Here is a 144,179-nt window from a genome sequence, read left to right on the forward strand (position 1 = left end):
TGTGTTGGGGGTCGGGAAATCATCCCGACTCGAGTTATATGACGACTATGTTTACGGATGTGGGATACGACAGGTTTTATAGGACACCTTGGCCTGTAGGTACTCGACAGAGTACCCCGTACTCTATCGAGTAGCTGCAGGAAGGAGGGATAGAAAGCATTCTGACCTGTAGGCTACTCGATCGAGTAGCCAGGACACTCGATCGTGTAGCATGACACTCGATCGAGTACCGCTACATACTCGATCGAGTAGCACTGTTACAGGAGGTTTTCGAAAATTAAAAATGTTCAATTGTTTTATAATTGCAAGTTTCATATTTAACGTGGTTGTTAGTGCTTAGTAACATCGTTGAACCGTTAATTCTCTATGTTGGAAGTCGTGCTTGAGTTTTCTATGCATATTTATACCAGCTAATGAACCGGTGATAGATTCTTTTGCTTAAATGTTGCATCCGCCTTGTTCTTATCTCATTACCGGAATTACATCTTCTCATACGTTCGTGCATACCATTTTTAACGTGCCTTCTAGACAGCGGCTAGTTATTCCGGTGGCTGGTGTATGATTTCTAATTTAACGAGTATATAGTTAGCGAGTAATGTCCATAACAAATAATATGCTTTCCTTTAATGTTATGATGCAAATAATAGGTAATATGTGTAGTAATTTTGGTGGTGAACTTCGGGGACGAAGTTCCTTTTTAGAGGGGAAGAGTAATGTCGCGAAAATTATCGCGAAATAAAAGGCTGATTTCGAAATTATGTTTTGGTTGCTTATAAGGTTTTGTTGTTTAATTGTAAAATTTTCTAGTACCTTGGTTACTTTACTTGTATGAAGTGCAATTGGTTACCTCGTTTGTGGAGTAATTCATGCGTTGTAGTGAAAATGATAGAATGAATTGAGTAACACGGTGATGTTAATTGTGCAGTATGAGGTTGATATGAGATACGTTTCGGGTTGACGAATTGTTGTCACATGACGACCGATGGTTGTTTATGTTGGCTCATATGGCAAAGTCGATGTTTGATACATAATCATTAGTAGGAATTGATGCATACATGTAAGAGTGACAATCAATGGTGATAATGCTTGCATGATAGTGGTAAGAATCGATAGGTATAAGTGTGGACGGTGATGATGATGACATGGGGGGGGGGGGGATGGTATTTCCAAGGAGTAATGGTTTGAGCGGGAAGATTGGTGAGGTCGTGTTGTTTCCGTGTCTTGAGCGGGAGATAGGTGAGTTGAACTTCGGGGACGAAGTTCTTTTTAAGGGGGGAAGACTGTAATACCCGTCCTTTTAGGGACCCTTTGACCAGCGTTGACTGACCTTGGGAGCGGGAATAGTCTTAGAAAAGTGTGCCAAAACCATCTTTGGGTGCATGTTAAGAGTGGTACTCGATAGAGTAGAGGCTACTCGATCGAGTAGCTAGGTTACTCGATCGAGTAGGGGGCTACTCGATCGAGTATGTTGGGTACTCGATCGAGTACCGAGTTTTCAGGGAGGGTTTTATATCGCGTTTTGTTAAATCCGCAAATCACTTCCGCCACTTTCCTCCTATCCTTCAGTCGCCTCTTTCCCTTCCCTTCACCTCAAAACCTCCATGGAAGCCTTTTGATGATCCTTGTGCTTTAGGAGAGCGCCTCTTGGGTCGGGTAGCGGTCTCTTGCTGAGTTTCCTCCCTAATAGGTATGTCATAATCATCATCCGTGTCCTTGTTCTTCATAGTTAGGGTTGCTTGTTAGTAATATAGAATTGTATTGTGGTTATAGGCGTTGCTTGGTCGCTGGACAGATTGTCTGTCGGCATGGATTGGTTGCGGTTGCTTAAAGGTAGGTTCGCCTACTCAGTTCTGTAGATGGTCTAGTGTGTCGGTCGTTGTAGTTGTATTGTGATCGTTAATATCGTGATTGTATTGTGATGGCTGTGGTTGTGATGGCGGTTGTCGTCTCTGATTCTCGAGATACGTCTCGGCTGAGTGGGGTCACTTGCGGGAGTGGCTTCACGCCCTAGTTTCGCCCTTCGTGGAACCCGCCACGGAAGGGGATGTGCACATTAATGGACAGGATTATCGCTCGGCATGATGAGCGGGAATTTGGTGGGTACGGCTGCGGTCCCCCACTGGCAGGACTGGTCCAGTGGACAGTCAGTGACAGAGGTTGGTTGGATTGTCGTGAGTGTGTGTGTGAGACTACTAGCATCGTGTTGTGTTGATAGTTGTAGTTGTTATTGTTGTGTCGTATCTCAGTACTGACCTTGTGTGGTTGTTTGTTTGTTGTGTGTCTGCCGTGATCCCTTATGGTGAGCAGTCGGTCTTAGCAGGTGTTGATGTTGTTGACAGATGGAGTCCAGGCGGGGATGAGTCTTCACGAGTTTCGATAGTTATAGCGAGTAGTCTCTGAGTTGTATCTTTTATATAGCTTGTTGGTTTAAATCACTTGTAATACAACATTATAGTTCTTTTATTGACGTTTGATTATTACTGTCCTCGGGCAACCGAGATGGTAGCCTCCTTATTTGTTAAGGAAGGCCTGGTTAAGGCTCCTTTGAATATGGGGGTGTTACAGATGCGGCGAAGAACGTTTGGTCCGAGTTCGTAGTCATTGATGGTACGTCTGCCTACAATGTTCTAATAGGCCGGGTTACTTTGAGCGAGGCCGATGCTGTAATGTCCATCCGGGCCCTGACATTGATGTATGTCTCGGACCAGGGGGAGGCACAAAAGCTCGTCTCAAAGGACGAGAGGGACGAAATTGTCAATGTCCAAATATCTGCCAGAGGGTGTAAAATGCAATTCCTCAAAGTGGCGAAGAAATCAGAGAAGAAGAAGGGCCCATCCTTACGACAGGAGGGTGATCCGATGAGCACCAACAACGTCAGCATGGTCGAGGGGGCCGAGACCGAACAAATAGAAATTGACCCAGGTCGCACCGTAACTGTCGGTGTCGGCCTGGAGCCAAAATTCAGAGCCGACCTCTTGGACCTGCTGAGAAAGAACAAAGACGTCTTCGCGTACTCAGCCGCCGAGATGCCAGGTGTGAGCCGAGAGGTGATCGTTCACAAGCTGAACGTACTCTCCAACGCTCACCCTGTCAAGCAGAAGATGAGGAACTCCTCGGCCGAGAAAGATGAGGCCATCAAGGCCGAGGTAGATAAACTATTAGAGGCGGGCTTTATCGTGCCTTGTACTTACCCTGAGTGGCTAGCAAATGTTGTAATGGTAAAGAAGTCATCAGGGGGGTGGAGGATGTGTGTTGATTTTACAAATCTTAATAAAGCATGCCCTAAAGATTGCTATCCCTTGCCTCGAATAGATAGCTTAATAGACGCAACGGCAGGCTACACTATGCTGAGCCTGCTCGACGCCTTTTCAGGGTACCATCAGGTATTCATGGCCGAAGAAGACATGCCTAAGTGCGCATTCATCACCATACACGGCACATACATGTATAAAATGATGCCGTTCAGTTTGAAAAACGCTGGCGCAACTTACACTAGGCTGGTGGACAAAGTGTTTCAAGATCAAAAAGGGCGAAACATCGAGGCTTACGTCGACGACGCTATTGTAAAAAGCAAGTCTGACAGCGAGCACTTGGCCGACTTGAGCGAAACATTTTGTTCACTAAGGAAATACAAGATGAAGCTTAACCCAATGAAATGCAACTTCGGTGTCCGGGCAGGTAAGTTCCTCGGCGTGCTTGTGGCGCCTGGGGAATTGATGCCAATCCGAGAGAAAGTCCAAGCAATACTGGACCTACCGGAGCCGAGGAATCGAAAAGAGGTTATGATGTTGACTGGGAGAATGGCGGCTCTCGCCCGTTTCATCTCTCGGTCAGCCGACAAGAGCACCCCATTCTTCAAAGTGTTGAAGGGGAATAAAGACTTCAGCTGGGGGGAGGAACAGAGCACAGCTTTCAGGCAACCGAAAGCTCATCTTCAAACTCTCCCGACCCCGTCCGGCCGATCTTTGGGGGAGACGCTATATCTATACATAGCATTACCTCGGCCACGGTCGAGTCGTAATCATCGAGAGAAGAAGACAAGCAAAGAACACCCAATCTACTTTGTCGACCCATATGTCTTTGTTGCCCGAAAGAAATTACCTGCTGATTGAAAAAGCAGCCTTTGCTGTCGTCGTTGCCGCAAGGAAACTGAAACCTTACTTCGACGCACATCCCGTGACGGTCTTAACCGACCATGGCGACCAACCATTGGAGAAAGCATTGGAAAAATTTGAATAATCCGGCAGGCTCATCAAATGGGCAGTAGAGCTATCCGGCTTCGGCATTCAATACAAGCCGAGACCCTCGATAAAGGGGCAGGCACTTGCAGACTTCCTAGCCGAGTGCACATATCAAGAAGAATCACAGCCCGGCGTATGGGAAGTATATACAGATGGGTCCTCTACGGCAAACAGCTCAGAAGCCGGCATCCTTATCATCAGCCCAAACGGGGATGAGTTTGAGTATGCCTTGAAATTTACCTTCTCAGCCTCAAACAACGAATCCGAATACGAGGCGGTGATAACTGGAGTCGAGCTAGCTAGAGCTGCCGGGGCGGAACACATTGTGTTAAAGACAGACTCACTATTAGTGACCAATCAAATCAGAGGACAGTATGAGGCTCGAGACGATGGGATGGTAAGATACCTGGAAAGAGTAAAAGCTGACACAGCAAAATTGAAATCTTTCCAAATCCAATGCATCCCCAGGTCTGAGAACAACCGAGTCGACGCTCTCTCAAAACTTGCCAGTTCTACCATCAAGAATGTCAGCCGAATCGTGCTGGTGGATATCAGGAATGCTAAAATAATCACTGAGACCGTCGGCATGGTGGGCGACATAGAAGCCGAGACGACGTGGATGACTCCGATAATGAAATACAAACTGACAAAAGAGTTACCGGAGGACCGCAGTCTCTCTCAGAAGATAAAAAGGATCACCGCAAGGTACTTGGTATTCGAAGGAGAATTGTATAGAAGGTCCGTAATAAGGCCACTTTTAAAATGTGTCGGCCCAGCCGACGCGGGACTCATACTGACATAAATTCACGAAGGCATCTGTGGACATCACATGGGGGCAAGAACGCTAGCCCACAAAGCTCTCCGAGCCGGCTACTTCTGGCCTACCATGCTTGAGGATTCCAGAGTTAAGACCAAGAAGTGCAAGAACTGTCAGATGCATGCCCCGGTGATACACGCACCTTCCCGAGACCTGCAACCGGTACTTAGTCCCCTGCCATTTGCACAGTGGGGGATGGATTTATTAGGGCCATTTCCAACGGCCTCCGGAGGAAGGAAGTATCTGATCGTCGCCGTTGACTACTTCACCAAATGGGTTGAAGCTGTCGCGGTACCTGCCAAGACCACGACGGCTGTAAGAAAGGTGATTTGGGAGAACATCATAACTCGGTTTGGTTTGCCCCAAGTCATGGTATTTGAACACGGCCGAGATTTTTGGAGCGACATGATAATGAACTGGCTAGAAGAGCTCGGTATCAAGTTTGCATACTCCTCCGTCTGCCACCCTCAGAGCAACGGGCAGGCGGAAGCAGCTAATAAAACAATCCTAAACGGGCTGAAAAAGAAGGTTGAAGATCTGAAGGGAAGGTGGGCTGATGAACTACCCGGCGTCCTGTGGTCACTTAGAACCACGGAGAAAGAAGCAACGGGATACAGTCCATTCCACCTTGTCTATGGGTCCAAGCCGTCCCCGCTAATTGAAGCGGCGGTGCCGACATTCGTAACGCAAACCTTTAACCTGGGATCGAAAATGAGGAAGGCCTAAAAGCCTCCCTAGACCTGGTCGAAGAAAGTCGAGACACGGCACGGCTCAACTTAGCCGTTTACCAAAACAGAATGAGGAGAGCCTACAACCGAAGGGTCCACAAAAGGGACTTAAGAGTAGGAGATCTAGTCCTAAGAAAGTCGGCCGCCACCAACAAAGGAAACATCCATGGCAAAATGACGGCCAACTGGGAAGGACCCTACAAAGTGGTTGAAGAAATGAGGCCGGGTACATACCGGCTGACAGACATGGAGGGAATGCCTCTAATGAGCCACAGGAACACCGACAATCTTAGAAAATACTTCGTATAGCGGCGGAGGTGTCCGAGACCGTTGTGGGCACCCCAACGCTTGATTATATCTAATGAAGAATGTTCCAAGTTTTCTATCAAAATGAAGTGTCCCTCCCATAGTCATACCAAGATATTTACAACAACAGTCAAAACGTAAACTCGATCACCTCGGCCAAAGCCGGGGGTGACGAGGGAAATGCGACTTGCCCCACAGCAGTTGATCCAACATGCTTAGGAACGTATAAGTACGGTTGAGAAACGCAAATCGGATGCCTCGGCATGGCCGAGAGTGAAAGAGGAAGCGATCAACACGTCTACAGATACGAACCCTATCGCGCCGTAACCCCGATTGCCTCGGCCAGACCGAGAGTGACGGGGACACAACGACCGATATGCTAACATGTTCACAACGGCGGTTGGGAAACGCAAATCTGACCGCCTCGGGCGGTGGAGGAAGCGACCGACACGCCAACATGTGTAAAAACGTTAAGTACAGTTGAGATACGCATTCTAACTGCCTCGGCCAAGCCGAAGGCAGAAACGGGAAAAAGCGCTCAATTAATAACGAAAGAAGACAACTCAGAAGAAAATGAGATAAAGACCTCGGCCAAGCCGGAGGCAAAATAAACAAACTCTTATTAAAGTATTTACAGGTAATACAAGAAAGAAGTCGACGGCCGTCCCCATTGGGATAGCCTAAACACAACCTACCAAGAGTTTACAAAAAGAGAAGGAACAGCAAAAGGTTACAGACATAAGACATTAAGTGCCAAAAGATGGCAGGGAGGAAAGGCTCAATAGTTGGCCCCCGAACAGCTGAAGCTATCCAAGATGCCGGGTGAATCCGGTGACGACCGCCCGTCTCCCTATGCCTGTTGCTGCTCGCCACCGGCGACATCAGCAGCATCGTCTTCTGTGGGCGACTCAGAAGCCGACTTGGCAGCTCCAGCTGCCTTTGCCCTCTCAGCTTCCTCCCTATCCGCCTTCACCTTTTCGGCACGGGCCGGCTTCTCCGCAGCCTCCTCAGCGGCCCTCTTCGCCTCTGCCTCCTCCGCAACCTTTGTCTCCGCAGCAGCCACCTTATCATCAAGCAGCTGTTCAAATTTTTGCCACGGGAAGGAGCCGTCAGGAAAGAGCTCTCTGATTACTTCCCTGGTAGCTTCTTCGGCCTGGTCCCGGTATTGGGCGCACATGTTAGGGATGACGTCAGTTTGGAGCGTCTCAATGTCTTCCTCCCTCTGAGCGAGGATAGACCTTGTGTTCCTGTGTGCCTTCGACTGAGCCAAATACAGAGACTTCCATTCTTCCCTCTTCTTAACGACAAATTCAAAAGCAGGTTGAAGCTTGTCCAACTCCTCCCGCAGCTTAGCGACGTCAGCCTCCGCAGCCTCAACTTTGGCCCTCTCGGCTAGGACCGCTTTCTCAGCATCCTCCCTGAGCTTTCGCTCATCAAGGAAATCCTTTTCGGCGGCCTGGAAGTCCTTCTTCACCTTCTCGGCCTCTTTCTTAGAAGCATCAAGTTCAAGCCTAAGCCGTTCAAGCGCAGGGGCAGCTTCAGCCATGACCTTTTCTTGCTCCATAATGTGAGCACCGGCCAAGTCAGCCCACTTCGCCAGCATCTTCCTAATCTGGGCGGGAGAAGGCTTCGGGGAGGAGGAGACGACGGCGGAATTCTTATCAACCGTCTGCGCAGGCCGCTTCTCTAATCGCCATTCAGAGGGACCGGTAGACGGCGGTGGTTGATCTACAAAAAATTCAGACAAAGCATTCATGTCAACATTCATAGACATACCAGAGAGCCTGTCATCAGGAACACCTAATGAACCAGCTAAATCTGAGCCACAAGTTAGATCTGTACCAGGCTTGGCCTTCTTGGTTGGAGGACCCATTTCTTTGCCGGCCTCGGTAGCAGTAGCAGCGGCAGCAGCAGACGCTGTCTCTTTTCTCTTACGTAAAAGAGGAGATTCCTCTGCAACAGTGACCTCCTCCTCAACGTCAATGACCACCTGCCGCTTTTGGACTGCAGGGATTGAAGTCTGAGCCGGAGTTGACGTCGCCGCCATAGACGTTACCTTTGGCGCCGCCATAGACGTTGTCTTTGGTTTCCGGCGCGGCACGTTACCGGCAATCCGCCTCTGAGCTGCCCCCGCATCCAAAACCTTCAACTGCTGATCCATAAGGTCGTTTGGGGCCGGTCTGCGATCACGTATCGCGGCCTTAGGATGCAAATCAACAACTTTCCCGTCCTTGTCAAGCCCTAACCTCTTGAGGGTCTCGGCAGACAGTTCCGGGCCAAATCGGTCTGCAAAAGAGGCAAAGCAGGAGTTAAGCAAAAGAAATGACACAAGTTCAAAAACAGAAGCATAAAAAGCAAAAATGGGCCTCACACCGACCCCACTCACCCCGTTCGAGGGCCGGTATGAGGCCGACGTGGCAGAACAGCTCATCCTGAAGAACGATCTGCGTCGGGGGCATCCATCCCTTCGGCGTCCCATCCCTCTCGGCCTCAAACAGCCTCATTGCCCGTTTTTCGTCCTCATTAAGAGGGACCCTGTTGGCATCCATCTTAAGCTTACTCCGGGAGACGTGTTTATCATGCTCCCCTTTGCTCTCGCACCGCAAATTGACGCGGTGCTGGAAGGACCGAGGCAGCGGATAATCCTCCGGAACCTCAACGTACACCCACCGCCCCCTCCAGTCCTTGCAAGACGTCAGCTTGGTCACGGTGACGCCCGGCTCGGTTTGTATGCTATACCATCCATGGCCGCCTAGGGTAGTTGGTTTGAGATGGTGGAGCCGGCGGAAGAGGTTCACCGTTGGGGCCTCCCCTTTGAAAAGACACAACCATACAAAACCGATAATCGTCCTGATGGCCAACGGATGCAGTTGGGCCACGGCGACGTTCATCGCTTTAATAATGGCAACGACGTAGTCATTCAGAGGAAACCGGAGCCCATACTCCAGGTGTCTAATATATACACCGATACAACCCGGGGGAGGGCAACAGACGGCCTGACCCTCTCTAGGAATAACAATCTTATACTCCCTGCCGAAGGAGAAATGATGTTCAAAAAGTTCAGAACCAGAGCAACTGGCGAACTTGTTCGTCCAAGCACGATCAGGACCGATCTTACAGGCGTCGCCATGATCCAAGAGATGCGGCCTCTCTTCATCGGAATGAGTCCTTTCCTCATCATCACCATCATCATCAACATCATCACCGTCATCATCACCATCATCATCATCCTCGAAACCCTCCAGAAATTTGGGATCAACCTCAGGAGAAGGAGACCTAGGGCCCCCGGACCTTATCGGGATGGCGGCCAGTGCCTCCTCTTCATCGGGCGAGCGAGGGGAACCCGGCGCAGGATTACTAGGTCCGGCATCAGCAGAAGACATGACAACGAATATTTAACAAGAAAAAAGATTGAAGAATTTATTTGATTACCTTGGAAGGAAATGTTACACCGAGTAACGCTTCGAGAAATTAGAAAGAGAAAGGAACTCTGCGAAAGAAGAACTAAACGAGAGGAAATTTTTTGAGAAAATGAAATTTGGAAGGCCAAAATGAGGGGCTAACTGCCCTATTTATAGAGCAAAGCCCACTCAATCCGACCAATCAGAGCAAAGCCCATGAAGCGTCAACCAATCAACGCCGAGCCACGTGTCAAGCATGCAGCCATGGAATGTCAATCGACAAACAGTTACAAAACTTCTTCAACACGCTCCTTGACAGAATGCCAATCGACGTATCTTCTTTAACACGATCCTTGGTATCTACTTGCCAAACGGCCCGCTGTTCAACCGAGCTTGGCAGCACCGGCTGGGGGCAATCAAAAGCACACGGCACTCACAACCTCGGTCTCGGCCAGCGCCATTTTCTTTTCCACATTTGATGCCCTTTACACATCCATGTGGAGAGGGGATACGGTACGGCCTTAGCAGAACCAAGCCGAGGAAGACGAAGCCGAAGAAGAAGAAGCCGGGGAAGAAATTTCAACTTGCGCAGAATACGCTCAACACTCATCGAAGGTCCATACCACGGCATAGACTACGCTGGGGGCAAATTGATGGGGCATATTCTGCACCCGCTGACCGAGTCAACATATTGAGCAAGGTCAAAGATATCCACAAAGAAGTCAACACCTTGGACACTTAAACTAAAGCAAAGCTGTCGGCCTGTCACTTGGGTCTCGGCTAGGCAAATAGCCAGCCGGGATACACATCCGCGTACTCACATCCAAGACCCCTCGGCATGGAGTCAACAGGGCCCGCCGGCCTGCCATGGGTCCCTCGGCCGAGGGTAGAACAGTCTTTCCACCTGCTAGCCACTTGGCCACTACGTGACAAAAGGTGAAAGTCTATAAATACTCCTCAACCCTCATTGAGGAAAGGATCCGAAAATAATCAATTAAACACCCTAATCTGTATCAACTCCCTTATCTCTCTACAATATACTTTGTGCCAAGTAACACACAACTTAATCCCTTTAAGTTTACTGACTTGAGCGTCGGAGTGAGTTCGCTCGGTACCAAGCCGAGCCCTCAGTTTGTTCATTGTTTCAGGAGAGGCCGAAAGGAAGAGTCAAGCAAAGTCATCATTCTACAAGCTTACGTGGTAACAAATCTGCTCTGGAATTACACCCGGAACACACCAATCACAAATTTATTTATAAAATGTTGATCATGCATAATTAATTATCACTTATTAGTTTTAATTAAAACTCTTATGTATTTTATTTTAAAACATTGAAGTTAAATCTAAAAATATTAAATTTGAGAAAAAAATATTTATAAGAAAAAATATTAAAGGTCATATATGAATTATATAATAGCTTGGTGTAAAGATTACTGTCCTTGCGGAAAGACACGAGTTTTTAACAAGATAACCGCGCGTCTTTTCAAAAAACTGGTGCAAACTTACAATGACAACTCTCTACCGTCCATGGAGTTCCACACTGAAGCTACTCCTACATCGTTCTCACAAACCCACCTTCACTCCCCCTTCCAATACGACGTCGTACAATCGCTTTCTTTCGTCGTCTTCATCCTCCACCCTAACAAAACTCCCTAAGCGAATTGGAACCCACAATGGCAGCTTCCATTGCGACGAGGCTCTTGGCTGCTCCCTCCTCCGCGTCACCTCCAAATTCTCGGGTTCAAATATCGTCCGAACCCGTGATCCCGAGGTTATGTTCTAACCCTTTCTATTTTAATATTAATTAATGGCATTGAGTTTTGACATGGGGTTTATGGATTAGGTGTTGGAGACGCTGGATGCTGTGGTGGAAGTTGGTTGAGTGTTTGAGCCGAGTCGAGACCGGTATGATCATCATCAAAAGGGGTTTAATGAGGTTTTTGGTCATGGATTTGATACTAAGCTTAGCAGTGCTGGTCTTGTCTATAAGGTGTTCGACGAAATGTCTCATTGAAATCGCCTTCTTTTTTTTTGCATGATTTTATATTTGTGTTTAGTGTAACTTAATTTCTCCGTTCACTTGAATTCACTTCATTTTCTTTTGGACTAATGTTTTAAGTGAAAAAATAATTTAAAGAAGAGTATTGCCTGCACTCGCATTGGAGTGCTTTGTGGGTTAAATTGCCGAAAGTAGAAATGTAGTGAATTAATTTGAACGTCCCAAAGAAAAATGGAGTGAACCCAAATAAATGGTGGAAGTGGTTATCTTTCATTTCCAATGGGGTAGACACTTGTTTTATGGAAATGTTGAGCATGTGTACAATTTGTACTCCCTCCGTCACAATCATTTGTTTACCTATTATATTATTTGTGAGAGGTATTTTATCAAAGGTAAACAAATGATTGGGACGGAGGGAATAGGTATTATTGGTTTGAGTTCGATTTTGGTTTAATGGGATTTTATATGTTTTCGGAATGTTTGCTTTTAGTTGAATGTGTTTGATGATACTTATCTTTGGATTTGTAGCATTATGGAAAAGAGATAATAGCGAAACAGCTTGAAGTTGATCAGGAACACACAGATGTGCATCGCTTGTTTCTAGCTGTCTACAAGAACTTTGTTGAGGTATTTGAACTTCGCGTATGGGGAAGGAGGGGTTGACTTGTGACTGTGAGTGGTGAGATGCTGGGTGGATAACTTTATACTGCTAAATTCGTATTCACAATTTGGCCATTGTGGCGGCAGGCAGTTGATGCTGCAAACAACGGAATCAACCAATACAATTCAGATCTCTTGCCAAAATACGTAATCAATACGTAATTGTCATCTAGAGTGGGAAGACTGAATCTTAATTGGACAGATCCTGATCAATCATCTGAACGAGAAAATGATGCCTTTCAGAAGGCCATGACTTTGACCGGAACCTAGTTTTTGGAGGTGAGTTCGAGAACTGATTAATTAAATGATTTTCTCATTTTGCCAATATCCTATTTCTACTATATGGGTAATAGTATCATAGGCTTTTCCTTTCCCTAACTAATTTATAACGATAAGGGGGTGGACAATTTCTATCGCACTTATTCCCTTCGACTAGCCACAACCATCATAACCCAAAATATGCCCATTTTACCCCATTTACGAAGGTCGTAATAACACAAATCAAAGCTAATCTGAAACTGTGCCATCTTAGGCGAACAGTCTTTAGTCAAAAGAATCGACTCATTAGAATACTATAGTAGCTCTCGCCACGACCAGGCTATATAAATTTGCCAGAACTCTATAAGCGGTCACTGCCCGACAAAGTGTTCCTAACAGTCTGCCTATGTGATCGACTAGTCATATCACATGACTCTATGACACTTGAACTTGCCATCAATCGCATCACACTGTAGTCACTTCGAGACGTCACCTCATACAAGTGACTATGGGCTAATACTATGTTAATCCGGGTTCACTTTAACGGGGTTCAATGTTGTCTCTACAACCCGTTTGGATGTAACAAAGTATAATAAGAGAGTTTTAAAGTAAAACTCGAACGACAAATGCGATTATCACATATGAATAGTCAATGCCTGATTACTATTTCATGTTCTATAATCTAATTTGATCTTGTATGTAGTTGTTCATTTCAATTCAATTGAAATGACATGACTCATCATGTTTAGCCTATGAGAAGGCTTTGGTTAGTAGGTTTTATCAACTTCTTGTACCTTACTCAACCTTACTACATACTCGTTTTCCTTTGTAATGTATACATTTGCATTACGAAACTTTCTGAGTACGTGTCGAGATCCAATCAAGACATAGGCCCTCAAGCCTTAGAATAGCTCCCACTGTTTTCACAGTGTGCGGGACCCATCTCTCTTGCACATCCCATGATTGCAAGTGTACTCAATTTCCGTTGTAAACATTTCTCATTGTTCTTTATTGCCTATAACGATTCCAAAAAATCTATTTCTTAAATAACATAACCACAATGGTATCTTAACCATCCTGATGTGTTTTGATTATGGTTTTGTCGGAAACCATGCGCAATCTCAATTGTCAATTGTCACTTGTGTAACACCCTTACACAAAATTGCATCAAAAACACTTTGATTTACTTCCTTAATGCTTCTGCAAGCATTTAAGGGTAATCTTTATGGCTTACTTGGTAAAGATTACTTAAATTCGATTTTGAAAACAATTCATCATACTCAAAGCATATGAAGTGTTATACATCATTACTCATTTAATTGGTCCGACAGCGGAAACAAATGGAATCAATCAAATATGTTCAATTTAATTGAACTAGTCATGAATCTTATCAACATAAGACTTCTTATTGACGCTAATATCATGTGGATTTATCTTCATAAATCTAGATATTAAAGATGTATTATATTACTCCAAAAAGTCTTAAATCATTCGCAATGATCGATATGTCATACACATATAAGACTAATTAAAATTTCCGTAACTCCCACTAAACTCCATGTATAAACACAACTTCTCGACTTATCGATAAAAGTTTTATAACATGATCAAAATATTGATTCCAACTCATTGATGTCCTACTTAAGATTCTCTCTTAAGTTTCACATTATCTCAGGATTGCAAGAATCTACTAAACTCAAGAGATTTATTGAATACATTCCTTCTAATTGAAGAAGTGAGTTTTAGATTCACTCGCTATGTATTTCATAATAATGAAACACAATCCCTAAGAAGATCCAAATAGACTTAAGCATTTCGACTGGTGCAATACCCTTTGCAAACAATCAAACCTTGAAATCTGTCTTTATTAGTGCAAAACCCTTTGTCACTAATCAAGCCTTTTATTTTGGATTTTCATGTCTCTAAGCCTTGTATTGAGTTGTGACTTAAACACTCTTATGTAAGTCATTTCTCGATTACTTTCCAGAAGTAATCAACTTGAATCTAACAATTTCTTTTGTAAGTTATAAGCTTTTTACTTTCTTTAAAGTAGCATGAATTCATCATTTTTAACAAGTGACGAATTTAACCTCCTAGGTTTTGAAGAAACAACGTCTTACACAAAACGTCTCATGTAGCCAAGAAAGACGAGTTTCCTGCGACATAACATTGTTTGTGGCTCTTGAATAATTTCTCCCACTCTGTCTTCTAAAAATAAACTTGTATTTTAGAAAGACAGCTTCACGAGCCGCAAAACCCGTTGTACTCGTGATAATTGAAAAGGGAAAAATGAGCATTTGTTTCTTGTGAAAACTTACAAGCATGGTACTCTACCATTTCATATCTCATATGTATCGTTTAGGTTTAGTAGAAAAACAACTTAGACAAAATGATAAAATCCCCAAAAGGATCAAGTAACTCAAAGTGACTTGATTGAAGTTCAAACCATATCAAATAGCGTTTGAATTCTTATCCAAACACACATTATTCCATAATACGTGCTTAGAGAGATTAACTTGTGATACTATATCACATTTCCTTTGACTTATATCAAAGTCTTCACTTTGATAATCCCATCACGACTAAATCGTGCATCGTTGAACTTTTGAACTTCTTCAAAGATTTCTCTATTTACCTTATTGAGTGAACACATTAGTGTCAACCTAAATCATTGGTAAAAGAAAATGATCAACCTATTTTGGATCAATGATTTACAACCTCAATCTCCTTTTCAACCAAAAGGGCACGAGACATCTTGCTTTGAATACAAGATACGCATATATCATAAGATCTAATGGTTTCAAGAGTACTCGATAACTCTTTGCGTTAATCATTCCAAAATTTAAGGTTTAATCTTGGGTTACCAATTTGAGTCTTGCATCATCTTCATGATATATCATTCTAGTTTGGTTTAGAATATAATCACCTTGATAATGGGCTAGCCATACATCAAATCGTGGTGTATAGGGTCACAAAAGTGAAACCTCTTTTGTATCTTAACAAGTTTGTATTCTTATTTCAATTGGTCTCTCTTGTGACGAGTTACCATTTGTGGCGGATATTTTGTGAGATAAAATGGTAACAAAATGGGTTTGTGGAGAAATGGGACCACATAAATAGTGTTGCAGAGAGAGAAAAAGTGGGTGCTTTGTGAGGTAAAATGGTATCCGTCACTCAAGAGTGACAGATATATGCCGTCACAAACAAGAATTTGTGTTCTTATTTAGAGTTTATGTACTTAATAGTCATAATTAAGTACAACTCTAAACCCAAAAACTAGATTGAGTACACAATGACTCTATCTCTCGACTTCATTGTTGTTAGTCGTCATATTCTAATCATCCTATGTATCAAACATAATGATGAAAACCTCCACTGGTTTCTAATATTGACGAAATAGTACTAGCAAAATATATGTTTAATCAAATAAACATTTAAAGAAGAAGATCCCATTAGATGTCCCACAACTAACTTGTTGATTCTTCAATAATTTGGGGTAGTTTCCTTTCTAGTGTCCAACATTTAAGACAATGGAAACTTTATCAGTCGGGATTGATAGGTTTAGTATCGTTATTTTCAATAACTTTACTTTTAACATTACCTTGTATCAATTCCATTATAATCTTTACTTCTTGAACCTCGTCCTCATCTTAACGGTTTAAGAGAATGCTCCACTCATTTCAATGAGTCTTTGCTTTGAGAAGCAAATTTGAATTCATGAAGATTACTCTTCATTTGTTCGTTTTAGTCTTAAAACTTTCATTGAAGTGGTTGCGTTATTTTGGTCAATTACGAATTCTAACAAATCTAATCACCAAAACAATTTATCGCTTCAAGGTACTTAATTTAATTAAGCATATGAGAAACAATCCATTGTAAGTAGATGTGTTAGTCAAGAATCAAAAACCTGTCTGATAATGAATAACTTTTATCTATTCTCTTTAAAAGAGATCCTTAGCAATGGTTCATTTGAGGTTTTAGAAGCAAATTCATATTTGTCTTTAGTTACAATGTTTTAATGGAGATTTGAATCAAAAATCGAAATGATATCGTATATGAATTGTGGTAAAGAAATAGAACAATATGATAACGGAATAATGAAAACAAAACATTCATCGTTATAATAATACTTGTAAATAACAAGTAAAGCATTTACATAGTGACCTCTACCCAACTATGATAAATGATTCCGAGATCCAAATTCATATTAACTTGGGCACGGGATAGCCGATGAAACCCTTATCAATATAACTCGGTGGACTAACTCTTTAATCGATTCTACTTTTAGAATTCTCGGTCGATAAAATTACTCTAATATTTATCTATAGCCCGGAACACATGCGACTACGGTCACGAATACTTTCGTTGAGCTCAATCCAAATTTCGAATAAATGTGTCCGTGATCCAAATCCATATCAACTTGGGCACGGGATAGCCGATGAAATCCTCATCAACACGAATTCGGTGGATAGACATTTATCACTCACTTCCCCTACGTAACAAGGTTTGTACCCCGGGATGGCCGAGTGCACTCCCTCGCGAAATAGGTTTTCATGGTTTCTACTTTTTGGTAAGGCTATGTCTCAATTGTTTATTTTAGCGAGAGGTCATGTCAATTTATCATCTATCACGTTTTAAGTGAACTAAAGCGGTGAACTACGATAATTCTAATTGACACGGTCGATAACCTCGATTAAAAGATAATGCATGTTTTAGTTATGGCGATTTAGCGATGTATGCAACATATAAATAAAATGCAAAGCATAAATTAAATCCTAGTATGACCTTCCTAAAATAGAAAATCTAATTAACTATTACATATTCGGAAACCAACTCCATTGGTCCCTTGAACTTCGGTTTTGGCACGCATCTCGAGGTAACACCGTATTTATGTATCGCCTTCTTGAGTGACACCGTCATTTAAGGAACTTCGTAATAAATAAATTACATAACAAATTACATAATTTCCTATTATAAATTTGTAATTAAAATAAAATAAATCTATTAAATTACAAAACGGTGATACGAGATCACAATAAATTACAACCGAATCGATATTCTCATACATTTCGGGTAATACCAATTAAAAACCTAAGGCCATACTAAGTAAAAATTACATAATTCAAAATTACATAAAATAAAATTATGACAATCATAAATAAAATGCAGCATTATAATATGTATGAACATGCCCAATTTTATGCTAAATCGCCTTTAAGGAGCCAATATCGTATATTAATCGGTTTTTACGGATTTGCGTGATTTAACCTTTTAAAATCACAATAAATTACATAAATTCATATTTATGCATAAGTTAATTACCCTAACCCTTTAGGACTCAAAATTAGTCTCCACTAACTATTTGACCATAATTAACTCATATTTCTTAAAATTGTTCATTAATGGACCTAAAAATACAATAAAAAGTTATAAACTTCAAATAAATCACAAAAATTCCAAATGAATTCAAAATTTGAAATTTAAACTCATGAACATTCTGGAAAAATACCATGACACTCATAATGTTCAAAAACTTAGGTTAAAATTTCGTAATATTATCGGAAAAACTTTGTTGCGGTTTATCGGATATCAATAAAAATCATAAAAACATGAGAAAAATTATATTCATCAACTTTTCAATTTTAGATCTGAAAAAGATAATAAAATGCAACATGTGACGTTTTTCCTTAGTCATGGAGTATGTTTTAGCAATATTTCACTAATTAAGTCACTATTTATGTTATTTTTCATCAAAAAAATCATAAATCATGCATAAAGACTTCAATATAGCCTATTATTTAACACACATCTTGTAAAATTGCATGTGACAACATACTAAATTTCTATGACCAGATTCGAAATTTATCTCATATTAACCTATTTATCATTTAAATTCGATTTTTATCATGAAAAATCCATATTTCGAGCATAAAAACTCAAAAAATTCTAAAAATTTACAGATCATCTAAAAATAATATATGTGAAAACATATCCAAAAACCACTAGAAAATTAGAAGTTTACCTAATTTTCGTCCAAAAATGACATTTTTATCATAAAAATCACATTTTAATGCCAATATTATATAAAATGAACAATAAAATCCATAAATTAAACCAAAATATCCTAAAACATTTTAGGACCAGAAACTTTAACATGCATAATAAATTTCGTGATATTTCATAATAAACACAAATTTATAAGTTTTGTTTGTTAATCATATAACTCGGAAAAACAATAACCGATTTGCATGCAAACAACCTTGTGCTCTGATACCACTTGTTGAAAATCTATATCTCATTACTTAACATATTCTTATATGTTTTAAATTTATTTAGTCATAAAATAAATTCTAATCTTATGCATGCAAACTAAATAAGAAGAGATAAGAAAATCAATTTCTCACCATTGGAATTTCGGTCAAATGGGCACCAACAAGATCTCCTTCTTGTTAGTTCTTGAGCTTTTCAATAATGGATGAACAAGATCCAAGTTTAGAATCTCTCCTCTTGATTGCACCCAAGATTATCCCATTATCCCCACTAAATAATATTAGCTAGATATTAATTTAGTAGTTTACCTTAAAATTGATTACTAACACTCATATATTACATTAATAATTTTAGTAATCTTTTATGAACAATTTGAATCAAAATTTCTCAAGTTTTTAGAGAAAGATGAACAAAAGAGAGAGTTTGCATGTGAATGGATAATAATAAGAGAAAAACTCTCAAAATGTGATGATGGTTAGAGGGTGGCCGGTTTTTGGTAGTCCCATATAGGGCATCTTACTTTTTCTTTTGGTCTTCACAAGAAATAGATGTGTAAGATGTGTAAGACTAGTTGTAGGTAGACATCATTATGTTATTTTATCAAATAAAATAAAACAACCAAAAACCCACTAACACACCCTCCATTTTCAGTCCATATACATAAAATGGACTTCCATTTTATTTTGTCAATTTGTCATTTGTCACACAATATGTCACATGTAGTATGATACATGTTATTAATTAATTTAATGCATATTTATCACATAAATATCATTTTATGAATTAATTAAGTTACATCCAATAAATTGACTAGTGATACTTGATCACATAAATAAAATGGGTCATGTAATTATAATTCACAATATCTTGTAATTATAATTAACCATTCATTCTTATCTCTATTGTTTCTCAAACAATAAACAATTTTAGTAACAAAGCATTTTATTACTATAATAAATCTTATTTAATCCCATTACAATAAGATATCAATATTCTCTCTCACAAATTGAATTGTTCAATTTTAAGGAATTGATTAACTTGTATCGTCATACAATCAATCAACTTTATGGATAAGGGCATCATCCTTTAGGTGTGACCTTAAGGGATCAACTGACCACCACCGTCCCACGACAGTAACGTCAAACTCTAGCAAGCCAATCGTTACCGATTAATGTTGATCAGTTGACTATATAATTGAATCATCCCTTACGTATTCTTTATATGAGATTTAATAATGATATTTAAATCATGTGATCGCACTTTTGTTGAGGACACATTTCCCAACACCCCACTCGCTAGGGGGTTAGACTTTCTCCTTTGGCAGCCTCATCCTACTGACTGCCCAAATGTAAGAGATGCGCATTCTTATAAGTCTGACCAAGCACAGGTGATACCTCTAGACCGTGTCAAGGGTAGGACCTTGGCACACAGGTGGTGAAAGTTTTGGTTTTTGGATGTTTTGGAAATTGTTGTTGAAAATGCTGTCTTCGGAATATTATTTTATTCTTATTCGATCTTATTTGATTAATTTATCTTTGTAAACTTAACATTGTTTATTATTTTCTTAAAACTCAGCTTTGCTGACGTCCTTATGTTTTGGGTCGTTCCCCCACTGGAACCTGTACCTATTTATGTTTTGGGTACAGTTGATAGGTACAATTGAGATGTTTGAGATGCTGCATGGCCGGGTGCATACTGGATCCGGGGATTATTTGAGCGAGGAAGGAGTTTGGCGTTTTGGACTTTAACTTATTTAATATTCGAGATTTTGATTTACTCGATTTATTTATTTGAGCTTGGATTTAAATGTTTTGAATTTTGTAAGACTTAAGACTTCCGCTGCAATGTTTTATTTAACGGGTATTTCAGAAATCTATTTAATATTAATTTTCCGTTCTGTATTTACCTTGCACTTGGAATTGTAGCCAAGTGCGGAGTGACAACTTTGAATTTTCTGTGTTTAGATCGTTACTTTTGGTCACGAAAATTTAGGGCTGTTACAGTTACGGAAATTTTAATTAGTCTTATATGTGGATGACACATTGATCATTGGGAATGATTTAAGACTTATGGAGTATTATAATACATCTTTAATATACGGATTTATGAAGATAAATCTACATGATATTAGCGTCAAATAAAAAGTCTTATGTTGATAAGATTCATGACTAGTTCAATCAAGTTGAACATATTTGATTGATTCCATTTGCTTCCGCTGCCGAATCAATTAAATAGGAAATGATGTATAACACTTCATATACTTTGAGTATGATGAATTGTTTCAAATCGAATTTAAGTAATAGTTATCAAGTAAGCCATAAAGATTACCCTTAAGTGCTTGCAGAAGCATTAAGCATGTAATACAAAGTGTTTTTGATGCAATTTTGTGTAAGGGTGTTACATAGGTGACAATTGACAATTGAGATTGCGCATGGTTTCTGACAAAACCATAATCAAAACACATTAAGATGGTTAAGATACCATTGCGGCTATGTTATTTAAGAAATATATTTTCTAGAATCGTTCTAGGCAATAAAGAACAATGAGAAATATTTACAACGGAAATTGAGTACACTTGCAATCATGAGATGTGCAAGAAGGATGAGTCTCTCACACTGTGAAAACAGTGAGAGCTATTCTAAGGCTAGATGTCTTGATTGGATCTCGACACGTACTCAGAAAGTTTTGTAATGCAAATGTATACATTACAAAGGAAAACGAGTATGTAGTAAGGTTGAGTTAGGTACAAGAAGTTGATAAAACCTACTAACCGAATTCTTTTCATAGGCTTAACATGATGCGTCATGTCATTTCAATTGGATTGAGATTAATAACTACATAAAAGATCAAATTAGATTATAGAATATGAAATAGTAATCAGGTATTGACTATTCATATGTGATAATCACATTTGTCGTTCGAGTTTTTAAGCTGAAAAACTTCTTTTATACTTTGTTACATCCAAACGGGTTGTAGAGACAACATTGAACCCCGTTAAAGTGAACCCGGATTAACATGGTATTCGCTCATAGTCACTTGTATGAGGTGACGTCTCGAAGAGACTAGAGTGATGCGATTGATGGCAAGTTCAAGTGCCATAGAGTCATGTGAGATGACTAGTCGATCACATAGGCAGACTGTTAGGAACACTTTGTCGGGCAGTGACCGCTTATAGAGTTCTGGCAAATTTATATAGCCTGGTCGTGGCGAGAGCTACTATGTATTCTAATGAGTCGATTCTTTTGACTAAAGACTGTTCACCTAAGGTGGCACAGTTTCAGATTAACTTTGATTTGTGTTACTACGACCTTCGTAAATGGGGTCAAATGGGCATATTTTGGGTTATGATGGCTGTGGCTAGTCGAAGGGAATGAGTGCGATAGGAATTGTCCACCTCTTTGTCAGGGTTAAAAACAATATCTCAGGGCCACTCGAGGAGTAATGAACTGGAAATGCATGGCCACGCTCGGAAGGTATCTATGGTAGATAATTTCGGTCAATCAGTTATTCTCCAGATCGAGGAAACTACTCTCGATATGATCACTTGCAAGTACGACCTGAAAGACACCTTGCATTGAGTGGGAGATAGTAATAGGACAAGAGAATTGGTGACGCACACTTGTCGAGGACAAGTGGGAGATTGTTGGAGTAAGTGTCCCCGACAATAATGCGATCACAATTGTCGATCATATAGTGATCACATATTTAAATCTCATATCAAGAATACGAAAGGGATGATACATTACATATATAGTCAACTGGTCCACACATATCTGTAATGATTGGCTGGCTAGAGTTTGACATTACTGTCGTGCGATGGTGGTGATCAGTTGATCCCTTAAGGTCACACCTAAAGGACGATTTCCTTAATTGAAAAAAAAAATTAATTAATTGTATGACGATACGAGTTATTTAATTCCTTAAAATTGACTAAAGTTAGTCGAACAAATTACTTGGAGAGATTTCGAGTTTTGAACTCGAGGCACGGAAATTATTATTTAATTATGCGATAATTAATTATTTGAGACGGGAATTAATAATTAACGGTTAATTATCAAAATTTGTACTAATTGACTAATGTGATTAGTATTGACACGTAAAATATATGTGCAGTTGTATACGTATATTTACAGAGTGTTGTTGATCAAATTAATCGGAAATTATTTGAACATAAGACGATGTTTAAAATAAAATTACACGTGTTTGTGCGACAAATATAAGAACCAAAATGGACCCGTAAATGGGTCATTTGTACCGTGTAAAACATGCCTTGTTTTGTGTGCACTAGACACAAAAGAGACAAGTTTAAAACATGCCTTGATTTCTATTGGTTACTCTAACCAAAGCAATTTTTGTCTAACCCATGCACAAAAGCTATTGGGCATGGAAAAGACAAAAATTACACTCCTTATACCCACTTAAAAAAAAACGGCCACTCCCCCTTAACATACATGATTATTGTTGTTGTTCATTTTTGATGAGATGATCATAAGAAAAGGGTGAGAAGAAAATTAAAATTCTCTCTAAAAATTACACAAGAAGTTTTGTGTTCTTTTGTTCATAAAAATTCTAATAAACTCCATATTATACTAGTGTAGTATTTATACACTTATTATATTTATTTTAAGGTTACTTACATCAAGATCTAGTTAATCTTTATGTGGGTATTTTGGTTAGTCTTGGGTGCAATCAAGAGAAGGTTTTCTACTTTGAAAACTTGGGTTATGGAGGATCATCCCAAAGTATTTGAGCTCAAGAACTAACAAGAAGGAGACCTTGTTGGTGCCCATATGATGACCGAAATTTAGATAGTGAGAAATCGATTTTCTTATCTCTTCTTACTTATGTTTGCATGCATAAGATTTGTATTTAATTTTATGACTAAATTAAATGTAACATATATTAATATGTAAAGTAATGAGATATAGATTTCTAACAGTAAAATGATCTGAGTAATCAATACCGTCTCCATCGTTATTCACCTGCGCACGCATTTAGATAATTTTGTTAATAATAATTAATTATTTTATACGAAACGAGTCGTAAAAAATAAAAAATAAAAAAACATAATATTTTAATTGTTTTATACAAAACGAGTCGGAAAAAATTAAAAAAAAATATAATATAAAGACGGTAATTAATTATTTTAATTGTTTTATACAAAACGAGTCGGAAAATTTTTTTTAAAAAAATATATAAGACGGAAACAAAAAAAATAATAATAAAAAATACACGAAATGGGCCTGGACGAAAGAATTTTTCGTCCAAATTGATTACCCCCGGCTTGTAATCAACTAATCACCCGTGAGCCTCGCCTCAAGTTGATTACCCCCGGCTCCAGGGACTAATATTATAGGGTGATACACGTTGTTGTTATTGCCTGTTATACATAGACATTGCAACATTATTGTAGTAGTGATTATGGCATAGTAGAAGAGTAGTAAAAATGATTTCTTCATTTGAGAACATTGATTAGTTTTGGATGAGTCTACTGGATAGTGCTTTTGATGTTGTTGGATATTGTGTTATGGGTTGGTTAATGTGTGGTTGAGGAGGGGTTATAGCTTTTTGTTCTTGGGTCAATTTTTGCGGTTGGATTCGTGGGGTTTTCCACTCCCATTAGTTTTTAATACTTTTTGGTTATGGGCCAAGATTTGATCCATTTATTTTGTGAGCTCTTAAATATGGTCGACATAATTCCTTTAAATCATCACGTATTTTATCAATGGATAAGTTTGTTTCTCCCTCATAAATTTCACTATACATTTCTTTAATCTCTGTTTTCTATCTAATGAACTTGAAAATTATTGAATTAACGAATTAAAACTAAGCGAATTAACGAAACAAAATTAAGGAACAAGCCTATTAACTTAATCAAGTAACATATCAATTAAAGTAATCGAATTAAGTGAATCGAAATACCGTTAAGTAAACTAATCAATTTACAAAAATAATAAGGAAGGATTCAGGCGTGGAACCACCACGCACCGTATCTCCACCTGAGGGCAAACGTGCGACCACCGCACTCCATTTGGAACTCAACATCATGGCGGAGACATGGTGGCCGCACTTCCCTGTCTGAGTATATTATATCATACAATTATAATATTCTTATCTCTAATAGGTTGGACGTGGCCGGTAGCTAATCGTTTGATCCCTGGTTGAGATATGTTGGCTACTTGGCTGCATCAATCTCGCTATTGCGCTTTTCTGTAAATCAATTAGTTATCCTATGTATAGCATTCCCTCCATCAATCTCCGTGGATTGTGGGAGTATATGATACTACAAATGCTGACAGGTTATCGGCTACAAGTCTATAATATATCAGTTTAGATTAAATTGATTTAAAAACTCTCTTTGAACGGTCTAAAGACCCTCTTTTGAAAAATTATATTTGAAAGAACGATATTGTAAAAATTGTGCAGAAAACGGAGCAAATTCAGTTTAGTGATCTTTGTTTTTGTTTTGATGAGAATTTAATTTAATTATCCGGTCAAATTTGAAATATTCTATAAATGTCATATGACTTTTCGTTAATAAAATTATCTTTTTGCTAAAAGAAAAAAGGTCTAAGTTAGAGCAATAGCAATAGAAGAACTCTACATAAAGTTCTTATCTTGCCATGTCACATTTCATTAATTTCAATGTTTAAGAACTTTTATTCACAATAGATACATTTTTATAAAGTTGTTAAATGAAAAATAGTAAATATGTAATTGGTATTCACAATTTTCAAAGTCATGTTTATTGGTCCCCAAATTCCCATGTATAAACAACAAAGTTCTTATTTTAGAACTTAATTCTTAAAATTAAGAACAACCTTGTAGGTGCAATAGAAGAACTTTTTATTTTGAGTTCTTATTGATAACCCCAAGAATAAGAACCACTATTACTATTGCTCTTATACTCGCTCAATCGTGGATCATTTGTTTACTTTTATCTTTGGCACAAAGACCAAGAAAATGAGAGAAGACTATTTGTGAGGGTTGTTGTTGGTAGATGACAAGTCATAAAAAAACATACCTAATTTGAAACACAAATTCTCATTATAGACGGACACTATCCGTCTATACGTATAGACGGATACCATTTTTCCTCACAAAATACACATTTGCCATAAAGTGGAAAGCACATGGGGGTGCCCCACCTTGTCTCCTCTACCCATTTTATTAGAGGTCTTTACCCGTCTGTTCGCCCCACCCGTCTATACCAAAACCTATTGAATTTGAAAAGGTAAATAAATGACTAAGAACCTTTAATATGAAATAGTTAAACAAATAACCGAGACGGATGAAGTAAATTACTCATATTAAACATACTCAAATTTTTATCGCAATTTATTTTCGCAGTTCAAATTTTACTCAACTGAGTACTTTTTACGATTTTCCATTTTCATACCCTTAGTTAAAATAAACTCTTTGATTGAAGAACAACTATTTCTCCCTGAGCCTAAATACTTCAACATCTCAAATCTATCAAATTTATTTGATAACAATCCTAATTTGATTGAAGACCAACTATTTGATTCATAAATTGGAATTAATTGATAAAATTAACCATTCTTTTTTACTTATTTCTAAAATTTTGGATTTGTTTGTTAGGGTTTGTAATTTCTTGGGGGCAGTGGTTGGTTGTTTGGGGTTGCTGAGGTGACGACGTGGGTGTATGGCGTCGAGTGGAGAGGGCACGTAAGTGATGGCGGTGTGTGGGTGGCAGGACGAGCGTGAGTAGCAGTGTGGGGGGAGAGTGGGTGGTTGTAGCGCGGCCATGGTAGTGAGGCTTTTAGTGGTTTGTCGGCGGCCGGTGGTGGGAGAGCGACTGCACATGGGCAGATCTGTGGTGGAATAGGGTGGTTGGGTGGTGGGATGGGGTGGTTGTTTTGGTTTTGGTATTATTCCTGTTTATGTGCAGTCGTGCAGTACACTGTTTTTTAGAGAGGTAAAAATTCATGAAGGGGAAATGAGAGGGGTAATTTGGGAAAAGGTGTACTGCGTGAGTAAAAATTGTACTGCGAAAATCAACAAGAATAAATCCATTTTATAGTCCCAACAACTCAAATACCAGTCGTTCAATTATAAAACGAATATCTTCATCTCAATTCTCAAGGGAGCGTAACTAGACACCTTGACGCATCACGCATGGATATTGAAGAAAAAGCTACCAACTAAATTCGATTATTTACCCAGGCCGATTAACAAGCTACCAACCAAAAACGATTACATAGTAAGAACGTTTGTAGTTTTTCTTCAATTAAAAAAGATGCGAAAAAGTGTGTAACAAATATGTCAAATACTTTTACAAAGTGATAACAAACTCAAGTCTCTTACGAGGACTCGTGAATCAAGTGACATTAGTTACGGCATTAACGACTTCACCTTTCAGACATCACTTGCACTATGGAAGCTCACAACTAGCTACAAAACAAATCCATCTCTATCTATAAATAAAAGCTTCAAATGACGAGCTCCCAACCAAATTCGAAGTGCAATATAATACCTAACACAAACATAAAAGAATAATGGCAATCCCAAAAAACGGCTTCAATTATATTCTACCTTTCTTGTTTGGTTTATGGCATTTCATGAATATTTCTCAAGTCGTTTTTGGTCAGAATAGGATTACGTCGCTCCCTGGCTACGAGGGACCTCTTCCTTCAGTGCTCGAAACTGGGTTAGTCATCATTTTCTACTTACAATAATGCATGATACTTGGTATTTTACTAGCTAATACTAATGGAAAAAACCCTTATTGCGTCAGTTGTAAAAGGCCTTTTGCGTCGGTTTTGGACTGACGTATATCGAGGAGTCGTATTTGATATGCGTCAGTTGTGAAACCGACGCAAAAAGTTCAACATTTGCGTCAGTTGTGTCTTAAAAACCGACGCAAAAAATCACCAATTGCGTCAGTTCTTTTAGGGCAATTGTAGGTACAACCGACGCAAATGCTTCAACATTTGCATCAGTTCTTTTTAGAACCGATGCATTTTCTTTATTCTTTGCGTCATTTGTTATCATAACTGATGCAATTGATATTTTGTTTTAGGGCAAATTCATTTTTCTCATTTGCATCATTTCTTTCAAGAACCAACGCAATTTATTAATGCTTTTTTTTATAAATATAAATTTGCTGCCGAAATTACACAATCTGAATACCTTAACTTACACTAGTGTAAAAAAACATTCAAATCATTTAATTTAAAATAATATATCCTAATTATCAATTTTACATTACAATCCTCCTTTATTAGGAGATAAATACTCTAAAATCTATACACACACATGCCAAATCAACCCTCTAAAATCAGTACAATATTTGCTACTAACAAAAGGCATAATTATTACTCAATTCAGTACAGTATTTGCTGAACTGCCTCGTGGTGGTTTCACCTTCCTCTTCATTCACCATTATGTTCCCCAATAGCAAGTCATTGTGAGAAAATACAACCGGAGCATGAAGTCCTTCAGTTAAAGCCTACCACACAACCAAAACATAATACTTTCAGCGTACGATCAAGCAATTACACTAAAAAAAATCATTTGCTATTTACTAAAAAAAAAGTCGCCTCACGTACAATTACTTTCGCCAAAGCACGTTAAATGCTAGGTAAAGCATATTATCCTAAGGTAGAAAGGGGAAAAAAACTTTTGCTCGTTCCCTGAAACTATAATTTTGTGTGAAAAATAAGAAGTGTAGGTGAAGAAATCATTGAAGAAACATGATCCCATATATGTACTGCATATCAACCAATCAAGCTCATTCACGTACCATTGAGAGGATACTGAGAAACTAAAGCTGATAGAAGTTGTCCATGTGCTTATTAGACAAGATAGAATAAACCTAAAATCAGACTTTGGCTAAGGAGACCAGTGGAGAAAGGGGAGCATCAACCAATTCCACACAAACAAGACATAATGACAACTATGCATCCTGAAGTCACACTCATGAGGGCCCATGACCATCGTTGAGGCCTCAGGCAACGTCCCTTTAATAAAAAAAAACAATGAAACAACTAATGAACTCTGCAGGGATGAACAAAAATGATATACAAGACCCTTTTCATTCCCATAATACTGACTTTAAGTAATGAATTTACAAGTTTGAACCTAAACTATCAAGCCCTCGGTTGTTTTTCTTAGGGCATAGCAGCATAAGAACAACGATAAGTCATTTTCAATGGAATCACAAATAAGGATACTTCTGAATTTAAAGAGACAGAAGGTCACCTTGAGCTCAGTGACTTCACTTTGAACTTCTTCGAAGGAGATAGTTTCATACTTTGTTTCTCTATATCATCGAATCTGAGGTTTGATGCTGCAACCAAAAGCTGAGATTAAACATGTAGGCATTACAAATAACTGCATAGCCCATAAAACAGTGTAGCAAATTAAAACTGGAAAAATCAAATTCATAGCTGTAAGATCATATATGAAAATCTTAATATACTACTTTTTCTTTATGTTCAAATAATCAAGGATGCAACCAAACATCAAAATTTAAACTACAAAGTTTGAACTCAAAACCGATGCAAAAACTAACAAGAAAAGGCAGGGAGCAAAACATTTCTAATTATTGTTTTGCGCCCCTAGACGATTATGCAATCATTCTTCAAAGAAAATGGCTCAAAATGTCCAACACAGTACAAAAACACAGCCTCTTGTGATAGAAACAAACATAGTCAATCGAAGAAGATAAGCACATTTGTTTGACATTAGCCGAGTAAAGTATCAATATGCTGCAACAGACAAACTCCGAGAAGGAACACATCAAGATATAGAGAGTTCATTTAGAGGAAAACCTTTTGCAAAGAACTTAGATATGTCAATCCACAGCTGAGGTTCTCTGGAACCAAGAATGTCTACTTCGTGAAATTTTCTTAGCTGCTTAGCTATTTCGGCTATCAACTTTGGCTCCCTCATATCTATCACATAGTTTTACCAGAATAAAAAAGAGAAAAGTTAGTACACATGAGACTAGATACTGATAAATATGTCCCAAGCCAAAATATTTCAACTGAAAGAGCAACAAACTCCAGACCTGCATATTTCCTCCTTGACAATTTGACCTACCACCCAAATTTAAATACTAATTTCACAGTTTTATTCACTTTACCCTAACGTGACAAAGACTCCCGTAAAAGACTCACGTATTCATTGTCAATGTAGCTAAACATGTTATCCAAGTAACCTAGAGTAGAAAGTTTTTTTATCTATGTGAACTTTAAACTGCAGCTACAACATTCAAATCTCATAATGCATATTTGGCATTCGTAGTGAGAAAAAATACTCAAAGAAGCAGCTTACTTAAAACAACAATGCTCCAGCAATCCAGCATGTCACCAAGGTTTACAGTAAAAGCCCCCTCAAACAGCAGTTACAAGAGAAGGGAGGAAAAGGGCAGATAACATAGTAGCCATACTAATAATCAATCGCAAACTAAACTTAAGATAGAAATACCTCTCCACCATGCCACAGAAGTTTGTCTTAATGGCCATGATGTGCAAAATAAGTGACCAAGTCCAACCACATGATGAAAGGCTGAAAATCAGAGCCAACTGTATCAGATGGTTAAATAACTAAACTAATATTGGGTTCATGGGTTATGAGATGTGCAGCAGGTGCTAAGGGTTTTGATCAAACAGAATTTGAGAGCAAATTCTTTAAATAAAGGGGGTCTGCAACAGGAGTAATCAATTGACTATAAGTTTAGTGATCATAGTAAGCATTACAAGTATTCAAGCTCTTGGTTGCACCGAAATAACAAATGCATACTCGAAAGAGCATTTTGACAGCAGGTCAAAATAGGAGAGCCTGTTATTGGCATCATATCTTGAGCTACACTCAATAATATTTCGTGATCTTTATATGGTTGGAAAGCTTGGAATGTTAGCTAAAACTAAGTGGTGGAATTATGCTTATATCTTATGTGTAGCTCGACTTATGGTTTGCGCAAGAGCACCTGAGCAGAAGAATGCTATGACACACATTTCTGACCTGAACTTACTAACGGTTTAATAACTCAAGATCCAAGCCATGTTCTTGCATGATTCCCGTTGGAAATGATAGAAAACTCATCTAGCTTCGATTTGGTATATGGGTCAGCACGTGGTTCACCTTGAGTCTAGAGTTATGCCATCTGAAAACTGCCACCTGCGTGCTGAAATGTACAACACAAGTTCAGCATGACCTGTCAGTACTAAAATGATCATACCTCTCAAACCAGACAACATATAGGAGTAATTCTTTTCAGAGGTGGTATCTAACTCAAGTAGCTTTCATTTGGTACCTATAGGGCATTTTCAATCATTATGAGGAGTAAGTTATGGTGTCTGCAAGAAGGGTCTGATTCAAGAATGCTACTGAACTAGTCTGTTTTGGCACCTATTTAGAGCAATGTCATTTATGCCTTCCTAAATGTTTTAAATGGCCTGTTCATGGATGAATATTGGTCCTCAAATAATCTCAAGTATAAGAGAATCACATGGCAGCCAAGGGAGTCCTTTACAAGTGACAAATGCAGCTTGTTTTTTGAGGGAACACGAGGAAAGCGACATCTTCTCCTCACCTTCTCCTTGTCTTCTATTTTTGAGATCTTTGCTGAAGGGGCAGCCATGGGCCACGCCTTAGACAAAGTAGTAACTCGTAATATCATAATTTTTGATCATATTTACTCTTGAAATTAAACCACTGAAAATACTCGTAAACACACAATTATATGCTCCAAGATGAATTGCAAATAAGGTAATGGAAAGCTACCACATAGGGGACACCATATAATTTGAGCATTGAAGGGGCCAGTTACAAAGATAATCCAGCAAGCAAAGCAACCATTGCATAGCAACAGGTTGTCGATGTTATAATATCTTTGTTTTCAGCTGGAACGAAGAAAACGCCATATAATAAAGAGGGCCGGTCGAGGGTTGGTTATCCGCCTGGTTTTGTCATAAAAATCCCCAAATATTACTTACCCTAACATATTTAATCCTCAATTAGTTGTGATACCATACGAGATCAGTTTCGCACATTTAGCATTGATTCAGCAAGCCCCAAATGGAAAGATTATCTACATAAGAAATTGCACATTTAGCATTGATTAAACATCCCTTAACCAAAAGATCAAATCCAATTCTAACAATCTAACAATTACCCACATAAATTTGTAAATAAACTACCTGATTCTTACCACATTAGCAGGTAAAAATCAAAATTATACATCTAAACTTATAGAACAAAAAAAGTTCTTGAAAATTAAAAACCTTTATAATCAGGTTGAACTCGAAAAAAATCAGCTACCACGCAGTTATAAAAAACCCCCAACGTCGATGACGTTAATGAAGAAAAACGTGAGGTCAGAATCAATAGAGAAGAGTTTGTATAAGTATGCGGTAGAATAGAAAAGCAAAAACTTAGATTAGAAAACTTACCTGAAGATCCCAAATCAATAGTTGAGGGAATGATAGAAATAGATGGCGAGTCGGCGGCGAGTCATCAGTGGGTCGGCAGTGGGTCGGTGGGGCGATGTGGTGTTGATTGAATGAGGGAATGGGGAAAGGAGTGTTTATTTTTTTCGAAGGAATGAATGGGAAAGGGATGTGTTGACTTAATATGGGAACGGGTATTTGCATCGGTTTCAGGTACAGTTGATGCAAAAACATAATATTAAATAAGTCAGTTTAGTAAGATAATTGATATATTTGACCAAATATATCGGTTTTGCTGAGAACCGACGCAAAAAGCTAGACTATATGGCGAAAATGGAATCCCGCCAAAATTAAGTACTGTTTGCGTCATTTTTTGTAGAACCGACGTAAATCGACTGACGCAATAGGTGTTTTTTCTACTAGTGTAATTATCGATATGCTTGACAAGAACCCTTGCTTACACATGACAGATATATTGGGGTAGAAAAAGAGGAACTACAATTATTTTACTACTTTGTAGAGTCGGAAAATAATCCCAAAGAAGATCCCATATTACTTTGGTTGCCTGGAGGACCTCATTGCTCTGGAATGTCTGCATTACTATACGAAATAGGTATGTTTTTCATTTTCCATGTCTTATTTCCGCTACATATATATATGCGTAGTAAAAAAAAGGTAAATAAATAATTGCTATAGGGAGTATGTTTTTGTTAGAACTTTTGTGATTTTAAAGAGCGGAAATTTTAGGGAAAAAATTATACTCCATACATTCGAATTTAAAACGACTTGATTAAAAAAGAGATATAAATATACAATATGTAGTTGCAATAACGAAAATTTGAAAATAAAACCAACTAACATTAAACAACATTTCAATGCATGAAGATTCAATTATCTATAATTCAGTTCCCACTTATTTGTAGGACCATTTCAGCTTGAAGAGAAGGAATACAATGGGACATTACCCAGATTATTGCCGAGGCAATACTCGTGGTCTAAGGTATTTATTTTATGCTATTTGTTATTCCTTAATGTCCAATTCAATGTACTCATGCGTTTGGACACAAGTTTTAAGAAAAGTCTCATAAATGGTAAAAGGTATGTTAGAAATATTTCCTAGTTTATCTTTTCCATATTGTGTTAATATTCCGTATTTCCTAATTCTTATAATCACCTTAGTTCTTTCATTCGTTTTAGGTAAATACGTTGCTAGGTTTCTGCTTGCTCTCCAATGCATTGTAGTAGTATATATATACTCATCATTGTAACCTTTGTAATTATGCAATATAATTAACTTTCTCATAATCCTTACATGGTATCAGAGGCTTCCCGATCCTATCAACCCTAAAAACCTAAAACTCGTCTTCTTCCCACCCTCGCTATGTCGAGCAACACAATTCAAAACACCCATGAACCGAGTGTCCCACTTTACCTCGTCAACTTATCCATGGTTGACAAACTCACTCTATTGACGTTTATGCAATGGCAAGATTAACTTGCATCGTTCCTCGTTGATTACAACCTCCTTAAATATCTTGATGACTCTTATCCTTGCCCACCCGACACCATAGCTGCTCCAACCGAAGTCGACAAAACCAAAACAGCACCTAACCCTTTGTTTCAAACCTGGAAACGACAAGATCAACTCATCAAAGGTGCCTTAATTGGTACTCTTACCCCGGAAATCCATTCCCTCGTTATGCGAGCTCCAACTTTGCATGATGTGTGGACTGTACTATCCAACACCTATGCCAAATCCACTCGTGGTCACATACTACAAGTCAAAGACCGTCTTAAACCCCTTTCCAAAGACTCTACCCAATCCGTCACCGATTTTATGCACACCAAAAAAATTTGCACCGACAAAATTGCTATCTTAGGAAAACCCATGGATAACGACGACATTATTGCTGAAGTTATCTGTGGTCTTGACTATGAAACCTACAAACCCATAATGGATGCTATTAATGCCCGTGACGATCCTATATTCTTTGATGCTCTACATGAAAAACTTATCAACTTCGACCTCACCCAAAAGCAACTCACCAAACCGGCACCCTTCCATGCCTCTGCTCAACCTACTCAAACCAGCCGTTCCAACACATGCTCTTATGCACCTAATACCAACCGTGCCTCCACCTCTGCTGCCCCCCCCCCCCCCTTCCCCACCACCACTGATACTTATACCCCATCCTCATTCAAGGGCAAGTGTCAGTATTGTTGTGCTATCGGCCATGTCATCTCGAGTTGTTTCAAGTTCAAACGCGACTATCCTGACGTTGTATTTCCTCCTTCGAATACTTTCCCATATGCTAGGCCACCCCGTGCCCAACCTCAGGCCCATACTGCCACCACCCATGCCTCGTCTTCCGATGCCTCTCGATGTAACACCAATGAGGTTATGAGATTGAGTTGTCCCACATCGGGAAAATATGAGGATTGTGATATGTTTATAAGGGCCTCCACCCGCCATTTAGTAACAAGGCATTGTACTTTTGGGCTTAAGTGAAGACAAATAATGGGCCCAAAAGTACACATCTCATCTTATTGGTATTGTGTTAGGACGGTGGCGGGTCGGTTTGTTATAAATGGTATCAGAGCAACCCTATGACCGTGTGGTGAGCATGTAGTCAGGAGTACTCATGTCACCCACCTAGCAGGAGAGGATTCTGGGCTTGGCCGCGGTCAAGTTCGAGGTACAACGAGGACGTTGTGTTCTTTAAGTGGGGGAGTTTGTAACACCCATAAGGTTATGATATTGAGTTGTCCCACATCGGGAAAATATGAGGATTGTGATATGTTTATAAGGGATTCCACCACCACTTAGTAACAAGACCTTGTGCTTTTGGGCTTAAGCGAGGACAAATAATAGGCCCAAAAGTACACATCTAATCTTATTGGGATTGTGTTACGGCAGTGGTGGGTCGGGTTGTTATACTCGTCCTTGGCTAGTTGACAGTGGTGCCACGCACCACATAACCAATGACCTTGAAAATCTTGCCCTCCACACTCCCTGTGACGACAGTGATGAGCTCGTGATTGGTGACGGTTCTGCATTGCCTATCTCGTGCATAGGTCTGTTTAATATTTTGCTCTCCGCTAACTCCAATTTATCATTCAAAAACTTGTTATTTGTTCCACTAATTTCTTGAAATATATTGTCTATTTCTCAATTTTGTGTTGACAACAATGCTTATTTGAATTTTCACAAACTTCTTTTTCGATAAAGGAACTTCAAACACATCGGATTTTACTAAAAGGGACGTCTAACGGTGGAGTCTATGAATGGCATCCTCCTCAACCGATCGCTTACACTAGCCGACTCTCCAAAGACTATGGTTGGCATCATCATCTTGGACATCCTTCGGCAAAAATATTAAGCTATTTACTATCTAAGTTTTCTATTTCAATTCTGATTTCTTTAATTGATTTTTGTAATTCTTGTCATATACACAAGAGTCATAAACTCAAATTTTCTAATTCATCGTTATTATCCAAAGCACCATTAGATTTAATTTTTACCGGTGCATGGTCTTCTCCTACCTTGTCTTATGATAATTTCAGGTATTATATTATTTTCGTTCATCACTTTACCAAGTACATTTGGTTATATCCTCTTAAATTAAAGTCCGATGCTACCACCGTTTTTGTCTGTTTTCAAAAACTCGTTGAGAAATATTTTAATCGATGAATTTTACAAATATTTTTCGACAATGGAGGCGAATATATTAAAATAGCTCATACACTTAATGATAAAGGAATTAGTCATCTCACAACTCTGCCTCACACCCCCGAATTAAACGGGTATGCTGAACGACGTCACCGTCACATAGTTGAAACCGGAATGTCCCTCCTTAACCACACACCCCTACCCTCCACGTCTGGCCTCACGTTTTCTCCACCGCTGTTTATCTCATAAACCGCTTACCCACACATACATTAAACAATTCCACACCCTACGTTACTCTATTCGATACTCCACCCAATTATGCTAAACTATGAAGTTTCGGATGCCTATGTTTATCCGTGCCCCCCCCCCTAAACCTCGCACTAACTAGAACCTCGTTCCAAACCCTACATTTTTGTTGGTTACTCACCCACTCAAAGTGCGTTTTATTGTCTCGATCCCACCTCACACAAATTTTTTGTCTCTCGCCATGTCAAATTTGTCGAGAGTTGTTTTCCTTATCCTGGCCTAGCTCACCCGAAATCACCAACCACCACTCATCCACCACCTCCTTATCCGTGGTCATACGAGTCCCTTCCACCAAATTTCCCTGCCAACACTTTGCAACCTAACCACTTCCTACCCATGACACCTCCCACATCTCCTCGACAACCAACCTCCACGGTCACCTCCATAACCTAATACCACGCCCACTTCCCCTGCCTCCTTACCCAGCTCCTCTGTTTCTACGCCTCTCTCCTAACCTGACATGACCACTGCCACTCGTTTGCCGACACCCTCACCACCACCTCCCCCACCTCCGTCACCCCTACCTCGTGCTATCATCCGGCTGTCCAACAACATCCGTAAACCCAACCCTAAATATGCCAAAGTAGCAACACTCTTTCCACCTTCTCGTCTTCCCAACACTACCAAAAAAGCCTTGGTCGATCCTCTATGGCGCGATGCTATGCTTGCTGAATTTGATGCCTTGCAAAAGAATAACGCCTGGACACTCATTCCATCTGACCCGTCTCTATATGTGATTGGATGTAAGTGTATTTATCTTATTAAATACAAACCCGATAACACCATTGATAAGTACAAAGCCCGTCTCGTTGCGAAATAATTTCTTCAACGACCCGGGATCGATTATTCTGATACTTTTCGTCCTGTCGTAAAACCCACAACGGCACGTACTCTGTTGTCTATTTCTCTTACTCAGGGTTGGTGCCTTCACCAACTCGACATAAATAATGCATTCTTACAAGGTGCTCTTTCCGATGAAGTTTATACGGCACAACTACCAGGCTTCACTAGTCCTGGATACCCCCACTCACGTGTGTAAGCTCCCTAAAACTATATACGGTCTCAAACAGGCCCAACGTGTCTGGTACACGACACTAAAGTAACATCTTCTTGGTCTTGGCTTCACGGCATCACTTGTTGACCTTTCTTTATTTTTATACACGACACCCTTGCACACCATCTACTTGCTTGTGTACGTCGATGACATTACTGTCACCGGCTCCAACTTGTCCAATATGTCCTTATTTATTGAGTATCTCGCTGCACGCTTCTCTTTGAAGGACTTAGGTACTCTGTCATACTTCTTAGGAGTCGAGATCACCTCCAATCCTACTGGTCTTCTCTTAACACAATCAAAATATATCCATGATTTATTGCACACACACACACAAAAATGCTTTAGTCTAAACCGGATAACACAACTTTAGCCGTGAACCCACCTTTCCATCGTGATGGGAGTCCAGAAATTTCAAATGTCACCGACTATCGTGCTCTCTTAGGTAGTCTCCAATATCTAGCGTTCACTCGTCCCGACATTACCTTTGTTGTCAACAAATTGGCCCAGTTCATGCAACATCCTACCGAGCTTCATTGGAGCGCTCTAAAACGTTTACTACGCTACTTAAATGGAACATCTCATGTCGGCCTCCAACTTTATCGTTCCTCGCCTGATCGTCTTCATGCATACTGTGATGCGGATTGGGCTGGGGACCATGACACTTATGTCTCCACCTTCGGTTATGTTACTTATTTGGGTCTTAATGCTCTCTCTTGGGCCTCGAAGAAGCAACGTGCTCTGGCTTGTTCTTCCACCGAGACAGAGTTTACGGCCGTGGCTACTACTTCTACCGTATTGACTTGGCTTCGTTCACTACTCACTGAACTTTGGGTTCCCATTTCACCACCGGTTATCTATTGTGACAAGCTAAGTGCTACTCACTATTCCGCTAACCCGGTGTCTCATTCTCGGATGAAGCGTTTGGCTCTTGCCTTCCACTTTGTTCGTGAACAAGTTCAACAAGGTCTTCTTCGCGTTCAACTCTTACTAAACCGCTTCCTCGGACGCGTTTTACTGCTTTGCTTTCCAAGATTGGTCTCCCCTTTGGGTCGTCCATCTTACAGAAGCATGTTAGGAATATTTCCTAGTCTATCTTTTCTATATTGTGTTAATATTCCGTCTTTCCTAATTCTTGTAATTACCTTAATTCTTTCATTCGTTTTAGGTAAATACGTTGCTAGGTTTCTTGTTCTCCAATGCATTGCATTAGTATATATACTCATCATTGTAACCTTTGTAATTATGCAATATAACTAACTTTCTCATAATCCTTACATGTAATGCCGAGAGGATGAGAAAGTTATTTGATGACATTTTATATAGTTATATAGTTGTTATAAGAATATAGTACTTTAAATATCACCGGAAATAGAAATGGGTACATTGAATTGGATTGTCCAAAAAAAAGAAAAATAGGTACATTGGAAAGGAGTATAATTATATACCTAGAATTTGTGAAGTCCTTAAAATAGCATTTATAGTGGCCTTCGTAAATCAAAATAATTATACTTCATTTATTCAGCAATCATTTGTTTATCTTTTATATTATTTATGAGGAATATTTTAATTAAAAGTAAATAGATAATTGAGACGAAGAAGTGGCAATGCCTAGATTTGCTATTTACAAAATATACCTCGTTTAACTTTATAATTATGACTGTAGTTGTGGTGTTGTGCGCAACTGCGCATCAAACAACTTTCCGCAAGAGAAACGGTTTATAACCATAATAGTAGAAATGTGTTGAAATTAAGCTATTATTATACCTCTAGAATAATATTTTGACACATATAATAATATTATCTCAACATATAAATATATAATGTATATACAAGTATATTCTCTAATACTTTTAATGTATGCATGGTGCAACAACAAACGACCAGATTGTGAATATACTCTTCGTAGATCTACCTGTGGGTTCTGGCTATTCTTATGCTACAACAACTCGTGCAAATTATTCGGGGGATTTGAAGATAGCTGAAAATGTTAATGAGTTTTTACGAAAGGTAAAACACATGTTATTTGTATTTTTTAATTATTTTTAACAATTATCATCAATTTTTAACAATTTTTACATTTATTTTACAGTGGATGCTGAAACATACACAATATGTTTCGAATCCTCTTTACGTAGGCGGAGATTCATACAGTGGATTTACTCTCCCTCCATCTGTTCATAGGATGGTGAATGGTAAATTATAACTTTCATATTCAAATTTCATAATCTACTTATTATATAAGTTTCCCATAACAAATTAAAGGTTTTAATTTTCTTTAATCTAGTAGCAATTGTATTTTTTAATATCTGCTTCAAAAAATTACTTTTTAATATTTGTTTAGTGTTTTTGTTCAAAAAAATATTAACTCATGTGCCAAACGATGTCAATGCCAAAAAATAGACTAAACTTAAAAACTTAGAAATCATAATGCCTAACAAAATAAGTTAAATGTATTGAAAGTATTCGATAAATAAAACCTATCAATGACCTTAATACACTATTTGTAATTTCACAGATAATGAAGAAGGAATGCAGCCAATTCTTAATCTCAAGGCTAGTATTAAATTTCGGTCAAATTTTCCTATTTTATAGTCTACTTTTATGCAACACTTAGCCTTTTCTTATAACTAAATAGTTTTATTACTCGCAAAAACTTACGAAGTGCTATTTCTCTATTTCCCTTTTACATAAATGATAACATGAAAAACAAAATGACATTGTGGATTTTTCACATTACTAAGTTGTAGCTTGTGGCCACTACTATTTTAATAAAGCACTATATAAATAGATCAGATCTAAAAAACATAATGACAATGATGAACAAATACCATACCAAAATGTGAGCCGAGCACTTGCGAGTGAGCAAAAATGTATGTAAGTGTTTCAGATGTCTCCTCATACAATATTTTTGTTTTTATTAAAATTTATTTTAAATTATAATAAGAAGTTTATAATAGTTGGACTTTCTAAGCTTATTATAAGAAATTCTTAAAAGTTTGACTCTCTAATATCGCTCAAAATGTTAATACGAATTTAGACGCTATACATTTAAAACCAAATACCGCTAAGTTATTTTAAAACAACTTTACAATACAATTAGAATAAAAAATTAAAATAAAATTTATCTCATATAATCTCTTCATACAATATATGGTTTCATTAGTTCTACATATGTTAGACAGTTATATAAAATATAATTTCGCTATCAAATGGTGGAAGGGGAGGTGTAGATTGATTATGTGGTGAGATACTAATGACCGAAAAAGGGATGTAGATGCATAATTTAGCGGAATACTGATGACAATTCTAGTGAAATTAGCTTAGTAGGTTAAGAAGACTGTGCACCAATCCAGATCGGTTCGGAATAGGAATGGCCAAAAATTCTAGTTGAAATCGGACCATAATCAAAAATTTCGACAGGAAAATTTGTTTGTGCCAGAACGTAAAATTTCGGATTCAAAAACAGAATGAGAAGACAGGACGAGCCGTTTAAACCAAAATGTTTCCGCAGTTGCCTCTATACATTAACTTTCTTCAGGAATTATTAGTGTTATACCTATAAAAGTGAAGAAATATGTTACTAAAATCTACTATCGATAAATTAAACAAATTTAAATAACAATAAAAAAATCTTCTTACAAAATCTAATCTAAGAATAAAAGTTTAAATTGTAAATTCCAGTCAATCTTGTCAGCACCGAAAGAACCGGGTTCGATCTGTAATAGACGAACTCGGAAATCTTGAAATGCTTAGACCAGTGAGTGGACCAGTATTTTTAATTCTGACTCCGGTCAAGTAGATTTTGGTCAGGTCAGGTACAGTTTTTCGGTTCGGCCGAATAATGCACACTTCTAAGGTTAACTTTATCGAATGACGAAGTTAACTAAAACAAATATAAGTCAAGATCATTCTAATTATATAATATATCATATTACAATTTGAATGTCTATAGTTTAAGAATGTATGGACATTCATTAAGCTAGGTTCAATTAGGTTTGATTAAGTTAAATTTAATTAATTTAAATAAAACTAACGTAGTTAAGTTTAATTAAACTAACTTAATCAAGCGCATGTAAGTGTAAGAGATAACATCGTCATGCTATCTACTCGTAACAGTTAGAATTAATATGAATTTCAACAATTCACATTCGAGACATAATGGTATTACATAATGTAATTATAATTTGACATAATATACCCAAAAACTATAACTTCACATAATATAATTATAATTTGACATAATATTTGTCTCCGGTAATCTCGCCATAAAATAGATGGTTTAATTAGTCCTTTCAATGTTAGAAAATCGAAGATGTGACGAACTACTAATAGGTGAAACAAAAACGTGTGGATTAAGTTAAGTTAAGTTATATGTTGTTATGTTAAGTAATATTTTTTTAATTAAAATAAATGAAGACAATTGTAGCTAAATTTATTTTTATTAAATTAATTTAGGAAATGTAAGTTTATTGTTTGATGAAGTTAACCGAAAAACATATATGTTATGATGATTCTAATTATATATTAAATCGATTATGTTACTATATCTACAATATAAGATTGTATAGCCCTTTAAGTTGTGTTCAATTAGGTTGATTAGCTTAATTTTATTTTAATTAACTTTAGTTAAGGTAAGTTTTATTAGATTGAGTAAATTAAAAGTAATTGTTAATTATAGTGACCTCAACTGTAGTAAATATAACACTAGTAACTAGGCCTGTCAAAACTTGATAAGACCCGTAAATCCTACTCGATTTAACCGGGATTTTTAGGGTCAAAGACCCGTAAATCTTAACCCGCTACCCAAAATGACCTATTATTTTAGATTTGAAATCCAACCAGACCCGATGGGTCAAAAATAAATCAAGAATATTATTAAAATATTAAAACAAACTTATATTATATTTGCAATAATAAATAAAAAATATTTTTTTTATATCTTAAATCAAAAATCTAATTTAAAAATCAATTATATCATTTAAAAATAAATTAATTTAAGTAATTTTACTTATAAATGTATGAATATAAGTACAATAAATAATGAATATAATCATATTATTTATATTAAATATCATTTAATTTTTTAAAAGAATGTTTTTTTATTGAAAAATGGTAAAAGTCTTTTTTTTTACACGTATTCTTAACCTAACCCGGTCCGAGACCCATACGACCCGATTTGTATTCCGTCCGACCCGTTTAACAGGTGTGTTAGTAATCAACGTAAATAATAAAAGTAACAACAATAACAATAAGAGTCATGAGACTAAGAGCAGCAACAACGGAAGTCATGAAATAATTGTTAGGGTAGTGATAGTGACAATAATAACGACTACACTAAGGTGGTATTAGTAGAAGTATCAGTAGGAGGAGGAGAATGAGGCATAATGGAAGTAGTAAATGTATGTTATAATTTAGTTGATGAATTATCATCTTTAAAAATTTCATACAAAAATGTACTCCATATGAACTAGACGAGTAAATGGAATTGTAGTATACACAAAATAAAATATAAAAAGGTAAATATAGGTAACTTAGGCGCACCGACACCAAAACTAATTTTCATCAAACTTAACTAAGTTTATTAATATAATTTTGCTATCAAATGGGTAGAACGGAAGGTGTAGATTGATGATGCGGTAAGGTACTAATGAGCGAAATGGGAGGCGTGGATTAGAGTAGGTTAATTAAGTTTATCGAATGACGGTGAATCGGAAACATATTTAAGTCAGGAGATGTAAATGTATAATATATCATATCATGTTACAAATGTGTGTAGTGAATTAATCTTTCATTAAACGTAATCACAATTAACTTGACTGAAGTAACAATAACTAGAGTTTACTTAATTAAAATTTACTCAAATAAAGACAATTTCATTACTTTTTTGAGCATAAATTAACTAAAATTAACTTAACTCCACTCATCAAATCAATTCTACTTAATTAATTAAACATACACAAAGTATTCTCTCTCTTTCAACCTCCTCCCTTCCTCTCTTGCCTCCTCTGTTTCTATCCAAACAAATGGTTGATATTTGAGTTTAGGAGTGATATACTGATATGTAAGAAAATGCGAAAATTTAAGTAATTTACATGATTACCAACTAGGTCATTTGTATGTACATCGTACATAAGAAAACAAATTTCCCCACAAATACAAGTCATATCCTAACATGTGAGTATGTTAAAATGGGTTCTTTTGGATATTCTAAATGAAACTTCAATCCACTAATCTAGACTTAGTCAGATCTGTCATTATGCTCCTCGTTTCTGAAAATAGCCACCTCGGACCTACCTTGTCGTATGTTTTGAAGATCATTCGTCATGTGTGGGTTTCATTATGGTTGTGTCGTAGGTTGGGTATTATTCGGTGATTGTGGGGTTAATGTGGTGATGTTTTGTTTGTGGTTGTGGGTTTCGATGGCAGTTGTTGACGACGTGGGGTGGTGGTAGGTGATGATGATGGGTTTGCAGTTAGGTTGGTGTAGGGTCATTGTTGGGTAATTGAGTTAGAGTGAGAAAAGACTAAGGTGAGGCCATTGTTGTCATTTTCGGGCTTTTCTTAAAAACTATCTATAATAATGGAATTGAAAATAAAACAAAATGGAGGAAGCAATATAATATTTTAAAAGTTTAAATATAAACAAATAACATTAAGTTTGATTTGTATGATTTGATTATATACGATTAAAAATCTCATAATATTTCGAATAAAAATTCCCATATAAATTTTTTCGTAACAAGAACTTCCCCCTAATACAGTAAATTTCTCTCGCTAAATTTCCCTACAAACAAAAAATGAAATATTTTTTAGTCCTGCCATATGTCGTACTATTACTCGCGGGTGTACGAGATCCTTATGCACAGTAGCACATGGTGTACATCTATCATCTTCCTGGTTAAAAGTATCTAGATTTGGTGTACTATTATTACTTACTTAATACAAAATCCCATTTAAAATGGTAATGAGAGTTATAGATTTTTTATTTTGTTATTTACTACTCACTCCGTCCCATTCAATAGTTTACACTTGCTTTATTTCTCCCTCACAAAATAAAGCAAGTGTAAACTATTCACTGGGATAGAGGGAGTACCTTCTCTAGAGTATGTTGTTGATGGAGCACTCGGGAAAACAAATATTTCCCTATATGGATGAATTTATTGTTGACTAAAGCTATTATGCAGGAACTTATGTTAAGTTGTTTAATATGGCTTAGTTTGCCTCGTTATAGTGGGCATTGTTGACTTTTCCCTTTTGTAAAATCTTCTCATTTATTCCTCTATATGGATGAATAAAATGTGTATACATTTCTGGCAAAAAAAAAAAAAAAATCGTTACGTAGTTCTCATATCATATTAGACATGAAACTATTAATTATATGTAACACCCCGACTCAAACCGGGTCGGGAGCGGTTACTTATGATAGCTCGTCAGGTTGTGTACATGGCCCACAGATCAACACGGGTCCTTTATAGCGCATTTTCTCCTTACTCATGCGCATCCAGGGAACCTTCCCAGGAGGTCACCCATCCTAAGATTACTCTCAGCCAAGCACGCTTAACTTTGGAGTTCTTTCGCATGGATGACCATAAAAGAAAGTGCACTTTGTTGATATGAGTAGTACATTCAATCCCTTTAAGCACTAGTCATTTAAGCCTATCATTTGACCTCTTCAATAAACGTGGGGTGTTACAATCACCCCCACTTGAAGAACGCAACGTCCTCGTTGCGCCTGGGAGCATAACCGCTAACCCAGAATCCTCCCCCGCTAGGTGGGTGATCGCAATGGAGCGCATAACAACTGCCTCCAGGAGCGTATAACAACTGCCTCCCATCACCACACGGTCGCAGGGTTGCTCCGATACCACCTGTAACAACTCTGATCCAAACCGGGTCAGGAGCGGTTACTTATGATAGCTCAACAGGCTGTGTACATGGCCCACAGATCAACACGGTTCCTTTATAGCGCATTTTGTCCTCACTCATGCGCATCGAGGGAACCTTCCCAGGAGGTCACCCATCCCAAGACTACTCCTAGCCAAGCACGGTTAACTTTGGAGTTCTTTCGCATGGATGACCATAAAAGAAAGTTCACTTTGTTGATATGAGTAGTGCATTCAATCCCTTTAAGCACTAGTCATTTAAGCCAATCTTTGAACCTCTTCAATTAACGTGGGGTCTTATATTATAGGCAATGATCTAAAGTCGAAGCAGATTAGTGGCCAGAATAACTTTTTTAAAGTGACAAAATTTGAGATAATGTTTTTTTTTTGAAAAAAAATATCCGCGTTGTCAATACCTATTAACATAAATAAAAATTCAAATAATATTATTGTATATATCTACTTCCTTGCTGTATCGTAAAAACTTTATATAATGTTAATTCAAAGAACTATGTTGTATGTGCCGAGCTGTCAAAGAGTGATTGAGGCACATATAATTTAGGACTAAAAACACTAATAAAAATAATTAAGGGTGTTAATCACAAATAATAAGGGATTAATTAATATAGATCATTTTGCAATACAGCCACAACATTTACATAACTAAAGTAAAATGAAAAAAAATAGGAAAGGAAAAAAAAAGTAAGGGGAAATGTGATAGACATCTGCCAAAAATTAAATTTATAAAAATATTTAAATAAAAAAGAGGACTATGATAAATTAAATTAAAATGGCTCACTAAATTATACTACGTTGTGTAATGTCATCATTATAAGATTATTATTATTGTCCTCTCCATCTATACAATTAGAATTTTTAAAACTATCTTAATAGTGAAAACAGTTACATCTTAATGCAATAATATAATCTTATAATGATGACATTACACATCGTAGTGTAATACAATAATCATATTAATTAATTTAATAGCGTCAACTAAATAACTAATTTTAAGTAAGATTAGAAAATGAGCGTCATTAGCAACCTGCTTCAATAGAAAGGGAAAAATCGCACATCTTAAGTCTAAGTATAACTACCTCTCGAGTTGACAAATGCCAAGTTACATAAGGAACGTAGCACCATAGTAACTCGAACGACTATATTCGTAATGATCATGGCATGCCCCATCCTTACTTGAGTCGTAAGAGTGCCATTTTCTTTTTATTGACGCTCTAATTTGTTGTATTGAGGTGGTCAATTATTAGATAATTACGGACATATCTACCTTATGTTTTCATCTTACAATATTAGTCATAAAACTGATAAAGTAATCTATCTATATTAAATACTTTTCCAAATCTTATTCTGAATTTAAATTCTAGATAATTTATATTCACCACTCTTAAACTTTGCCCAAAATATTTCACTCGACATTACTAAAAGGAAAATTTGATTTTGAGTCTCTTTGTTCTAATATTTTAAAGTGATTTATCAAATCCCCATTCTAAAAGATGAAGAGAAACAAAAAAAAAGGTGCTCGCTAATTAGCACTTTAACCTGGATATTGGTCCTAATACTTTTGCTCTTTTTTCACATATTAGACCTACCCTAGCATATGATGACTTGATCAGGTTTGAAATTACAAATTATTTCTCAAATAAAATTGTAAGGATGACAAATATGAAAAATTATTAGGCTATCAATTTAAAATCTATATGGATTATACTAAAAATTAATATATATCCTATATTATTGCACAAGATGAATACTAGCTAGTTATCTATTAACATTGTTAATTTAGTATGCTTGTGTTAACTTGTTTAATGAGAACTATTGAGCAGGGATACCTATTAGGCAATCCGGCCACCGATAGATCTATAGATGGTAACACTCAAGTTGCTTTTGCACATGGTATGGGACTTATTTCAGATGAATTTTTTGAGGTAACACTAAATAATTTATTTATCTAACGTTAATATAATATAATCATTGTAATTTAACAATGTAATATTGATATTGTGTTTTTGTATGTAGTCTATTAAAACAAGTTGCAATGGTGTTTATCATAACATAGATCCAAATAACCACAAGTGTAAATCAAACGTTCTACAATTTACAAGGGTAAGTTTATTGTAAATCTCGTAATATTTTAAGGTTTATTTATATTTTTTTGGATAGAAGGGAACCTAAAGCCATTATCTTCTTAGAAGGTGTACACTATATAAACACATGCATAGTTGAAGTTTTTATTTTATTATTAGTTGTAATAATGCATGTTAATCAAAATTCATAATTTTTCAGGATCTACGTGAAATTACAACTAGCCACATTTTAGAGAATTATTGTAATAATACTGACATACAAAAACTTATAACTACTAAGAGGAAAAGGATCATGAGTGAAAGCACGTTGAAATATAATTATGGTCAGGAACATGGAGTATTTGCTTGTCGTGTAAGTTCTCTCTCTCTCTCTCTCTTTCTCTCTCTCTGTTATATTATTTATCACAATAACATATGAAAATGTAAAAAATATATGATTTGATTCAATTAAATACGTCTTGATAAAAAAAAAAGCTCTTCACATAACTTTTTACATCTCTACAAAATCTTAAAATCCCAATGCCGTGGTGTCTAAAACTTTTACATATTATTGAAAAAAAAATCATAAATTTAAAGAATACATGTTTGAGAAAAAAAAACTATTAGTTATCATCATATGTATTACCTATGTATTATTAATGTAAACAATAAGAGTACCACATATTCAAATTGCAATTTCACTATTAGGAGAAAAGGTTATAGCGACGTTCATTTTATACTTTTAACAAGCGCTAAATAACACCGCCAAGGGTTTTACCGACGCTATGAAAAGCGCCGGTTTTGCCTATGCCGCTAGCACTTTTAGCGGCGCTACATAAGTGCGTCGGTAAAGGCAAAATAAAAGCGCTGCCTAATTTGAGGCGGAGAATCAGGCGCTTTTTAGCGTCGTTCGTTGCTAGCAACGATTTTATTTATGCTTAGACATATTATTATATGACATACACATCAAGCCTCACATGACATATTTGAGCATTAGAGAAACTCCGAATAAAATAACTTTGTTATAGTCAAGATACCAATTTTGGGCAAACAAATACACATTTTCACCATTTTTCTCTCAATATAAAAATATACATAATGTCAAATTCATATACCAATCTAGCTATATAAAAGTATACAAATTGGAATATATAACCGAAGCACAAAAACAAAGATTGATAGCTTATGAACTAAGATGTTCTATATATACATCAAATCCCCCCAAGATAACTCCAAACATAATGGTTAGTTAAATAGTACTAGTAACATGTTTCCTTCAGTAGCATCTTTGTCAATTTTGATATTGTGTTGCAGACTTCAATCTGCAATACCAAGTAAAGGAAAAATTAGGATATCGAAACTTCCCAAATCAGTTTTCAAAATTGATACATAAAACATCCAAATCCAAGAAGTCGACAACATTTCTATTGTTCTCGTGACAAACTAAGATACTTCAAACTTAGAAAAGGTTCATATACAAAACTAAAGTAGAAGAGAAGCAACACCTGTTAAAATGGCTTTATCAACGAAGGAATTTAATTTGAAGGAATATCTCTTGATCATGGTGTTCCTGTTTGTTCAGTTGCAAATTTTCACTAGGAAATCCTAAGTCAGTCACTACTTGTCTCATTACTAAAGAACTTAACTAACAACATTTACAAGTATATATCTCACCTAGCAAAAAGACAATGACTTAATTTTCATTCAAAGATATAGAGTAAGAATGGCATTAATCACATATTTATCAAACTTGATCATTGCAAACAAAACATTAGAACATTTACGATATAATAATGTAAGAGATATCATGCCAATATCTTAATCCATTGGTATAATATTTCATAAATCTTGAGAGAATTCACCTTAGCCTGCTTGTGCTAGAATCTCGTTCAAAGTAAGCCTTTAAAATTGCCTTATGGTAAGAAAATCTATTTGTTACCCTCTTCAATCAATTTGGTGATTGTTTTGTTGTGTCCTGCTACTAGAAAAGAGGGCATGGCAGAAAAATATTAGCTAAATCAAGTAATATTATACATAAAATATGCGATTCAAACAAATTAAGAGAGAGCTAATTCATACCGAGTAATGAATAAATACAAAAGAATAAGAGATTTACCAGTCAATAGGAGTACACTTAAAAAAAAAACTCTCTCTGCAAGTTTTTTGTTCTATTTACTTTAGTTCCAAATGTTGGGAGACCTAAATCAAAACAAAAACAGTTGAGGTTAAGACAAACATTACTCAAATAGTTTTTAATACATCAACTATTGCAGATTATGTTGGAGATATAAAACAAAGGAACTACCAAAGAGACGAAAAATTAACTAAAGAGACATAAATCATATGTAACAACTAGTAGACAAAACTTACATAGAAAATGAAGCATCCTACAAGCTCTGGATTCAATATGCCCTACACCATAGATCCTTAATAAAAAAAATTAGCATCACTCAAGATTATTAGACAAGATAATAATTTAGAATCAAAATCAAACTATTAATCTGAGAACGTACAATATTCTTGTTCAAAATACAAATAGAAAGGCATCAACATTTCTCTGCATGTTCAATTGTTACTTACAAAAATAGTGTCTATTTGAGATGTACAAATACATAAAAGTTGTTCTTTTTCAACCCCAATTACATTATCAACTTTAATCTTACATAACAAATGTATTTTGTCGAAAATCATCTAAAATAAAGAAACCTCTGGTTTTAATTGAAGATGATAATAAAATAAAAAAAGGAATCTTTTTAAACTTCAAGTTCATTGTTATACAGAGAGAAAACGATTCATACCTTGCTCATGGTTTCCGAGTTGCGTCTTCAACTGTTGTTTTCTTCTCTCTAATTCATGAAGAGGAAGGGAGGAAGGAGTTTTAGTTTTACAGTATTATCTAGGGTTGCTAACTAGTAGAGGATTTTAGAGGTGAATAAAAAGGAAGCGCCAGAGTTATATTGGGAATTTGAGATATATGGAGCTCAATTTTGGAACGTTTTTTTGAAAGCGCCTTATTTTTAAGTGCTATTAGTCTAAACTCAGTAATTTTTATAAGAACGCCACAATGCAAGCGTCGCTACAAGTAGTTTTTGTAGTAGTTTTTTTTTTTTTTTTTAAAAAAAAGGAAAAGTTTATCTCAACTTAACTAACTTGTCATAGGCTCTGTTTGGTAAATGACATATTTGCCAAATTTCAGCATATTGGATAGGTTTAGCATGTTTGACTTACGAATATGCTATTTAGAGCGTTTGGTTAATGGCATATTGAAATAGCATATTGGGGTCCAATATGCTACTCCTACCAGCATATTGGGTTAGCGGATTGGAAAGAAAAAATTATCTTATTTACCCCCTTAAAATATACTAACCTTCCTTTTATATATGTAATAAATAATTTGTTCATATCTTTATTTGTCATTTTACAAAGGATCTAAACAATCTGTTAATCTAAAACCATCAATTACCAAACACCTCTAAAACAATTCTGCTAAATAAATTTGCTAGTCAAACCTGTTAAATCATTTTGCTAGTCAAATATGCTTTCTAAATCTGCTTCTACTAATGTTAATCCACTATTTACCAAACAGGGCCATAGTCATATCCAAATTTGATTTTGCACTAAATAGTGTAACAAAAATAATATAATATCCAATTAAGCATGAAACAGCGGGAAAAAAAATAGATAAAATAATTAGTCTTTTTCCATTAAAGTTGACTAGAAAAAAATCAATAGGTTGTAAACTGACAATAATAATATCATTATTTAAATAAAACATCACTCTAACCCTAAAAAAGATATTTGTTGGTTAAAAATTTTGAATTTTGTTCAACGTTATCTTATTCCATTACCCATTCGCCCCTGTTAAATTTTTTTTGCGCCACTGACTTTAAATTCTGACTTCGCCACTTGCTCATGACATATAATCTGGAAATACTTGGACATGATATCATTAATGATCCATCAAACTTAAGTCATTTAGAAAAAATAAAGCATAAGATTACCAATATAATGATCATATTGATTCATGGTAGAAAATTGTAAATAATAACTAGATTATTTAACACGGTAGTGATCAGCTTGGCTTTCATTTATTACTATAATTTAACAATACAATTAATAATGATATCACCAATGTATGTCTATGATATACAGAAATTAATTGGAATAATAAAATATTTTCGGAGAAACTAAGATTACTTCTAAGATAAGAACAAAAGAAAAAATTGCATACGATGCTTTATCAATATATTTTGGCTATGTGATCATTGATTTGGAGGCCTATAATGAAAGGATTCTATAACCCTCTAATTAAACTCTTTTAATTATTGATCTAATTTACTCTTTAAAATTAGATGTTGATCTTATGCATGCAAAACAAATTATAAATAGAAAGTAAGAAAAAAATCTTTACAATGATAAAATCGGTTTTAAGGGCACAAGTAAGAACACCTTTCTCACTTGTTCTTGAGTTCAAAATAAATGGATGATCCCCCTTTATCTCGATATTGTCAGAACCTCCTTTCAATTGCACCAAGACAATCCCTTAAATCTAATAATATGTTAACTAGATATCATTATTAAATGACCTTAAAATTTAATCTAATATTATTTCTTATTACTACTTTTAGTAATCAAAATGAATATTTGATTTTGAACAAGTGTGTGTTCTAAAACTAATTTTAGAGAGAATGTGAGAATAAAAGAGAATTAGTTGTGTAAAAACTAATGTTAGAATGCTTAGAATAAGAATAAGAACAATTCTAATTCTTATTTAGGGGAGTGGGGAACTGGTTGGAGGGAGTGACCAAAGGGAGCCCACGCATGCCTTTCACTTTTGCAATTGTTCTTCTCAAAACAAAACTAGGGTGAAGTCTAGTCTTAGAGGTTAATCATTGTGTTTTCAACAATTAAAAACAATTAACCACTTCACCTAAATACCCATAAAAAACCGGTGCCCCATTTTATATGGAATTCATTTTATTTTTGTCAATTGTCATTTTGTCATATAATATGTGACATGTAACATGTAACATGTTATTTAATAACATTAATGCATATTTAACAATTAAATATCATTACATATATTAATAGAATTATATATAACAATTGACTAGTAATTCATGATTACAAGTGTATAAAATGGTTTATGTTAATATAATCTACAACAGATTGTAATTATAATTAACCGATCATTCTTAATTTAATTGTTTCATAAACAAAGTTTTAGTAATATAAAAACATTTTATTTAGTAAAACGAATCTTATCGAATTACAATAAGATTCATATTCTCACTCACATATGTAAATTGTTCAATTTTAAGGAATTAATTAATCTGTATCATTATACAATTAATTAATTTATCTATTAAGGGAATTGTCCTTTAGGTGTGACCTTAAGGGATTAACTGATCATCACCGTCAAACGAAAGTAATGTCAAACTCTAGTCAGCGAATCATTACCGATTAATGTTGATCAGTTGACGTATAAAAATGAGTCATCCCTTTACGTATTCTTATCATGAGTTTTATTAATGTGATCGCACTATTGTTGAGGACACATACTCCAACAATCTCCCACTTGTCCGAGACAAGTGTGCGTCACCAACTCTCTTGTCCTATTACAATCTCCCACTCAATGCAAGATGTCTTGCAGGTCGTTCTTGCAACTGATCGTATCAAGAGTGGTTTCCTCGATCTGGAGAGTAATTGTCTAACCAGAAGTATCTACCAAAGATACCTTCCGAGCGTGGTCACATATTTTCAGTTCACTACTCCTCGAGTGGCCCTGAGATTTTTAAATAAGCCTGACAAGGGGATGGACAATTCCTATCGCACTATTCCCTTTGTTTAACCACAGTTCATCATGACCCAAGAGATGCCCATTTGACCCCATTTACGAAAGTCGTAGAGCATAACTCAAAGTCACTCAGAAACTGTGCCAACTTGGGCGAACAGTCTTTAGTCAAAGAATTGACTCAAAAAAATACTATAGTAGCTCTTGCCATGACCAGGCTGTATATGAATTACCAGAACTCTATAAGCGGTCACTTCCCAACAGAGTGTCCCATACAGTCTGCCTATGTGATCGACTAGTCATTCCTTATGACCCTATGGCACTTGAACTTGCCATCAATCACATCACACTCTAGTCACTTGGAGACGTCACCTCATATGAGTGACTAGGAGTCAATACTATGTTAATCCAGTTCACTTAAATAGGGTTCAATATTGTCTCGACAACCTATTTTGAAAACAAAGTATTATCAGAAAAGAGTTTTGAATAAAACTCAAACGATAAATGTATTATCACATATGTAAAATTGATACTATATCAATTACTACATAATCTATAATCCATACTTAATATTGTATACATCCATACATCTCAACTCAATTGAAATGGCATGACTTATCATGCTAAGCCTATGAGAAGGTTTTGGTTAGTAAGTCTTAGCAACACATTGCACTTACCCTAATCTTACTATGTACTTTTCCCTTTGTTATGTATAATCTTTATTATAAAACTCTTGAGTACGTGTCTAAATCCAATCTAGACATAGGCTTTCAAGTCTTGAATAGCTCCCACTATCCTCACAGTGTGTAGGGATAGGACCTTCAGTTATTGGAACGAGCTACCATAGTTCCTCCAATTCATAAAACAGAATCCTAATATCATCCCCTCCTTCTTGCATATCTCATTATTGCAAGTGTACTCAATTTCTGTTGTATATATCTCATTGTTCAACTGCCTAGGATGTTTCTAGCAGATATCCTCCTTAAATAATATAGCCAAGACGGTTCTCTAACCATCCTTATGTGATTTAGAATATGGTATTTGTGTAACTCCTTGCATACAAATCCATTAATTATTTCTACACACTTATCCTCTCTAATCTATCACTATAGATTCAGATACTAAAGATATCTTGCGTCTCTTCCTAGTCTCCCAATCACTTCTTCACGGAAGAAAGTACCTATCATTCTTAATGAATAATATGTTATCTACATATGAGACATAGAAGACATATCATTAGTGCTTCTTGAGTACTAATGGATAGACTATATGGCTATATAGTGACTTTCACTTAAATTCGATTTATAACCTTTCCTCATACTCTAAGCATACGAATTATAAGAATGTCAATACATCTTAGCTTAATGAATTAATCCTGCAGCGGAAGCAAGTGGATTTAATTTCTACATGTTTAATACCTTTGAACTTGTCTAGACTCTTATCATTATAAAAATATTCATTTAACGCTAATATCCTCTTAGAACTATCTTTGTAGATCTGGATACCTTAGAGATGTATTATTCCTCTCCTAAGTCTTTCATCATTCGCAATGATCAATATGTCCCTTACATATAAGACTATTAACACCACATTACTCCCACTAAACTCCATGTATAAACAAAACTACTCGACAATTCGAGAAAAGTTTATCACATGATCAAAACATACAATTCAACTCCTTGACTTTTACTTAAGATTTCTTCTTAAGTTTGTATTCTACCTTAGGATAGTCGCGATTTACAAAACTCATGCAAGATGATTTTAAAATCCAACTATATCAAATCACATCCGAATATAATGAAGCGTTGTTATATGCAAAACTTTTGCCACCAACCAACCAAGCTAAATAAACATTCTCATGTTTATGCTTGCATCAGACTTTTGCGGAGTTGAAACTAAATAAAGCATCTTAATAAGTTACAGGTGTGACACCCTTAAATCTAGCCTTAATTATATACGTAAATTCTACAGAAAAACTGGTAGGATATGTTTGTAAATGGTTCAACTAGTCCAAAACCTGCAATTTCAAAAATTTTTCTAACTAAACCATTCACAACAAATTCCAACTCAAGAAGAGTGTCATAACCCTGCAACAGCTGATAAACTAACTTACATATATAACTAAAGACGCGGAAATATAAGGATACAAACCAAAAATAGAAAGGGAGACATATGTCCCTTCAAATTATATACAAACCAAAAGTGTAAAAGGTTTACTAATAAAATAGCCAAAACTAGGTCCAAGGTTCCTTGCTCACTAGCCGTCTGTGACCCCCAACAAAGCATCAACAACCTGTCAATCGCATTTTATACAAACACGAAAGCCACAATTCAGTGGGGAGTAACTTCGAGTCCTCCCAGCCACGAATCGTCAAAATTAATGTAACATGTAATGTAACATGTAAACAATTTGATAAACCATTTACTTATCATGTATTCTAACAAATGACCCCTAAACTGACCCAACTAACTATCATGTGAATCATATAACAAATTGTAATCCAAACTCTATCAACCATAGCCGGCTTGCATCTCACCTTCTATGATTCATAGAATCATCAAACAAGAAAGGGCAATATATCAAAGACAGGCATAAGTTCTTAGCATCGTCAATAGTCACTTTGTAACTCAAGTCTATACCACGAGGTAGGGAAGGTAATCGAACCGGTATCTTGGCTCAGCGGTTACTATTAAGAAAACATGGCCAAGAGACAACACAACCCTAGCCTAAAATCTGCGCAGACCTAGACATGCGGATACACACCACCGCACCCAAGACTCACAACTTTTTTTAAAACAAAGTGAAGTGAGTACCCTAAGGACACCACCGAAGGGTCGGCTAGTACTTAAGCTGACCCCATACTATCAAAATAAGTACCTGAGGTCATGCCCCAACTTGGATAAACATCCACTAGTCAGGAACACAAAGGCTATCAAGCAGTGAACATATACTCGTCAAAGACTATAAAGACCTATCTATGATGAAGGCCGAAATACTCACCTAGGACCTAGTCACAGCTAGTCCCAGCTTGAATATTTTAGCCCACACCACCCAAGACTCACCACATAAGTCAAGTAAGACACCCACTTAACCTTAAGAGGGCAAAAAGTCCTACTTACCAACATAAATTCTAACATTCTATCATGTGAAAGCTATATAAATGTCTATTTACAGCATACAATCCCAACAGTTCCTCAATAAGAATTCAATACTAACTTCCAGTTCTAGCAATTTTAACAATATTAAAGGCTTTAGGGAAATCTAGGGCCATTACTACAAAATAAGAAGCTATTTAAATTCAACTAACTATACATGTGAAATAGAGATATAATAAATGGCCTAAAACAAGAAAAAGGCCGATTATCTAATTCATTCAACCGAATTTTTACCCGCAACCCTGACCTACTGCGACAGTGCGGGTCAAATTGCGGCCGACCAATCACTCAATTAATCGACATCGCATCGATCAAAGGGACTAAGGCTCGGTTTTACAGACAATCAACAAAACATTACAATTATCACTATAAAATTCATTTTGAGCCTATTAATTACAATTTCATTTCGTAAACTATCCTAACATGTGATAATTGTCAATATAACATAATTTTTCTACCATTAGCATAACTTTTAGCTACTATTAGGATTCCCTTCACAAGTTTAACCATGTGTACTCATTCTAATTATATCCTTGATGAACCTAAATTGACGGACAAAGCATGGAAACCCGCGAAACAAGCAACGGACCGACCCGGGCCAACCATGGGCTAGCCGTGGGCCTGCCACGGCATGCCGGCCTGCTGCCCGTCACCCTATTCCTCATTTTTTTCCGTTTTTTTCTTCACTTTATCTCGTTTTAACATCATCTAATCATTAATTAATCGTTCCATTACTAATATTCTAACTTAAATTAACCAAAAGGCACAAATTAAGCATGCTTGCAACCATATTTTAACATGTGAAAAGTTTACTTAAACCAAAAATCACAAAACATCCAAAACAACAAAGATTGTGACGATCTTTCGTCGAGTAACTCGAAATATGTTACCTTAAGCTAGAAAAAGAGCAATTAACACCTTGAAAACCCAAACCCTAACGACACTAGCCGCTATCCTCTACAATATACGAGTCCCCGAACTCGTCTTCCAATCCTTCACCTAAATAAACAATTAAAACACAATAATAAGCATATAAAACCGAATTTCCGAAAATTGGTCTTAAAATAACTTAATGAAAATTGAAATTAGAACATACTAAGTTGTAGATCGTGGCGAGGGGATTCCGGAAAGGTAAATTATGCGAAAAACGGACTAGTAACGAAGAAATTGTGACGATTTTGAGCTAGAAATGATGAAAAATGGTGTTTTTGAGTTATTGTTGAAGATGATGGAGAAAATCAGAAAAAATGAAGGGGGAAGGGGCTGGTCACGCAGGGAAGGGAAGAGGAAAGGAGAAAAGGAGGTGCGGGATTTTTAGTCGGGATTTTTACGAGTCGGTTTTGACTCGTTTCAATAATAATTAAATCCGTAAGTCAAATGCAAATTCCGTCAAGACCAAAGTCTTTAAACACAAGATTACAATAAAATTGAGTATTCATACGACCCACTTCCAATTTCGTTTACCCAACGTTCAAACGAATTGTCATTTTCCCCCCGATACGCCCTTATTTCGAAATAAAAGATTTTACACGGTTTAAACTATTTTTAAACATTTCAAAACTATCAAAATAAATACTTTTCTTCAAAATATAATAAAATTATATTTCTTTGAATTATTTTTACTTTAAATACATTATTGTCAAATTTTACTTGATTAATTAATTATTTTCGAAATATATTAACGGTCCGAAATTTACGGGGCGTTACAACAGGTTTGTTATTTTCAAAATAACATGATTCCTGTCTACTTAGATTTTGAAAATATTTACTGATTTTTAACCAAGAAGGAACATCTTCCCACGTTTTATTCTCAATTTGTGGCTCTTGAACATTTTCTCCCACTCTGTCTATAAGAAATAATCCTCTTTTCTTTGATAGACAGCATCACGAGCCACAAACCCTTTGTTCTCGTGATCATGTAGGAAGAGAGACCACATGTTCACTATCAAAACAAGCTACAATTTAGTTACCATGTGATACGGTCGTTTCTGTACCAAAAATAAATACCTAAATATAACTAACAGAAGTTAGTGATAAGTAGGGTCGATCTCCACAGGGAGGCAAGGTATCTATCTGTAAGTCCGTCTATCTAAGTCACAATTGGGGGTTTTAAGTTTTGTTTTCTAACTACTAAAGATTTAAGGGCAGGAGAAATAAAGTAAGAGCAATAAAGTGAGAAAATATGATAAAAGTGATCAGATAGAAGATAGTATGTCAGGATTTTGGTTCACCATGACAGTTTATCGACTCTGATGCAAATAGCCTAGACAATCTACTATGAGAAGGGCATGGGAAAGGTCCTTCCGGTCCGCTATCTACCATAGAATTCCACTTACTTAACTTCCGTCCTCATTAGGGTAGTCTACTATTTATAGCAGGTCTGTTTATTCCAATTTTCTGATCCAAGAACAAAGTTAACCAAATTAATATAATTTAGAAGCATGCATTCAACTAAATTGGTGTTACAGTTATATTGCTATGGGGACAGATTCTCACAAATAAATCGCCTAGTCTATTCGCTACATCGTCAAAATCCTACCATGGAATCCCTAATCCCGACATAGAAGGAATTAGCTACTCATACTACTAAGGGTGTCAACAATAATAATATAGAGTGTACTAATTAAAGACATAATAAAATAACAATGATTATGCATAAACTGATTAGGATAGAAATAATAAAGAGAGAAAGCAAGAATTAAAGCAAACAAATAATGAGATTAAGATTAAGAAAGAAAGGATGATTACAATCAAAAGCAATCCGGCGTAAAGATCAATCCACAAAAGCAAAGAGCAAAGGTATGAGATTAAGTAGTAAAGTATATTAAAAGAAGTATTAAAAGGTAAAAGAAGAAGTGTCTATTAACCTAATTACGACTCCCTAATATAGGGAAGTGAAAATTAACAAAACTAAACCTATCACGGGATAAAAATCCCGAGTATAATAGCTAAATACTCGATCGAGAACTTTTATATCACTCGATCGAACAAATCCAAGCTAAAACCTCTCGATCGAGTAGAAAAAGGAGTCGATCGAACACTATAGTACTCGATCGAGTACTTTCCAGCGCACAATTCCTGCTTCGCGCACTGAACTTCAAACGGCTGCCATTTCTTAGTTACTTGGGCAAATAGGGCGTTTCCGGTGGCGTTGGAAATATAAGAGGACAAGATTTCATCTTCAATTGAAATCACCTGAAAATCCATTGTAGAACTCGAGATATGGCTCTTCAAAGTAGTCACTAGTAATTTGAAGTTCTTCCTTTGCTCGCCTAGCTGTCTTACTTCTTTGCGCATCTCAAAATAGTAGTCTTCAAGCTCCGACTCAACTCATCTCCTAAATTCATGCATAGGGACATGTATTATGCTCGATTATGCTTCTTTCTAGTTCATACCTGCAAATAATAGAAGACAAACCAAAGTACACTATTCGGGGGACATTTGTAGCTAAACACTACTAAATATGCATAGAAATGTGTGCAAATGAAGTACAAAATACCTATATAAAATGCACGCATCAAATCTCCCCAAACCAAACATTTGCTTGTCCCCAAGAAAATTAAATGCAAACTAATGGAATGGAAATGAAAACTCAGAGCTAGCTATAACTTGTCTACTTGAACCAATTTAATGCAACAGAAATCAACATTTACAACTACAACGGTCAACACGCAAACGAGTTATAAGATGTCCATAAATAAAGTTGACCTATCGACCTTGCAAGACCAACAAAATCGGACTCTCACGTGATCACTCTTCTCTCATGAAGCAAATGGTGAATTATATATGTTTAAGAGAGAAAGAGAAACAATCACTCACCTAAACTGCGACCTAGATAACATGCATGCAACAAAAATGATAGACGATTCAAGTACTACGCATACACTCAAACCAACAATGTCCGTCACAGCCGAGGGCTTACAAATAGTATGGGAAAGTGAGGCTACATGTGAGAAAAGGCAAAACAGATTATGAAAATGTGGAGGTAAAGCGTCAAGCTAGTTCCTAAACAAGACCATATGGGACCATCCGAATCTCAGCTGTCTAGAAAATAAAGCACAGGTGCCCTTCTTTAGCACATATCTCACTATCCAATACACTATCTCCTCAAAAATATATGAATAAAATGGAGGAGTGAGACCGTCACAAGATAAAAATAAGCACAGTCAGTCTCTTATTATTCAACCAAACTCAAAAATTTTCAACTTCTTTCTTCTTTTCTTCCTGTTTCACGTGTGATTTCCAAATTTTTTCAAACTTTTTTTTTTTTTTTTTTTGATTCCTCACACGTTGCTTTCCCTTTTTTTTTTTTCTTTTCATTTTCTCATCCTTCCTCATTTTTCTACCAACTCCAATCAAATGAACAAACGAGCCAAACTCGCAACATGGATCAAGATACCACAAAAGTCACACTAAACTAGCTTGACAAGGCAGGCTTAATTATGGGTGTAGCTAATGGGTCAAAAAGGCTAAATTTGGCTTAAGTGGAGTAAATGGGTGAAAAATGTAAGAAAAGGAAATTTGCAAGCACCTCCCTGCATGTGACACCGACCACAAACCCGAATGTATGCGGTTGACAAAAAATCGAATTTCATATTTGTGCAATAATGATGAACATGCTATGCAAGGAGTACTACTTCAATTCCTATGTAAACCGGTCATGAATGTCACCAGTTATAAGGCTCTAAATCTCAGAAATTGTAAAGTAGGTTGCCAATTTATCAAGTCAAGTCTACACAGTCAGCTTAATTTGAACAAAAACTCGTAAATATACGTAAGACTCAGCTAATAACTGTCAATAGAGTGCAAGGCTCAAGTAAAAATGACAAGTTACAGTGCAATATCATCACGGAAATCTACCGTTCCGACTCAACCTATATGCAAAATGAAACGTGAATATTTTTTGATTTTTTGAATTTTTTTTTAATTTTTATGGGATTTTGATTTTAATGGAAATAAACAAGTAATGCATACAGAAATTAAACGTGATAAAAGAAATGCAAATAAAAACAAGATGCAGACACAGATATGGATGCATAACCTCCCCAAACCAAACCGTACAATGCCCTCATTGTACCCAAAACAGAGAAAGGAAATGCAAACTAAAAAGGAGAGAGAGTGTAGATGCGGAAAGCTTACAAGATAACGCGAAGTAGGGACCTCCCCAAACCAGCCAGAAACATGGGAGGTCGCTAAAAGCTTCATAGCAATGCCAAAGGATACAAATCAAAACAGCGAAACTCGATCGAGAAGATATAGCGCTCGATGAAGGAGCAGAATCTGCGAAAGTGGTCGATCAAAGGGAATGAAACCACTCGATCGAGTGGTACCTGCAGACCACAAATGGCGAAAAAAACCAAGTCTAAAATTGTTTACAGTCTATGGTTTGTAAGCCAATTATTAAGCACACAACAAAACTAAAATGTTCTAAAACCAACTAAAAAGAAATTTAAACTTCGGGTTGCCTCCCAGTAGCGCTAGTTTCAGATAGGTCCCAGCTCGACCTTCTTTTCTTCATCCACCCACGCAAATCAGTGGCCCACGACAAGGCTGTTGACTGAATGAGGTTCCCTCAGCATCCATCAGCTTGATTTTAGGCCTCCATACCATCGTATCAACAGGAGAACAACAACTTATCGCAGCGTATTGGCCTCCACTTTCGGCCCTCTTGCGCGCTTTCTTCTTGTACGGCCTAGCCTCGTCCATTCCCCCGCCTGGGGCATCAATCCACACTGTTCCAGTCTCCAAAGTCAACGTATGATGCCCAGCTTCTGGGTCCGTCAACCCATCAGTACCTCCAGAAGAAGTAACAAAGGAATTAACCTTAATTGCATAATCATCGTCCGAAATAAATTTAGACGACCATTTACTATTATCAGCAAAGAAATTACTCGATCGAGCACTTAAGTAACTCGATCGAGGCATTTTTTCAACTATTTTACTCGATCGAGCAACTTGTGTCACTCGATCGAAGGCCATATTTCCCTCATTGCTCGATCGAGAGCTTTCATCCTCTCGATCGAGTACTTCCTCAGGCATTTCACTCGATCGATTAGAGTAAGGCTCTCGATCGAGTGTTTGAACAGTGGTAGACGAGACTGCTTTGTATTCTTCCTCTTGAACAGTGTTTGCAACATTAGTAGGCAGAACCGGCCCTTCGCAGGGAGTCTCAATCCGGGCGTGGACAGCACAGGCGGTCTCGCCAAAATTTGATACGGTCTCGGGCCGCCTAGAAATTTGCTCGACCATTACTTGAGCCAACTGAGCTTGAAGTGACTTGATAGTGGCGTCTTTAGTTTGCATAACTTCTTGCACTTGAAGTGCAAGTGTCTTCACTATAGACGTCAACTCAGCAATTTCCTCTTTCTGCTTATTAGGAGGAGGAGTTTGTTGTGGCGGCGGGCAAACAAATGGAGACTCTTGATAGCCTTTTTGCTAAAATGGATGTGGCGGCACATATGCAGAAGAATGACTAACTTGTCTATGCCGCCTAAACGCTTAGAATACATCATCGTTCGCTAGACAAATGAGAGCTTCGTGCCCCGCAGTACCACATCTCTTACAATGGACCACCTGTTGAGCCGTAGTACAGAGCTAAGGTGAACCACTCCAAGACTGTCTACTCTCCAGCTTGCCAGATCTTGCATTCTGAGCTTCAAACTGTGCTATAATTCGGGAGACACTAGACATCTTGGTATAAGGGTCAAAGGTACTCAAGCCTTCCCTTTGACGATCTTTCTCCTAGAATCCTGTCTAGGTAGGACCTGTAGGACCTATCAAAACAACACCTAAAGGAAAAAGATGAGAACTGCCTCAAGGAATAAATCCTTTGAGGCGGAAGAAAGACGAAAATAAACAGATAAATAGGCCAATTGCCTCCCCGTCAACGGTGCCAAAATTTGATACGGTCGTTTCTGTACCAAAAATAAATACCTAAATATAACTAACATAAGCTAGTGATAGGTAGGGTCGATCTCCACAGGGAGGCAAGGTATCTATTTGTAAGTCCGTCTATCTAAGTCACAATTGGGGGTTTTAAGTTTTGTTTTCTAACTACTAAAGATTTAAGGGCAAGAGAAATAAAGTAAGAGCAATAAAGTGAGAAAATATGATAAAAGTGATCAGATAGAAGAGAGTATGTCAGGATTTCGGTTCACCACGACAGTTTATCGACTCCGATGCAAATAGCCTAGACAATCTACCGTGAGAAGGGCATGGAAAAGGTCCTTTCGGTCCGCTATCCACCCTAGAATTCCACTAACTTAACTTCCGTCCTCATTGGGGTAGTCTACTGTTTATAGCAGGTCTGTTTATTCCAATCTTCCGATCCAGGAACAAAGATAACCAAATTAATATAATTTAGAAGCATGCATTCAACTAAATTGGTGTTACAGTTATATTGCTATGGGGACAGATTCTCACAAATAAATCGTCTAGTCTATTCGCTACATCGTCACAATCCTACCATGGATTCCCTAATCCTGACATAGAAGGAATTAGCTACTCATACTACTAAGGGTGTCAAAAATAATAATATATAGTGTACTAATTAAAGACATAATGAAATAACAACGATTATGCATAAACTGATTAGGGCAGAAATAATAAAGAGAGAAATCAAGAATTAAAGCAAACAAATAATGAGATTAAGATTAAGAAAGAAAGGTTGATTACAATCAAAAACAATCCGGCGTAAAGATCAATCCACAAAAGCAAAAAGCAAAGGTATGAGATTAAGCAGTAAAGTATATTAAGAGAAGTATTAAAAGGTAAAAGAAGAAGTGTCTATTAACCTAATTACGACTCCCTTATATAGGGAAGTGAAAATTAACAAAACTAAACCTATCACGGGATAAAATCTCGAGTATAATAGCTAAATACTCGATCGAGGACTTTTATATCACTCGATCGAACAATTCCAAGCTAAAACCTCTCGATCGAGTAGAAAAAGGAGTCGATCGAACACTATAGTACTCGATCGAGTACTTTCCAGCGCACAATTCCTGCTTCGCGCACTGAAATTCAAATGGCTGCTATTTCGTTGTTACTTAGGCAAACAGGGCGTTTTCGGTGGCATTAGAAAGATAAGAGGACAAGATTTCATCTCCAATTAGAATCACCTGAAAATCAGTTGTAGAACTCGAGATATGGCTCTTCAAAGTAGTCACTAGTAATTTGAAGTTCTTCCTTTGCTCGCCTAGCTGTCTTACTTCTTTGCGCATCTCAAAATAGTAGTCTTCAAGCTCCGACTCAACTCATCTCCTAAATTCATGCATAGGGACATGTATTAAGCTCGATTATGCTTCTTTCTGGTTCATACCTGCAAATAATACAAGACAAACCAAAGTAGACTATTCGGGGGACATTTGTAGCTAAACACTACTAAATATGCATAGAAATGTGTGCAAATGAAATACGAAATACCTATATAAAATGCACGCATCACCATACCTAGCCATATCTTATATAAAATGTAGATGACTGCTTTAATTATGTTTTATTTTAGTGGAATAAATAAATATTAGACAAATTGTGATAGAAACTACTTCCAACTTTATAGTAAAGATTCAATCATATCGTATAGGATTCTTTGTCACTTTCTAATATTATGAAGGTGAACTTGTGATACATATCACACTCCTTTTTGGTGTATATAAAAGTCTTCACTTTATTGTTCCCTATTTTAACAAAGTGCTAATACTTTGATTTTTTAATCTCTAGGTTTTGATACTTTTAAACATTCATTGAACTTATTCAAAGAATTTCTCTTCTTACCTCGTTAAGTGGATACCAAGTATCTACCTAGTTCGTTGGTAGAGGAGATGATGAAGTAATAACCTTTTCTGATTGAAATTGTATTCGACCATACACTTCAAAGTGTAAATAGAGCGGATTACTTGCTCTATTTATAATCCTTTTTCTAGAAAGAAGCCATGAATTAATCTTGCTTTGAATACAAGATTCGAACACACCAAGAGATTTCCAATCAAATGGTTTGGGACACTAGTCAAAACTAGTTTCTAAATCCGATTTTCAATCGAGAATTGAGAAATGATTGGGGTGACCAACTTGAGTCTTATATATATGACATTTATTTTTAGTTTGAATATAATTACCTTGATTTGTATGGTCTCACCATAAACTTAATTGTGGTATGTAAGGGCACAACGCTTGTTTTAATTGCATAATAGTGAAACCCTTTGCGTTTTTCTACAAAAAACTTAAATTATATTCTTATTTAGACTTAGTGTACATCATAACAATTATTGAGGTACAATTCTAAATACAAAACTAAAATGAATACACTATAACACTTATATGGATGAAATGGTAACTACCTTAGTTCCATTCATATCAATTTCATTCATGCTAGTCATCATACGATTATTCAATGTTAGGAATCTAAGGATTTACAAAACCCTCGGATTGTGTTATGAACACATCTCTTCTAAATACCCATTTAGAAAGGTGGTTTTGATATCCTTTTGCCATATTTCATAATCATGAAATGTGACAATTTCTAACATGATTCACAAATTTGTATCAAAAACTCATGATGTGGTAATTAGCAAGAATGCAATGTCAATGTCATTGATATTTAAAAAGGAATATGTTGGAGTCACACAACCAACTTCCTTGATCTTTACTTATTTGGGTTTGTATCTATTTAAGTGTCTAACACCTTCTCTTTCGAACCTAGTTCTATCCTTAACAATTAAGATAGGTACTTACTTCTTATTGCTCCCACTCATTTTAAGAATTTTTACTGGATGAAGACTTATCTTCATATAAATTCCTAGTTAATCCTTCACAAGGGTTACCTTTATTGTGGTATTTGGTTAATCAAAATGTCTAACAAATCAATTTACCAATTTAACATTGTCATGTTCTTAACAACCTAAGTGCTTGATGACAAGTGTTTAGCTTGAGCAATAAGACTTTTGAACCATAGACGCATAGATGATATTATCAAAACATATTTTGACTAATCATTACCTCTAGTCATATTTCTTCACAAGAAATCATACATAGGCATGTTAGGAATTTTAAGATGCTAATCTTATATGACATAGGACAACTCCTATCGAGTCTATGGAATAGAATAATTCCTATGAAACTAGTCCATGCCCTATTTAAACGGTTCATTTGAGGATTTAGAAAGAGATTATACTTGTTATTAGTAATAGTGGTTTAGCGGAGACTCGTGTTATAATCGAATGATATCGTATATGAGTAGGAGCGATGATAAAGAACAATATAAAACAACGAAATAATGGGAAAAGAAACATTCATCGTTTAATACATGAAAACATTTTAGCATGTTTTGGCATTTATATAATGACCTCCACCCAATTATATAAATGATTCCGAGATCCAAATTCATATTAATTCGGGCACGGGAAATCGATACATCCCTCACTAATATAACTCGGTGGGTTAACTCTTTAACCGATTCTACAATTAGAACTCTCGGTCGATGAAACTACGTTAAATTCATCTCTAGCCTCGGAACATAAGACTAGTCTTCATGTCCCGTTGAGACCAACCAAATTCCGCGTGTAATAACTTATTATTACCCCACTTACCCGATGAAAAATGAAAGTACCCCCGGGAACGGAATCTACCCCAAATGTCAAAGGGATTCATGGGTTCTACTATTTGGAAAGGCTAATCTCAATTTTAATATGTGTGAAAGGTCTTGTCGATTTATTATCTATCACCTTTTATGTGAACTCTATTAGTGAACTATGATAATTATAATCGTCACGGTCGAAAAGACGATATATATAAAAATTCATGTGATGTTAATGGCGATTTGGCAATACATGCAAACATATAAAGCAAGCAAATAAAGAAAAGCAAATTTCCTAGTATGGCCTTTCAAAAAATAGAAAATCTTATATTCTATTACATATTCGGAAACAAACTCCTTTGGTCCCTTGAATCTTCAATGACACGCCTCCCAAGGACAACACCGTCTTCATCGGAACTCCTTTCCGAATGGTACCGTTTTTAGGAAACTCCGGAATTACAAATAATTAAATAATAAAATGTACATTGTACTTCCTATTATACATTTGTAAAATAAAATCTAATACAATATAAAATAAAAGTGATACGAGATCACATTAAATTACAATCGAATCAATATTCCCTTTCATTACGGGTAATATCGATTTAAAAACTAAGGCCATACTAAGATAAATTACATATTTCCAAAATTATATAAGTAAAATATGACATTCATCAATAAAATTGCAGCATTATAATATGTAACTAACATGCCAAATTATGTATCGTAAATATAGTCCGGTTTTATGGAAATGCGTGATAATAACTTATTAAAATCACAAATCAATACTTAAATCAAATTTAAACCCAAGTTAATTATCCTAACATCTTAGGACTCAAAAATTAGTCATCACTCAATTTTTGACAATAATTCAACTTGCTTTATCATTTATGCTCATTTTTTACCTTAAAATCATAACCTTTTATGATATAAACCAAATTAAATTATAATAATTTCAAAATTTAAATTTTAAATTTTTTAAAATTATGGAAAAATTCCATGACACTCATAATGTCAAAAATCAAGGTTAAAATTTTCGAATTTATTTCGAGAAAAAATATAGTTGCAATTTATCGGTTTTATCTAATAAAACATCTAAAGCATATGAAGATGAATCTAATCAATGTTCCAACTTTAGATCTGATATGTGGGATACAAATGCAACATAAAATAATTTTCTCATTCCATTTAATTTGTTTTAGCTATTTATGCTAAAATAGTCACCATTTATGTCATTTTTACACCTAAAAATTCATAAATCATGCAAAATGAATCAAGTTCATCTAAAATTTTACACACAGTGAGTAAAATGTGCATGTGACAACATATTAAAATTTCATGGCCCGTTTCTAAGTTTAACTAATTTTAACCATTTTACCTCCATTTATGTCATTTTATCTCATAAAAATTATAAATCATGCAATTTTAATCACATTAATATGAATTTTTACATACAATAAGTAAAAAATGCATGTGAGGTCATATAAAAAATTCAATGTCATAAACTTAGTCTAACTAATTTTAGCATTTTAAACACCATTTTATACATTAAAATGTAATAAAATTACTAAAAATGAGCCATAAATTACCATAAATCATCAAAATGACCTAAATTCATTTTAGGACCAGAGTTAATGACATGCAAAAATTTTCGTGATTTATCTTCATAAATCACAAATTTCTAGTTTTAATTTAGTCGGACAAACTAAGCCGATTATGCATGCAACAACCAATGCTCTGATACCACTTGAAAGGATTCTATAACCCTCTAATTAAAATCTTTTAATTGTTGATCTAATTTACTCTTTAAAGTTAGATGTTGATCTTATGCATGCAAAATAAATTATAAATAGAAAGTAAGAAAAAAATCCTTACAATGATAAAATCGGTTTTAAGGGCACAAGTAAAAACACCTTTCTCACTTGTTCTTGAGCTCAAAATAAATGGATGATCGTCCTTTGTCTGAATATTGTGAGAACCTCCTTTCAATTGCACCAAGACAATCCCTTAAATCTAATAATATATTAACTAGATATCATTATTAGATGACCTTAAAATTTAATCTAATATTATTTCTTATTACTACTTGTAGTAACCAAAACGAATATTTGATTTTGAACAAGTGTGTGTTCTAAAACTAATTTTAGAGAGAATGTGAGAACAAGAGATAATTAGTTGTGTGAAAACTAATGTTAGAATGCTTAGAATAAGAATAAGAACAATTTTAATTCTTATTTAGGGGAGTGGGGAACCGGTTGGAGGGAGTGACCAAAGGGAGCCCATGTATGCCTTTCACTTTTGCAATTGTTCTTCTCAAAACAAAACTAGGGTGAAGTCTAGTTTTAGAGGTTAATCATTGTGTTTTCAACAATTAAAAATAATTAACCACTTCACCTAAATACCCATAAAAAACCGGTGCCCCATTTTATATGTAATCCATTTTATTTTTGTCAATTGTCATTTTATCATATAATATGTGACATGTAACATGTTATTTAATAACATTAATGCATATTTAACAATTAAATATCATTACATATATTAATAGAATTATATATAACAATTGACTAGTAATTCATGATTACAAGTGTATAAAATGGTTTACGTTTAATATAATCTACAACAGATTGTAATTATAATTAACCGATCATTCTTAATTTAATTGTTTCATAAACAAAGTTTTAGTAATATAAAAATATTTTATTTACTAAAACGAATCTTATTTAATCGAATTACAATAAGATTCATATTCTCACTCACATATGTAAATTGTTCAATTTTAAGGAATTAATTAATCTGTATCATTATACAGTTAATTAATTTATCTATTAAGGGAATTGTCCTTTAGGTGCGACCTTAAGGGATCAACTGATCACCACCGTCAAACGACAGTAATGTCAAATTCTAGTCAACCAATCATTACCGATTAATGTTGATCAGTTGACGTATAAAAATGAATCATCCCTTTACGTATTCTTATCATGAGTTTTATTAATGTGATCGCACTATTGTTCTCCAACATACAAAGCATAAAAATAGCTTTTGAAGCCTCGCCCAGGCCTACAACAAGGCATAAAAGAACCTCACAAAATATAAATAAGAGTGATGTGAGTTGCAAAGTAAATAATTATGATATTGAGAAATAATTTTCTACATATTACCTTTTTTGTTACCTCTACATGTTTTTCTAATTCTATATTCCTTTATTTTTGTTTACATTATCGTCTTGATTTTATATTTTGCCCAAAATCGCCTTGTTTTGTTGATATTGTTTGTTCTTTACCTATATTATTTTTCCTCTTTAAATTTTCATCATAACGATACTACACATTGAATGGCTCCAAATCATGCATTACATGACTAAAACTTGATTTTTATAGTAGTACTTGTTATTGTTGTTGTGATTTTAATGATCTCTCATATTTTCATTTAAATTTTTAAATTCCCACTTTTGTATAAATAATTTTTTTTATTCACAACTCTAAATATTTTCTCCAAAATTCTCATATAAAGCTAAATCTTGTTTAAAGAAAGACAAGTTGTTAGCCAAACATTAACTATGTATCGTCTTTTTGCTCTACTAGAACTTAGCCTTGAAAACCACCAAGATATCTGATAATAAATGTATATTTACTAAATAAATTTTTGTGATTGTTTAAATTGGGTTTCGAAAATGATGTATAGTCAATGTGATGTTTTGAATATTAAGAATAATATAGACGAAAGAGTCCAAGCGTTGCATAACATCTAATTTTAACGGATTTTCTAACGTGTACCTAAAGGGCACCCATTGCATGCATAAAGAAAGAGAAAATCAAAGGAATGTTTTAATAAATATGGAATAAATGATTTAGTACTTACATTTTTCATGATATATTCATTTGATTCTTATTATAATTGTAAGTATGTCTCTTAATAATCTTATGTCTCCTAATAGTCATACCTACTATATTTATAATTGAGGTATGTCTCTTAATAATCTTATAATAACTTTATACTTTTTTTTATTAATGACGCTTTAGAAGGAAAGTTACAAACTGTCTCTATATTGGATGAATGATAATCGTGTTCAAGAAGCTTTACATGCTTATAAGGTAAGCCAAATTCTCACACTCTCACTTGAAGTAGCTTATTTTTAATAAATTTGTCTACTAACTTATACGTAATAGGGAACCCCTATAAAATGGATTCGATGCCACGATGGAAAATATCACTATAGATATGAAGTTGAGAGCAGCGTCAAATACCATGTCAAATTAAGTGCCAAGGGCTTTCGATCGCTAATATATAGGTTAGTCTAAAATGCAATATTCATCCTTTTTACTTGACATTATATTTTTCAATAAGTAAATGATTTTAATTATAATATTCAAAAATAAATTATTGTATAATACGAAATACATAAAACTAGTTTAAAAGTAACAAACCCAATTAAAAAAATTAAGAAATTTTTTATTTTGATAAACAAATCTTTTATATTGATAGATGTCATATTTTGATACGTTGGTAATCATCATAAAATATAATGCTATCAAAATAAAGTCACCTTATCTGTTATGTTTCTACACCTTTTTTGGGTCCATCTTTTATTATAGGAAAATATTATAGAAAGTAAATTGTTTAAATACATTTACATATATGTTCTTTTTAACAATTTACATATACAAGATTGATGAGTTCTTTAATTATTTTGAATTAGTGGAGACCATGACATTATTGTGCCATTTATTGGAACTCAAACATGGATAAGATCACTAAACTACACAATTCATGATGAATGGCGAAAATGGATTGTTGATAGCCAAATTGCTGGGTAAGTTGACTCCAACTAAATATTCCCTTTCTATATTTTCTGATTCATGTAATCATTTAATGGGAGAGAGAGAAGAGAGAGAGAGAGAGAGAGAGAGAGAGAGAGGTGATACCATATTTTGGATTGTACCTTTGAGTATTCTAATGTCGTACATAAGCGATTTTCAGAATTTATTTGCAGAATCTTTTAATAAGAATCTCCGAGTGCTTTTAAAAACAATTATAAGTACATTTAAAAAAATGTACAAAATACCGCTTGACTTTTTTCCCAAATTCTACGTAGTACCCCTAAAGTCTGTTCCCTATTGTACACCATAACCTAAATTGTAATATTTGTTAAGCTTTCCGTTAACTCTAACTTTCCATCAACTTCATCTTCCTCACCAATTGTTCTCCACCACCATTAGTCCTCATATTCTTCACTCATGTCTTTATTTCGTCACTCATGTTTTCATATTTATGGCTTAGTTGGTTGTTTTCGTACACATTTAACCAAATGGTTTCAGGTTCAATTCTCTATCACTGCAACTGTTGTTAATATTTTTTTTTTGTGATTTGAAAATTAGACCTTAAAGGATTATATGAACATCTCAACCATTTGGCCTAGGGGTGATAATAAGATGAGCCAACTTGCGAGCAACTCGAGATCGACTTGGTCAAAAATCGGCTCATGTGAGCTCGACTTGAATACTTTGCGAGTCAAGGCGACCAAATCAAAACTTGGCTCTAAGCTTGCAAGCATCTCGATATATTTTTATTCAATATTTTACTTTCTTCAACCTTCTTAAATGTATTTACTTAATATTATATTCATAAAATTAGAATAATTTAAAAAAAAAAAAAAAAAACTTAAGTAATGAGTCAAATGACATTGTCATGTTTAGTATGTTAGGGTCATAAGACCACAATTAAGTTAGATAAATAACTTTTAATAGCTAAATTATCAACATATTAAAGTAGGAGAGATTTTTCTAACTTCTTACTCCAAACAAATGATCAGAGTTCAAATCCTAAATAAACATATTTTCCTTGAATAAGTCAAGATCAACTCGAACCGCGAGCCGAGCTTAAGCTCGAGCCGAGCAGGCTTTCGGACTTTTCGAACTCGACCCAATCAACTCCAGGCTTGCGCTCAGCTATACTCGTTATCACCCCTAATTGGACTACTAGTATTTGTTTTTTGAGTAAGTACTAAAAAACCTTATGTCTTAAAGAATTATTATTCTTCTGTAGATACATTTACCAATATCACATTTTAATTTATTTTTACTCCTTACAAAATTATTTTAAGGGAAAATCCAAAATTCTAAAATATTTTTGAGTTGGAAGATAATGTTTTGAAATAAAGTTATGCTCCTAATGGTAGGTTACAACTTAGATTAGGGTGTATACTTGGTAAAAAATTTAGGGATGCCTCCGATGTGTTTGAAAAAGTAACGATACCATGACTAATTTAAAAATACATAGAGGTATTCCCTAAATATCAGGAACACTCCAACACTATAAGGGATATTTCAAAATACTGAATGGTACATTATAAAATAGTGAGAATCAATTTTGGTGAAAATTGTGAAAATCAATTTTGGTACATGTAGATTAGGTACATATCAAATAAAAATGAGAATAAATTATAAGATACATTTCCATGATATACAATTTACATTTCAGATTTACATGAGAACAAAATATAAGGTACATTTCAGGTTTGCTTAAGGGACATTCCAATAATATATGAGGTACATTCTAATCAAACTTGGTCATTGATCGAGGCTATTCGTCGGCATTAACTGTTGACCAATTTAACCAATAACATTGTTTGTCCGCCGTTATTGACCATTGAATAAGTGGTGGAGTTTGACTTTTGGAATGTACACAATGTATATTCATAATACACGCCACGTAAAATCCGTAAAAGTTCTCATAATTTTCTTCCAAGAGGGTGTTCTTACCAGAACTTACCATTTTGTTTTGTTGATTTAGATACACGAGGACTTACTCGAACAAGATGACATTTGCAACCGTCAAGGTAATTTACTCTTTAAATATTTTTGATTTAAGGAATGTAATTAAAGTTTAAATAACAAACGAATATATATAAAAAAATAGTAATAGATGTCCAATATTTTGTAATGTGAATATAGGGAGCTGGACATACTGCTCCTGAATATAAGCCCAAGGAATGTGCAGCTATGTTCAAGCGATGGATTGCAGGAGACGCTTTATGAGAACTTTATAGTTCTAATAAGTTGAATTGGGTTAGTTGTACGTTATTAGTTATATGTATTTTCTTAACACATCAAATTAAATATAATAATTCAAATGTTGGTAAAGAATATAATAATATGAGATTTGATGGAAATGTCGTTATAATTGATAAGAATCACGAATACAACATTTTACTTTTACTTCATTTTGATTTAGGGGCGTTTGGTTGAGGGTTTAAAGAAAAGGGAAAAGGAATCATATCCCTCCTTTCCCTTTGTTGTTGTTTGTTTTACCATTTTTGCATTTTCCTTTCCCCCTTCCATTCCTTCTCATCACCCCAAAGCACTCTATCTTCATTCCACTCACCCCCCTAAGGTATCAAATTGATTCCCTTCCCAACCTCATTTGAGTACCATGAACAACACTCCATGCATGACGGTCACTGCCAATTACCACTACCGTAAGTCCGTCACTGCCAGCTACCACCACCGTCACTGCCACGTTTGCCGGAACCGCCAATTTCACCGGAGCTCGCGTCGCCTGCGCCCCGCCCTAAATTCGAACTCAACTCTCAATGTAATCGTGACCAATCTAATGTCTGACATTTCAATCATAATTAACTGGAATAATCTAATAACCAAAAAACTTGTACTTTGTAATTAGTACAAAATGAATCCTCAAGTCAAATAAGTGAGCATGTGGGTTGGGGCTCCAAGAATTGTTCAAGCAGCGAGTTTCGTAAGTGTTTATTAAGCATTGTAAACAATTGTTGACCATTAATTACTCTGTCAGCTCAAATTCGACACTCCAGATTCTTGTCAACATCACGACGGGTAGGAAAGCTCGCCGGCGGCCGGTCGACTTCGGCATGTCGTCGATGATAACGATTGTGGTGGTTGGTGTCGGTTTCGGAGGGAGGTGGTGGGTGGTGATGGTTTTTTAACGTGGTTGATTTTTTTGCTTTGATTCTCATATTTTTTTTCATACCAAGCAAGAAGACAAATATAAGAGATTTCATTTACTTTCCTTTCCTTTGCCTTTCTTATTCCCTTGCCCTTTCTCCCATTTGAACCAAACGCCCCCTTAGTATGCAATGCCCCAACTTCGAACAGGTTAAAAGTGAGCCTAACTTACTCCTTGTCATGATATAGTACTTGATCCATAAAGGATTTCGAGTCTTTTCGACATATTTTATCAGCACTCATGTGTAACCTCAAACTTCTCCCTAGTTTATTCTTGAAATAAGGAGTTCTTTTTAATAGGATAGTAGAAAGAATTGCACTTAGTTTATATGAGTATGTAGTAATAATAATACCGTTAAGAACTCATGTGAGCGCATAAAATGTTCTCCTTAAAAATGTTAGGTATATATCACAATCACTCCAACTTTAATACCGCAAGTTATTATTGAGAGTTGCAGATGATCGCCAATAAAGCTCTTGAATCAACCGCGTACTAGGGGGATGATCCAGAAGACCACTAGATGATCATGAAATCACCACATCATTGTTGGGTGATTCTAATTCCATTTGTAATCAATTTATTTTGGACGTTGCAGATGATTGCCAAAATTTTTCTAAAAAACATAAATTTTAGACAAAACTAAATCGTAAACTCACCTCGTTACTAGATTCATTGTTGAAATCGTTGTTAAAATCGTTCTCGTTCATGTTGTTAGTTACAAATCCCGCTTTTTTTTTTTTTATTTTGAAAAACCGTCTTTTTTTTTGTTTGAAAGATTTTAGTGAGACGGTAATTGACTTGTGTTTTAGTGAGACGGAAATTGACTTTATGTTTTAGTGAGACGGAAATTGCATTTTAGTGAGACGGATATGTAGTTATGTTATGGAGGCAAACTTGGAAATTTACATTAATTGTCGACGATAATTAGTAAATTGTCGACGTATATAGCAGGACCCTATGAATTTCGAAATTTAAGTTTCGAACATAATTCAGTAGTTCGGGAAAATTGTGTTAAACTACACTAAACTATTGTAAAATCATTAATTAAAAGCGATTATTAAATCATGGTCATTTTTAAAAAATTGTAAGGAAAATTTTAAGAAAAAAATTGTAAATTTAGATCCAGTAATTCAGGACGTAGAAATTCAAATATTCGAAGTATTAGAATTGGATATTGACAATGGAGTAAGATTGTTTTGTATTAATTGGATCGGATATCCGAGCCAGAAATTTAGGATGTGAAAATTCAAATATCCGAAGTATTAGGATTAGATATCGGGTAATGGAATTAATAAGTTTCTGATACGGATATCCGATGCTAATGAAGGTTTCAGATCGGATATCCGCTGAAGTACTGGCCAATTTGGCTTAATGAATCACGTGATTTTGTTATTTGTTCGGAGTCTAGCGCATTCTTAGATTATTTATATTTTAGGTATCCAAATGACGAGAAATTAAAAACCTGCAAAAAAATCACTTTAGAAACTTAGAAAGAAAGTAATTTTGGGTTAATTCCTCCAACAATAAAGGAGATGTATTTAGAATGAAGTACCAGTTTATCCAAAAGCCACAAGGGTTACTAACACTCTCACACTTCCTCAATTGATACTCCGTATATGGGAACCACGTGAAGGTTGCGCCTAGCTTCTTTCTCCTTAGCTTGAAATATCCATCTTCATCTCTACTCTACCCGGGTCAAACATTGCTTCAAAGAACCATCAACTCAAACAACCATCTTCGTGACTAATTAAGATCACTCCAAAACTCACAAGTTATCTACAATACATTTGTTTAGCAAATTATTCCATAAAGCACACGAAAAATCGTCTCAAAGCCTCTAATTTGAACAAATTAACACCTACTAACTACGTCTCATCAGCTCCCTTTACAAGAAATAGAAAAAATAGACAAACAAACCCAAAGACAGAGTCGAATCAATGAAGTCTCACCCAAACTCCCCTGACTCGTTTCAAGATCACACTCTGTGATCTCAGCAATTGCTCGTTATTTGAATGCAAAGGCTTACTTTATTACTTTATCCATGTAAAACACGAGAGCAAGAGATGTGAAGAAAATAACTTATTATTTGTCCTCGACGACAATCATAGCAAAGACCAGTGGGTATTCTGTGATTCCGCTTTTAATGGCAGATCAAGTGATTTTCATGCTAGGAGAAGCGACTTTTGTGATCCCACAAGCGGAGGATCTTTGGGACGCGGGTCTTTTCTCTACGCTTTGTTATGTTCCTGATAACTAACCTTGCTTACTCTGATTTGCAAATCCAGTTACCTTTTAAAGGTTATTTTAAAAAGTGTGCATTCAGCAAACCAACAGACGAGGATGACCAAGACGATGAGCATCGTTTGTTACGTAATGATGTATGTACTTCGATTTTCTTCCCACCAAATCTTACCTACAACAAAGAAGGCAATGGTCCAGTTAAATTTTCCAAGTTGTTTGATGAACTTGTGCTTGTTCAAGTAGTTTATTAGATAGAGGGGAAGGAAAGGAAAAGAAAGGAAAGGAAAAGAGAGTAGGGGGAAGGAAGCAAATGAGTTTTCCTCTCCAAATTTCTTCTACTTCCAACGGTCCCGGTCATTTATTTTACCTATTTCATTACATGTGTTTCGTTCACTTGTTTGTCTTATTTTTGAAAGGTAACATTATAAGCGAATTTTTGTGCAATTTTTTTATAGGTGTAACTTTGATTGGTAAGTTACTTTAGGGTGAAATCGCTACCCTAAAAGCAGTGATTTACCTAATATCTGTAAAAATGAAGAAAACGTGATGACATAAACCCATCGGAGAAAATAGTTTAAAATAAGCAAAAAGCGCTAATTAGCTTGGTTTAGAACCTCACTTCAAAACAAAATCCAACAAATAAGTGTGTTTTTTTTTGTAAGAACCATGCAAGGCCAGGTTCGAGCCGAAATGACGCTATAAGTCCATACACATAAAACGGGCTGAGTTAGATCTAGATTTTAGGCTCATTTGATCGCCCAAAACCCGCTCCTCTCCGGCTCAAACGGGCTCAGGGCTAGAATGGGCTTTTTGACTCGTCGCAAATTTAGCAATTACTTGTATAAAGAAATGGCTAAGGTTTTGTTAATAGTAGTTAGATTATTTGTTACGAGTATTAGGATTAATTGATACACATTGCTAATTTTAGTTACCACTTTTATAATTAAGACTATGAAAAATTCTTTTGACTCTTGAAAGGATGGTACCCATATCTAAATAACCTAAAGGCAATCCACTAAATAAATCAATAGGTCTTGGTATAGACGGGTGGGGCGAACATACGAGTAAAAACCTCTAATAAAATGGGTAGGGAGGACAAGGTGAGGCACCCCCATGTGCTTCCCACTTTATGGCAAATGGATATTTTATGAGGGGAAATAGTATCCGTCTATACGTATAGACGGATAGTGTCCGTCAATAATGAGAATTTGTGAAATAAAATATAGCAAATGAAATAATGAATAAAGATTACGATCCTCGACTCCGGAAAGATACAAGAATTTTTCATAAGATAACCGCGCGTCTTTTAAAAAAACTGGTGCAAACTTAAAATGACAACTCTCTACCGTCCATGGAGTTCCACACTGAAGCTACTCTTACACCGTTCTCACAAACCCACCTTCATTCCTCCTTTCAATACGACGTCGTACAATCGCTTTCTTTCGTCTTCATCCTCCACCTTAACACTCCCTAAGCGAATTGGGACCCACAATGGTAGCTTCCATTGCGACGAGGCTCTTGGCTGCTCCCTCCTCCGCCTCACCTCCAAATTCTCGGGTTCAAATATCGTCCGAACCCGTGATCCCGAGGTTATCTTCTAACCCTTTCTATTTTAATATTAATTAAATTAATTAATAGCATTGAGTTTTGACATGGGGTTTATGGATTAGGTGTTGGAGACGCTGGATGCTGTGGTGGATGTTGGTGGTGTGTTTGAGCCGACTCGAGACCGGTATGATCATCATCAAAAGGGGTTTAATGAGGTTTTTGGTCATGGGTTTGATACTAAGCTTAGCAGTGCTGGTCTTGTCTATAAGGTGCTCGACGAAATGTCTCATTGAAATTGCTTTCTTTTTTCGCATGATTTTATATTTGCGCTTAGTGTAACTTAATTTCTCCGTTCACTTAAATTCACTTCATTTGCTTTTGGACTAATGTTTTAAGTGAAAAAATAATTTAGAGAAGAGTATTGCCTGCACTCGCATTGGAGTGCTTTGTGGGTTAAATTACCGAAAGTAGAAATGTAGTGAATTAATTTGAACGTCCCAAAGGAAAATGGAGTGAACCCAAATGAATGGTGGAAGTGGTTATCTTTCATATCCAATGGGGTAGACACTTGTTTTATGGAAATGTTGAGCATGTGTACAATTTGTACTCCCTCCGTCACAATCATTTGTTTACCTATTATATTATTTGTGAGAGGTATTTAATCAAAGGTAAATAAATGATTGGGACGGAGGGAGTAAGTATTATTGGTTCGGGTTTGATTTTGTTAGGCCGAGTACGTCTTCCGTATTCCGTTCATTGTATTTACCAATTCATCAACGGAATATGATTTTGGTTTAATGAGATTTTATATGTTTTAGGAATGTTTGCTTTTAGTTGAATGTGTCTGATGATACTTATCTTTGGATTTGTAGTATTATGGAAAAGAGATAATAGCGAAACAGCTTGAAGTTGATCAGGAACACCCAGATGTGTATCGCTTGTTTCTAGCTGTCTACAAGAATTTTGTTGAGGTATTTGAACTTCGCGTATGGGGAAGGAGGGGTTGACTTGTGACTGTGAGTGGTGAGATGCTGAGTGGATAACTTTATACTGCTAAATTCGTATTCACAATTTGGCCATTGTGGTGGCAGGCAGTTGATGCTGCAGACAATGGAATCAGCCAATACAATTCAGATCTCTTGCCAAAATACGTAATCAATACGTACTTGTCATCTAGAGTGGGAAGATTGAATCTTAATTGGACAGATCCTGATCAATCATCTGAACGAGAAAATGATGCTTTTCAGAAGGCCATGACTTTGACCGGAACCGAGTTTTTGGAGGTGAGTTCGAGCACTGATTAATTAAATGATTTTCTCATTTTGCCAATATCCTATTTCTACTATATGGGTAGTAGCATCATAGGCTTTTCCTTTCCCTAACTAATTTATAACGATGAGAAATTCTGTTTCAGACCGTCCATTTCTATGCACGATCATGGTTACCTGCTCGATCAATCGTTATGGAGTGTCTCGCAGCAAGGCATGATGTCGATTCCAGTGGAGAAATCATGGTCCTCAAGAAATCTTGTCCTGTAAGTGAGGCTTACTACCTGTTGTTACTAAAAATACTTAAAAACCCTTGGGTGATTCTCATATTCAAGCTTCAGTGGCGGAGCCAAAACGTTTCCAGTGTCCCATTATATTTTAAAGAGATTATTACACAGAACTATACCCCTACTTTCTGTTAAGCACTAAAACTGGACAACAAAAGTCCCGTGCCTGAGGGCCTCAATTGCCGTAAGGTGCATCTGTCAATTTATGGACTCACTGTGCAGTAAAGTGTTGGACCCTTGCACTGAAGTACAATCTTATATATTTGTGAGATTCTAAATTTTGTTTTGCATTTTGTAACAGTGGAAGCTTCATATATTTGAGCTTGAGGAGGAAATGAAGATTGAGCCCTCTGTCAAATATGTCATCTACGAGGTAAAGTATGCATTAGCCTTCGATGTTGATTGGCCGGCACATCATTTTGATGCCAACATCAAATGCAAGCTAAATATAACAACATTAACAAAGTGCCTCAAAGGCTCCCACAAAGTGTTAGGGTAGGGGGGTGTTGAATGTACGCAGCCTTACCCCCATGTTATGTAATTAACTTCAAGTCTTCAATATAAAAAGAAGTGTTGCCAATTTCGTGAGCAATTTTGCTTTCATCTATCATAACTTAAAAACATAACATAATGAGTCTCTCATTCGTTTCCATGGTTATTTAAGCAGGATGATAGAAGAACATCTTGGCGAGTGCAGGCAGTAGCTGTTGGACCTGATAGATTTGAAAGCCGGAAGCCCTTGCCGAATCAGTGGAGGGGTTTAGAAGGCAATGAACTTTCTGAGATATCAGGCATCCCTGGCTGTGTATTTGTCCACATGAGTGGTTTTATCGGAGGGAATAAGACTAATGAAGGTGCCATTGAGATGGCAAGAGCATCCTTGAAAGCATAAACTGACATCAGAGAAGGCTGAAACTATATTTGAATTCACATATATAGGGAGTATTATTTCTATAACTGACTTCAAGTCTTCAATTACCATATTTTGTTGTTCACTCTTTTGATTAGTTTGAAACTTTGAATTAGTGTATATGGTTAGTCTTGCGATATACTCCGTATTATCATAAAACAGTCATATGAGAATTTGTGTTTTTTTAAAGAGATTTCAATCTCTCTTAGGACTTTAAATGTAAAGGTCAATCATATCTTTAACTCATGATGTTGTTCCTTTCATGTAGCTAATTTTATGCATCATGCATGAGTAATTAAACCTTTCAAGCAATCTGATTCAGGACTTGTGAAGCTAATTTTTTTTTTTTTACTAGTGAAAAAGTATCTTTGATGCAGATGTCAATAAAGTTTCTGAATGGTAACTGTACATTGAACGCATAGCTGTACTGAAGGGGTTGGAGTGTACTCCTACATCCAGCGAACTCGTAGTGAATACACATTACATATCCAGCTCAGGTGCAAAATTACTGTCTTCATAATGTGATAGTTGTTCTCTTCTTTTCACTACTTGGATTCTATTCCTCTGAAACTACTGGCAAATCTTCTTTAAACCAATTGTACAGACCTCCCTCTAGATGAAATACGTTATCGTATCCATTCAATACTAGCAAGTAAGCTGCTATCAGTGACCTGAACATATAGTTTTATTCATAGCATTAGTAAGTAATATGACCTCCTCTCTCTGTATATAGGGGATACGAAATTCATGCATAATAGTACACTTAAATAGAGACTATCCCTTTATTTGGAAACATAAAGAGGGAAAAAGTGGTGAGGGGGGTGTATGGAAGGGAAAGGGAGGGAGGGAGGAGGAGGTGAGACGGAATGGGCCAATCTCATTTTCCTATGTTGGAGAGATTTCGATTAGGCTTGGAAGAGGGGAAACGGATCCCTCCAACCGCACTTGCTATCAAAAAAAGGATTTTGTCCCTCTTACTTTCCCTTTAATTTTTCTACTCCAGAAAATGCCTAAGAGATGGTGTCGAAGACCATAATCTATAAACCTTCCATTCATGATTTTGATTTCTTGTGCACATCAATTGTGGAACTTCAGAACTGTTTCTGAATGGAGATGTTGTACTAACTACTAACTAGGTCAAGAAATGATAGAAACATGCCTTGTGTCTACGTTGATATGGTACTGGTAAAGCTGACAATCAGGTGACACAGTTTAATTTCGGTTATATCAGGTTCAAGTATTGTGGGGTCAATATTTCACTTAGGGTTAAGTTGGGTTCGGGTCAGGTAACTATCTCATCGAGTCAATTTTGTGTCAACTCTAACTCCTATAAGTAGAAGGTTATAATGCTTGTAAAGTATGTCTTGCAACTAGATGACAGTTAAAAGTCTAGACAGGAATAATTTAGGAGACAGCCGATGTGTACCTTGATTGTTGACCTTCTGGTAGATTCATGGAGGGTCTCATGGTACCCCCGGCTGAACAGGCGACTATTATCTTGGCATTTTTGTCCAACTTTGATTCAACTTCTGTTGTGTGAAGCAAATGATTAGTAAGTTCTAGAGCAGTATTCATTCATAATAAGGATAAGCTTATACGTTACAACCTCGTTTTACCTTGTATAAAGTTAGGGTTTTCCTCTGTCCCTGAAAATATACCAAAAAATGCAAATGCAGCTCGCCTAGCAATGTCCCAGGCTGTCCACTCTTTTATAAGCCTATATATTTGCACGTTGATGGCGCCTGGTGGATGTCCCTGCCCAAAACATTGGATACTCTTAAAATTTTGTCGAGTTTCCGAGACCTTGTTAACTTCATCTAGAATACCCCTAGTTCTAGGCATGTTTGCATGAAATCTTTCTGAAGTTTCCGAGTTCAATTATGTAGATTCAGGTTAACTGTAAACAATAAGCAGAGTTTAACCTCTTTAAATTCTGCTTCAGGGCGTACATCAAGAATCACAAAGTTATTCTCGTTCTGCAAACGCAAAGCTTCTTTCACGTCCACTGTCTTTACCTGCAAAGGTAATCAAACTTCTAGGATCCTTATCTAGAATGCAAAATTTAATTGAGACAGTCATACAACCAAGCCATTACTATCCTATTCCTCATTTAATATGAGTAATATCGTTAATGGCTTGGTTTTATGCACACAGTCGTCTCATACTAGACTACCTGTATCTGGTATGTGCTTTGGCCATACCTTTTTCTTGAGCAGAACTTCGCGCTTTACTTTCCACTCTTCTTCAGCTGCTACCTCAGAGTAGATTATAAAAATGGTCAGGACAACCTATTCATGTACATGAACCCCACCCGGCCGCCCGTTCCCAAAACAGCTCAAAATGACTTAATGTTCAGAAGTGAAAAGAGTTAGAACTACCTGGTGACTTGGCTGGTTTAGTTGCTGCATTTCTAACACTGAACCCCATCGGCGCACTATGGAACCTTAGCCTCGCACTCGTGTTCATACCCGAGTTATTCATCAATGAGCATGATTGACCGGTTTTTGATGACCGAAACAGGATTGAATCATGGAATATGTGGTTTAATGAGGATGAGATTGATTGGTGCTGTGTGACTGAGGTAAAAGAAGCCATTCTTATTTTTTTTCTTTTGTTTTCGGGTTAGAAGTTAAGTTTGGAAGTTACTAATGATGATTGATGAAGCATAGATGCTTGTTTGTGAAGATATTTTGGTTAGAGATAATCTGATCTAGTGATGGTTATTAGATGGGTGTGATTTTATTTGGATATGCCCTCATCCAACCAGATTGTCTCTTCCTGCAACTCTTTTACTATCAACTGTCAACTTTGATGCTCAAGTTTCAAGTTTTGGTGGGTTCCCATTTTGGCATTTTTTTTAAAGGGGAAGTGAGATAATGGAGTGGCAAAGGTTTTTCTTGGTCCATGATTAAGACCCACCAATGAGCAACATAAACTCTAACACAAATTCTCATTATAGACGGACACTATCCGTCTATACGTATAGACGGATACCATTTTCCCTCACAAAATACTCATTTGCCATAAAGTGGAAAGCACATGGGGGGTGCCCCACCTTGTCCCCCCTACCCATTTTATTAGAGGTCTTTACCCGTCTATACGCTCCACCCGTCTATACCAAGACCTATTGAAACTCTAATTATATTCATTTTGTAGTTCACAAATTCTTATTTCAGACCGCCATATCCTTCTGAAATAGTCAGACGGATACCATTTCCTCTCACAAAAAACCCATTTAGGGTGTGAGTGGGAAAACACATGGAGGTGTCCCACCACCCATGTACTTCTCACTTGTGAGAGGTCTTATTGCGGTCTGAAATAAGACGGTCTTAAGCAAGATGGACTGTTTAATATCAAACCAAGTTTCTTGATTTTTGAAAGAACTTTTTCATGCAATGGGACAAACTTTTTTTAAAGGTTCTTATTTACAAACCCAATACAAAGATGATTAAACGCGGATTTTAACTCATTATGGATTTTGATATTTTGCAATAATTTTGCAAAGTGGGTTTTGGACGAATAAGTTTTATTGTTGGCTAGTGTATAGTCTTTTCGAGCGTCAAGTATGTATTATTATCAGGTTGCCATATGCGGATTTGTTTGAGTCGAGTGAGGTCTTATTTATGCGGTTTAAGATAGAATTACAAATGTGTGAAGGCATGTACCAAAGAAAAAAAGAAAAAAAACAAATATGTGAAGCTAAATTAGAACTCTACAAAACATAATGAGCAGGATCCACTGATCCAACACGTCCCAAGCACAATCTATTCACGATAATTATTCAGTTTAGCATAACCCATAATATGATAAACCACTAGTCTTGTAAATATTTGTTCTAATTTACTAGTTAAGCGAGCTAAGTATTACGCCACCTAAACGTATTGACACGACACCACGACCCATACCGTACAATTAAAATTTCATGTTACCCGTGGCCGTGGGGCATGTATTTGTTTAGTTAATTGACTAAATCCGATCCATTTAATTTAATTTAATACACTGTTTTTCAAGTACAAAGATATTAACAAGATCTGATTAATTTTTCTAATTAATTAAAGCATTAAACAAATCAATCCCTTTTCCCACACGTCTTACACTTGCAGAAATACACATCACTCTCTACACTCTCATCCCTCTCTCTTCATCTGAAGAACAACGACGAAGAAGAAGAACAACAACAATGGAGATATTCTACTACCTCGTTTTCGGATCTCTAGCTTCCATTGTTGCTGCTGTTGAATTCTCCAAATCTAACAAGGATCGCATCAATACTCCCTCCTCTTTTAATTCCTTCAAAAACAATTATCTCCTTGTTTACTCTCTCATGATGGGTATAACCTTTCTCCTTTTTTAATTTCGACGATTTATTGCTTTTTTACGTTGTTTTGTTGTTGCGATTCGGATCGATGTGTATGTTGCTGTGATTTTTGTGATTTGATTTGTTGATTTACGTTTGAATTGCGATTTGTGTTACGCGATTAATTTAATCTTTGAGAAATGTGTATAATCTGAGGTTAATTGATGCGATTTTCCTATGGAAATAGTGTGTTTTAGATTCTTATGTTAATTAGCGAAATTGTTAATGTGATTTGTCGGTTGACATATTTGAGCTACGCGTACAAAATTAGAGGAGAAATTGAGAAAATGTCGTCATCACGGAAAATCGATGTGATTTGGCTGAGAAAGAGTGTATTTTAGATTCTTATGTTAATTTGCGAAATTGTAAATGTGATTTTGTTGATTGACGTATTTGAGCTAGGTGTACAAAAATAGGCGAGAAAATGTTAGTTTATTTCAGATTCTTGAGTTATTTTGTGAAATTGTAACTGTGATTTGTCGATTGATACATTAGAGTTAGGTGTACAAAATTTGGGGAGAAAATGTTAATTCATTACGGAAAGTCGATAAGGTTTTGCTAAGGGAAGAGTGTTTTTCAGATTCTTATGCTAGTTTGCCAAATTATGAATGTGATTTGTTGATTGACATATTTGAGCTAGGTGAATAAAATTAGTGGAGAAAATGTTGTCATTGCGGAGAGAGTACAGTACCTGTAATTGTTTTTGAATTTACTACACAGGGAGTGCTTGATAGAGTTTTGGAAGAAGCGGCGTAATGAAATTGAGAAATGCACATTCGTACGGATGTTCGTTATAACGACTCTCTTGTTGGTTTTAGTACGCTCATTTGTGCATATATAGTTGGTGTTACTGTGTGAGTAGTGTTGGAAATTTAAGAATATCTTTGCCTGTGTTTTGTATATGCTTATAATGTTGTCAGTGTTACATTATTGCCATAGAGTCATTGCTTAATCGAATTTGGGTATATGACAACTGGAAGAGTTTTTGATTGAATGTTGTATGTGGAGACAGCTGGCGACTGGTTGCAGGGTCCATATGTGTATTACCTTTATAGCACATACGGTTTTGGGAAAGGGGAAATAGGACAGCTGTTCATCGCTGGTTTTGGATCATCTATGCTCTTTGGGACGATCGTTGGTTCACTTGCTGACAAACAGTAATGCTTATATATACTTTCTTCCCAGTGCTTTATTTTCTATGTTGATTTCTTCGAATCTTCCAGTCTAATCTTATTGCCTTGATTGTACAATCCAGGGGCCGAAAGAGAGCATGTGTCACTTATTGCATAACCTACATCCTGAGTTGCATTACCAAGCATTCTCCTCAATACAAGGTCCTGATGCTGGGCCGAGTATTGGGAGGTATTGCCACATCACTTTTGTTCTCTGCATTCGAGTCGTGGCTGGTTGCAGAGCATAATAAGGTGATTATCTGTTTTATTCATCTCAAATGCAGTTACTAAGTCCATCTTGGAGAAAATGTTTCTGTTGCCAGATGAATTAGAGATGGGTGCGTTGAGTGGGTGGGGTGGAGTGGGTACTGTGCAGGCTCTTTTGATTTTTTTTTTTTTTTTTAACGGTCTTGTAAATTATGTGATGTTGAAACACTCGACATTGCCTTTGGAATTTGGGTATTAGAGTACTTATGTCTGAGATCAGTTCTCCTTGTCATAAAAGGCATGGATAAGTATTGCTCGTATCGTAATTGCAAATTTTGCTCTTTCAATATCAGGAATGGTTTTATAGCCATTATTGTTCAGTATCACATAAGTGTGACTATTACTTTTCTGTGTGTAATTTAGGAATTTAACAGCTTTTATGATTAGGTCTAGTTTGGTACATCGGGGTTGTTATATACTCATTACTTATCTTGATGTCCGTAATGCTGGCGACTGCAATTTTCTGATTTGGAATTTTGATTGGCACAGTTAACTTTTGATTTGTGAAAAAGATGGTTAGTGTATATATCAAACTATTTGTTTGTACCGAGTATGACTATCTTTCTTTTCTAATATATGTAGAGGGGCTTTGAACAACAATGGTTGTCAATAACTTTCTCGAAGGCAATTTTTCTTGGGAATGGTCTTATTGCTATCATCTCCGGATTGGCTGGTAATGTATTGGTGGATACATTCGCGCTTGGGCCTGTAGCGCCCTTTGATGCAGCAGCATGCATTTTGGCTATAGGCATGGCTGTAATTATGTCATCGTGGACTGAAAACTACGGAGACCCTTCAGAGAACAAGAATTTACTTGCACAGTTCAAGGGTGCTGCAGTGGCTATTGCTTCTGGTACGTCGTGAGAACTGTTGGATGAAATAGAACAATAGAATTTAACTAGTATGATTGTGTGCCATCCAATTTTATTTAAGAAAATAGTGGCCCATTTTATCGCAGATGGTATTTAAGTTTTTGTTTGACCTTTTACCAACCAAAAGGAACAAAATCATTTATGTTAATTATATTCTTGCCTCTCAGCCCTTAATTTCTTTGTCTTCTGTATAACATCTGTTTGTTTATGTTGGGCAGATGAAAAAATAGCTTTATTGGGTGCCATTCAATCACTGTTTGAGGGTTCAATGTATACCTTTGTATTCCTTTGGACCCCTGCATTGAGTCCAAACGACGAGGAAATTCCACATGGATTTATCTTTGCAACTTTCATGCTGGCTTCAATGTTGGGAAGCTCAATTGCATCCCGTCTACTGGCTCGTTCATCTCTTAAAGCTGAGAGCTACATGCAAGTAGTTTTCTCCGTCTCAGCTGTTTCTCTGTTGCTGCCAATTGTAACAAATGTATGTCAAATCTCCAGTTCTTGTCCTACTTTTATATTGTTTAAAAGAAGCCACAATGGCAGTTTTGAGTTTTGACGGGTTTCAAACCCAGATCATGAGTACCATTACTCAATGACTTGACCAGCTAAGCTAGTTGAAATCTGCTCGCTCTACTTTATAGATTACATAATCAAGTGCTTGATGATTATTCTTATTGTAACAGTTTCTGGTGGAGCCCTCAAAGATAAGAGGTGGCGGCATTTCATTTTCTGGCAGTGTACAGCTTCTTGGGTTCTGTGCTTTTGAGGCTTGTGTAGGAATATTCTGGCCATCCATAATGAAGATGAGGTCTCAGTATATTCCAGAGGAGGCTAGGAGTACCATCATGAACTTTTTCCGGATTCCTCTTAATATCTTCGTCTGCGTTGTTCTCTACAATGTATGTTTCTCGAACACTTGTAGTTCACCTACTATTCTTAGACTGCTCTTGAAGCTCCATAGTTTGCTCATGGTACATGTTTTTGACTCACTAGAATCCAATTGTTTCCTAGGACTTTAGGTGACACATTAATTTTATGCGAGACCAACCTATTTAACCATAAAACTTGCTCATGTACTTCATACTAGTTAACCACTAAAAACTGAAATTAAGGAAACACGACCCCATTATATGGGCGAGTCTTGTTATATTCTTGTCAGGAGACCATCTCATATAAGAATTTTCCTACCTGCTCACACATTCATGTTAATGACTTGATGGATCCATGTGTTATGATTTTACTCGTAAAGTCCTAATCTTAAACTGTCTATGCCCCCGTCTGAATGGGGCTTAAAAGTCTAGGTATAGCTTCCAGCTCTCAGTGGGAGTCATTCTACTCCCTCCGTCCCGGTCATTTGTTGTCCTTTGGTATTACTGCTGAATATTGGAGTGATATCTACGCTCACTTCTGTTTCTGACATTGCCTTTTTTTATACGTGAAGGTCAATGCATTTCCGATAACTGTCATGTTTGGAATGTGCTCAATCTTCCTCTTTGTGGCATGTATATTACAAAGGCGGCTCATGGTGATAGCTGACAAAACGAGTAAGTAGAATGCATGCCAACCCGACACAAATTTCTAGTATATTAGAATTTACAAAGGCAGAAATGCTATTTCCACATCTCGATTTCTCGCTTTCTGTTGCTTAATACTGGCTTTTCAATCCGTCAAATTTTCAATTGAGATTTGAGAGTATATTTTCATTCTCACAGAGACCGAAGATTATGTACTCAAGGAAAGAGACTCAGAAGCCGAGCCATTGAACATTTGAGCATCGAAAGAGAGTAGCAAGTAATAATATTCAAGTAGAACAGTAATACAACGGCAATCACTGTAGGAATTAAGTTTGATGGTATGCCAGAAAAGGTAAGAAGCAAATGAAGAGAGAAAAAAGTTACTCAAGCACAAGCAAAGCGCTATTTCAGTTGCAGATAGCAGTCGGCTAGTGTTTTCAAGAAGCTATTCTTTAATTTTACCTACCTTGTCTTTCTCAACAACAGGTCAAAGAACGACAGGGGATCTAGTTTCATTTTTTTTTTTTTTTTTACTTCGAGTTTCTTAGGTGTAGTAAATCTTTCTTTTGACAACGGAGGTGTAGTAAATCTGGTGTAATCATAATGTGTTTTCGTTTATTGTTTGAAAGTTCCATTTTATTTGTAATTTGGAAGTCAAACGAGATTCTTGTGCAAACTAAGTGTTATAAGCATAATTTAACATTTTAACAGAATACCATATTACCTTGTAACAAACTTTGAGAATCGACGTAACATTCATGGGCTGTTGACAGGAAAATTTTCAAGTTTTCGTGACATTTTGAGTTTTTTTCCCGAAGTTTTTCTTTTTCAACCGTAATATATATATAAGTAACGCTAATATGTTTTAGCCTTGCAAATTGTTTCCCTGAACTCGGATTAGCATTTCTAAAAATTGAGCAACCCAAAGTCGTCCACTGACAACATAATTTATCGAATCAGCATCTTATATTGTTATGATTCCATCATAAGGAGTGCACAAACCTCAGCTGAATGTACAAGAATGAACAAATGCGATTATTGTGTTAAATTTACAACTCATAAACAAGTTAACAAGCTTCAATAATTCTATAATACATACAAGATACGAAAAGAAAGACATTACAGATACTTACATATGAATCATGATATCCTATGTGTAGTCACATAATCTTGCTTCGTTTTGCTTCAATAGTCGCAACTTCGAGATCTCCAATGAAGAAAAGGATCTTTTCGAGAATCCCATAACCAGGCGATCCATCTTCATTGACATTGCCATGTCGACTCAATGCTGCTTCTTCGTTTGTGTTCCTACGTTTCCTAGAACCCAAATGGCGTTGGATTTCACCGCCATGAATCAGGTAGTAATCAGCCCCCTCTCTTGTTATCTTCAGTCCCCTGGAATCACAATCAAAAGACTTTCAATGGAAAACTCTGAAATTTTTTACAAATTACTTCACATTACGCCATTAGATTTTTCTTTTCAGGCACTAGATTTTTGAAATTGTCGCTACTGGCATGCCATTTGTTCTTAAAATCGGATTTGCATCTCTATTGCTAATTCTATGAAACGAGAAACAAATATATATGATCTACTTACAGTCCGACTCTATTACAACGGTCTTGCACTTCATAAACATCTTTCCATGATTGTGAATTAGTGGGGGTATAAAATCGAGCTTGATCTTCACCCCACCTCTCCTTGAACAGATTAGCCCATAACACGTCATCAGATCCCAAACCGTTCCATTTCCTGCAAACTTCACCCGCAAGGATCCATAATAAATCAACTGAAAGCAATAATTGTATAAAATCTCTTTTTGTCAACAGATTATAGGCCATTTATAATAGAGATACAAGTGTGAGTGCTCCATAAATCGTCGAAAGATGATCATATTCCAAAACTAAGGATCAATAACTAACAGTACCACACTGCCCCAAAACTACTGCCAATAGCGGACTAACGGGGATCGGATTTATGAGTCTGTTTAAAATTGCATCGAGAATTCGAGATACCGCTACTTGACAACTAACAGAAGCGTAATCAGTTTAGTAAACCATTTTACATAATTGCATTTCACCAACCAATTATTCTCACTATAGACGGATATATCCATCTAAAGTGAAAGAGGGGTCAAATATGCTTAAAGTGGTGACATTTTTGGAACCCACCATGCAACTTGTTGCCTGTGTTTAAAGTGGGTGAATATTTGGCCTATAACTATAGACGGATATCTCCCGTTTATAATGAGAATTTGTGTGCACCATAATCCAGAACCAAATAATGCGGAATATAAATCAAGAATCGCAATGAAAAATTCGGTTCCCCAGCTCTTATTTCTCCCTATTCTCCATCTTGTTCTAACATAATGAAGATTTGAGACAGTAGAAAGTCAATGATCTTATAATATTGTTCCTCATTATTTGACAATTATACCTCTACATACGAAATCACAACTCGATCCGATATATAATTTTATCTCATCTATTGAAAATCAAAATGATCAGAGAACTGTTGAATTTTGCTCATATCAATAGCAAAATGGAATTTTCCACCCAAAATCTACACCACCACATACATGCATAATCTAATTACTTGAAAAATCTCAATTCACTAGTAAAATCAACAAAATTAAGATTGCCCAATTCAAATTACTCCATCATTTCAACATTTTCAAACATATGATTACAAATTATCATCAAACATAACAAATTAACAGGGGAAGATTCAAATACGGTAATTTTAAATCGTAGTTCTCGGAAAGACAATCGATTTGAAAAAAAAAAGTCACTTTTTAGCTCGTAAGCACGAGTTGCCTCTTAAAGTTTTTCGGATAAAAAAATTGGGTATTTCGTGCAAAATGTCAAACCTTTCCGATTAATCAATAAACATCGAATATTAATTAAATATCCATATACCCAGATCAAATTGGCACAAATTAAACAAACCCAGAATCAAATAAATGAATTATAAATGAAATTATAAGGAATTGAATAAGATTGAGAAGAGAAAATTGGAAATTGAGCTGACCTTGTTGAGCTGTGGCTAAATTCTGATAATCCAAGATACGGAAAATCTTAAGACAAAGCTCATTTGGTAATTTTTCCATCAAAATTAATAACGCAAATCTTAGATTTCCAAAAATTTTGCAACAAATGAAGTTATCTGTTAGCTAGAAGAGATTACTATACAACTATAGAAGAAGTATTTTGTACGTATTCATATCTGTCTCTAACATGTCAAATAATGCGTAATAGTGTAGTAATTTGGTCGGGTATAATAAAATCGGTTGATCTTTCTTAAGACCGTATATCGGTATATTTATCCGCCTTAATGAATGGGTCAAATAATAGGAGTAAATAGTATGAGTCTGAAGCCTTCTAACTTGTAAGTTTTGATAAAATTTTCACTTAAAATGACAATCTGTTTAAAGATGAAATGAGTGATAACCAGTGGAGTTTTTAGAACTTCGTTAATCGGGGTTCGATTTTTATAGACAATTTTTTTTAAAGCTAAAATTGTTGTTAGAACACATTTGTTGATGATGACATGCCTATTTTAACCATGCTTTTACATGTTCCATTTTAGGATTTAGTCCTTTTCCCCAATCAAAAGTTAATCAATGTTCAAGGTTAAGAAGTGTTGATGAAGCTACCCAAGAATTGTGTTGTAATAAGAGTCACATATGTAAGGGTAAGAGAGTATGATATTAAGGCAACAGTAAGCAAGACTGTTGTTTAACAACAGTCTGCTTTCTAAGGCAACAGTAAGCAAGACTGTTGCTTTAGCTCATGTCACTTGAGGGAAGTCTTCAATTTCAAAATTACTCATATTTTCAAATACAAACTTCTATCAAATGTTCATTTCTAATATTTGAATTTTATGAAAGGTTGTTTTTAAGAAAGAATATTCAAATGACATCTTTCAAAAGGTTTTATCTCAAATTGACAATATCTTTTATCATAACTTTTGGAAAGAGGAACTTGTTTCTTTCCAAAATTGTTTCTGTAAAAATGTTTTTACTTGGTTGTCAATCTTGTTCTGACTGGTTTTCAAAGGCCTTTTAAAGATAATAATAAAGCTTCTTTTCTTCTTCAACCTTTAAAAGAATGCCCCCTTTTATGCAAACTTGGTTAAGTCAAAAATATTTATTTTTTTATCATATGTCTTGACCTCTAAACCCTAGTTTGTTTGCCTATAAAAGGAGCACTCTTCTCCTTCATTTCTTAAGACTTTCCTGAGAATTTCAAAGTGTTTTGAAAAATTGTTTTTAAAAACTTAAAGCTTTTTACTTCCTTTGCAAAATATTTCTAAGTCTTCCAGTGACAACAGTCTTCACTACCGTTGCCTTAAGTATTGCATTCTCTTGCCTAAAATCGTTTGATCAATAAGTTGTCCTTATCAATTCTTTCATAGAATCAGCTTGAGGAAACTTGATCTTGTAAACATTTTAGTTAGAGTCTTGAGTTTCTAGACGGAGTAGTCTTAGAACTCGTGTCGCAACCGGAGTAGGTTGTTGGTCCTTTTATTGTAAGTGTTTAAGTAGTCAGAGTAGATCACTTCACTTATTAATAAAAGAAGATTGGACGTAGGCCCTTAAAGTGTTGGCCGAACCAATTCAAAAATATCGTGTTGATCTCTCGTTACTTTTATTTCCGCTGCATTTATCTTACTTATTCCTCACTCACGTTTTTATTTAACAACAGTTCCTAATACTGTTGCTTTTGGTCAGCAACCTTATCTCATGTGCTAAGACAAACAAGCAACAATCAGATCAACTGTTGCCTTACAACAATCATTCTTAACAACGTAATACACTCTTAATGAATCAATTTATTTGATGTATCCACTTGTTCTTCATTTTATCAATCAACGTGATACACTCTTAATGAATCATAATTATCGCTCCAGAGATTGATATGGGTAATTGTTTGTCCGAGTCCTTCTTGATTAACAAGAGAGAAAGGGGACAATGGATCGATTTTGCATTCGGAAACGAAAGCAAAATTAGGGATAATCGCATTCTGCGTCATCGCGTATGAAACGAAGTAACACAATAGGATTTTTAGGGTTGAATGATAGAGTACACTGATACCATGATAATTAGAATAGAGTAGGGTAAATCATTTGTGTTGTATTTCTCATAAAATTGTAGAGTATTTATACAAGACGGTCTTTGGACAAAGGCCAATATAATACTCGGCCTTAATACTATTTATTTAAGCAGTGTTAGAACACATTGTGTTGATGATGCCAAGTCCCTTTGTTATTTGATTGTTTGCTCTTAGTTGAAATGATTAGTGATTGAAGCAATCAAATGGACTTTCAACAATGATTCAAGATGATCAAGCTAATCAAGGAAGTCAAGACAATGGTGTTTTCTAAGCCTTAGTCGAAAAATGTAAGAGTAAGTGCAACATTCTCATGTAAGTCAAGTAATGGCAAAACCATGCAACAGTACGCTGTACTGTGGTTTCTGGTACTATCATACGGAGGAGGAATTTTGACCAAAATGTTTTAAGTGTCAAAACTTTGCAAACTTTAAACCTTAAACATTTGAATTTTTCAAAAGGTTGAAAATAATCTGAAATTTTGGAGTCACAAGCCCACTTGACTAAGCCTCTAGATTTGTGCAAACACCTTTTACTAAAATGGCAAAGAAGACTTGTCAAACTTCTAAAGTAAGAAAAGCTTTTTGCCATTTTGGTAAAATGTCACATGTTGAGTGTAGTAGCTTAAGTTTTCTGATTTCTTAAGCCCCAAGCCTATAGTCTAACACTTACCATCACTCAAGGCTATCATTTTAATATTGGATTTAATTTTTCTAAGTTGTACTTACCTAAGACTAAATCTACTATAAATATAGTGTCTTAGTCACATTTATTTCTTAAGACTTCCAAAGCATTTATTGTAAAAACCTTGCAAATCATTTGTGCATTTAAAGCTTTGTTCTTCAAGTGTTTGCAAAACGTTTTTCTGATTTTAAAGTCTTCAAATTGTTTTCGAAAAAGCTGTAAAACCTCCAAGTATCAGTTCTGATGCCTGTCGTTGTGTGCACCAAAAATAATATTTATAATACCTATTAAAACTAACAGAAGTTAGTGGTAACAAGGTTGAACCACAGAGAGGCGGGGGAGTTTCTATTGTTTAATATTCTAGTTTTTTAGGGTAACAATTTGAGGGGGTTTGGATTTTGTCTAAGTCTAAATGCAAATGAAATAAATAAGCAAAAAACAAGCAAATAATAAGATGATGTAAACAAATAATAGAAAGGAGCTAGGATGATCGGGTCACTATAGCTACGATGGCACAAAAGTCTAGGTAGGTTTCGAAATACAGTCGTGGGTGATGTGTATGACAAGTCCTCTCGATCCAAGTCAACTAATAGCCCTTCTCGGTCTATGCTATTAGTCCCTAGGTATCACTAATACTAACTTTCGTTCTTGACTAGTGATCCTAATGCCTAAATTACATTATCTTTCGATCTAGTAATTTAGCCGTCTTAATACGTTAATCTAAGTCCTTCCCTATCTTTCGATCTACGGGTTGGTTAAAACTAAGCATCTAACAAGTCTCCGCTAGGTCTCATTGATAGATATTGCACTTAACGACTCAAACGAAGCAAATCAGACACGAAGGTGGTCGATCGACCAACTACCCGAGTCGATCGACCAACCGACTCAGTCGACCGACCAGATAAGCCAGTCGGTCGACAAAGCCCTAATCCGAGGGTAGCCTATTCTAGTGCCATCTACGCTAAGTTCGCCTACATCCTAGCAATGGTGATTTAGCTAGACATAATAATAACGATAACAACAATGTAATTTGCGATTAAAGGAATAGAATTCATAATTAAACTAGAAGAACAATTAAATTGCATAAAACGTTAATGACGGTTTCGGGATATCTACACTAGCAATTCTAAACTAAAAGGGCAAATAAAGTGAACTGTAAATTAAAAGGGAATAATACCGAAATAGCAAAGCAGAAGAAGATCCGAAGCAAAGCTTTATTGAGAAATAAAGTATGAAGAACAATCTAACGTATTGAATAATTATTTGTAAGCTAATGATAACCTAATGGGAACTGAATGATGAATACGGGATATGAGGTTACGTTATAAAGAGTTTCACGTAACCTATAACTAAAAACCTAATTACAATGGGCTTTTACTAATCTTTTAATTTCCGTCAGATTTAAGAGGAAGTCGACCTACCACAAGGAGTGGTCGACCGACCAACTATCGGGCTCTTGCATGCTACTGTTCACGTTCTGCAACTGGGACTGCTACTGATGTGGTCGACCGACCACTAGGCACGGTCGGTCGACTGATATAGCTGATAGTTTGCTTCCAAATTTGTCTTTCAAGCTCCGAAATGCGCGCCAAGTTCGTTCCTCGAGCATTCTCCATATGTCCAATCCTATGCTAAGCGCTCCGGGACAGATTTAGTCCATTTTCCACCGAATTCTTCACATTCCTACAAAATTACACGAAGAGGAAGAAATACACGAAATAATGGAAATAGTAGCATAAACTACTCAATTGAGCTCTGAAATGCGCGTGAAATGAGGTGCAAAACATCATATATTAGACACGCATCAAACTTCACCAAAACAAACCCTTGCTTGTCCCCAAGAAAGAACTAGACTCGATCTTAGAACCTAATGGAACGAGTTCAATCTCAGAGCGAAATGCAATAAGTAAAGCCTAAACCAATTTAATGCTACAAATCAACAATCAATTAGCAATGTGAATCATGCAAACGAGTTATGTAGTCGTTAAAAACTTGCTGAAACGTCAACTATAGAGACTTATCATTATGGACTCTCACGGGTCGCTCATATCACACATAAGCACAGGTGAAAATATGTAAAAGATAGAAAGAATTCATTTGTAGTGACACTCACCTAACTACGACCTATGAAAACATGCATGCAGTCTAATATGAAAATAATCTCTACAACCGTACATACGCATTCCAACCATAAAGGACCATGACACATGCCGAGGTAAACATGGATATGTGAGGAAAAGGGTAAGAAGGGGCTAAAATGAATTTGGATATGAGGAGTAATAAGCCAAGCTAGTACTACAATCCAAACTATAAGCGAATCCCAACTTCAAACTCAATGTAAATAATACAATATGGTGCCAAATTGAAGCACAAAACTCACAACCTCCATAAAATTCAACTCCCCAAAGAATATAAATGATAACATGGGAGTGAAAATCACCAAATCATAATAATTGAAACATGTGATTTTTTTCAAACTGTAGTAACGTGGTCGACCGACCATAGGGGACGGTCGGTCGACTGAATGTCGGGTCTGATATAATTTTTTTTCGAATTCCGTTTTTTTTCTTTTTCTTTTCAATTCTTTTCTTCCCACATTTCTCCAACAACATAATTGAGCATATGACCAAATTTGCAATAAAACATTCCCACAAACACAAGTACTAGCTCGGATAAGGTAGGCTAAATTATAGTCTGTAGTTTATGGGACAAAAAGGCTAATTTGGCTAATGAGAGGCTATTGGGCAAAAATGAGGAAAGGGACCTCTACCACATCAATACTATATATTAAATCCAGAAACCAAGGGATTTCAAGGTAATTAAAGAAAGTTATACAAATTAGTTATACTATATAGTTTTAAATCACTAGCACCGTGTGATAGACCCGATTAAGGGATCTCAATGCAAATATTATATAGTTTGGGTTAAAATTAAATTATATAGAAGCTTAGTAATTTTCCTAAGAATTTGTAAGAGACTAAAACATGGTCAATTTCCTTAAAATAAAATAATTAATTAAGATGATCAATTTCCTTAAAATAAAAAAATTAATTAAGATGGTCAATTTCAAGGAAACTAAAAGAAAGAAGATGCTTAGTAATTTTCCTAAATATTTATAAAAGACTAGAAGATGGTCAATTTCCTTAAAATAAAATAATTAATTGGTATAAACATACACACTTATGGTATTATTTATTATCATCATAAAATTATATATTAAATTTTAAATCTATACAATTTTATTAAAATTTATAGTTTATTAGATGTATAGAGATGTTAATTATTTAACATACAAAAATATAATATATAAGTAGGTTATAAATAATTCAAGTTAGATTCCATAATATATAATATTGCATAATTCTTTCGATTTGATTTAATGCATATATGTAATATATTTATATAAATATATAATCCTCTTAAAATTGCATGCCTAAGTAGTAAAAGTAATTTCGTCAGTAAAGAAAAGAATTGTAGTAATATTGGATATAGTTATATGATAGTAATCACTCATTTGAATAGTAAAAGTAACAATATTATCAGCGAGATTAGTGAAAGTTGTAGAAAAAACAATGGGAGTAGTAAAATAATCAATATTAATGCGGCAATAGTGAAAGTAATAATAATTACAGCGGGAGTAGTGAAATTATCAATATTAATGTAGCAGTAGTGGCAGTAACAGTAATTACGTCGGGAGTAGTGAAAGTAACAATGATTACGGACAAGTAGTGAAATTTATTACTATTGTTTCATTAATAAGAGTAAACTCTTAATAGCGGGAGTAATGAATTTGTCTCAAAATTTATTTCATCGTAATTTTAGGATATGTCATAGAAAAATATATTAATGATAAATTTATGAGTTATGCAACTTTTAATTTTATTTAATGAAAAAAAAATTAATGGTAAGTAGAGGTAGCCCGGGCGAAGCCGGGCACCAATACTAGTGTGTCAACAAACCACGAACCAAATGCGTACAGGTATTAAGCAGATTAAGTTCATATTTATGCATATTGATACAACGTGTCTCATAAGAAGTAACTACTCACAATCCTAGATGAACTGGTCATGAATGACACCAGTTATAGGCTCTAATAACTCAGAAAATAATGTAGTTTGCCAAAAATCTAAGTCAAGTCTAAAGCTCAAAGAAGATATTTTAACGAAAACTCGTAGACTATGCAAAAAGATTCTACTAATAACATGTTAATTAAGCAAGGCTTAGGCATATACAGATGCAAATGCAATGTCATCATTGAAATACTACCGTTCCGACTCGACCTACATGCTAAAATAAACGTGCAAATTTGTTTGAATTTTTGAAATTTTTCAATTTTTTTTGGTATTTTGGTATATATAGAGAAATTAAATAACAATGCAAACAGAATAATTAAACATGAATGCAAAATCAAATGAATGCTATGCAATGCAAAACCTTTCCCAAAACCAAATCACACAATGTCCCCATTGTGCGAAATCATGTATAAGAAGCGAAAAAGGAAATGAGAATTTGCATTTAAAGAACTACAACTAAATAAGACATAAGAGAAAAAGATGTCAGGAACTCACAAGACTTCATGTGCGAACGGAAACCTCCCCGAACCAGCGCGAGCTAGGAGGTTTCGGTAGCCAGCAGTGCTACCATAAGATACCTGAAAGACATAAAAGCAAACATTGTTCGGAAATAAAAGAATTTGGGGGGGAAAAATGTGCATGGAATTAAAGTAGAAGAGAACGAAGTCAAGAATAGCAGCGTTGGTGGTCGACCGACAGATGGGGCTGGTCGACCACCACCGCATCGACGACACGTAACTTTTTTTTTCTTCGAAATAACTCAATAGATTGAGTTATCATGGTCTACAAACCTGCAAATGCGCAATATTACGCGCCCAAAATTCGTGCAAACCCAATAAAAACAGTCTATAGTCTTAAAAATCCTAAAGTAAACCAAACAAAGCGAAGTCTCGCGCAAACCAAAAACAGTAAAAAGTCTTAAATGCGATAAATTGTAGTAATATTGGATATAGTTATATGATAGTAATCACTCATTTGAATAGTAAAAGTAACAATATTATCAGCGAGATTAGTGAAAGTTGTAGAAAAAACAATGGGAGTAGTAAAATAATCAATATTAATGCGGCAATAGTGAAAGTAATAATAATTACAGCGGGAGTAGTGAAATTATCAATATTAATGCAGCAGTAGTGGCAGTAACAGTAATTACGCCGGGAGTAGTGAAAGTAACAATGATTACGGGCAAGTAGTGAAATTTATTACTATTGTTTCATTAATAAGAGTAAACTCTTAATAGCGGGAGTAATGAATTTGTCTCAAAATTTATTTCATCGTAATTTTAGGATATGTCATAGAAAAATATATTAATGATAAATTTATGGGTTATGCAACTTTTAATTTTATTTAATGAAAAAAAAATTAATGGTAAGTAGAGGTAGCCCGGGCGAAGCCGGGCACCAATACTAGTGTGTCAACAAACCACGAACCAAATGCGTACAGGTATTAAGCAGATTAAGTTCATATTTATGCATATTGATACAACGTGTCTCATAAGAAGTAACTACTCACAATCCTAGATGAACTGGTCATGAATGACACCAGTTATAGGCTCTAATAACTCAGAAAATAATGTAGTTTGCCAAAAATCTAAGTCAAGTCTAAAGCTCAGCAAGATATTTTAACGAAAACTCGTAGACTATGCAAAAAGATTCTACTAATAACATGTCAATTAAGCAAGGCTTAGGCATATACAGATGCAAATGCAATGTCATCATTGAAATACTACCGTTCCGACTCGACCTACATGCTAAAATAAACGTGCAAATTTGTTTGAATTTTTGAAATTTTTCAATTTTTTTTGGTATTTTGGTATATATAGAGAAATTAAATAACAATGCAAACAGAATAATTAAACATGAATGCAAAATCAAATGAATGCTATGCAATGCAAAACCTTTCCCCAAACCAAATCACACAATGTCCCCATTGTGCGAAATCATGTATAAGAAGCGAAAAAGGAAATGAGAATTTGCATTTAAAGAACTACAACTAAATAAGACATAAGAGAAAAAGATGTCAGGAACTCACAAGACTTCATGTGCGAACGGAAACCTCCCCGAACCAGCGCGAGCTAGGAGGTTTCGGTAGCCAGCAGTGCTACCATAAGATACCTGAAAGACATAAAAGCAAACATTGTTCGGAAATAAAAGAATTTGGGCGGGAAAAATGTGCATGGAATTAAAGTAGAAGAGAACGAAGTCAAGAATAGCAGCGTTGGTGGTCGACCGACTGATGGGGCTGGTCGACCGACCACTGTACCTGACACAGAGCCTGTTTTTCTTTGAAATAACTCAATAGATTGAGTTATCATGGTCTACAAACCTGCAAATGCGCAATATTACGCGCCCAAAATTCGTGCAAACCCAATAAAAACAGTCTATAGTCTTAAAAATCCTAAAGTAAACCAAACAAAGCGAAGTCTCGCGCAAACCAAAAACAGTAAAAAGTCTTAAATGCGATAAATTGTCTTAAAAACTCAAGCAATAAAATGTTTATCCGCGAAAAATGCGGAAAATCTCCGACCATGGCTTCTGGCTACACGAAGTACCCTCCACGGTGGTTATCTTCTCAGCACTCCAATCCACAACATCGTCCGACGGGTCTACATATGACGCATCCTCCCACTTGTCATTTGACTCCTCAAGCTCCAACTCAGAAACTGTAACTTTGGCCGGCTCATCCTCTTCAGGCTCCTCGTCAGTCCCATAGCTCAAGCATCCAAGACCGCCGCGCTGAACAATAGGCTCAACCGGAGTAACTGGCAGCTCATCCTTCCCCAAACCAGCTCTTGAAATAGATGAAACAGACAAATCGTCCTCCAATTTGCTCCCAATCTGGGGCGGAGGTGTCACAACAGCAGGAATAATGGGTACAGGAAATAAAGTAGGAATATCAGAAATGACCACATAAGACGGTTTAGCATAAATAGCATTGCATGTAACAGCCCACATGGGATCCTTCTTTCTAGCGGTTTGAGCAAAAACAATGGACTGTTTGTCCACCCTAGGTCAAGTTCCGCTCCCCAACATCAATTATTGCACCAGCAGTGTGCAAAAATGGTCTCCCTAGAATGATAGGTATATGATCGTCCTCGGGCATGTCTAGGACAACAAAGTCAACAGGGAAAAAGAATTTTCCTATTTGGACAGGAATGTCCTCTAGGACCCCTATAGGCTGGACCGCAGAGCGATCAGCCATCTGAACAGTCATGTTGGTCACGGCAAATTTGGTCAAACCTAATTTCTTCGCTAGACTTAAGGGCATGACACTAATGCTAGCCCCCAAATCACATAAGGCTTTCTCTATGGGAAAGGTGCCAATAGAACATGGGACAGAGAAACTACCCGGATCAGCTAATTTCCGGGGGGCAGTCTGGGTAATATAGGAGCTAGACTCCTCAGTAAAAGCCACGGACTGGACAGGCTCAAGTGATCGCTTTTTAGTTAAAAGCTGCTTCATGAATTTCATGTAAGCGGACACTTGATTGACCAACTCAAGGAAAGGTACCTGAACATTTAAACTACGAATCACATCTTTGAATTTATCGAAAGATACCTGTTCTTTGGTCGGAATTAGCCTCTCCGGATATGGGACGCGAATAGTACCATCCGTAGTTGGAGCTCTTCTCAAAAATCCCGGAGTTGAATCGCCTTGGAACAAGAATTCACGCAAGTTATCAGGCATAGATAGGCGATAAGGCTCAGCGTCAGCAGCACTGGTGGTCGGTCGACCACCCTCCTCGGTCGATCGACCAGGGACAATTTTACCCGAATTGTCAGAAGCATCAGGAAGTCTTCTGGAACAACATCAATGGTCGACCGACTGGGTGATGCGGTCGGTCGACTGCTTCCACTGCTATACGTCTTCTGTTTCTTCCCCTTTTCAGCAGCCTTTTTCTTTCCTTTAGCTTTTTCAACTGTAGGACCCTCAAGTGTAGACCCACTCCTGGTAGTAATAGCATTAAGGGTCTCCTTCTTTTGGTCCGGCTGCGATGGTAGTTGCCCAGGAGCTCGAGTTTCACTCTTGCTAGCCAGTTGAGCAATTTGGCTCTCCAACATTTTTGTAGAAGTCTCTCTAGCTTGAGACTCCTTTTGCAGCAAACCCGACAGATTTTGAACCATGTTTTTCAACTCAGAAATGTCAGAACTTTGAAATTACTGCTGCTGAGGCACATAGGGAGGCTTTTGAAACTGTTGTTGCTTATGAGGGGGCACATAACTTTGCTGCTGCTGCTGCTGCTGCTGTGGAGGTGGAGTCGGATTTTGGACGTTTTGGCTACTCCACCTCAAGTTTGGATGGACATTCGGCTCAAAATAAGTCTTTGTCTGCTTATAATGTTGAAAAGCAGCATAAGCCTCATAGGGGCTGCTGCAGAAATCTGCAACATGTCCTTCTCCTTCACATCTCTTGCAGACGAAAGGACCGTCTGACACAGCATTCACTTGATAGATCCCTCCTTTTGAAGCTCCTCCCAACTCGTACTTATCAAATCTGGCCGTGAGAGCTTCTAATGCAGCTACAGAAGGGGATTCAGCGGCTCTCCTTTGATTTCCCCTGGAATTTCCATGCTCAACTTTATGGGTGGCCATATCATCAATGATTTTCCACCCCTTAGTTTCTCCAACATTCTCCTGGAATCTGCCATTAGCTGCAGCATCTAGGATAGCCCTCTGATCGTCATAAAGCCCATTATAAAACTGATTGCACAGGCTCCATTGCTTGAACCCATGGTGCGGAATAGTTCGCACCAACTTCTTGAAACGGACCCATGCCTCATGAAAATTCTCATCAGGACCCTGTTTAAAGCTCGTGATCTGAGCTCTAATGACATTGGTCTTCGAGGCAGAGAAATATTTCTTGTAGAATACTAGGGCCAGCGAATTCCAATCGGTAATCCAATTAGCAGCTCGGTCCAGGTCTCGGTACCACTCCCTAGCAGCATCACAGAGTGAGAATATAAACATCGTCTCCTTTACCTGGTCCTGGGTCACACCTGCTGGTGGGGGTATGGAGCAGCAGTAGTCAATGAATGTCTCCATATGTTTAGCTGCATCTTCATTTGCAGCTCCCCCAAATTGGTTTCTCTCAACCAAGTTAATATAAGATGGTTTTGGCTCGAATTTTCTATCCGTCCCTGGTAATGCGAATCCCTTATAGAGATTCTCGGCTGTTGGCTTGGAGTGACTGGCTATACTTGCTTCTTCAGCCATCTCTAGATAATTTGGAGAAGTGACGGTCTCTGTGGAAGAAACTGGAGATGGTGGTGGGTTTTCTTCAAACAACTCGTTCTCGTAGAAACTTGTCCGAGAACTAGGCTCTTCCTCTGACTGTTGTTCTTGAAATAATCTCCTCTTCACGCGCAAAGTCCTCTTAAGCTCGAGATCAAGGGGAAATAATTCGCCTTGTTGAGACCTGCGCATAAGATAAAACTACACAAAAACAATGAGAAAAGTTTAAGGAACAAAAGCTCCTTAAACTAAGAAAAAGACTAAAACAATAAAACAATAAAACAATAAAAACTAGCGCTGCCTCCCCGGCAACGGCGCCAAAATTTGATGCCTGTCGTTGTGTGCACCAAAAATAATATTTATAATACCTATTAAAACTAACAGAAGTTAGTGGTAACAGGGTCGAACCACAGAGAGGCGGGGGAGTTTCTATTGTTTAATATTCTAGTTATTTAGGGTAACAATTTGAGGGAGTTTGGATTTTGTCTAAGTCTAAATGCAAATGAAATAAATAAGTAAAAAATAAGCAAATAATAAGATGATGTAAACAAATAATAGAAAGGAGCTAGGATGATCGGGTCACTATAGCTACGATGACACAAAAGTCTAGGTAGGTCTCGAAATACAGTCGTGGGTGATGGGTATGACAAGTCCTCTCGGTCCAAGTCAACTAATAGCCCTTCTCGGTCTATGCTATTAGTCCCTAGGTATCACAAATACTAACTTTCGTTCTTGACTAGTGATCCTAATGCCTAAATTACATTATCTTAATTTAGCCGTCTTAATTCGTTAATCTAAATCCTTCCCTATCTTTCGATCTACGGGTTGGTTAAAACTAAGCATCTAACAAGTCTCCGCTAGGTCTCATTGATAGATATTGCACTTAACGACTCAAACGAAGCAAATCAGACACGAAGGTGGTCGATCGACCAGCTACCCCAGTCGATCGACCAACCGACTCAGTCGACCGACCAGATAAGCCAGTCGGTCGACCAAGCCCTAATCCGAGGGTAGCCTATTCTAGTGCCATCTACGCTAAGTTCGCCTACATCCTAGCAATGGTGATTTAGCTAGACATAATAATAACGATAACAACAATGTAATTTGCGATTAAAGGAATAGAATTCATAATTAAACTAGAAGAACAATTAAATTGCATAAAACGTTAATGACGGTTTTGGGATATCTACACTAGCAATTCTAAACTAAAAGGGCAAATAAAGTGAACTGTAAATTAAAAGGGAATAATACCGAAATAGCAAAGCAGAAGAAGATCCGAAGCAAAGCTTTATTGAGAAATAAAGTATGAAGAACAATCTAACGTATTGAATAATTATTTGTAAGCTAATGATAACCTAATGGGAACTGAATGATGAATACGGGATATGAGGTTACGTTATAAAGAGTTTCACGTAACCTATATCTAAAAACCTAATTACAATGGGCTTTTACTAATCTTTTAATTTCCGTCAGATTTAAGAGGAAGTCGACCTACCACAACGAGTGGTTGACCGACCAACTATCGGGCTCCTGCATGCTACTTTTCACGTTCTGCAACTGGGACTGCTACTGATGTGGTCGACCGACCACTAGGCACAGTCGGTCGACTGATATAGCTGATAGTTTGCTTCCAAATTTGTCTTTCAAGCTCCTAAATGCGCGCCAAGTTTGTTCCTCGAGCATTCTCCATATGTCCAATCCTATGCTAAGCGCTCCGGGACAGATTTGGTCCATTTTCCACCGAATTCTTCACATTCCTACAAAATTACACGAAGAGGAAGAAATACACGAAATAAGGGAAATAGTAGCATAAACTACTCAATTGAGCTCTGAAATGCGTGTGAAATGAGGTGCAAAACATCATATATTAGACACGCATCAAGTTCGCTGTTCTGTGACATAATGAGTTTGTTCCATGATTCTCGTGTTAGATCTTCATTGTGATCTCCATGTTCATTTAGTGAACTCTTGAGATTCAAGATTCTGTAACACCTTGAGATAGAACCCATAAACTCTTGAAACGGAGTAACTTTAAGTTTGAGTGCAACCGGAGTAGGTTGGCGAATTATTTTCATTGTAAGGGGTTTAGTAAGTTTAAGTAAATTTTTAAACAATCAATAAAATAACGGTTGGACGTAGGCCTCGGAGTAGAGGCTGAACCAATTTTTAAAATGTCGTTTGTTTGTTCATTTACTTTTACGTTCTTTCACTTTGCTATTTCTCGCATGTACCTAATCAAGTTCTGTGTCACAGTCACCTATATTGTGACATAGAACTGCTGTACCTTCTTGTGAACTTACATTCAATTAAGTTTCTCAAGTCTTGTACTTCAATATTCTTAGCTTAAGTTAATTAATTAACCAAGTTAAGGATAAAAGTTTTAAAAGGTACACCTAATTCACCCCCTCCCCCTCTTAGGTGTTAATCGTTCTTAACTCTTCAATTGGTATCAGAGCCTCGTGCTCTTGATATTGGTTAAATTCAAAGAGTTGATCCTATAGTTATGGACGATAAAACACACTAAGTATCCCATTTTCAAGGGAGAAAATTATGCCTGGTGGAAACATCGCATGGAGCACTATGTCAAAAGTGCGGACTATGAATGTTGGTTAATAATTCAAAAGGGTCCCCTCAAAATCGAAGTGACTAATGCTGATGGCACTAGTACCTTGAAAAGTGAGGATAAGTATGTTGAGGCCGACTATAAGAAAATCGAGAAAAACTCTAAGGCCATGTCCATTCTTCAATATGGGATCGGTGACCAAGAGATTAATCGTATATCTGGATGTGCTTCGGCCAAAGAGATTTGGGACACCCTAAGCCTTGCTTATGAGGGAACGTCACAAGTCAAGAAATACCGTATTGATCTTCTCTTGCAACAATATGAGATGTTCAATATGGAACGAGATGAGTCAATTAATAGTTTGTCTTCACATTTTTCTAGTATTGTCACTGACCTTAAGAGTTTAGGTAGGAGTTTTCAATCCGAGGATTTAGTCCGTAAAATCCTTCGTAGCCTAACTGAAAAGTGGCTACCGAAGTTTACGGCTATTGAGGAAGCTAAGGACCTTTCTTTGCTCACCCTTGATGAACTTATGGGCTCACTTATGGCTCATGAGTTAACTCTCATGAAGCGTGCTAGTGAAAGCTCTAAAGGGAAAGGACTCGCTCTTAATGCTCTCTCAAGTGATGAGGAGGATGAAGATGATGAGTTTGCAATGTTCACTAAAAATATTGTTGGCATGATAAATGGTCGAAACTCTCAAAGGTATAGCAACAACTCTAGTAAACGCCGTTTTCCTAAGAGAAGATCTAACTCCACTGTTGGTTGCTTTAAATGTGGTGACAAAGGTCACCAAATCAAAGAATGCCCAAAGTGGAACGATATCAAATCTAAGGAAAAATGTGACTTTGCAAAACGTGATTACAAAAACAAAGTAATGACTGCTATTTGGGGCATGTCTGATTCTGAAGAGGACGATGTCCTTGAGGATGAATTAGACGCCAAACTTAGCATCTCGTCTAGTTCTTCAAAAAGTGCTTCCAAATCATCAAAGAAAGAAGACATCAAGTGTCTTATAGCTCACTCCGTGGACTCAGACTCTGATTCAGACCATGAGGTAATTAAGCTCAAGAAAAAGGTTCGATCTTTCTCTAAAGACAAAGTTTGTCTCCTCCTAGATCAATTTATTGATAAATGTCGTGTCCAAACTAATAAGTTGGAAGCTATGCAAATCGAAATTGAGGACATAGCTGAGGAAAATGTCATCTTAAAAAAAAGTCTAAATGAGAATGATCAACCTAGTTCCATGTTGAGTCTTGAGAAAGAAATTAAGAAGCTTCGAAAACAAAATTTGTTTTTAGCTAACAAGATCGATGAAACAAGTGCAACAGATCCTTGCACTGTTGCATCCAGTTCTAAAGGAAATGTGTCGTCACTAACTCAAGAACGTGACCCACTTTTGATTGACTTAGCTACTTGCAACAATGAAAAAGACGATCTCATTAAAATTGCTGAAATGTTGAATGATGAGTCTAGTCATATCAAAAGCGCCTTAGAACGAGATCAAAAATCAAATGATGACCTTCTTGCTCAAATTGAGATGTTAAAAAGAGCTGAACAGATTCATGCCACAGAAGTCTCTACCGTGGCATCCGAGTCAAGAAAAGAAATAGATACTCTCACTAAATTAGTGTCTTCCTTAACTAAGGAACATGACTCTCTTCTAGCTGACCTCTCACTGTGTCAAAGGGATAATAAACAATTGGAACAAATTGGGATTTACTTAGTGATGAAGCAAGACTTGCAAAACAAGCTTTCGACAATTTAGGTAAATTAAATCTAAATCATCTTGCTAAAATCGAAACACTGACTAAAGAGCTAGATGAGGCAAAGATGTTTTATTTAAAATGGGAAGAAAGTCAGAATGTTTTGGAATCTCTCTTGAAACAATCACAAGAATATGAAAAGTTTGCAAAGAAAGCTGGACTTGGTTTCAAATGCAACAGTAGCACACACTGTTGTACTCGAAACCAGGACCCAAGCCAAACTGACTTTCGAAGAAGAAAGTATGCTGGTCTTCCTGAGTACATCATCTGTAACTATTGTGGCAAAACAGGTCATGAGTTTAATGATTGTGAAAAAAGAGTCCGTGACTTAGAAAGAAACACTAAAAAGGCTAAACAAGTGTGGATCAAGAAAGAGGAGGTCAAAAAGGTCGTTGTCAAGAAGGAGCCTAAACTTGTTTGGGTTCCTAAACTAAATGTTTGATTTCTTATAGGCATTAGTGAGGGGCAGTAGCAATTGGTACTTAGACAGTGGATGCTCTCGTCACATGACGGGAGATGAAAACCAATTCCTCTCGCTAGAAGCCTACGATGGTGGCATGGTGACTTTTGGCGACACCAAGAAAGGTGAAATCATTGGTATTGGAAAAGTTGGTAAGTCAAAGTCATTATGCGTGGACAAAGTGTTGCTTGTCAAAGATTTGAAACACAATCTCTTGAGCATTTCACAACTATGTGATCGAGGTAATATTGTTGAATTTCTTGCTAGTGAATGTAGAATCATCAATGGAAAAACTAGAGAACTTATACTTGAAGGTAAACGTGTCAAAGATGTCTATATGACTAAATTATATTCATTGTCGGGTCAATCACTATCATGCATGAGTGTTCAAAAGAATGACCCTTGGCTTTGGCACAAACGACTTGGTCATGTAAATGCTAAGACACTTAACACCCTGAAGAGACTTGATCTAGTTGACGGCATTCCTAACATTAAGTTTGAATTTAAATCACTTTGTGATGATTGTGTTAAAGGAAAACAAGTTAAATGCTCTTTTAAATCCAAAAAGGTTGTTAGCACTTCCTTACCTCTTGAACTCATTCATATTGATTTATGTGGTCCCACGCGAGTTGTGAGTAGAGGTGGAAGTCGTTATATTTGTGTCATTGTAGATGACTTCACAAGATTTATTTGGCTTCTCTTCTTAAGTTCTAAGGATCAAACATTTGATGAGTTCTTAATTTGGGTCAAAAAGGTTCAAAACAAATTTGGCTATAAACTTGTCTCATTGAGATCCGACCATGGAACCGAGTTTGAGAACTTGTCATTTGAGTCTTATTGTAATGAGAATGGTGCTAGTCATAACTTTTCGGCCGCAAGAACCCCACAACAAAATGGGGTTGTGGAACGAATGAATCGAACTCTTGAAAATATGGCTAGGACCATGCTCATTAGCTCTAAAGTTCCTAAGAATTTTTGGGCTGAAGCCGTAAGCACTTCTTGTTATATTTACAACCGTGTTATGATTAGAAAAATCATTGAGAAAACTCCTTATGAACTACTACGAGGAAGAAAATCTAATCTTTCACATTTAAAATGCTTTGGTAGTAAATGCTTTGTGCACAATAATGGAAAAGACAACCTTGACAAATTTGATGCTCGCAGTGATGAAGGAGTATTTGTTGGTTATTCCGATCATAGTAATGCTTATAAAGTTTTTAACAAAAGGACTATGAAAATGGAAGAAAGCGTTCATGTAATATTTGACGAATCTAGTGTTTTTGTCTCAAACACACAGGTTGATGATGAGGATGATGAATATGATGACGATTTTGAGATTGGTATGACACGACATGATATGGATCAAGTGGTGGAAGAGGCTGATCAACAGTTGGAGCCATTGTTGCATGAGGAGGATGTCCAAAATTCAGGGGGAACTAATCATCCTCCTACACAAGATGATGCTACCTCATCCAGGGGAAACAAGGATGGTGAAGAACAACCCAATCTAAACATAAACGAACCACAATCACCTCCTTCAAACAATCCTCATGTAACAGTCCCCTCTACTGTTGCAGACGAACAAACCGAATCCTCTAACCCACTTGTTCCCAAAAAATGGAAACACCAAAGCTCACATCCTTTATCAAATCTAACCAGTGACCTAACCTCTGGAATAAAAACCAGATCATCGCTCCAAAATTTCTGTGCACACAATGCTTTCATCTCGCAAATTGAACCAGACCATGTCACAGTAGCCTTGACTGATGAATGCTGGATGATAGCAATGCAAGAGGAATTGAAGCAATTCGAAAGGAACAAGGTATGACATCTTGTCCCTAGGCCCTCCCAACGTACTGTAATTGGTACACGGTGGGTCTTTCGCAATAAGCTAGATGATGTTGGAGAAATCGTAAGGAATAAAGCTAGACTAGTGGTGCAAGGTTTTAACCAATAAGAAGGAATTGATTATGATGAAACCTTTGCACCGGTAGCTAGGCTTGAAGCCATACGAATGCTTGTAGCTTTTGCGTCTTTTCAAGGTATAAAGCTTTTTGAAATGGATGTCAAAACTGCATTTTTAAATGGATACCTTGATGAAGAAGTGTTTGTTGAACAACCTCCGGGCTTTATAAACAACGAGTGTCCAACCACGTTTTTAAACTTGATAAAACACTTTATGGTTTAAAACAGGCTCCTAGGGCTTGGTATGATAGACTTTCAAAGTTTCTATTGGAAAATGGTTTCTTACGTGAGTCCGTGGATAAAACGTTGTTTATCAAGTCACAAGGAGATGAACTGTTGCTTGTGCAAGTATATGTCGATGACATTATTTTTGGAGCAACTAACAATGTTCTTTATAAGTACTTTTCTGATTTAATGACTTCCGAATTTGAAATGAGTATGATGGGAGAACTTGGATTTTTTCTTGTTCTTCAAATCAAACAATGTGAAAATGGAACAATGATTCATCAACAAAAGTACTTAAAATAAATGCTAAATAAGTTTGGGTTGACTAATTCTAATCCTATGCCTACACCAATGGTGCCTAAAGTCAAGCTTGACAAGGACGAAAATGACAAGAGCATTAGTGAAAAGATGTATCGAGGTATGATCGGTTCCTTACTCTACTTAACCGCTAGTCGACCCAACATACAATTTAGTGTGTGTGCTTGTGCCCGTTTCCAAGCAAATCCTAAGGAATCACATTTCAAAGCCGTCAAACGAATTTTTAAGTATTTGATTGGAACACAAGGGCTATATCTTTGGTACCCAACTCACTACGAACTTGATCTTGTAGGTTTTTCGGATGCGGACTATGCCGATGATACATTGGATAGGAAAAGCACTTCGGCATTGCTACATTTCTAGGACCGTGTCTCATTTCATGGGCTTCTAAGAAGCAAACACCGTTGCATTGTCCACGGACGAAAGTGAATATGTGAGTGCCGCTCTATGTTGTGCACAAATTCTTTGGGTACGTTAACAATTGCATGATTATGGCCTTATTTTCGAGACTACCCCTATATTTTGTGACAACACTAGTGCGATTAATATATCAAAGAATCCTATACAACACTCACAAACTAAACACATCGACATACGACATCATTTTTTACGTGATCAAGTTGAAAAAGGTAATATATGTCTAAGCTTTTGTAAAACGGAAAATCAAATTGCGGACATTTTCATAAAACCGTTGGAAAGAGAACAATTCGAAAGATTTCGGTCGGAAATTGGTTTACTAGGTGACATGTAGCTAAAATAAATTATTTTCCTCAATGATTGACTAGAAGATGGAACTATGTGTTAACAAATTAAGCTAATCCGTCTAATGCATGCAAATGGGTCGAGAAAAATGAACATCAAAATTCCTTGTGCATTTGAGTTAATAGCTTTGAGCCACCAAAACTACTTTATGTCAAATCACCTAAAAAGCCTACTACCCAGTCTTAAACTCTCAACACTCAACCGTCCACTCACCTTGTTAACTACACCAAACCCTCATTTACCTCCATGTTCCCACACTAAGACTCCCTATTACCCACTAAACAATAACCAACCCTCACCTTTTTCAAATTCCCAAACCGTCAACACCTTTTCCCTTTCCATTCTCTTAAAATGTCCCCAAAACAAAGGTTCTCAAAAGAGGTTCTCCAACTCAGAAATACATTTAACCCAAAATATATTGCCAAAAAGAAAATGCCTCCCAAAACCGCTGCCAAAACAAATGAGACCATCCCTGCCACTATCAAATCAACCGTTGCACGAAAGAAGACAACCGCCAAAAGAGGCGGTGGTCGTGGCAGAGGAGGTCGAGGTAGGAATCCTCCCATTTCTTTACAATTAGATGCTGAGGTGGACTTTGACACCGATGAAGAGAACTCCGGTTCTAAGGGGACAGAGAAAGATGAAGAAATTGAAAAAGTGAGTGATGTTATGAAGTCAAGTGAACAGGAAGTCCAATCAAGTGATATGAGAGAAGAGGAACTCGAAGGTGACAATCCAAAAGAGAATAATGAAAAATCAGAGGGAGATAATGAGAAATCAAAGGATTGTGAGGAAAAATCAGAGGGAGAAAATGAAGAAAAATCAAAAGAAAATGAGGGAGATTCAAAAGAAAGTCCGAAAAAATCAAAAGGAAGAAAGAAAGTTTCGAAAGAGAAGGAGAAAGGTGGTAAAAATAATAAGAACAAGAAAGAAAATAATGTTGATGTTAGTGCGGAAAAGAATGATGGTGATGTGCTTTTGAAAGACTTAGTGAATGAGCAATTGGAGGATGATGAACCGGATAAGCCGGATGCAACAAACACCCCTACTGTTGCAGAGGAAATCGGTCTTGGCATTGAGAAAAACGATGAAGACCCAAAGAAGACCATGCATGTTGAAGAAGTAATCAATCTTGAGGATCATGGTGATGCCGAGAAGGTGTTTGATGATGGGCTTGACCCACTATTCTCACAACCCGCATCAAGAATCCGGTCTAAGCGAAAGATGGTTGAAATCTTCGGTGATGATGATGATGAAACACCGGAAGCCACCCCACCAAAACCCAAGGCTACACAAAGGAATAAAGGATACGGTTCCAAAACCAAGGCAACTAAAAGGGCTCGATATCATCAAGAGATGTCTAGTGTGAATGAAGATGAGATTCTTGAGGAGAAGGCTCCACTCAATACTTGCATGGATCTAGTCATTGCTCCTTTTGGTGATTCATTCAAAAATGACGTCCTTAACCATCTCAATTCTATCGATCTTCCGGATGAGACTCTCAAGCTATGCCACGGTATGCTGATCTGTTGCTTCCACAGTGGAAGGCGTTATAAAAAATCTTGGTATGACACCTCTCTTGCTTTCAAATACTTCAAAGAAGCTATGTATGCACAAGGTTGGGTGAATTTGTTGGACAAGTATAACCCTATGTACTTGTCCGAAATCATACAATTCTATGCAACTGTCAAAGTTAATGTTGCATCGGGAACCCTTTCCGCCTACATAAATCAGAAACCTTTCGTCCTCACACTTGACCAACTTGCTGCCCATCTCGATGTTTGTAATGTCGGACTCACCTCCTTTCCCAAACGTGACTGGGGAGAAATTGATGAGGTCACATCCACCCAAGTCATGAAGGTTCTTCGACCTCATGATAACAATGGACCAACCAACATTTATGCCCTTGAATTATCCGCACCCATTAGGTTTATCTTTAACCTTGTCTTTCGCAATCTCGTCCCTAGCAACAATAACCGTGGGAGATGCTCTCTTCTTGATATGCTCCTTATCCATCACATTGTCAAACACAAACCCATTAATCTCCCTTGCCTTATGTTTCACCGAATTCATGAGATGTCCACCGAATTTCAAAACGGCAATTTCGACAAAAATGCCGTGGTGCCGTATGGTATGTGGCTCTCCATCATTTTTATGAAGGAAGGGTTAGTGTTAAAGGGAAGTCCTGCAATTGAGAAATTGAGTGATGAGATGACACCCGGCCTCCTTTCTCGGATGAATTTGGAGATTAAGGATGGGAAATTAGAAAAGAAAAATCAGTCGGGAAGTGGTGCCACAACGGGGTCTACTGTTGAATTGGGTGTGGTGTTAGCAAAATTGGATGAACTTCTTGGAGTTGTTAATCGCTTGGTCAAAGAACAAGGCAAGTTACGGGATGAGCTGGGTGATCTTCGTACTATGAATGAAGACTTACTTGAACGCCTTGATGCTACGAAGCCAAACTCCTCCACTTGAGCACATGCCCTTCTAACCGTTTATCTCTTCCTTGAACCTTGGCTCTTTGTTATTTTACGACTCTTTTGCACTCTTTGGTTGCTTGTGTGTTTGGTTTGCTTGAACAATTTATGCGTATTTTTAAATCGTGTTGCTAAACTTTGGACATGTTTTATCCTCCTTTGACGATGTCAAGAGGGGGAAGTAGTTTAATTATGCCATGTGTGATCTTTTAACTCTTCGGCCAACGTTCACCGTGACTATGTCTTAGCTTCCATGATTAGAAGTTTTACCTTAGCATAGTATGTTGCACCTTTCGACTACCTTGATCATGTTTATAAATTATGTTTATGTTGAAATGACCAAAGACCGACTAAACATGGGCTAAGGGGGAATATCACACATGTTTGGACTTGTCATCATCAAAGGGGGAATTTGTTAGAACACATTGTGTTGATGATGCCAAGTTCCTTTGTTATTTGAATTTTTGCTCTTAGTTGAAATGATTAGTGATTGAAGCAATCAAATGGACTTTCAACAATGATTCAAGATGATCAAGCTAATCAAGGAAGTCAAGACAATGGTGTTTTCTAAGCCTTAGTCGAAAAATGTAAGAGTAAGTGCAACATTCTCAGGTAAGTCAAGTAATGGCAAAACCATGCAATAGTACGCTGTACTGTGGTTTCTGGTACTATCATACGTAGGAGGAATTTCGACCAAAATGTTTTAAGTGTCAAAACTTTGCAAACTTTAAACCTTAAACATTTGAATTTTTCAAAAGGTTGAAAATAATCTGAAATTTTGAAGTCACAAGCCCACTTGACTAAGCCTCTAGATTTGTGCAAACACCTTTTACTAAAATGACAAAGAAGACTTGTCAAACTTCTAAAGTAAGAAAAGCTTTTTGCCATTTTGGTAAAATGTCACATGTTGAGTGTAGTAGCTTAAGTTTTCTGATTTCTTAAGCCCTAAGCCTATAGTCTAACACTTACCATCACTCAAGGCTATCATTTTAATATTGGATTTAATTTTTCTAAGTTGTACCTACCTAAGACTAAATCTACTATAAATAGAGTGTCTTAGGCACATTTATTTCTTAAGACTTCCAAAGCATTTATTGTAAAAAACTTGCAAATCATTTGTGCATTTAAAGTTTTGTTCCTCAAGTGTTTGCAAAACGTTTTTCTGATTTTAAAGTCTTCAAATTGTTTTCGAAAAAACTGTAAAACCTCCAAGTATCAGTTCGCTGTACTGTGACATAATGAGTTTGTTCCATGATTCTCGTGTTAGATCTTCATTGTGATCTCCATGTTCATTTAGTGAACTCTTGAGATTCAAGATTCTGTAACACCTTGAGATAGAACCCATAAACTCTTGAAGCGGAGTAGCTTTAAGTTTGAGTGCAACCGGAGTAGGTTGGCGAGTTATTTTCATTGTAAGAGGTTTAGTAAGTTTGAGTAAATTTCTAAACAAGCAATAAAATAACGGTTGGACGTAGGCCTCGGAGTAGAGGCTGAACCAATTTTTAAAATGTCGTTTGTTTGTTCATTTACTTTTATGTTCTTCCACTTTGCTATTTCTCGCATGTACCTAATCAAGTTCTGTGTCACGGTCACCTATACTGTGACATAGAACTGCTGTACCTTTTTGTGAACTTACATTCAATTAAGTTTCTCAAGTCTTGTACTTTAATATTCTTAGCTTAAGTTAATTAATTAACCAAGTTAAGAATAAAAATTTTAAAAGGTACACCTAATTCACCCCCTCCCCCTCTTAGGTGTTAATCATTCTTAACTCTTCAAACAGTTTCGTATATAATTGAGAGGTGTGGACACTTGTAATTAAGTACGGATAGACAATTATTATAATATAAACGATAAAAAGAAAACGTAATTTATTTTCGCAGTACACATTTTACTTATTACAGTACTTTTTGCAACAAAATTTCCATTTTTTTACCCTTCATCAACCTCTCCTTCTTCACCTTCTCTATTGTTAAATTTTTAACTTTCTTCAATCTCCTTCATAATTTTCAACACTAAAACTTGGGAGAGACAGTCTCTCACTAAGTTATTGAAAGACTAATCTTTCGTCCCCTTTATTTGTATTTCCGTACCCCTTTTGTTGTTGAGTAACATAGTAATTTCGTACTTATTTACATAATAAACGTACCCATGTTATCATTAATCATGATTTGTACCAATTTTATTACCTTTAGTACCACTTTTTCTTAATATTGTACAATGGTTTCTCAATAAAGCTTATTAAGAGACCGTCTCTCACGAGACCTACACAATTTTCAATTATGAATCAATACATATATATAAAGCAGAAACTTTTCAAGCGATATTAGAGAGTCCAACTTTTTTAGAAATCCTAACAAGAGTAGATTTCGAAAAAAAATTGATAGTCCAACTTTTTTAAAAATCCTAACAAGAGTAGATTTTGAAAAAAAAAATTGATAAATAAAATAACAAATTTAATAAATTGAAATCCTAACAAGTGTAGATTTCGAAAAAAAAAATTAATAAATAAAATTATCCTAAGAAAAGTAGAATTCTTAATATTGAAAACAAATCTTAATAAATTGTCTTAATATAAGTAGATTAAAATTATCAAATAAATAATGGACATTTGTAATAGTTCAAGTTATCATTTTTATTTTTGCCCCACTTATGGTATCATACATTTGTAGTTTTTATTCTAGCATTAAAATAAATTTAAGAAGCTGACGGATAAATAATGAATTTATTTGATTAAAGTGTCATGTTAATATGATGTAATGTAATCTTACGTAGTTACACAGAGTATAAACTACGGTTCCATAAAAATATAGTCACTAAATAATCATTGGGGTGTGTATATAAATTGTAAATGTCTCCATATACATTCAAGTAATCAATGCATATAGAACAATACATCGATTTATATGTGTTATTATTTTTGTTTCATCAATTTACTCTCCATAATAATGTTGAGATCATTAGGTGGAGAAATGAAACCGTAAAGAATTGAAGAAGAATTTGACAGTTTGGACACCTTAAAGCTTTTTGTAACAATGGAGCAACTCGGAGTATTATTCATATGATAAATTGTTGATCATTTCTAAACTCACCCATTAGCCTAGATTTCAAATAAGAGTAAGTTTGAAATAGTCAATAATTTTTATTACTAATTAGTAAAGGCTTCAAGAGTGTACATATATTATGGTCATTAATTAATTAAATCAAAAAAACGCGCATTATGTTTTAATTTAAACAATCTTGCTTGTGCACTAAGTAGTATTTACTCAACCATGTATCTTTGTGTTTTAGTATTGGTTTTACATACTAAGTAAAATTCTATTTTATACACTAAATTTATATTTACTTATATATCCTAAGTTCATTGTTATTCATTGGTGAGGATCTTTTGTCCCATTTTGGTGTCCCATCTCCTTTCCCATACTCTCTCCTTTTCACACATAGACATAAAAACCACATATATGATATATTTATTATTTCATATGTTGATGTGTCAAGCAAGTAGTAGCATAAGATAGAAGATGGGACACCATATGGGATAGAAGATCCCCACTGTGTATATGAGGGTAAAATTTGAGATAGATGATCAAAGATTATGCAGGCTTTGAAAGTTTTTAAAGTAAAATGATTTTTTGAATTTTTGATGTAAGTATATATTTTACTAATTAACCAAAAGATAGCTGATGTTTTGGTAAAAATGACATAATACATACTCCATATTTAATATTATAAATAGAAAGGTTAAAAAAATTGATAGCTTTCTCATATGTTACTCCTATTTTGGTAAATAATTTATCTACCAAATACTTACAAAAAACTAAGATAAATGAAATTTTTGTCAAATAAGTTTAAGCTTATTTCTTGGAAACAGAGCCTAAATATGAGATTTTTCATGATCTCCGAACCGTCCTCATGTCAAATTGATTTGTTTTTGATGTTTTATTCTGGCAATCTTTACTTGCTTTTGAGCCTATTGTTAGGAGTTGATCTCAAGTTCTTTTTTTAAAAAAAAAATTATAAACTTGATTAATATAATAAATAGCTATTGGTTCAGAATAAATATTAAGCAATTAGACATTGTAACGCAAAGTATGTATATAGTCCATCACCACGAGGAACAGAATAATACGTAATTGGTTCAAAATAAATGTTAGCAAAGAATAAAAATGGTTAGCTCTACCATAAGAAAAAAGAAAATTTGATCAAAAAAATCTATCACAAGTGTCCAATTATATCGCATTTGTTTTGATTAAGCGAATATAAATAAAGTTTTAGGCTCAAATTGAATTATAAATCATGTCAATCAAGAGATTTAGACACGGTACAAATAATATCAGAATTATTTAAGAAAACTATAGAATAAACGAGTATATAACATTTAAACGGAACGAAACGAAACTATTTTAAGATCACCACAAGTTGAGGCGGTTATGGTTTTGAAAACTTTACCCGCGACAACTAGGGGCATGTAATTTTTCTATTAAATACGGGTATGAGAAGGTCTACATCCGTCCTGTCCCCTCTTTCATATGTCATCCTTGCTTTTAGGAGTCATTTTTTTTGTTATGCGAGACTTGACAGAGTATTTTAGTCGGGTTATATTTTGGGAGCAAAAATCATTACTTTTAGGTTGACCATGATTTTAGACATATTAATGTTCAAAATTATTAAAGTTTGACCCCTAAGAAGTAAGGTGGAAGATGTTTAAGAAGGGAAGGGAGTATCCATCATGATTTTTTAATATAACTCACAATGATTTGTTTAAGAAGCGGGGTGAGTCTTAGACCAAGTGTGGTATGCCGATTATGTTGTTGAGAGAATTGAGGAACATTAACTCCGTAAGAGGATTATGTAACAGAATCTGTCTTATTATCAATCACCATGGAAAATTCGTAGTAGAAGGGAAGATAATTACGGGTTTCAAAGTCGGCAAAGTGTACTTAACCCGAAGATAGTAACGACTTTCTCGAATGCAATAATTCCTTTCATGATTAAGCGGGGACAATATACATTGAGGCCGTTCTACGCCATGACAATAAACAAGAGTCATGGACAGTCACTTAATCATGTTGGAATTTATGTGCCTAAACCAGCATTTAGTAATGGTCAGCTTTACATAGAAGCGTTAAAAACAACGTCATCCGAGGGATTTAGGTTCTCATTGATGATAGAGACCAAATGTATTAAGGCCACACGAAAAACATTGTTTACAAATAAATTTTCACAAATTTACAAAATTAGGTGTCGTATTAAATATTTTACATGAAACTTCAAAGGATAAGTAGTTTTAAGTAGTATACATAGTCAAAGACTATTTCGGTAAAAAAATTGATGGTGCGTAAAACAATAATAATGATAACTCTATAGTTCAACTATTTCTCTGAATGTTATACAAGTGATATATTTAATACCATGGTAACTTTAACCAATGCTTTCAGCGTTGCCATAAAATACTAACTTGATAACCCAACGATTTTAGTGATGTCATAAACTACTAAATGATGTTGCCAAAGATGATACTACTAAGTGCCCCCGGCCCTTGCATCCTATTAAATAGAATCACAAATATTTTTTATTGTTGTTTAAAGACTACTAATTCTGTTGATATTCATTTTGGATTTGATTTTGCGAAAAGTATATAGGGAGCAAATACTCTAATTGTAAATAGTAAATTATGTCGTAAGAGATTTAACATTTTCTCTGAACATACTAAATATATATAATCTTGACACCTGTTGTTTTACATGACATTGATATCATTTTTTTAAATTAAAATTAAGTTGTGCCTGTAACAATGAAAAAACTAACAATATACTATAACTATATCACTTGATATTATACTATTGAATGCCGAATCTTTTATGCTAAAAATACTAATAATTCATCGGTGATCAACTACACCAACCACGATTTTTTTTTCATCAATGATTTAATATAGTTGAACTTTTTTTATCAACTTCAGTATATGTTTTTACATATAATCCTATTGAGAGCCCCGTGCATCGTACGGGCTTTCCAACTAGTAATTATTAGTTTAAAACATGTATTTAATTCACTAATCTATTATTAATGATTAAATTGACTTTTTGTTATTATTTTGTACTCCGTATCTTTCTTTAATTAGGGTTTGTGTTTAAATTAATTGTATATCACCATCCCTATTCGCTTCGCACGATATTGCGATTTCATTTGCTTGGAAACCTAATTTCCGAGATCAAACATGCGGTGTAACATTCACATGCAATTTAGAAGTCAAAGTATCACTTCTCAAACCAATTTTCGGAGACCAGTACTTCGTTTGGTTGATTTTTCTTCTTTTTTTAAATGTAGAATGGTGTAGTAACACAATTTGTTTATGAATGCATTATATGTGCATAAATAATTTCCAATACATATATGTATGTAAAAATATTTTATGAATGCAGTTCATAATTTATCAACCGAGAGTATGTTCAACTAGAAAGAATACATTAGAGAGAAATTAGAGAGAGGAAATAAAAGGGGTATAATTGCCAACTGTGTGTTGAGATGAGTAAAATATGTACTGCAAAAATCATTACCCAAAGAAAATGAGACGACAATTGATCAAAACATACAAAACCGAGTATGATTATTTTGGTGTCATCATTAATGAATGCAAGAATACATGTCTCTCAGTCCAATCATCTACATGATAACTAACGACTTTCACTCTCCGTTTAAAAACGTCGCATTGATAAAATGTGTCACGGTATGAAAAATAAACAATATGAGGATCATAGGGATGACAACAAAACACCCCATCGCTCCGACGCCTTTGTATCGTTCGGATTATACTGAAAATAGGTGACATCATCCCTTCGAAAAGAGATGGCTTTAATGGAAAATCGATTACTAATCTCAACTCCGCCATCTTAGCAATACTTTCCTCAAACTCCCATACTTTAATCCTCGGGTAATCTTCCAAAACGTTAGGGCTTTCTTCGAATTGGGCTATATGCAATCGATTTCTACTGAATCCTAATACGCTTATTTCCGAGTTAATCTCGTCAGGAAGGTTGAGTACGCGAGGCTCTATAAAATCATCAGAAAAGGGATTTACGATTACAATTTGTGACCACCCGTGATAATAAACCTTGTCATTCAACGTCACGGCCTTATTTGTGGACCCGAAAGAAAAATCGGTATTATCCCAGAGGTACGACGTCCATTGACCCGTTTTAGAAGAATAGATTTGAATAACATCTGCATAATCTCCCACAAATCGAACAATCCGAAACCCATTATTATTATTATTGTTGTAATCGTTGGAATTACTAACTCCTTCGACAAATCCAGCAAATCCAACAACCCGACACGGCGGCCAATTTGAGTAATAATTGTAATCAATTTCGTCCCATTGAAATTCGTCTGAAGCTTGAGTCTGTGTCAACGGAACTTCAATAAACTGTTTGGTAAGCGGATTAGCAACGTAATAGGCCGATTCTATGGAGTTTATGGTACGATACGACACCAAGAGGTCTTTGTGAGTAGCAACGATATCAAGATAGTCAGGATCAAAGTATCTATACTGAGTAGGGAGGAAATCGAGTCGAAGTTTATGTGTTTGGAAGTAAGGGTGTTCGGTAACAAGGCAGGTAGTGCCACAGGTTTTGTCGTGGGAAGATTCACGTTTTTGTCCTCTAAGGTATAATGTAAAGGCGGAGTATTGTTCAAAGGGAAGAAGACGAAGGAAGTCGGGATTTGAGATAATTGAGTTCCAACGTTTCGAAACACATTTGCAAATAGCAAGGTTTCTCCAATGGAGAGTTAGGAATATTAACTCCAACAATGTATCGTTTAAACGATCTTCGATAGAATAAGTTTGATCGTTGTTGTTTTCGTCGTCTTTGTTGTGGTTTTTGGTGTTGTGGTTACGTGTTTTATGTTGATGTCGTTGTTTGGGTCTTGAATTGAGCTTGGCGAGAGGAGGGTAATGGAGTGAATTATTAAGATTTAAGTTTAGGGAAGCCATTGATGATGATTTTGATTTGTTTGGAATGTGTATTAGGGTTTTATATTGAGGTTAATTATTTTACGCCGACTTAACCTAAAGCAATGTTTTATATTGAGGTTAATTAGGTTTGACTTTGTCCGTGTGAATTGCTAGACTTGTACTCGGGCCGGGCTGGCTAGGCCAGGGGAGGGGCGGGTTTGGTTTGGCCGGGATATGCTTGACTCGGGCCAAGGCTCGAGGTGGGCCAGGCTGGTGGGCTTTACCAATTTATTTTTTTTAATTATTTTTGCTAAAATGGCGGGCCGGACAGGAATTTTAGGACCCATGCCAGACCCGGACCAACGGCAAGCCAAGGCCGGGTCGGATCAAGTTGCATAAAATTACGAGTCAAGGTGGATTGGGTTCGGGCCGGCCCGTGCTGATGGTCATCTCTACGAACTGCTATAGATTTGGATTATCATTTATGTATGGACGTAATCAGTAGCCAAGATCGCTATATATCCCCTACCTAAGGGCATATATATATGGGTTTTTCTAACGTGTGCCCTAAGGAAATTAATTTCCCACGATTTTACAAAACACATGGCCATTACGATCAATGCAGATTAAATTACCTTTACATTGTTGTTTGATATTTCAAGGGCCTCGTTTGGTCAGGAATTAATTTCCCATAATTTTACAAAACACATGAATTGGCCAATTCATGTGAATTGCCCAAAACTCGTTTGGCTGAAATGAATTGTTTGTTTGATATTTCTGGGGCCTCATTTTGTTATTTAGCCGGGCCTCTCAAACCCATAAGACGGTTAATAATTGAGTTTGTTTACAAGCAAAACGTCTTCCCTATCTATCACTAAAACCGTACATTACTGCCTCCTTGACCGTGTTTTGCTTCTTATGCAGATTCTTTTTGTTTACAAGCAAAACGTCTTCTTATTGTACGATCAAAGATACAAGAAAATGAAACCACAATACAAAAACGAAGCCGTATACCATTAATTTGGTGTCATCAATGGATGCAAGAATACATATCTCTGGGTCCAATCGTAATCTACATCATAAGTAACTACTTTCAATCTCCGTTTAACAACGTCACATCGATAAAATGTGCCATTATATAAAAAGTAAACAATATGAGGATCATAGGGATGACAACAAATCACCCGGTGGCTCTTACCCCAACGCCAACTTTCTATCGCCGGGAATATACGGAAAATAGGAGGTAGGATCCTATCAAATAGATACGGCTTCAATGGAAAATCAATTACTAATCTCAACTCCGCCACCTTAGTAATGCAATTAGTGATTACTAAATCATTATAATAATCTTCAAACTCCCATACTTTAATCCTTGGATAATCTTTCGAATCATAAGGCCGATGTTCTTCAAATTGGGCTATATGCAATCGACGTCTACTAACTCCTAAGACGCTTTCCGAGTTAATTTTGCCAGGAAGGTTAAGTATGTTGGGCGCTACAATGTCGTCAGCAAAGGGATCTATGATTAATATTTGTGAGCACCCTTTATAATACAACTTATCATTCAAAACCACACACATATTTGACCTGAAATATAAACCGGTAATATTAAAAGGGTAGGATGTCCATTGACCCGTTTTAGAAGAGTAGATTTGAATTATTCCTGGGGTGGGTCTCATAATTCGAACAATCCGAAACCCATCGTTTGAATTAGGGTTTCGGGACGTAGTACTAACTCCTTCAACAATTCCAGCAAATCCAACAACACACGGCGGCCAGTAATCATTATTGTAATAATTATTCGATGGAAGTTTGTCTATAGCTTGAGTGCGTGTCAACGGAACAACAATAAACTGTTTGGTAAGTGGGTTAGCAACGTAATAGGCCGATTCTTCCGAGTTTAGGGTGCGATACGATACCAAGATATCGTTGTGATTAGCAACAATGTAAATATAGTTACGATTATAATATGAACTATCATCAGATTCATCACTGGGGAGGAAATCGAGTCCAAGTTTATGTGTTTGGAAGTAAGGGTGTTCGGTAACAAGGCACGTCGTCACACAGCTTTTGTCGAAGTAAGATTGACGTTTTTTTCCTCTAAGGTATACTGTAAAGGGGGACTGTTCAACGGGAAGAAGACGAAGGAAGTCGGGATTTGAGATTATTGAGTTCCAACGTTTGGAAACGCATTTGTAAGTAGCAAGTTGTCTCCATTGGAAACTTAAGAATATCAACTCCAACAATGTATCGTTTAGATCATCGATACAAGTTCGACTTTTGTTGTTTTCTTCGTCTTCGTTGTTGTGTTCGCCATCTTTGATAATGCGATTACGTGTTTTACGTTGATGTCGTCGTTGTTTGGCTATTGAATAGGGTTTGGGTAGAGGAGGGAAATGGCGAGAGTAATTAAGATTAAAGGGAAGCGCTGCCATTGTTGATTTTGGTTTGTATTAGATAGATGTGTTTTAGGGTTTCAAGGAAGTTTTAGATTGATTGTAATTCGATCTTACGATAAAAATATATCGAGGTGTAGGGAAGTTTTATATTGAGAGAACAATTACGTAGTAGCCAAGGTAAAAAATTATTAAGCTAAAGATTTGGATTATAATGACGGGAAGGACAAAATCGTTAAAAAATTCTATACATAAATGTTGCATATTTACCTAAGGATATTTTTTCTTCGATTAGGCACCCTTAGGGCTTAGACCCGACAAACTTGACCCGACACGAATGGATCGATCCGGTAAGCAATGACCTGAAAAGTGTGAACCAAATTTAACCTGATAGACCGGAGTGATCAAATAGGAATATATCTCAGTAATCAAATTACATAAACTAGGTTTTAACCTGTGAAATTCACGGGTCTAGTTTTATGATTTTAGATGTATACGCTTAATAATAACAAAGATATACAAATAGCTGATTTACAAAGCTATTATTTTCGAATTATTTAACTATACATGAACTATACATATATTGTATTTATTAGTATAATCAAGACTTAGAAATTTCAAGATAACGATTTGTAGATGACGATGAGCGAGTGTCGGTTTAGAAGTGGTTTGGAAGGGTGACTGTCCGGTAAAGGACTCACCGTGGTTTGGAGCTTAGGGGAGCTTTGATCAGTTTTATTCTCAATCTTATTTCCTACTTAATTCTGATGACGATTTGACAGGCTCAATTCAATTTCTGCGTCATTGCCTTACTTAGTTAGTGAGTTGGAATCATCTTCCTCCTTGATTTCAAGTTCAACTTAGACCTCTCCCGATCATTTGCATGTTCGATTGTTCAATTAATCAGCCTCTATTTTTTGTGAATTGTGAAGGATGGAGATGAGTTGGTTGGATGTGTATTTTATAGTGATTCTCTTATAGTGTTTTGAGAACCGATTAGCTATATTTTTGGGAGAGTATCAAACATATCCCATTCACACTTCATTGTAAAAATTTCCTTCAATGTTGTTAGGATTGGATTCTACTTTGGATCGATGAAGTAGGTAGAATCAAATTGGTAGAATCGGATCGTAGGATCGTAAGATTCTACAAACTAACTAAATATTAGTTTTTTAATTGCTAAATATATAAAATTGAAGATTAAAATACATATTTATTCATATTTATCCATAATTTTTTGATGATTAATAATTTTTATGTTATTGTTATGGACATATTTCTACAGCTTATACAAGATTCATATTTTACAATGTCATTATATTAAATATATATTTATTCTTTTTATCATAAAATCGGATTGTAGGATCGTAAGATCGTAGGATCGTATTATGATCTTACGTCTAGAACAACCCTAATAGAATCGTAAGATTTGGGATCGGTCAAGCGTTCTTAGATCGTAAAGTCGTAGAATTGTAGGATCGAATCGGGATTCTGACAACAATGCTCTCCTCCCTTAAATAAAGAAAATCAGTTCTCAAATTTTAGAATTTTAGGATTAGATTATTGCTATAACTGATTTTAGCATATAATCTCCAAGATTTTAGTATTTGACATATTGATTTTTAGAAAATCTCCATAATTAGCATTATTAAATCAAAATAATTTTAAAAGAGCCATATCCTATTCTAAAGAGTGAATATTGCATTTTGAATATGGAATACCCTAATCCAATTCAATATGCTAGATTTGTTTTTTTAATGGTTTACTTTTTTTTTTTTCAATTATTCTAATATTCTAATATAATGACACGTCATCCTAAAATGAAAATTTGTTGTTCCGGGTATGAATTCCGAAGTAGGTTTGTTTACCACGCTAGCTTTGTCGAATAATGCCTCTTCTAGCCTTGACTGCTCTCCTCGGCCTCTCCTGCAACAATGAGCAAACTGAGGGCTTGGCTTTGTGCCAAGCGTACTCACTACGACGCTCAAGTCAGTGAACTTATCGTGATTAAGTAGAATGTTGCTTGATGACGTGTATTGTAGAGAGATGAGAGAGATAATACCAATTTAAGTGGTTCTTAGGTTAGATTCTGGATCACTTCCTCAATGAGGATTGAGGAGTATTTATAGACTTTCACCTTTTGTCACGTAGTGGCCAAGTGGGCCAAGTGGCGTAGCAGGTGGAAAGACTGATCTACCCTCGGCCGAGGGACCTATGGCAGGCCGGCGAGCCTGGTTGACTCCATGCCGAGGGTTCTTGGATATGAGTACGCGGGTATGTGCCCCGGCTGGTAGGTTGCCATGCCGAGACCAGTGGCCGGGCAGCCGAAAGGTCGCATCGGCCGGGATGTCTAAGTCATTGGCTTTGTGGATATCTTTGACCTCGTTCAATATGTTGACTTGGTCACGGGCTGAGAATATGCCCCATCAATTTGCCCCAGCGTAGTCTATGCCGTGGTATGGGCTCCGATGTATCTTGAGTGTATATTCTCGTGCAAGTGAAAATTTTTCGCCCGGCTTTTTCTCCCTCGGCTTACTTACTCGTACAGGCCGTATCAGTATCCCCCTCCACATGGATGTGTAATGGACATCAAAATGTGGAAGAGAAGGTGTTGCTGGCTGGCGGACCCAAGGTTGAGAGTGCCGGTGTATTTTTGATTGCCCCGGCCGTCTTTGCCGCCTAGCTTGGTTAGTCGTGTTGCCGGCGGAGAATAGATACTTTAGGAGTTTTGCTGAGGAAGATGAATAGGCTAAGGGATATGAAGGGGCGTGTTGAAGACGCTTGGTTACTGTTGCTTTGATTGATATTCAACTGTTGCGTCGATTGGCATTCCGTGTACGCATGCCTGACATGTGTCTCTTCGTTGATTGGCTGACGCTTTATGGGCTGCGTTTTGATTGGTCCTCCTTTATGGGCCTTTGCCTATAAATACCAGATCAATGAATGAAATTGGTTAATAATTTCATTCATTCTAAAAAATTTTCTTCTTTCCAAAATTCCAAGTCTTTCCCTCTCTTCCGATCTTCAGAATTTTTACGTCGGCGTAGCACTTTTCTTCAAGGTAAACCGAAAAACCTTTTCAACTTTTTGTTTTGTTTAAGTAATTGTTGTGAACCATGTCTTTCTCGATGCCGGTCCCCAAGACTCGTGCGCCGGGGGGTTCCCCGTCGCGTTTTGATGAGGAGGAGGCGGTAGCCGCAATTCCGTTAAGGTCGAGGGGCCCTAGGTCTCCTTCCCCTGAAGTTGACCGCAGAGTTCTGGAGCAGTGGGAAGATGATGTTGATGATGAGGAAAGGAATCCTTCCGGTGCGGAGAGGGCGACAGTCTTGCATCATTACGATGCCTGTACCATCGGCCCCAATCGTGCTTGGACCGATGGGCTCGCCCGCTGCTCTGGCTCTGAATTTTTCGAAGAGCACTTCTTTTTTGGCAAGGGGTACAACATTGTCATCCCTGGAGAGGGTCAGACCGTCTGTTGCCCTCCCCCGGGTCACATCGGCGTATATATGAGGCACTTGGAGTATGGTCTCCGGTTTCCTCTCAATATGTACGTCTCTACCATAATTCAGGCGATGAACGTTGCAGCGGCGCAGCTTCACCCTTTGGCCGTTAGGACTATAGTCGGCTTCGTGTGGCGTGTCGTCTGTGGGGGTGATCCCAACGGTAAACTTATTCCGCCGAATTCATTTTCTTCGAATGAATGTTCAAGGTGGCCGGGGGTGGTATAGCGTCCAGACTGAGCCGGGCTATCTCACCGTGCCTAAGCTCACCTCTTGCAAGGGCTGGAAGGAACGGTGGGTGTATGTCGAGGTCCCAGATGATTATCCGTTGCCTCGGTCTTTTCAGCACCACGTTAACTTGCGGTGCGAGAGCAAAGGGGAGCGTGAGAAGATGATCCCCAAGGGCAAGAATAAGATGGACGCCGGGAATGTCTATCTTAATGAGGACGAGAAGCAGGCACTGAAACTTTTCGAGGTCGATGATGATGGGGCGCCGAAGGTTTGGTTGCCCCCGACGCAAGTCATCTTGATGGACGAGCCGCTTTGCTATGTCGGCCTCATACCGGCCCTAGCACAGGGTGAGTGGGGTCGGTGTGAGGCCCATTTCTGCTTTAATGTTTTTCGTTGTTTGTTTCTTGACATGTCCCTTTGTCTAAGTTTTACTTTGTTTCTTTTACAGAGCACTTTGGTCCCGTTCTGTCTGAGCAACTCCTCGAGAAGATGGGGCTGGACAAAGACGGAAACGTTAAGGAGAAGAATCCGAAGGTCGATGTGCATGACCGCCGTCCGTCGCCTACTGACCTCTTGAAGGGCTTGGATGAGACGGCGGCCCAGGCCAAGGTAGCTGCTGCCTTGCCTCGCCGGGTCCGAAAAGCCAAGTCTACGGCGGCGACGGTGTCAACCTCAGTTCCGCCTCCACCAGAGGTGGAGGTCGTTGACATTGTCGATGGAGAGGATTCCGATCTTTGAGGATCTCCGCTTAGGCGTAAGAGGAAAAGATCTACCCATGCCACCGATGCTTCGGCTTCCGTCGCTCATGTTAATGCGGCGCCGAGGAAACGGGTCAACCGGCCAAGAAGAGCAAGCCCTGCAGTACAGGTCTAACTTGCGGCTCGATTTAGCCGGCTCATTAGATATACCCGATGACCGGCTCTCTGGTATGTCCATGAACGTTGACGTGGACTCTTTGGTTGAATTTTTGTAGATCAACCGGCGCGATCTGTCCCAATTACATGCGAGCGGCGAGTTGAGAAGAGGCCTATGCAGACGGCGGGAAAAATGCCGACTCGTACTCGCGTCGATATCCAACGACCAGCTCACGGCGGAGGGTACAAGGTGAGCAAGAGGATTGGGATTTGGTCCGATCGGCCGGCTCTCGTATTAGGGAGCAAGAAAAGGCCTTGGCCGAGACGGGACCGTTGATAGAGCGGTGAGGCTCGATCTTTGTTGCCGCAAAGGGGTGGCCGGAAGGCTAAGCTTGACCTCCTTGCCGCCCAAGCGCGGGTCGAGGAAATTGAGAAGCTGCTGTCGGCCGAGAAGGCCAAGGTAGAGGCTGCTGATTCTGCCGCCGCCAAGTTGAAGGAGGAACGGGACAGGTACAAGGGCGGCGACGACGTTGTTGTCGCCCAAAGGGAGGAGTCGAAAAGGGCGTATCGGCTCCAAGCGGAGTCGCATAGGGAGACTAGTGCTATCCTTGCCCAAAGGGAGAAGGATATTGAGACGCTTCAAAGCACGATTCTCCCTCGCATGTGTGCTCAGTATAGGGACCTGACCGAAGAAGCTTTCAGGGAGGTGATAGATGAGGTCTATCCGGATGGCTCCTTTCTGTGGACAAAATTTGACGAGCTGTTCGACGATAGGCTCGAGGCTAAAGAGAAGGCTGCGGCGGATAAGGCTGCCGAGGATGCGAGGGCCAAGAAGGAGGAGGAGGCGACCGCTGCAAAGGCGGCCCTTGCAGAGAAGACGAGGGCGGCCAAGGAGGAGTCCGCTAGACTGAAGGCAGCTGAGGATGCTAAGGCTGCTAAGAAAGCTGCGGCGGATAAGGCAGCTGAGGATGCCAAGGCTGCCAAGAAAGCTGAGGATGCTAAGGTGCCCGATTGCATCTAAGTCGCTCACCGAGGGTAACGCGCGATGGCGGTAAGGGCAAGCAAAGCGAACAGGCATAGGGAGACGGGCGGTCGTCACCGAGGCTCACCGGCGTCTCGGATAGCTTCAGCTATTCGGGGGCCAACTATTAAGCCTTTTCTCCCTGCCATCCTTTTGGCGCTTCAAAGAACCAGTCCGAAACCTTTTGCTTTACTTTTCCTTGTATTTTGTAAGACCTTGGTAGGTAGAGTCTTGGCTTATCCCAAAGGGGACGGCCGTCGTCGTCGTGTTTCTCCTTCTTGTAACTCGTTATCTTTTTCTTGATGAGAATTTTGCTTGCTTTGCCTCCGTCTGGCCGAGGCATTTGGTCTACCCCTTCACTTGTCTTCCGGCGTTAATTAATTGAGCGCTTTTCGTTTTTACCTTTGGCTTCACCGAGCGCGATTTAGAATGCGTATCTGTTGTGTTTAACGTCTTTAAGCTCGGTCTTAATTTGCCGAGGCGATTGCGTTAATTAATTGAGCGCTTTTTCGTTTTTACCTTCGGCTTGGCCGAGGCAGTTAGAATGCGTATCTCAACTGTGTTTAACGTCTTTAAGCTCGGTCTTAATTTGCCGAGGCGATCGCGTTTCACTCGTCTCTTCCCGGCCGATTCATTCGGGCAACGGAGTTTACGTTTTGACCGCCGTTGAACATATGTTAGCATATCGGCTCGTCCCCCCGTCACTCCCGTTAAAGGCCGGGATGATCGAGGTTTTGGCTCTGTCTGCTGTGTACATATGTTAGTATGCCTTCTGATTGGGGTGGATTAACACTTTGATGAAAAACTTGGATGACTCCTCATTAGATATGAATATGCATTGGGGTGCCAACAATTGTTTTGGGCAACTCATTTGTTATACAAAGTATTTTTCGAGATTGTCGGTGTTCCAATGGCTCATCAAAGGTACATCTCCCATGTCCGTCAGCCGGTATGTACCCGGCCTCATTTCTTCAACTACCTTGTAGGGACCCTCCCAGTTGGCCGTCAACTTGCCATGGATGTTTCCTTTGTTGGTGGCAGCTGACTTCCTTAGGACCAGATCTCCTACTTTTAAGTCCCTTTTGTGGACTCTTCGGTTGTAGGCCCTTTTCATTCGGCTCGATATCTTTGCTAAGTTGAGGCGTGCCGTATCTCGGCTTTCTTCGACCAGGTCCAGGGAGGTTCTTAGGCCTTCCTCGTTTTCATCTGGGTTAAAAGTGGCCGTTCTGAATGTTGGCACCGTTGCTTCAATCGGCAGGATCGCCGGACCGTAGACTAGGTGAAAAGGACTGCACCGTTGCTTCTTTCTCCGTGGTCCGGAGGGACCATAGAACGCCGGGTAGCTCATCGGCCCATCTTCCCTTGAGGTCTTCAACTGTCTTCTTCAAGCCGTTGAGGATCGTTTTTTATTGGTCGCCTCCGCCGTCCGTTGCTCGGGGGTGGCGGACGGAGGAGTATGCAAATTTGATGCCGAGTTCTTCCAACCAGCTCATTATTGTGTCACTCCAAAATTCTCGGCCATGGTCGAACACCATGACTTGGGGTAACCCAAAACGAGTTATGACATTTTCCCAGATCACCTTTCTTACGGCCGCCGCAGTTTTCGCAGGCACCGCCACGGCCTCAACCCATTTGGTGAAGTAGTCGACGGCGACGATTAGGAACTTTCTTCCTCCGGATGCCGTTGGAAATGGCCCTAGTAGATCCATTCCCCACTGTGCAAAGGGAAGGGGATTAAGCACTGGTTGCAGGTCTCGGGAAGGTGCGTGTATCACCGGAGCGTGCATCCGGCGATTGTTGCATTTTTGGTTTTGTTTCGGAATCTTCAAGCATGGTGGGCGAAGTAGCCGGCTCGGAGAGCTTTGTGGGCTAGTGTTCTTGCCCCCATGTGATGACCACAGATGCCTTCGTGTATTTTCGTCAAGATTAGCTCGCATCGGCCGGACCGACACACTTCAGAGTGGCCTTGTCACGGACCTCTGTATAACTCTCCTTCGAATACCAAGTACCTTGCTGCGATCCTCTTTATCTTTTGTGAGAGGTTGCGGTCCCTCGGTAATTCATTTGTGAGTTTATACCCCTTTATCGGAGTCATCCATGTCGTCTCGGTTTCCACGTCGCACACCATGCCGATGGTTTCGTCAATGCTTTTAGCGTTCGATGTCCACCAAAGACGGTTGGTGATATTCTTTATGGTTGAACTGGCCAGCTTTGAGAGAGCGTCGGCCCGGTTGTTCTCAGACCTGGGGATGTGTCGCATTTTGAATGACTTCAATTTTGAGGTCTCGGCTTTTACCTTTTCCAGGTATCTTACCATCCCATCGTCCCGAGCTTCGTACTCTCCTTCGTATTGGTTAGTCACCAAGAGAGAGTCTGTTTTCAAAATGATGTGTTCTGCCCCGGCGGCTCTGGCTAACTCAACTCCGGTTATCACTGCCTCATATTCGGATTCGTTGTTTGAGGTCGAGAAGGTAAATTTCAAAGCGTACTCGAACTCGTCCCCGTTTGGGCTGATGATAAGGATGCCGGCTCCCGAGCCGTTCGTTGTGGAGGATCCATCGGTATATACCTCCCACATGCCGGGACACGATTCTTCCTGATACGTGCACTCGGCCAAGAAGTCTGCCAGCGCCTGCCCTTTTATCGAAGGCCTTGGTTTGTATTGAATGCCGAAGCCAGATAGCTCCACTGCCCATTTGATAAGTCTGCCTGATTGTTCGAATTTTTCCAGTGCTTTTTCCAACGGCTGGTCGGTTAAGACCGTCATGGGATGTGCGTCGAAGTAGGGTTTCAACTTCCTTGCGGCAACAACCACGGCAAAGGCTGCTTTTTCAATCAGCGGGTAGTTTCTCTCGGCGGGCAACAGTGTATGGCTGATAAAGTATATTGGGTGCTGCTGCTTGTTTTCTTCTCTGACGATTACGGCACTGACCGTGGCCGAGGTTACTGCTAAATATAGATATAGCGTTTCCCCGGCGTCGGTGCGGGACAGGGTCGGGAGAGTTTGCAGATGGGCCTTGATTGTTTGAAAGCCGTGCTCTGTTCCTCCCCCAGCCAAGTCTTTATTCCCTTTTAGCACTTTGAAGAATGGGGTGCTCTTGTCGGCTGACCGAGAGATAAAACGGGCAAGGGCCGCCATCCTCCCGGTCAGTATCATAACCTCTTTGCGATTCCTCGGCTCCGGCAGGTCTAGAATTGCTTGGACTTTCTCTGGATTGGCATCAATTCCCCTGGCGCTAACAAGCACGCCGAGGAATTTCTTGCCCCGGTTCGGACACCGAAGTTGCACTTTGTAGGGTTAAGCTTCATCTTGTATTTCCTTAGTGAACAAAATGTCTCGTGTAAATCGGCTAGGTGCTCGCCGTCGGACTTGCTCTTGACAATAGCATCGTCGACGTAAGCCTCAATGTTTCGCCCTTTTTGATTTTGGAACACTTTGTCCACCAGTCTTGTGTAAGTCGCGCGGCGTTTTTTTCAAACCAAACGGCATCATCTTGTACATGTAGGTGCCGTGTATGGTGATGAATGCGCATTTAGGCATGTCTTCCTCTCGCCATGAATACCGATGGTATCCCGAAAAGGCGTCGAGCAGGCTCAAGCATTGTGTAGCTGCCGTTGCGTCTATTAAGCTATCTATCCGAGGCAAGGGGTAGCAATCTTTCGGGCATGCTTTATTAAGTTGCGTAAAATCAACACACATCCTCCACCCCCCCGATGACTTTTTAACCATTACAACATTAGCTAGCCATTCGGGGTATGTACAAGGGATGATAAAGCCTGCATCTAACAACTTATCAACCTCGGCCTTGATGGCATCTTCCTTTTCGGCCGAGGAGTTTCTCACCCCCGCTTCACGGGCGAGGCTGGGGAGTACGTTCACTTGTGAACGATGACTTCTCGGCTTACACTGGCATCTCGGCGGCCGAGTACGCAAAGACGTCTTTGTTCCTTCTCGGCAGGTCAGGAGATCGGCCCTGAATTTTGGTTCCGGCCGACACCGAGCGATCACGGTGCGCCCCTGGATCAATCTCTATCTGTTCGGTCTCGGCCCCTTCGACCATGGCGACGTGGTTGGTGCTCATCGGTTCGTCCTCTTGTCTTAAGGATGGGTTCTTCCCTTTTTCCTCTTTCTTTGCCACTTTGAAGGATTGCATGTTGCATCCTCTGGCCGATATTTGGACGTTGACCACCTCGTCTTTTTCGTTCTTTGAGACGAGTTTATGAACCTCCCCGCGGTCCGAGACATACATCGTGTCGGGCCCGGATGGACATTACAAAGATCGACCTCACTCGGGGTGACACGACCGATGAGAACGTTGTATGCGGATGAGCCGTCGATGACCACGAACTCGGACATCACATTCTTGGCCGCGTCGGACTGGCCGAACATCACCGGTAACTTGATAGACCCTGGGGGACCAAGCCCTGCCGGAGAAGCTGTACAATGGGTTGGTGCATGGGCTAAGGTCCGCAATTTTCGGCCGAGCCCCGAAAGCACTCCCGAACATGATGTTCGTGTAAGCACCCGTGTCAATCGGGCATCTCATGACCAGGTGGTTAGCTATGTCTAAGTGGACTACGAGTGGGTCGCTATGTGGGGCGATGACTCCTTCGTAGTCCTTCTTCCCAATAGTTATGTTCGGGATGTTGGAAGCGCGGGCCGCGGTAGTGGGCACGAAGTTGACGGCCCGATCTGATTCGTTCGGAGCCGCTTGTGCCCGTGAGCGGATCCGCCGTTCTCGTTTCCCCCGATGACAACATGAATTGTTCCTATTCGTTCAAAGACGGATTTTTTATCTGAGCCACCGGTGTTAGTCTTTTGGCCTCCGGCAATATACTTGCCGAGGCTCCCTTTTCGGATCAGCTCTTCAATGGCATTCTTCAAATGCCTAGCGTGTCGTTGGTTAAGTGACCGGTGTGGCCGTGGTACTCACAAAGACAGGCTCGTGTCACCGTCCCCCCCTAGGTTTGGGGGCCTTTCCCACTTCTCGCCCCTCGTTTCGCTCGGGAGAAGACCTCGGCGGCCGATACGACCGGGGGTGTGATCTTTGTACTTCTTATGGTAGTACGGACTGAACTCCCCGGCGTCCGCCGGGTTCGCTTCTGGCGGCGGGCCTGTCGGTCCGCGACCTATTATTGTCACGGCGCCCTTCATCCGGCTTGTCCTCCCGGTGGCTCTTTCTTTCGAGTGCCGGCCTCGCCGTGGCCTATCCATATTTTGTGATAGTCTTCGACCTTAATGGCCCGGTCGGCCAATTTCCTGGCGGACTCAAGGCTCGTGCCACCGCACTTGATGAGCTCGTTTTCAAATCCCCTCCGGGGAGGCCTTTCATCGGTGCGAAGGCCGCTAGTTATTGTTCAGCTCCCTAATCTGCCGAACCCGGCATCGAACCTCTTCACATAGCTTCGGAGTGACTCGCCTCCCTCCTCGCTCGATGGTCGGGAGATCCGATGTCTCAACGGCTCTCCTTTTATTGGTAGAATCTTTGGGCCAAAAACGCGTCTCTTAGGTCGGAATAGGAGTATACCGACCCATCGGGTAGCCCCTTGTACCAGCTTTGCGCCATTCCAACCAAGGTCGTTGGGAAAATTCGGCACTGACCTCGTCGGGTTGCTCCCACACCGACATGTGAGACTCGAAAGCCTCGGCATGATCGGTTGGGTCGCCCTCTCCTTTGTATGATATAGACGGTAGCTTTAGCTTTGGCGGCACTGGGTCTCTAGGACGAGGCACCGAGGGGCTGTCGACCACGTGTCTAATGACACGCGGCGATCGGCTCCTCGCATCCCTAGTCCGACCCCTCTCCCCGTGGCGGGAAGGGCTTCTTCTCCGACTACGGTGAGTCGGACTCCTTCTTCGACTCGGTGAGTCGGACTCCTTCTCCGACTCGGTGAGTCGGACTCCTTCTCCGACTCGGTGAGTCGGACTCCTTTCGCTCGTCCTGGGGCATGCCTCGTGGGCGTCGCGGCGACATCGTCCTTCCGCGAGTGCGGGAAGGGCTTAGTTCTACCACTGACACTCTGGGCTCCCCCGGCGTCTTGGTAGGCTCAGCCTCTCTCAGTGCTTCGTTCAGGTTTCTCGGAGTCACCTTTTGGGCCCTAGCTTCCTGGACGGGTCCCGCCGCTCTTGTCGGTGTGACAGTGTGAGCTTGCGCCCGACAATCAGTCCAGGAGCGCCCGGCTTTGTCGCATCAACCACACGCCCATGACGGTGACTGGTTGGCGGGCGGGCGGCAGATATCGGCATTATTGGCATCCCGAACTCCGGTTGAATTATCCGGCTGGTGGAGGGCTGCACAACTCCAGAATTGTGGACGGTATCATCCGGGTGGAGGGGCTCTTCGGTTACGAACACCTCTTGTTCTTTTGACATCTTCTTAGCTTTTTGGGTGGGTTTTTTTTTTTTTTTTTTTTTTTTTTTTTTTTTTTTTTGTGTTTGGGAATGACTAGCTTCTAGTATCTGTTTTCCCACAGACGGCGCCAATTGTTCCGGGTATGAATTCCGAAGTAGGTTTGTTTACCACGCTAGCTTTGTCGAATAATGCCTCTTCTAGCCTTGACTGCTCTCCTCGGCCTCTCCTGCAACAATGAGCAAACTGAGGGCTTGGCTTTGTGCCAAGCGTACTCACTCCGACGCTCAAGTCAGTGAACTTATCGTGATTAAGTAGAATGTTGCTTGATGACGTGTATTGTAGAGAGATGAGAGAGATAATACCAATTTAAGTGGTTCTTAGGTTAGATTCTGGATCACTTCCTCAATGAGGATTGAGGAGTATTTATAGACTTTCACCTTTTGTCACGTAGTGGCCAAGTGGGCCAAGTGGCGTAGCAGGTGGAAAGATCGATCTACCCTCGGCCGAGGGACCTATGGCGGCCGGCGAGCCTGGTTGACTCCATGCCGAGGGTTCTTGGATATGAGTACGCGGGTATGTGCCCTGGCTGGTAGGTTGCCATGCCGAGACCAGTGGCGGGCAGCCGAAAGGTCGATCGGCTGGGATGTCTAAGTCATTGGCTTGCTGTGGATATCTTTGACCTCGTTCAATATGTTGACTTGGTCAGCGGGCACAGAATATGCCCCATCATTTGTGATACCATATCAATTTTTTGGCAGCTACATTAGAGAAGTATATGATAATTTTGGTTTCGGGCGACTGAACAGATCAGTCTCAAATCATCGACTGAAATATTTTATCAGGCGACTGATATTAGTCGCCAAATTGGCGACGACACAATAAATCTGTACTATACTTGATATTGGCGACTGAAAATAAGTTTGGGCGACCGAAATCAGTCACTATTTGGCTACTGATTTCAGTCGCCAATTTGGCTACTGAAATCAGTCGCCAATTTGGCTACGACATGAAAATAAGGTCGTGCGACCGAAATCAGTCGCCATTTTGGCAGACATAAACAAAGAAAGGGATCTCACCTCCCTCACATCCTTCCTCCCTCACATAATCACATTCTTGTTTTCCCCAATCTTTTCCCACCAAGACTCTCTCCTCTTCTCCCACTTAACCAAATTCTTCATTTTCCCTATCTTTTCCAAAACCACAAAAATTCCCAGAGATCCCAACTTCATTATAATCTCACCCTGCTTCATCTAATTAAAAGTATTGATTTATTTACCTTATAATTTTAGTTTTTCAGATTTTAATTATTTCAAAGTATTTTGGTTTTAAATTATTGACATGCATGTGAATTTCTATTTAGATTTTGACTTGAAAACGATTTTACTTCAAAAATTAGTTTTAAAAAATGAATTAATTAAATTATTATTGTGATGTAATTGGAAATTTATATAGTGTTGGGTGTTTATTCAGGGGAATAAAAGAGGAGAAGTAGAGGAAGACGGATTGAGCAATAAAAGACCAACTACTATAGAAGATGAGCAGATCTGTGATCGTCAAGAAATATGTTAATTTAAATTTAGTATTTAGTTTCAAATAAGAAAAGATTGTAATGTAAATTTAGTATTTAGATTCATTATATTATTAAGTATCAGTTTATTAATATAAAATATCTCATAATTATCTGATAGTTTATAAGAACAGTTTATATCTACATGTAGAGCTGGCAAGTCTGACCCGACCCGAGTGACCCGACCCGAACCCGAGCAAACCCGACCCGACCCGAACCCGAAAATATTGTAACCCGAAACCGACCCGACCCGATGACGACCCGTAACCCGACACGACCCGATTATCAGTGACCCGGACCCGGCCCAGACCCGACCCGATATTGACCCGACCCGATACTGACCCGATTAAATTGATGACCCGATAATTATTAAGCTTAATTTTGATCAAAATGAAAGTGATTTTGTGTTTAGATTGATATGTTTGACTTAGTAATGAATTAATTAAACCAAATAATAGGTTAAAAAATAAATTTAATGGTAAAAAATTATAGTAATGCGATTAAGTTACCGGACCCGATAATGACCCGACCCAAACCCGACCCGACCCGATACATCATTCGACCCGAAATGACCCGACCCGATAACGACCCGAACCCGACCCGACTCGACCCGAAAGGGTATGCTGACCCGATATGACCCGAACCCGATATGACCCGACCCGACGTGACCCGACCCAAACCCGACCCGACTGACCCGATTGCCACCTCGACTACATGTAACAATATTAGTTCTACGTTTAAAGAACCAAACTAATTATCAATAGTCAACAATTTAGGGTATTCCTTTAGCCTGATCTAAGAGCATCATACAAAATTTCACAATTGGTAGCCCACAATTGAAACAAACCAGCGACACGTATGTATGTGTGTGGAAGTACAACAATCAAAGCATCATCATAGAAAAACGATCAAGATTTCACTAGAATACAAAATAAGGAAGGAAAAGCGCATATAAGTGCATCACTAATCAATAATCAAGTCATACAATTAAACTGATATAGGACAAGCTTTAATTCGTTTACACACGTTTAAATATAGGCCGCGTTTGGTTGTCCTCTCAATTTACGGGATTTCTAAAATCCCATGAATTGAATTTTTTGAATCTTGTTTGGTTACCCAACATAATGCAAAATGGGGGAGTTTAGAACTCCAAGAGAGTTTTCAACTCCTACATGATGTAGGAGTTTGATTACCCACCACCCCTTCCTAGGTAATTCTAAACTCCTCCATCAATTTCCCTCCAAATTTACTCATCCACCCTTACAAATTAGGTATTGCTTATATTATGGAGGGTATATTGGTAATTAGAAATCAAAATTGGGTGAATTGACATAGCTCAAGCAAACAGTACAATGAGAGTTTAATTCATGGGAAAGACAAACTCCCCCAAGGCAACCAAACATGTTTTTATCAATTCATGTGAATTGTATATGGGAGTTGGATTCCAATGAGTTGCAAATTAACACGGGAATTCAACTCCTACATGAACCAAACGAGGCCTAGTTCGCAAACTTCATCATGGATGTGTGTCAATTGTCAAAACCATCACACTATATTAGATTAACAACAATATTAATTTTCGTTGATATAGCAAAAGGAAAATACAGCGGATGGCTATGGTCATAAACCCTCATACAATATAGCTCTGATACTGTGAGTTAGTTGTGTTAGTTGTGTTAGTTGTGCTAGTGAGAGCACACGGATTGATGACATGGCAAGTGATTAGCTTTGTATATAAGTCAACAAACACACTAAACATAACTAATTATCACATTTACAATACAATAACAAACTCCTTTTATTTACATCTGTTCTTCCCTCTTTTACATAATCAAATACCTTCATCTTCATACATCAATGGAGATTGTATAGGTTTAACATGGTATCAATCGCTACGGTTACGATCTTTCTATTCGCTTAATTGATCAATCGATTACTTTCTCATGATCGTTTGATCATCGTTTGATCATCTGTTTCTTGGATTGATTTTCGTTGAATATTCGATTTAATAAATCGGATTTTCAGCTGTTTTAATTTTCTGGTATTTTAGGGTTTCCTTCTTCACGGTATACTTATGGATTGATCGCTACTTGCTTCGGTCAAATCGCTGGTATTTTTGATCACATCTATTATTTTTCTTCAACGATCAAGGTTTTCTCTTATTGATCGGGTATTAGTCTTCGATTTCCTAGTAATATCGCTTCCGCTATCATCAAATCTGGTATATCATTCATCTCTTCCATTTTTTCTTCAAGAATTCAGTAATTTTCAGAGTTTATACAACACTTGCTCTGTTTTTCCTGAGAATTTTCATCATGTCTACTGAAACATCGTCTAATACTCCTAGTTACGCATGTTTTGATGATCCTCTGTACTTGTCTATGAATGATCAACCTTCTATGCAACTATGCAACTTGCTCCTACTCTTTTTGATGGTACTAAGTTTCTTTCCTGGAATCGAGATGCATATTTTGCTTTAGTAGCGAAAAACAAGGAAGGATTTGTGGATGGGACTTGTAAAAGGCCTGTTGAAACTGACAAGAGTTTTCGTCAGTGGTTTAGATGTGATCATATGGTTAGAAAATGGTTGTCTAATTCTCTAATTCGTGATATTAAGGCAACTGTGGAATATTCTCATTCTGCAAGGGAAATGTGGGCAGAATTACTCGAGAGATATGGTCAGGTTAACAGTATTGAAGTCTATCAGCTTAGGAAAGATCTTAATGAGACTACACGGTCTAATAATTCTGTGGTAGAGTATTACAATAAGCTCAAAAGAACTTGGGAAACTCTTGACAGTCTATAGACCCTATCCCTATCTGTACTTGTAATGCTCTAGATAGTTGTACTTGTTCCTTGCTCAAGAGAATGCTTGAAAGAGAGTCTAACACTAAGCTGATACAACTTCTCATGGGTTTGAACAGTGGGTTTGAGGGTGTTAAAACAAATGTCTTGTCCATGGAACCTCTCCCACCTCTTAAGAAAGCCTTTTCCTTACTTCAAAAGGTCGAGAGACAAAAACAAATCTCAGACGCTGTAGATGTTCTATCTGAAGCTAGTGCATATGCTGCACAAAGGTCAAACCGTAATGTTCAAACCTATACTAAGAAGCCAAGATTTGACTATAATACCACTAAGGCTGATGACAACAGCCCAGAGTCTGTCAAAACTTGTGATCACTGTGTTAAACTAGGGTTGCCTGGCATAGGCCATACTGTTGAAGAATGCTTCAAGCTTCAAACTTGTGCTCATTGTGGTAAGCTAGGACACATCATGCAGCACTGCTATGATCTTAGAGGTCATCCTAAGTCTAAAAATGTTAACGGCAAAGCACCTTTTTATCCTCCAATCCAGAATTTTCAAGCACCATTCTATCCCAAACCTCCTTATGTCCATTTTGGGAAAGGGAAGAATGTCTACAAAAGAGCAACTTATAATGTCAATGTTAACACTAGTGGGGCATGTCCTCTCACCCGTCGCTCTGTCACGGGATGGTTTGTGTTTCTCGAGGAAACTCCGGTTTCTTAGAAGACTAAGAAACAACATACGGTTTCCCTATCGTCTTCTGAAGCCGAGTATCGCTCCATGGCTGCCATTGTGTGTGAATTGAAATGGCTCAAGGGCTTGCTTGCTAGTCTGGACGTTATTGTTTCCACTCCTATGAAGCTATATTGTGATAATCAATCTGCCATACACCTCGCTCAGAATCCCGTTTTTCACGAGCGCACTAAACATATCGAAATAGATTGTCATTTCGTCCGCGATGCTATTACCGAAGACCTTATCACACCGTCACATGTTCCAACCACCGAGCAGGTTGTTGATATCTTCACCAAATCATTGGGAGTTCGTCAATTTCACTATCTTCTACGCAAATTGGGTGATCTTCATGCTCCAGTTTGAGGGAGGGTATTAGACGGATCTTGTGTAAAGATATTATCCGCAAATATTCCTTTCCTCATAGTAGTCAGTTTTATATTCTCCTATTATTTAGCTATTAGTTTTGGTAACATATACAATATTGTTACGATATTCTTGACCAACCGTACTATATATTCGGTGGATTAATCAATGAGAAACACAGAATTACGCTTTCCATTCCTCTGTATTTCCTTCTCTGTTTTGCGCATCAATGGTTAACAAAAATCATTTATAACAAAGAAAATTTCTTGATTGAAAGTTTAAACATGAAAAATCAACATAACATAAAGCAGTAAACTTGAAAGGAGATATAGACTTGAAGTAACAAACAAGCAATTCAAATGATATGTGTATACGAGATTATGAGGTTCGATCACGGGGTTATTTATAGCTTATGGTCTAATAACTTGCGCAACACGAAATTCAAGATCGAAATTTTTTCCTACCTAAATTCTTTTCATATACCTTATAATACGAGCATATTTTATTACTACGTAGTAAATAATTAAGGGAAAATTAGAACATTGAATTTATCTTTTTTCGGTTTTCGACTTTTAGACTTTACCGTTAAGGACTTAAGATCTTATTCTATTACTGTTAGAAACCATTGTATCCTGTCCTTCTAAACCCAATGCTTAGAATTTCAGTAATTCAACTCGACCTGCTAATCGTGCAACGTAACGCATGAGCTTTACCAACGTTAATTTGTCTTGATAATCTTGATTATTACTCATACGGAAGTGTTTTACACTATTTGATGGGATACAACTTACGATGTGGTTGTTACTCTCTTTATTGTAAAATTTGTAGGTGAAAGAATAAAATACGTATCTGAAAAAGCACAACCCTAAAGATATGATGTATACTTGTAAATACGGATCGACAATTATTTTAGGATCAACGATAAAAAAAAAAATGAGACAACAATACAAAACAAAGCGATTATATCATTATTTTGGTGTCATTAATGGATGCAAGAATACATATGTCTCACTCCAATCATTTACACAATAAGTAATCCTTTTCAATCTCTGTTTAACAACATCGCATCGATATAATGTGTCACGGTAAATAAAGTAAACAATATAAGGATCATAGGGATGACAACAAATCACCCTGTCGCTCCAACGCCAACTTTGTATCGGCGGGAATATACGGAAAATCGGAGGCATAATCCTTTCGAAAAGATACGGCTTTAATGGAAAGTCGATTACTAATCTCAACTCCACCGTCTTAGTAATGTTATGGCCTTGTTTGGTAATCAGCAGATTGATATTAGCAGAAGCATATTGGTCAAGCAGATTATAAATGGTAGATTGGATTAACAGGTTTGACTAATATATTTCAATTAGTAGATTTAGTAGAAGTGTTTGGTAATTAGCAGATTTTGATTAATAGATTGCTGTATCTATGTGTAAATTGTTGACAGATTCATATTTCACAATCTACTAATGTGAATATGCTGGGTAGAGCAGCATATTGGAAAACAGTAGATTGAGCTCCAATCTACTGTTTCAATATGCCATTTACCAAACACTCAAAGGCCCTGTTTGGTAATCAGCAGATTGATATTAGCAGAAACAGATTGGTCAAGCAGATTATAAATGACAGATTGGATTAACAGGTTTGACTAGTATATTTCAATTAGCAGATTTAGTAAAAGTGTTTGGTAATTAGCAGATTTTGGTTAATAGATTGTTGTATCTATGTGTAGA

At 37.4% G+C, this 144,179-nt stretch overlaps 6 protein-coding genes, 1 long non-coding RNA gene, 1 other non-coding gene and 1 pseudogene across 15 annotated transcripts; 5 read left to right on the plus strand and 4 right to left on the minus strand.

The window, feature by feature from the left end:
* Positions 1 to 11,000: 11,000 nt before the first annotated feature.
* Positions 11,001 to 12,425, plus strand: LOC141620830 (uncharacterized; annotated as a pseudogene).
* Positions 12,426 to 27,136: 14,711 nt separating this feature from the next.
* On the plus strand, positions 27,137 to 73,846 carry LOC141618544 (serine carboxypeptidase-like 3). Of its 4 annotated transcripts, XM_074435648.1 has the most exons (14): positions 27,138 to 27,351; positions 32,569 to 32,711; positions 33,022 to 33,098; positions 39,016 to 39,138; positions 39,221 to 39,323; positions 39,647 to 39,684; positions 46,856 to 46,957; positions 47,049 to 47,135; positions 47,316 to 47,468; positions 70,641 to 70,712; positions 70,788 to 70,909; positions 71,318 to 71,431; positions 73,411 to 73,456; positions 73,572 to 73,846. In XM_074435648.1, exons 1-14 carry the CDS (start codon positions 27,200 to 27,202, stop codon positions 73,653 to 73,655), a joined length of 1,416 nt encoding a protein of 471 aa, XP_074291749.1. In that variant the 5' UTR covers positions 27,138 to 27,199; the 3' UTR covers positions 73,656 to 73,846. The 4 variants fall into 4 exon arrangements, with proteins under 4 accessions (XP_074291750.1, XP_074291752.1, XP_074291749.1 ...); XM_074435649.1 differs by lacking the exon at positions 71,318 to 71,431 and having other exon boundaries at positions 27,137 to 27,351; XM_074435650.1 differs by lacking the exon at positions 47,316 to 47,468.
* Positions 27,850 to 32,269, minus strand: LOC141618548 (putative ethanolamine kinase). Of its 4 annotated transcripts, none has more exons than XR_012531425.1 (7): positions 32,102 to 32,269; positions 31,646 to 31,740; positions 30,682 to 30,834; positions 30,135 to 30,215; positions 29,477 to 29,599; positions 28,905 to 28,992; positions 27,850 to 28,152 (listed from the first exon to the last, which is right to left on the minus strand). XR_012531425.1 is itself a non-coding variant. In XM_074435655.1 (4 exons), exons 1-4 carry the CDS (start codon positions 30,010 to 30,012, stop codon positions 28,146 to 28,148), a joined length of 249 nt encoding a protein of 82 aa, XP_074291756.1. In that variant the 5' UTR covers positions 30,013 to 30,104; the 3' UTR covers positions 27,850 to 28,145. The 4 variants fall into 4 exon arrangements, 1 of the variants encoding a protein (XP_074291756.1); XR_012531424.1 differs by having other exon boundaries at positions 30,672 to 30,834; XR_012531423.1 differs by having other exon boundaries at positions 30,672 to 30,834; positions 31,434 to 31,740.
* Positions 55,075 to 57,254, minus strand: LOC141618550 (uncharacterized). The gene is made up of 3 exons (XR_012531426.1): positions 57,142 to 57,254; positions 56,936 to 57,044; positions 55,075 to 55,182 (listed from the first exon to the last, which is right to left on the minus strand). It is a non-coding gene; the product is annotated as an uncharacterized LOC141618550 (long non-coding RNA).
* A 4,195-nt stretch (positions 73,847 to 78,041) lies between the features above and the next one.
* Positions 78,042 to 81,095, plus strand: LOC141618546 (uncharacterized). Its single transcript, XM_074435652.1, has 7 exons — positions 78,042 to 78,428; positions 78,510 to 78,656; positions 79,260 to 79,358; positions 79,479 to 79,670; positions 79,802 to 79,921; positions 80,244 to 80,315; positions 80,610 to 81,095. Exons 1-7 carry the CDS (start codon positions 78,171 to 78,173, stop codon positions 80,832 to 80,834), a joined length of 1,113 nt encoding a protein of 370 aa, XP_074291753.1. The 5' UTR covers positions 78,042 to 78,170; the 3' UTR covers positions 80,835 to 81,095.
* An 82-nt stretch (positions 81,096 to 81,177) lies between these two features.
* Positions 81,178 to 83,644, minus strand: LOC141618547 (rhodanese-like domain-containing protein 14, chloroplastic). Of its 2 annotated transcripts, none has more exons than XM_074435654.1 (6): positions 83,231 to 83,644; positions 83,054 to 83,100; positions 82,775 to 82,867; positions 82,469 to 82,607; positions 82,279 to 82,381; positions 81,178 to 81,523 (listed from the first exon to the last, which is right to left on the minus strand). In XM_074435654.1, the coding sequence occupies exons 1-6, from the start codon at positions 83,445 to 83,447 to the stop codon at positions 81,409 to 81,411; spliced, it is 714 nt and encodes a 237-aa protein (XP_074291755.1). In that variant the 5' UTR covers positions 83,448 to 83,644; the 3' UTR covers positions 81,178 to 81,408. The 2 variants fall into 2 exon arrangements, with proteins under 2 accessions (XP_074291755.1, XP_074291754.1); XM_074435653.1 differs by having other exon boundaries at positions 83,054 to 83,103; positions 83,231 to 83,610.
* A 1,231-nt stretch (positions 83,645 to 84,875) lies between these two features.
* LOC141618551 (uncharacterized) lies at positions 84,876 to 89,772 on the plus strand. Its single transcript, XM_074435656.1, has 8 exons — positions 84,876 to 85,183; positions 86,222 to 86,366; positions 86,465 to 86,633; positions 87,231 to 87,501; positions 87,739 to 88,004; positions 88,207 to 88,422; positions 88,965 to 89,067; positions 89,236 to 89,772. The coding sequence occupies exons 1-8, from the start codon at positions 85,033 to 85,035 to the stop codon at positions 89,292 to 89,294; spliced, it is 1,380 nt and encodes a 459-aa protein (XP_074291757.1). The 5' UTR covers positions 84,876 to 85,032; the 3' UTR covers positions 89,295 to 89,772.
* Positions 89,773 to 90,048: 276 nt separating this feature from the next.
* Positions 90,049 to 92,285, minus strand: LOC141618552 (uncharacterized). Its single transcript, XM_074435657.1, has 3 exons — positions 92,066 to 92,285; positions 90,635 to 90,794; positions 90,049 to 90,432 (listed from the first exon to the last, which is right to left on the minus strand). The coding sequence occupies exons 1-3, from the start codon at positions 92,142 to 92,144 to the stop codon at positions 90,198 to 90,200; spliced, it is 474 nt and encodes a 157-aa protein (XP_074291758.1). The 5' UTR covers positions 92,145 to 92,285; the 3' UTR covers positions 90,049 to 90,197.
* An 11,340-nt stretch (positions 92,286 to 103,625) lies between these two features.
* Positions 103,626 to 103,732, plus strand: LOC141625400 (small nucleolar RNA R71). Its single transcript, XR_012535183.1, has one exon. It is a non-coding gene; the product is annotated as a small nucleolar RNA R71 (small nucleolar RNA).
* Positions 103,733 to 144,179: the final 40,447 nt, after the last annotated feature.

This window comes from Silene latifolia, chromosome X (assembly GCF_048544455.1).
Source record: "Silene latifolia isolate original U9 population chromosome X, ASM4854445v1, whole genome shotgun sequence".
Lineage (NCBI taxonomy): Eukaryota > Viridiplantae > Streptophyta > Magnoliopsida > Caryophyllales > Caryophyllaceae > Silene > Silene latifolia.

Coding starts and splice junctions, on each gene's coding strand:
- LOC141618552 (XM_074435657.1), bottom strand. CDS start 92,144: ATGGAAAAATTACCAAATGAGCTTTGTCTTAAGATTTTCCGTATCTTG. Junction 90,795..92,065: donor TTTAGCCACAGCTCAACAAG/GTCAGCTCAATT, acceptor TTGCGGGTGAAG/TTTGCAGGAAATGGAACGGT. Junction 90,433..90,634: donor CGTTGTAATAGAGTCGGACT/GTAAGTAGATCA, acceptor TTGTGATTCCAG/GGGACTGAAGATAACAAGAG.
- LOC141618546 (XM_074435652.1), top strand. CDS start 78,171: ATGACAACTCTCTACCGTCCATGGAGTTCCACACTGAAGCTACTCTTA. Junction 79,671..79,801: donor CCGGAACCGAGTTTTTGGAG/GTGAGTTCGAGC, acceptor ATTCTGTTTCAG/ACCGTCCATTTCTATGCACG. Junction 80,316..80,609: donor TCAAATATGTCATCTACGAG/GTAAAGTATGCA, acceptor TTATTTAAGCAG/GATGATAGAAGAACATCTTG.
- LOC141618544 (XM_074435648.1), top strand. CDS start 27,200: ATGGCAATCCCAAAAAACGGCTTCAATTATATTCTACCTTTCTTGTTT. Junction 70,713..70,787: donor AAGCTTTACATGCTTATAAG/GTAAGCCAAATT, acceptor TATACGTAATAG/GGAACCCCTATAAAATGGAT. Junction 71,432..73,410: donor GTTGATAGCCAAATTGCTGG/GTAAGTTGACTC, acceptor TTGTTGATTTAG/ATACACGAGGACTTACTCGA.
- LOC141618547 (XM_074435653.1), bottom strand. CDS start 83,447: ATGGCTTCTTTTACCTCAGTCACACAGCACCAATCAATCTCATCCTCA. Junction 82,868..83,053: donor AAGTTCTGCTCAAGAAAAAG/GTATGGCCAAAG, acceptor TTACCTTTGCAG/GTAAAGACAGTGGACGTGAA. Junction 82,608..82,774: donor CTGAAGCAGAATTTAAAGAG/GTTAAACTCTGC, acceptor TGTTTTGGGCAG/GGACATCCACCAGGCGCCAT.
- LOC141618548 (XM_074435655.1), bottom strand. CDS start 30,012: ATGCTGGATTGCTGGAGCATTGTTGTTTTAA. Junction 29,600..29,981: donor CTGGAGCATTGTTGTTTTAA/GTAAGCTGCTTC, acceptor ACTATGTGATAG/ATATGAGGGAGCCAAAGTTG. Junction 28,993..29,476: donor ATCTAAGTTCTTTGCAAAAG/GTTTTCCTCTAA, acceptor TTTTGGTTGCAG/CATCAAACCTCAGATTCGAT.
- LOC141618551 (XM_074435656.1), top strand. CDS start 85,033: ATGGAGATATTCTACTACCTCGTTTTCGGATCTCTAGCTTCCATTGTT. Junction 87,502..87,738: donor TGCAGTGGCTATTGCTTCTG/GTACGTCGTGAG, acceptor TATGTTGGGCAG/ATGAAAAAATAGCTTTATTG. Junction 89,068..89,235: donor GGTGATAGCTGACAAAACGA/GTAAGTAGAATG, acceptor TCATTCTCACAG/AGACCGAAGATTATGTACTC.